The sequence below is a fragment of the Haliotis rufescens genome, unplaced genomic scaffold (assembly GCF_023055435.1).
Source record: "Haliotis rufescens isolate VD_foot unplaced genomic scaffold, xgHalRufe1.0.p SCAF_28, whole genome shotgun sequence".
Classification (NCBI taxonomy): Eukaryota; Metazoa; Mollusca; class Gastropoda; order Lepetellida; family Haliotidae; genus Haliotis; species Haliotis rufescens.
In genome coordinates, this window is record NW_025963979.1 from 4643600 (window position 1) to 4752014 (window position 108415).

General features: G+C 40.8%; 5 protein-coding genes across 5 annotated transcripts; 2 read left to right on the plus strand and 3 right to left on the minus strand.

Moving 5' to 3' along the window:
- Positions 1-3600: 3600 nt before the first annotated feature.
- On the minus strand, positions 3601-11042 carry LOC124139695 (protoheme IX farnesyltransferase, mitochondrial-like). Its single transcript, XM_046506964.2, has 6 exons — positions 10713-11042; positions 9701-10094; positions 7630-7754; positions 5989-6059; positions 5480-5712; positions 3601-4293 (listed from the first exon to the last, which is right to left on the minus strand). Exons 1-6 carry the CDS (start codon positions 10863-10865, stop codon positions 3866-3868), a joined length of 1404 nt encoding a protein of 467 aa, XP_046362920.2. The 5' UTR covers positions 10866-11042; the 3' UTR covers positions 3601-3865.
- On the plus strand, positions 11031-17031 carry LOC124139700 (ribonuclease P protein subunit p21-like). The gene is made up of 4 exons (XM_046506978.2): positions 11031-11175; positions 11821-11921; positions 13905-13987; positions 15918-17031. The coding sequence occupies exons 1-4, from the start codon at positions 11107-11109 to the stop codon at positions 16037-16039; spliced, it is 375 nt and encodes a 124-aa protein (XP_046362934.2). The 5' UTR covers positions 11031-11106; the 3' UTR covers positions 16040-17031.
- Positions 17032-20426: 3395 nt separating this feature from the next.
- Positions 20427-28127, minus strand: LOC124139686 (methionine-R-sulfoxide reductase B1-A-like). Its single transcript, XM_046506952.2, has 4 exons — positions 27972-28127; positions 24333-24475; positions 23579-23696; positions 20427-22743 (listed from the first exon to the last, which is right to left on the minus strand). Exons 1-4 carry the CDS (start codon positions 28024-28026, stop codon positions 22724-22726), a joined length of 336 nt encoding a protein of 111 aa, XP_046362908.1. The 5' UTR covers positions 28027-28127; the 3' UTR covers positions 20427-22723.
- Positions 28128-28265: 138 nt separating this feature from the next.
- On the plus strand, positions 28266-50828 carry LOC124139666 (protein FAM227A-like). Its single transcript, XM_046506931.2, has 15 exons — positions 28266-28416; positions 30391-30558; positions 31402-31455; positions 33155-33231; positions 40691-40726; positions 40874-40987; positions 41373-41435; positions 42110-42250; positions 43167-43293; positions 43508-43612; positions 44939-45390; positions 46772-46929; positions 48533-48610; positions 49216-49363; positions 49609-50828. The coding sequence occupies exons 1-15, from the start codon at positions 28293-28295 to the stop codon at positions 49675-49677; spliced, it is 1914 nt and encodes a 637-aa protein (XP_046362887.1). The 5' UTR covers positions 28266-28292; the 3' UTR covers positions 49678-50828.
- LOC124139675 (thymidine kinase 2, mitochondrial-like) lies at positions 50042-66248 on the minus strand. Its single transcript, XM_046506942.2, has 10 exons — positions 65586-66248; positions 62837-62907; positions 57237-57311; positions 55614-55667; positions 55319-55408; positions 54644-54717; positions 54327-54415; positions 53163-53242; positions 52470-52550; positions 50042-52218 (listed from the first exon to the last, which is right to left on the minus strand). The coding sequence occupies exons 1-10, from the start codon at positions 65815-65817 to the stop codon at positions 52135-52137; spliced, it is 930 nt and encodes a 309-aa protein (XP_046362898.2). The 5' UTR covers positions 65818-66248; the 3' UTR covers positions 50042-52134.
- Positions 66249-108415: the final 42167 nt, after the last annotated feature.

Consider the following 108415-nt stretch of genomic DNA (forward strand, 5'->3'; position numbering starts at 1 on the left):
GTCAGCGAGCCTGACCACCCGATCCCGTTAGTCGCTTCTTACGACAAGCATAGTCGCCTTTTACGGCAAGCGTGGGTTGCTGAAGACCTATTCTACCCCGGATCTTCACGGGTCCACTAGAAAGGAATAAACACACGTTTTCAAGTTTTCTTGATCATCGAAGTGTGCATGCATTAAATACATGTAACTACATTCTGTGAAAAGGACACAAGTATAACATATAGCACGAGTGATTTCAGTCACTCGGCGTGTCAGCTATGTATATGAGAGTGAAGCGCGAAACGGCATGTCGTGGATGTTTACCATGAAACCTTCAAGTACGGTATCAGGCTGATACGGTCATATTCAGGGTGAATCTGAGGTTCGAACCAACGATCATATGACCCAGGCACACCTGAATAGGCAACTTTGCACGCCGCATTGCGGGGCATTATATAGACAACTGTACAGCCCTTGACCCGATATATTTATGGAGGAAGAAGTGAACATATAGATAACGTCTCCAACTATCTTTTGTATTATAGCACGACACCGAGGAAGTTTCGAGCTCGAGGTTTTACATTTTAAACCAAAACCGATGAGGAGTGTTTTAACTAATTCATGAACCGTCTTAATGCAAGAAATACCTGAAAGACATCCCGATACCCAATGGTGGCACAATGCACTAGTCGCGATATAAAACGAATGGCGGGCGAGAGAAAGAGCGCATGCACCATGCAGACAATTGAAGTCCCTTTCATCACGTGCCTCGGTTGTTCTACGGGAAACGAGTTGGTTAAAATACTAAACATGACATGTGAGGTTGCAGGTTCGATTCACATAATGTACTTTTCATGTGCATTTTGTGTGTGACTTTTAACCAGTAATCGGGGGTGTTTGAGGAACAAGAAGGCTCTGTCCTATTGGCAGTTCCAGCAAGTTTAATTCCCGTCATTCTGAACCCGATATATTTCTGTGAACTGATATGGTATTATGTCCACGCACTGATCGAGGAGTTAAAGATGAACCTGTTATATTCTGCTGAAAAAAACTTGTTGCCACTAGAGAGCACGTCTAGTCTTGAACATGAACTGAGCCAAGGATCGCATGTATATACCCTCCACACATATCATAAAGTTGAGCGGATGTTTATGAGACATCGATTCTGGACTGGACTCATAGTACTTGTGCGTTTATTGTTTGATGCAACACTCAGAAATAGTTCAGTTAGGTGACGGCTGCCTGTAAATATTCGTGTCTTTGCCAGACGACCCAGTGAGTGATATTGTCAGCAACGTTCCAGACCGTCAATTACACGCACATTGATGTAACAAATGTATTCACGCAGACATTGGGACAAGTATGTGTTTTGCTACATATCTCTTCTAACAGTTTGTACATAATTAAACCAACACATCATGTCACAAGACATTAATGACAAACATTTGAACAAGACACCTGTGCAACAAGCATACGATGACCTGGGATAGTATCAGGTAGTCGGGACACTTTCTGGGGCTGAATAGAAAGGGGGGTAAGTATGGTTTTACGCCGCTTTTAGCAATATTCCAGCAATATCACGGCGGGGGACACCAGAAATGGGCTTCACACATTGTACCCATGTCGGGAATCGAACCCGATTCTTCGGCGTGACGAGCGAACGCTTTAACCACTAGGCTACCCGAACGCCCCGGGGCTGAATAGCCAATCACTTTTATGAGTATTTCGTATATTCGTTATACATATGCGGTTCTCGTATTATTGTTTACATGGTTGAGTACGGTTTAACGTTGCTTCAAGCAACCACAAGGGCTTTGCACCGTGTGAGGAACCTGGGTCTATGACGGCGGTCTGTAAATAATCGAGTCTGGACCAGAAAATCCAGTGATTGATATCATGAGCATCGATCTACGCAATTGGGTTACGATGACATGCATCAACCAAGTCAGCGAACCAGACCACACGATCCCGTTAGTCGCCTCTGAGGGCAAGCATGGACTGCTGAAGACGTATGCTCTGCCGGGATCTTTGTGGGTTTCTATATGGCGACAGATGGTTGGCGTTGTTATCAACCACTGGTTTGTTTATAGTACAGACGATTATTTTCCGGCCAGAGTGATATATAACTGGTATAATGCTGATTGTGGTCTTAATCAACATTAGCTGATGGGTCTCATAAAACATTTCCTTCTCCGGAGTGGAGAACTGATAGGTCTATCTTTTGCTTCCTCCTGTATACAAGCGTGCAGTAAACCGCTTGACCTCTGCTCGTGACTGGGTATTGGGCGCACGACCTTGATTAACACTGGCCTAGGTTCGCTTTGACCAGCGATCTGTCTGCCTGTGCTCGAGGACATATCAGACGAAGCAGGATGGGGGTCAATGAGAGCGAAGAATTCACTGTCTCTCTCTCTCTCGCTCACTCACCTGTGCACAGTACCTACTGTTCTTTCTTTGTTGTTTAACGCTGCGCTCAGCAATATTCTAGCTATATGACAGGGGTCTGCAAATAATTGAGTCTGGACCAGACAATCCAGTAATTTATATCATGAGCATCGATCAACCTAATTGGGATACGATCATATGCATCCACAAAGTCAGCGAGCCTGACCACCCGATCATGTTAGTCGCCTCGCATGGTTTGCCGAAGACCTATTTTACTCCAGATCTCCACGCCTCCTAAGACAAGCATGGTTTGCTGAAGACCAATTCTAACCGGGATCACACTTTGTCCATGACTTGGGTTACATCAAATTGATAAACCTCCAAGACCTGCATCACCCCCACATTTATGTGGGAACGCCCTCATATAAACGAAACACTGTTAACTGGGTTCAACCTCACTTACTCACACTATACTTTGTTCTCTTTATGCAAGTGAGTATGGCCAAGTTACAAAACACAGTCTAGCTGTGAAGGCCCAGGTCAGAGAAGGTCTTCAGCTTGCTGTAAAAGGCGAATATGCTTGTCATGGATCATGCTCATGTCAATCACTGGATTGTCTGGTCCAGACTTTATTTACAGACCACGGTCATATAGGTGAAACATTGCTGAGTGTGGTATTACACAACAATAACCAAACAAAAAAACTGACATGTCTCCCTGTGGACTGGAACAAGTAGTCATTGTTATTACATTCAGAACAGGCCATTAAAAGATTACCTTGTGATTTTTCTTAATCTTATTTTTTGGGGAAACAAGAATCCCACCAAGTAAGTCTTTCCATCCCAGTCTGGTAGTGCATTACCTTGCAAGTGTTTAACCTCTGCATCCAGAGATGAACACAACTCTTAAAACATAACATACAATCTGAATACAATAAAACCTGTTAATCCAGCACTGTTATTGGGAAAAGCTGGTCTTCTGGAGGATTACTGCTGGGAACGTTAAAACATAAAAGGACATTACCCCATACTCATCCGGATGATTTTACAGGGAACAATCCTGTCTGGTAGGCTATTACCATCATTTGCCATTATCAGCGTTGTCTATCTGTATTAATATTCCAATGGCTATTAACTTCCTAATGGACATTGTGAAGCCCGGTGGAAATATTCTCATGGGCTAGCTACTGTAACATAATTCCTAGGTAACAAATGACAAATATCAACAAAGCACAAATTAAAAAAACAACACATTTATTCATATACAAACGTTTGAAAATGTTCATGTTTTCCCCTGAGTGAATACAGACCGAACTGAACTGAAACCTCCAACAGGTAAGGTGATGTTTCCAGACACTTGATAACATGGTCCATCCTCTTGCTGCACCAATCTTGTTGCATCATGCAGCATGTTTGTCCAAGGGAGACCACTCATACAATATCACAGTATTGCAGACCATTAACAACAACATGTCACACATACATAAAACTACCATGGTCTCTTACTGTACACTTGTGAGCTGTTCACTTGACGAGAGATGACTTTCGGCTGTCTTTTCCTGGGACTTCTTACTTACCAACATCATCACTAGGAGGGCTGGGATATGTATCAAGCTAAACCTAAACAGCTTCCGTGATGACTTGCTGTCCCCATCACGGTGGAAGCAGTAACCTAGGTAACAGAAGTATAAGTTAAGTGGCAGTGATCCAGCAACAAACGTCCATGTGGTCAAGTCTACTATTGGAGCCATGAGGCTCAGTCCAGTGGTCACCACACAGTAGCGGAAAGCTACACGTTTACACAGCGCTGGGTTTGTGACAGACATCATTCGGTAGCCTGCACGTGAGTAGTCTGGGCGGAGGTTCCAGCTGAGGGCGTTGAAGTGAGGAAACTGCCAGGCATACATGATCGCACCCAGTAGCAAGGCTCCTACAGGTGAAGAACACAGCATAGTTTACTCATCAACATAATTAACATAACAATAGAATGGTTAAAAAGGATATCTAAGGTGTTTTGTACATTTTGTCTTCAATTCGGAGACTATCAACAAACATCACTACCTACAGATATCAATCAAGTACTGCAGGTAATCAGCATCAGGATTCATGAATTGTTAGTGTATGCAAAAATATCTTGCTGTTTCAATGACTATGAAATCTTGTTAAAACAGTAGGTCTTACTGCATACAGTATGTGATTTCATCTTGATGAAGTTGGCAACAGTGTAGGCCCAGACAGTCATCAGTAAGTATGTTAATGCTGTTTAGCACAGAGTTTGCAAAGTTTCAGCTATATCACAGTGGCATGTAAATAATAGTGCATGGAACATACTAACAAGTGACTGAAATCATGAGCAACGATCCACACCATCAAGCCATGATGGCACGCAATCAGACAAATCACACCACATGACCACCCTATTCAATCTAGCTGCCTGTTAAACTGTTATAGTATGACTCTATAGTATCGTGGGCACTTTATGAACACCGTTTTGGTAAATCTTGTAATCCCCACACCCTGTCAACAAATTACTTATGCAAATCTACTCACAATATTTCATCGCTTGATCGAATACAAGACTCCTATATGACCGGCTACTCGTAAGTATACATGTTATCTTTTATATGATAGTTTCTGGAATGTTTTTAAAGTGGAATTACCCCTACCTCCATTTGAAATTGATTAGAAAAGAACCCATTTGTATGGACGAAGTCCCTTGACCCAACCTGTGTCGTATGTATACTGATTATGCATAATCCAAGACAGGAAGTGATGTAAAGCATATATTCCACACCTATCAAGTATCATACCACAAAATAGCCATACCACGATAATATCGAGTTGCCTGCCCTTGAGTCTCTAATGACAGGTACTTTGTTAACCGAACTCGGAAAAGAAAATCAGCACTGATCAATCCTAAGTGATATGTATTAAAACTTGAACAAAGAACAAGAAACATTTAGCATATACTTTACTTACTAGGATCAATCTTAAATTAAGTACAGCGAAAAAATAGAGTACCATGCTACAACAAGCAATAGAGTGTTGGGGACCTGTCTTAACCAGGTCCCTACTGGAGGTTAAAAAAATCAACATGATAAAAGTTGAACACAAACCTGTTTCCAGCCCGCCTGAACTCGCAGCCCAGCCCATCATGGGGGGTATGGCACCAACTACAGACCCCACCCAGGTGTTGCTGATGCTCAGTCTCTTCATCGGGGTGTAAGCTAGAGTGTACAGTGCAAGGTTGAAAGCCCCAAGCAGGGCAGTTGTGCTGTTCACACCCAGCCCCAACATGGAGATGCCTGTCACTCCACACACCCCAGCAAAGATCACACTATGAAGATGGCTGGAATAGCAAGAGAATTAGAGAATAAGACCTCAGGTACTGTTCATTTATAAAAAGTAATATTGAGATTTACAGTTCATTTCCTCAGACAACAAATAAATGTTAACAGCATAAGCATAGAAGCAAATGGTATTGATAAGAAATGTTTGTTATCACTGGTGATATCTCAATACCAATATTCACAGATTATGTTTAATATTGCAATTTAATGTAGAACGCAAATTCTCATCTTGCACTTACTTATCATGCAAATAACAAAGTGATTGTGAAACTTACCTCAGATGACCCCGTACCAACACTCGGTTCTTTGTGCGGTTCATCTGAGAGTCAAATGGGACTTCGAAGAACTGAAAGCAATAGGGAATTCAAAACCTGTCAGATGCAACCAAACAATCAGTTGGTCCGTCAGATCCTTATTGGTATTGATATTTTTGAAAGTATGAGGGTTCACTTTCATTAATGAATATTTTTGTGACCTTCATCTCCTATCTATGATCAATTTTACCAGCATTTGCATACAATCTTTGGATTAACACATCTCTCTCTCAATCAGCATCCAGCACATCATGAGTGGGATCAAAGTTCATAATTCAATTGAACTTTGAAGCCAATGGGAACCTGAATTTCCAACTTAATTCTTCTTACCAATACTGATGTCAGTAGTAAAAAACTGCTTTGTGCGGTGTTTATCTTATGATTATTAGAGCTGGGACGATACACCAACAGTACCATATGTGTATCACGATACCTTGGTTACAATCTGATATGCATCACGATACTTGCATGTGCTTTTATCTATGGTGCGTAAGCCATCTTTTTCATAGACAGGGTGGCCAAATACCTGGCACTCTGATGATTTACAGTTGACAGTGTCAAGCCTCGCGCAATGGATGAAAATATTGGAAATTTTAGTATAAAATCATCCCCGCATCTCATTTACTCTAGCCTAATAAGCTCTGTGAAAGAGAATGAATTGGTAGAGGCGCACACGTGGTCAGTTCAAGCAGGCACTGCGTGCACGAGAGGCACGTAATTGACCTAGCTTTTGGACGTAACCATGGAGATGCAGGGGGGCTTGGGTGGCTATTTTTATTTTCAGAAGCTGGAAACATGATTCAAGCATGTTCCCACATAGCATGGAAGAAGAAGGGAGAAATATAAAGTGTGAGATAGGCTTAGTTTAAAGAATTTATATTTGCACGACTAATTTGCAGAAAATATTTACGGTAAGAATTAGGGCTGCAACGAATACACTATGCGTTGATTATGATTTGTATCACGAATATAGGGTAACGAATATGAATATTTATTCACGAATACAATAACAACTCAGCAGTTGATGTATTATTTATTATATTCAGTGAAAAATAACATAAATTATTTGACGTTTGGTTAATTATTAATATATTATACATTCATATACTGCACGTTATCCAGGTACAAGTATCTGCTCAAATACAACAATGACCGATGACTACAATACTGTCAAATTATATATATTAGTGTTGTCTTTAAAGAAATCTATGCATATAATATGTTCTTAAGGATATTTTTAGGTACAGGGTATGTTGATGCACATGACTGCATATTCATAAATATTCGATTCTAGTGACCATGAATAATGAATTCAATTCATGAATGGATACGGTTCGATTCACCGAATACACAAGTTAATAGTAACAGCCCTAGTAAGAATCGATTTTACTGGTGTGCGACTGTGATAGATACTTGTACTGAGCAGTAAATAATCGTGATCCAGCGATGCATCGGTACATTATCCCACTACTTATGATAATATAACAAGAGTTACTAACCACATCATGACTTTGTTTGAACCTGCCTATCACCATGACAATGGATGATCATCATAATCATGCTGATACGACATGTTGGTTGTGACCAAAAAGTAAAGATTACCTGATTAATGGAATTAGCTGCACAGGAGGAAAGTCCAGTACCCAGTGTGCATAGAATGAATGTCGTGGGATCAAAAGCTCCAGGTGCCATTGCATACCCAGCCATTGATGTCAGCACAACCAGCCCTGCAAGATACAAACAAGGAACTTTGATTACATTCTTCAGCTGGATTGAGCATAAACGATGATACAACTGCAACAAATCAAAGCATTGTTCTTGCCATAAGACAGGACTACTCATTATAAGATCAGCAAACATTTACACCAGTCTATTCAGAGATGTTTGTCATTAGGCAGTCAACAAATGTCAGTTTGAACAGATATCTCAGTTCACTATAAAAGGTTGCAAAAGTGTACTGGCAAGATGGCTTTTTGAGGCTTGAAATTCCTTACATCACAGTGCCAATGGCATGGTTAAATAGTTATTGTGTTTTTTTACGTGTGCCGGGGTGACCAAGTCTGTTCTAAACCCATTTTCGACCTTGAACATGTTTGAATCCTCAAAGGGTTAGCTTGTATCAACTCTGTCAAAACATAGTCACCATAAATCTCCGCTACAAAATTGGCGTGTTTCAGGGGTGTCCCAAATATTAATCAAATATTACCACCAAGCGGTTTTTCTTTTAGCATGCAACCAAGAACAAAAGATGAGGTGCATATGTCCGACTAACTTTATGTAAACTTTCAATAGTTTCTGTGGAGAACCTTACAAGATATGATCTTTAAAGTAAACTTTCTGTGAAAAAAATCATCAAAATCAAAATCCAATAGGGCCGTCACTAAGATAGATATCCAAAAACGGCAAACAGAGTTTGATGTGTTACGTATGGAGACAATTCTCAGAAAGTTTGGAAGCATTTCATGCAGTGGATCCAGAGGAGATAGGATTTGAAGACAAGTACCCAAAAGACCCTGTGAAAACTTTGAATCCAATATGGCCGCAACTAAAAAAGATATCCAAAAACGGCTAACAGAGTTAGATGTGTTATGCATGGAGACAATTCTCAGAAAGTTTGAAATCATTTCATTCAGTGGATTCAGAGGAGATGGGTTTTGAAGACAGATACCCCAAAAACCCTGTGAAAACCTTGAATCCAATATGGCTGCCACCACGTGACCACTGACCAAAGTCAAAGAACAAAAAATATCAAGCAGCAGTAGATACACACAAGGTTTGAAAGTAAACAGATAAACAATTGTGGAGCAGCAGAGCAAAATATATCGTCCAAAAATACTTGTTTTTAAGTTATCTGCCCTTGGCCTTTGGGACTACAGCCTTGGGATTTTGGCGGGCCCTAGTACCCAACGGTTTACATACACACACAAAATTGAGCCAGTCGTTATTTTGCTAGGTCTGGTACAAAAATCGGCGGAATAATAAATAATAATAATAAATCGAACGATTACAATAGGGCTCTACAGCCTTTCGGCTTGGAGCCCTAATAATAATACACAACTCAAGCTGCTTTTTGGGTGCTGAAGGTCAACAGTCACATTTCCATCTCATGCCACTTGGTACCCATGTTTAGTGCTGGGTGAACAGAGGCACTTTTTGAACAAAGTCACTTGCCTAAGGAGACACCTATGTGCTACATGTGCTCCAGTGTGGGGCAGGACCGAAGCCCTAGAAACCCTCATTCACAGGAGTCACACTCCCATGGTATGAACAATGATGAAGATTGATCAAATTTCTAAAGCATTCTTGTTGGCACAAGGAATGCTCGGAGGAGATCACAACACTTTATACCATGTTGATGTTTTAGCTAATGAATACATTTTGTGTTGGTTGTCTCAAAGTTTGTACATATTTGCAGGTTATGCATCAACAGAGCATGTCATAACCATTGCTGTTTGCTAGTTATTACCTAGAAGGGCAGTGTATGTTCATATTTCAATAATCTACTGCTGATTAATTACAGGTATTTATGATATTGCAATATATTTGACATAATCATGACAGTTTACTCTGATCTGTACTCTTCAATTATTGGAGGAAATAAAGAATGTCTGTCATGGTAAAGGCAAAGATTGCATGACAGTAACTTTAGATTACATATTATCCACTGCTTTACCAGTTAGTCTGATCTTGGAAAGCTTGAGGTAGTACTGGGGTAGCTTCCTCAAATCAAGTTGACATTCTCTCCACAGATTATCGTCAGTAGCTGTCGTAATCTTTGGTGGTACTGTGATGTCCACAGGAGGCGCTGGTATGAACAATGTTTCCACCTTATTCTTTGAAGGCGAAAATGGAATGTCTTGTCCTAGTGGCAGAATAACACTTAAATTTCTACCAACATTTTTCGCATTGAGATGCACTAGCTTTGCTGCTGTGCGAAAGTGAAGTGACACATAGTCCTTGGGTGTAGCTGGAGGGGCCAGTGCGATGTTGTCCAACTCATCATCAGAGTTGGACCCTTCAAAGGTACCTGGGGATGGTTTCTCATCAGAGACTGCACGAGTGTCATACTGTAAAATATGAGAGAAATATATTATTCTTCTTTATCATGTACTACAACATTAATTTAACTGCCAAAAGAAGACTCCCATTTTATGTGGCTAAGAGCTGATTAGCACATTGTGTAATTCCAGGCACGATAATGACAGTGTTCCTCAGGCTGCACCATACCAACTAATCATGCTAATGCTTGTGGGTTTCACCAAAGTGGTCAATGTCTAACACCTGTATCACTTTTCACACTTCAACATGATGTTATATAACTGATATTCTGTTCAAAGGGATAAAAACTGAAATAAGCAAAATACACTGGCTCATTCAGCCACTATTTGTATCTATAATTTAGGCCCTTAGGACAAAACTCTGTATGTACAAGTTATCTTTTTATCCCCAAGCAGCTGTTTTCTCTAAGCTTCTCGTCATTTAAAAAGCAACTGAAACAACAGCTTGTTGTCTTTCAACAGATCAAATTATATATAAGTTGAGATAACAGAACATTTGTTCTTAATTTACACAACCAAGACAAAATAAGATACTTTTTCATGTTTCTCGTGTTTGATTTCAAATTTATGAAGGTTTTATGAAGGTAATACATGAATCGTGTGAAAAAAAACACTGTACAAACTTACGTGTCTTAAATGATGCGTGCATCCAGCTGAAAAGGCCTTCGTGTGTAACGTCCTGTGTCTGGTTAATTGTTGATCGCTTATTGCCAGCAGACGCCTCCATCGGACGCGATTGATCCTCGCCAAGGTTATACAAGGGTTACATGACAGACGCATCGTAACCGGCAACACAAGCAAAATGTCGGTATTTACCGCTCAGCCTAATATTTTTGGGATTAGAGTTAAATACTTTAAAGTATATCGTCACATATGTCATTCTATATGTTGTTCAAGATCACATAACACTCTTTCCATCACGACACACGTTCTTCTGGTTCGCGTACTTGACTTCCGGGTGGCATCGGAAGTAGTATTGGTCATGTTAGAAGCGAGATCTCAAATCGTGTATCGATAGAAGATGGGGAAAGGCAAAACTCCCGGTATCGCTAATAAGGAAACTTTTCAACGTATCAACTTTTTGTATCAGGTTAGGAAATCACATGTCATACATGTAAATTGCGTTATCTGCATAAATCTATCAGCTGACAAGGATTTATTTAACCACGAAGGGTTGACAACTTCTATTTACGTATACGTCTCACGCCAATTCATGTTTATATTTACTGTTTTTATCATTGGGAACCCTTTTTGTGTGTATGATATATTATCCTCAAGATCAAACTAGAATTTCTTTTCATACCCTCCTGCTAGAGTTTAGTGTAGCTAAGCTGCTTTGTTTATGACACACATAAACAGCTGCTAACCTGTGTAACTGTTTAGTTTAGCATATGAACAGAAATAAGCATACTCGAAGTCATATCAACTACTTAGCATTTTAATAAACAGGTTAAAGAATTATTTGGGCAGTCTCAGAATGTGAGCAGTCTTGTCATGCTTATGACATGTTCCACAGAAACTTGTGACTATCTGGGTGACACTTTTTCATGATAACAATTGAGCAAAAGATTAGTTTTAGCATCATATTTCTTGATACTATGGAATCTAGTAATCTAAGTACATTCGAAAATGTCACAATTTGATCATGGATTAAAAGACAAATACAACTTTTAAATTGTTAAAATTCTTCATAGTCCTAAACAAGATTTCAGTGTTTGTCCTCTGTTTTCTTCAGGCAGCGCACCAGTGTCTGGAGACCTCTCCACATGATGTGAGTCTGTGCCGGTATTACATTCACACACTGAAGACACTTGCCAAGAGACAAGTTCTCCGATTGTAAGTTCATCAGATATGAAGAATATACTTCTCATGTTTTACATGAAGTCACACAAACAAAACCTGCTGTGTTATGTTCTTGGATTTCCAAGAACTTTCATTTCTAACTGTATTAGATATTATTTTGACCAACATCCAGGGTGACAGGTTGTCTGATGAGGGATTTGTGGGAATGATGGAGTGACATGGGTATAGTCAAGCAGCCTCGGCAATGTAGATATATAGCTGTCATTTGTCTTTTATTTGAACAGCCGTGTTATAGTCAAATATGTCAAGTTGTGATAAACACATGATAAATGATGCAAGTGTAGACATTCTAGTGTTTGAAGTATTAACTTTAATATTTCTTTGCATTTATGGAGTGTAAACGTAAAAATCAGTGTGCACACTGTGTAAATCTGTGTAGTGGATTTAGGCAAAGTGTGCACACCATATTTTACATTTATATCTCCATAAATGCAAAAAATATTGAGTCAATTCTTAAAAATATATTTAGTCAACAATAATTACTTCTCAGACTGCTTATTTAATGACTAATACACACAACACTGTAGACAACACTACAAAATCAGTGACATCGTTAAGGGCAATAAGTCAACACAAGTCCTGCCCATTCTATTATCAGCCAATCAGGAAACAGTAGTTTCTAAGTGGGTGTGGCCAATAAAATTTCAGTTTATGCCAAAAATGTGCTTGGTTAGCCAATCAAATGCTACAGAAGCCCTTGCAATTTATTTATTAAATATTAACCGTGTTAACCTGTCAATGATTCCAGAGAGTAGTCACAAGCACATCAGTCAGAATCTACATGAGGTACCATGACGTACTTGACCATGTTCATGTGGAAATTGTTTTCCATCCTAAATTTCTTCCTATTTTGAGGAAAATCCACCCTGCCGTTCATGAAATTACATCCATGCCCTTTTCAGAGATGACATTTAAGCCTTAGTATCATTAAAATAACATCTATTACTCCTGTAAGATACCTCTATGCATGAAGATCTGATGACCCCTTTTTAGGAGATAGCATCCAATGAACCTTCTAATCAGCCAATCCACTACATTCTCAGCACAAGGGGGGTGAATGAAACTTTTAGAGATCCATATCTTATTTCTGTATCTCGAAAAAACAAACTAACCAGCCAGTTCTGAATGTAAATGGGTATATTTTTGTGAATATTTTTAACATCTTGTCATTTCTGAGTGCCACTGGCACCCACACCCAAAAATGGAGTACCATCGTAGGGATATCTGTGTTCTGTGTGGGTTTTCTTATGTAGAAATGTCCAAGTGAAGGTGACAAAGAAATGAGCCTGAATGGTTTAGAAAGCTGACATACAGACATCTGAAGGGCTTGAGAACCCACACATCCGGTATTTAGATTTGGCGGTCAAAGTTTACTCAGGGGTGATCTGATATGACCTTCTGTGGAGGGGTCGTCACATCTCCACACAGAGAGGTACCTTACTGGAGTAAAAGATCTCAGATTTTATTGAGGTTGTTTAAAAGTAGGGATGCCATCATGTATCATGATATGATGTATCGATATATTTTTAATTTCGATCTGTACCAATACCAGTTCATGAATATCAATACCACATTAATAGTTCACTGCTACAGACATTTTTACATTTATTAACATGAACATGGTATAGATTGACAATGAGAAGGCAGACAATTCTATTTTAGACATGTGATGGATCAGCCTTGTTCATATTTAGCATGAAATTGATTAATTTCAGGTCTACATAGGTAATTTATATCTGTACACATACAGAATATTTAACTGTTTAAGTGGATATATCAACACTAGACTGTCCAATCAATGACACCTCTTCATAAGAGTTTGTTAATATATTGAGATCTAATATTTGTGAACCAATGATCTTGTGTTATCACTTTATCAACAGACTTGCTTAAGTGTAGAATATCTGCTAATTCATTATAATAAGCATGAGAAGAGGTATGGTTTCTCATCATCAGACACCCAGACATGAGGCGAACGCTGTGCAAGATGTGCAGTGTGCTGCTGTTGCCGGGGGTGACAGCAAGAGTCCGGACAGGCAGTGAGTATCCTACTGAGGGCAGGGCGTTCTCTCACAAACAGCCCAGGGGTATTATCATGATAATGTTTGTAGAAAGTTTAAGGTTTCTTTGGGAAATCTGGAGTAGAAGAGGTCTTCAGCAACCCGTGCTTGTCGTAAGAGGCAACCAAGGGGATCGGGTGGTCAGGCTCGCTGACTTGGTTGATGCATGTCATCGATCCAAATTGTGTGGATTGATGCTCATGATGTCGATCCCTTGATTGTCTGTTCCAGACTGGATTATTTACAGACTGCCATCATATAGCTGGAATATTGCTGAGTACGGCATCAACAAACAAACAAACAAATCGAGGCCAGGTCTTTCTATCACAACAGCCCGGGGATATTATGTTTGTGTTAGACAGTTTATGGTTCCCCGACAGCTCACTATATAAGTAGGCTTCTTATCTGACATGTGTCTCAGACATTCCCCTGAGGAACACCTCTATTACATTGGAGCTCAGGGTCTGTTGTCAGGAGAGAAGTTTGGGACCATGACATAATTTTGCCTAAAGAACATGATTGAAAACAGGTCATTTTTATAGAAGTGATGTCTTTTTTTTATAAGTTTGTCAATATCTGTCAACATGGTCAATGTAAGCATTGCAAACACCACAAGAACTGTTACAATCCTGTAGTTATTCTGTTATAATGATGTTGTAATTTCATTTGGACCAAGTTGGACATATACTGAAACACTATGAAACACAATGGTAGTTATTTACAATTTTGAAGAAATAAATATGGTGAAGTTCTCATAATTTTCTAAGAAAACATTGTATCAGACAAAAATATTGAGTTTGGGTTTTTACTGGTCAAATGACTAGAGAGACAATAACCGAAGAGCTCATATTTATTGTGTGAATGTGGCAAACAACTGTCCTTTTTTGTTTGTGGTGTTTATTAAACCCAGACCTCAACAGTCTAAGTGGGTGAGGGTATATAGTTATACCGAGGAATGCCGTCCGTCCTCCCGATGACATTGATTTACCGGGGTATGTGACCTATAACTTGAAAACTGCTCAATAGATTCTTTTCAAACTTGGTGAACAGTCTTTATACCAATAGGAGAGGAGCAGTGAGGTATTTGATTTCAATGTTTGGAGTTTCTGAAAAAATACAGCTTTTTTTCCATTCTTTTACTTAGAATTATTTTACTAAAACATTTGTGTGATCTATAACTTGAAAACACTACTATTTCTTTTGAAATTTAGGAAGCAGTTTCCATACTAATAGGTGAGGAGCATTGCAAAATTTGGTTTTGATATGTGCATTTTCTGAAAAGATATGATGTTTTGCATGTTGAGAACTTAGAATATTGTTTTTACTTCAACATTTGTGCAACCTATGACTTGAAAACTACTTCATGGATTTTTTTCCAACTGGAAAATATCAATAGGAGCGGTGCAGTGTGAAGTTTGTTTTCAGTATTTAGATTTTCGAAAATAATATAGCTACAATAGCTATAATCATGGTAATATGTACTATTTATATTTTATTATTTTACTTAGAACTAATTTACTGAAACATTTGTGCGTCCTGTAAGTAGAATACATATTCATGGATTCTTTTCAAATTTAGGAAACAATTTCCTTACTAGTGCAGTGCAGAGATTATTTTTGTATGTGTATTTTCTGAATAAAGATGTGATTATCTTAATGTTTTGAACTTGACTATTTCTTACATTTGTGTGCCCTATAACTTTAAAACTACTTCATGGATTCTTTTGCAATTGGGGTACAGTTTCTATACCAATAGGTGTTGATTTCGGTAAGTGGATTTTCTGAGAAAAGATTGCTTTTTTCATGTTTTGAACTTAGAAATACCTTAGGTATATGGGAAGATAAGTCAGGGAATGAGTGAGCCCTGATCACTCTTTGTCTTGTTATGATTATGTTTGTATTCTATTCAGAGAAACAGATCAAGTTAACACAAGTCACCTGTTTGGAATGTGGAGCTAGCAAGAGGTTTCCATGGAAACCAGATCATCAGCTTTGGGCAGACACAGAAGAGGCATGGCTTGCAAAAACCTGATCCTCCTGAAGACACACAGAGGCTTCATCACAGGTCGTCAGATTGGGTTTTCCAAAAATGGAACACTATGTGTCTGAAATCTGAAGTATCCCTGTGGAGCATGTTTAGAGATGCATCCTTTAGGCTTGTCAGAAACCTGTGATCTTCCCCGATTCCCTGGACAATATTTCTAGGTTTGTCAGCACTATACCTGTGCTCCTGGGTAAACCAAAGTAAACTATCAATTTGTAAGTCCTGCATCACAGCTTTAAGAGTGAGGAAGGCTGGATGAGGAACAGTATCTCTTTTGGGGCAGTCACCCAGAGGCCTGGGATCTGTGAACATTGTATGTCCATGTTTAAAGTCACTTCAGGAAGCCTGAAGTGGAGTGTTTCTCTTTCTGTGAAAAGAAAAGAAAATGAAATACATACATCTAGCTCTACAACAGAAATAGTCACAACAATGCTGGCAGGTATTGATAGTAACGAGGAACACATGCAAGTACTGGCCTGTGATTCACGCTACTTGAGCTAGTGTTGAATACATACCACCTGTGTTTCTCTATCTTTCTTCTTCTTACCATTATGTAAAAGATGGAGAATGTGTTCATTCAACATGGGACCACCTCCGTGGTCTAGTGGTAGAGCATCTGCCCAGAGAGCAAAAGGTCCGGGTTCGATCCCTGGCTATGTCATACCAAACTATGTTAAAATATGGTAATTCTTGTTACCCTGCCTGGCACTTGGCATTAAGGGGCTAAAGCAAGGACGGGCCGGGTCGGAGACAGTCTCTGTGTATGAGTGAGGTATTCATGTTAAACTGTGGCATGGTATCTCAGTGGGCTAGCAGTTGGTCACAACTAGTACAAGAGGCCACACACACATGTGCATGCACGTCATTATATAAGTGCAATAATCTTGAAACATGATGTTAACCCCATTTCACATCATTCAACACGGTTGACAGATCATAGATATTGAAAGAAGTGAAAGGAATTAAACTTTGTGAAGATATTTTGTAGTTGTTTTAATTCATTAATGCTGTGTGATGCTGATCCAAGATTGACATCGGATGACTACGAGTGAGTGAGTGAGATTTATGCCGCTTTTAGTAATGTTCCAGCAATATCACGGCGGGGGACACCAGTAGTGGGCTTCACACATTGTACCCGTGTCGGGAATCGAACCCAGGTCTTCGGCGTGACGACCAAACGCTTTAACCACTAGGCTACCCGACTGCCCGGATGGCTGCGAGAACTCCGGAGCAGGGCAGTGATGACAAGAGTATGACCTTCCTGAATTAGTGAGATAAAACCCACTGGGTACGGTCTGATGCTATCACTGTCAGGATATGGTTTGTCTGGCCCCCAATACCTTGTCATATAGATGTTGCTGACTACACTTTGGGTCACTGTGGTGTAACTGTGATGTTGCTGGCTACACTTTGGGCCAGTGTGATATAGCTAAGATCTTGCTGGCCATACTGTGGGCCAGACTGGTATAACTGATGTTGCTTGCTGCACAGTGTACCAATGTGATACTGCTGGCTAGTTTTTGAGGCAGTGTGGTATAACTGATGGCTACACTTTAGGCCAGTGTAATATAGTGAACATTTTGCTGGCTACACTTCGTAACATTGACATAATTAGGATGTTGCTAGCTATACAGTGTTACAGTATGATATAGCTACAATGTTGCTGGCTATACTGTGGGTCAGAATGATATATAGCTAACATTTTGCTGGCTATATTGTGGGCCAGTGTGGTATAACTGATGTTGCTGGCTCCACTTTGGACCAGTGTGATATAGCAAAGATGTTGCTGGCTTTTCAATGGGCCAGTGTGATAGAGCTTAGTTGTTTCTGGCAACACTGTGGGCTAGTGAGGTATAACTGATGTTGCTGGCTCCACGTTGGACCAGTATGATAGAGCTTAGTTGTTTCTGGCAACACTGTGGGCTAGTGAGGTATAACTGATGTTGCTGGCTCCACGTTGGACCAGTATGATATAGCTTAGATGTTTCTGGCAACACTGTGGGCTAGTGTGGTATAACTGATGTTGCTGGCTCCACGTTGGACCAGTGTGATAGAGCTTAGATGTTTCTGGCAACACTGTGGGCTAGTGTGGTATAACTGATGTTGCTGGCTCCACGTTGGACCAGTATGATATAGCTTAGATGTTTCTGGCAACACTGTGGGCTAGTGTGGTATAACTGATGTTGCTGGCTCCACGTTGGACCAGTATGATATAGCTTAGATGTTTCTGGCAACACTGTGGGCTAGTGTGGTATAACTGATGTTGCTGGCTCCACGTTGGACCAGTATGATAGAGCTTAGTTGTTTCTGGCAACACTGTGGGCTAGTGAGGTATAACTGATGTTGCTGGCTCCACGTTGGACCAGTGTGATATAGCAAAGATGTTGCTGGCTTTTCAATGGGCCAGTGTGATAGAGCTTAGTTGTTTCTGGCAACACTGTGGGCTAGTGAGGTATAACTGATGTTGCTGGCTCCACGTTGGACCAGTATGATAGAGCTTAGTTGTTTCTGGCAACACTGTGGGCTAGTGAGGTATAACTGATGTTGCTGGCTCCACGTTGGACCAGTATGATATAGCTTAGATGTTTCTGGCAACACTGTGGGCTAGTGTGGTATAACTGATGTTGCTGGCTCCACGTTGGACCAGTATGATATAGCTTAGATGTTTCTGGCAACACTGTGGGCTAGTGTGGTATAACTGATGTTGTTGAATTCACTTTGGGCTACTGTGATGTAATAACCCAGCTAATACCCCCATTCCACTGACCATCGGAACCTGATCTGAAGCCCATCTGCTCCAAATTTTGCAAAATTTTCAGCATTCCGATGAGTTCCGATGAAAACTCACCCGGCATCCTCTTTTTTGGGTCCCTGTTTTCCGTAAAATCCGATAGAGATCCAACATTGATTGGGGTAATCGGATTAAAGACTGGTAGTGGCCCGTTGTCTGTCCGCCATTTTGATCGGCGGCGTCCGATTGATCCGATTGCGGACTGATTGTAATTCGAGGGTGACCTGACACTAATCTGACACTTCCAACACTCTCCCGACACCAATCTGACACATCGGTTACTATTCGTAGGGTAATCGGACACTGACCCAATACTGGTCGGATTTGTCGGAAAATCGGCAGTCTAGCATAAAAGCGGGCTGCACCTCCTGACAGTACTAGACATTGATCAACTTCTTCGCAAAGCTGCAGCAACAAACTATGCAACAAGATGCAATAACCCTTGAGGTCTGGAGAAGGAGGCTGAGAAGAAGGCGAAGAAGACCACGTCGTTATTGGGTTCGACCATGGCTGCAAGCTGATAGAAGGCTGTTATATGGGCACTACATCAGACTCATGAATGAACTAAGAATGGAGGATACAATGGCATTCTTCAATTTTTTGAGAGTTACGCCAGAATGTTTTGATGAACTACTCCAGAGACTCGCACCAAGACTCACGAAGGGTATACTAATGCCTGTTCTTTCTTGGAGCCATCTTCAGGATCTTGGTGCTGTAGTGTCCAATGAAAATCTGCGAAGTGAGTGTCGGCTGACCCTCCTTTCGTAGTCCGTTGGCCGCCAGATGTCACCGCTTGCTATGCGATATGTGTCGGATGGCAGTTGAGTTAATGAGCAATTACCGTCATTATCATGTTAACCTCCAATGAGAATCGAATTGGTGATGGGCGGCTATCAGGCGCGTCGGGCAGACCGCAGATTGCAATCAGATGAGTGTCAGATGACTGTTAATTATCTGACACTCATCAGATTGCCGTCTGACGTCGGCTAGACACGTCCGATAGTTGCACAACCTGATTCTGACACACATCGGACTGACTCGACATTCATCCGACACTGACTCGATTTGCGACCGGAAATGGCGTCCAATGGCGAACTTAGCTCCGAGCTTAGTTCCTTCATCGGACGGTTTCGCCTCATCGGATCACGCCCGACACGTCGGACACTGACCTGATAGTCGACAAACACAAATCGGAATCATCGGAGTGTGATACAATACTCTTCGGTGGGTTACTGGAAGTAAAAATCTTTGCTTCCAATGAGTGACCGATGAGCCAAAATTGTCTGTGGTATGGAGGTATTAATGGGTTCAACAGAGAACGGACCTCACCAATCTGGAAACACCAACATCTAGAAGCTACTGATGGGTATGTCGGTATAGTTTGAAAGGACATTCATACAAAACAACAACTTGTTAATCCAGACATATCTGTACAAGTAACTTCCTTGATAATCTGGACAATTTCAATGGTTTGTGTCTGGATTAATGGGGCTTCACTGCATACGGATTGTTCAGTGTCAGTAGAGACCTCTCACATTTCATATTGGTGAGCATCACATCTGCTAAATAAAACACAAGAGAGCATAAAATTACAGTTTTATTTATATCAACTTTCCCAGAAAGGGGAGACATTGCATCAGAGGTTATTTCCTCCCCCAAAAGAATTGCATAAGCTCTTAGTGATCTTACAACACAAATAACATCCAGCTCATTTCTTGCATATTCCTTGTACACTATTTTACATACTTTGTACATGCAATTGATATGTTTCCACAGTTGGATATCAACAACTTGGTTACAGGACTGTTTGGCACAGGTGTGGTACACCCCCCAGAACATGTATGTACATCTGCTGTAATGTTAGTTGGTCATGGTCAAGGAAAAACCAAAGGAAAGTATTTGTGTTCAAAGTGTAGTCTTACACTGTTTGCAACAGTTGTACTACAATAATATTTTCTTGCATATTCAGCAACACACCACTAGAAAACAGAGCCTGTTACCAAAGGTGTCATCACTAATCGTGGGTTGTATTTACTACTACTAATACTTAGATTAGAGAAAGTCTCATAAAAGATACCATTCATTTGTGATCAGCTGAGCAAGTTTTCTCAAATCCAAACAAAAAAGTGTGCAACCAAAAGTGTAGAAGAGTAATAACCTTGCCCTGCAGGAGCTTTATCACAGTGCCAGAAAAGAAGAAATCCTTTCCCCCCAAAAAAACAATACTAGATCTATGTACTCGCTGACTTGGTTGATGCTTGTCATTGCATCCCAATTGCGTGTATCTATGCTCATGATATGAATTATTATATATATAGCTGGAATATTGCTGAGTGCGGAGTTAAACAACAGAAACAAGCAATCAAAAACATCTGATACAGCAGAGAAAGAGGCTGATACATGGCCATAGTATTTACCATGGTGTTGAGTACTTCATGAAATATAAATTATCAGTATATATATATATACAATACACCCGTAAGCCTTCTCTGTTGTATCAAAGCTCTCCATATTCTCAGTGGCCCAATTCTGTGCCAGACGGAGTTACTTCCACTTGGGGGCTTTCCCACAGGGGGCTCTGGCCACCCAGCTTCACACGCTCCGAACTGGTACAGAGAGGGGTCAGTGGGACTGGACAGCTTCATTGTGACAGGTCACAGCCCCCTCTATTGAAACATACATGTATGTGACAATGGAAAAAAGGTCCCCATTGACTTCAGACAGAAAAGCTTTTGTGAGGCAATGACCAAGTTAAAAAACAATAGCTATAAGTGAAAACTTGAATTAACTGGTATAATTTGATCTCTCATTGTTACCAAAGTTGAATTTACAATGGAGCATATTATACTCTTAAGCAAGTGGAAATATCAACCTTATCAGGTTACCCAGTGAGATAAACAAGGTATTTGATAAAGTCCAAATACCCCATTCCATGTAAATATCATTGTCATACCGGTACTTAAAATGCTATTACTCTATAAACAAGAAACATTGGCCAAAAATTCTAAAAGCGTTGTAAATCACATTTTGACCATGTTCCTGAGGCAAGAGAGTTAGTTGACTATGTAAGTCCAGTTTACACCCTGCCGAACTCGGCTGGAATTATGAAGATATAGTTTGGCTGGTCTAACGAGTCTTTGCATAGGCCAATCAAAATCGTGTAACTATATCGACATCTGGTGTGTAAAATGATTGAAGGATTTGCAAAGCATGTGTGCCAAATCTTTTCATGTTTTTAACCAAGGTGCGCACATGATTTGACGTACTTTGTGAAGTAAGGCCAATTATATCACAATATAGATCTTGATTATCGTTCAGATCGTCCTGACTGGCCACCACCATTTTGTTTGAAGCAAATGCAAGTGATATGAGAAGTGGAATATGATTGGTCAATAGGAAGAATATAGAGCATGTAGAAGAGACATAAGTCGTAATAGCCACTGGTGGCGCTACAATTGAGCCCAGAAATTCCAGCCTAGTTTGGTAAGGGTAAACATGGACCTTTACAGTCAGTTAACACCTTTGCCTCAGGTAGATGCATTCTGACATGAGGCAGGCACAATTTGACAGTTATAAAGAGCCATACAATGAGTAAAAAGCAAGGGTACCAAGGGAATAGTCCACCTTCCCAAGACACCGTTGTAGCCATTGTCACATTTCATTTTTAAAGTTTAAACTTTCAAAAAGGCTAAAATCAAACAAACTGACAGGTCTTGTCTACAAAATGGCTAATATCCGTTTGTAGTCAGACAAGTGAGAACATAGAGTGCGGAGTGGGAAAGTTTGGAGAGACGGAGAGAATGTGCAGTTCAGTCAGTTGTCAAGATGGGGTGTGGAGGTAGAAAATCCTGAGATTCGGAGGCTGCACCTGGACTCACTATCTATGATGTGGACTTCAGTCCTGAAAATGAAATAGTTCCATTATCTTTATGGCTTTAAAAGATGTGCAGACTATAGTATAATATATACCCTATTCACAAACCATTTCATTAAAGATATACTTTTTACTTTTAGACAGTCTATTCACATTTTGTCCATGACAACCATATCATTCATTAATGCAGCTAGTGTGTGCTTGTGCCTCACAAATAGGGTCTGTTTGTTGTGTGATTGGAAAAATTCCTGTAAATTGTATATCTATATACCTATCCTATCTCACATTAAGCATTTCTTCTTCGACCATATGTGGATCGCAGTTCCTCTAGCCTGTTAGCTCTGATGAAAGGGAATGATGTGCAGAGATAGACTAGTCATCAGGTCATGTTGGGTTGCTGTGCACGGGATCACATACATGGCTGAAGTGTTGGACGTTAACCATGTTAACCATGGTGATGTTGGGATGTGTTCAGGTTAATTGTTTTTTAGAAGCTGGAAACTTTGTTCAAGCACGTTTCCACATAGGATCGAAGAAGAAATGCTTAGTGTTAGAAAGGATAGTTACAGCATATAAATATACAATTTATAGAAAATTTCCCAAATACAGAACAAAACTACACACAAGTAGTGTGTGAAACTGGGACTTAGTCACTTTGTAACACTTTGTAAAGGGATTAACTGTTAGGCTTGATACAGACTCTACATGTAATGTGAGCAGATTATGTGTGTGCCTGAATGACTTAACACAAACTAGGACTGCTAGTTTGTCTAGTCCCCCTTAAAAGCATGTGTTCTGTATTTATCATTTTTCTCTGAAATCACGTAACAAAAAACATACATAACAAAACATCGCTACTTACTATCACTAGAAACAAATTTGAGAGATTCACTGAATATTCAAAATCTCGATTGGCCTTTCTTGGGTCCATCACCAATAAATTCATGCCCCAGTCCATTGCCACATTTGCCACAGGAAATCTGTAAACAAACAGTAATCAGTTGTAACCATGGTAACAGGATATGTCAACAAACAGTAAACACTGGACACAGGATATCTGTCAACATACAGTAAACACTGGCCACAGGATATCTGTCAACATACAATAAACACTGGCCACAGGATATGTCAACATACAATAAACACTGGCCACAAGATATCTGTCAACATACAGTAAACACTGGCTACAGGATATCTGTCAACATACAGTAAACACTGACCCACAGGATATATGTCAACATACAGTAAACACTGACCACAGGATATCTGTCAACATACAATAAACACTGGCCACAAGATATCTGTCAACATACAGTAAACACTGGCTACAGGATATCTGTCAACATACAGTAAACACTGGCCACAGGATATATGTCAACATACAGTAAACACTGGTCACAGGATATCTGTCAACATACAATAAACACTGACCACAGGATATATGTCAACATACAGTAAACAGATGCTCCTACTGGACACCCATCCAACAATTCTCCGTGATCAGCCTATAGTTCATGCAAGGGAACTGCCTAACATTTTGCTTCACATTGTTGGGATAACAACTAACATCGTAACAAAGTCTCCACTGCTAGAAACAACACTGACTGAGAAGTTACCTTCACAGCTCTTGGTGACTCTGTTCTACGTGACACGCTGTCAGGTCGTATCAACTCTGTGAAGGATGGCCATGGAGAGGAATGCTCAAACTTTGACCTGCTGTGAAACAGCTCATTGTTACATGCAGAACACACATAGGTACCTGAAACATAAACAGTAATGAGTGTACATTTGCAAATCATTTTTATCTTGTACATGATGACAGGTTAAATTTACAAAAAGACATCAAATATTTTTAATCACCATGACACATAACTAGCAGCAAGATTTCAGGTGATAAAGTTAAACTAAGTATGGCCTGTGATGTCAGGGATCAGGTGCTGTACAGTAATTTGAGGGGGGTGTACCTGGGTACATGGTGTAAGTAGGGCAACACTGCTTTCAACAGTATTTCAGTTGAACGCAACATGTCATATTAATGTCAGAGGAAAGCCTAAACATACACAGGTTGTACTTGTACATACTACATACGTTTATCAATTTGGCAAAACCCATAATCAGAGACTTCGGGCAGACAGACCAAACCTTATAGACTGTGTGTTAAAGCCTGCTTGAATCTGAGATTTAAGTCTGTCAGTGTTATTTTACTCTCTATCGGCAATATTCTATGTACATGGTGTAAGTAATCTTAGCCCCCGACTAAACTTACATGACAGACCTTATTTTCTTACCAATATTTATATAGATTATTTAATTGTGCATATTACAGATTTACTGTCAATATTACCATAATCTACAAAAGAGTAGAAATAAGTGATTGACAGCTTGAGCAATGACTCATACGAAGAGGTGTGGTAGACAGTACATGAAGTAGTTTCTGTATATATAATGATTATATTTTATTCATTAGTTTTACTTCAGCAAATTGAAAATAAAGTTATTTTGTATATTTTAGATCTCTAATGCAGTAATTAAAATGATGTATAAAGCAAGTATCTTCATTGATGTAACAACAATAACTGTATTTCTCATTTTAGCCTGCGTAAGATATTTAAGGAGTCGTTACCTAAGCATCATCAGTAAAAAGATCTAGTCTTTTGTTAGGTTCTGCTCATGGGGTCTGTCCACTGCAATATAGGGTGGACAGGCATGTCATTGTTGATCAATCAAAGTTGAAGATCACAACAATTTTAAGATTAGTAGTCCAAGTTATTAAGGTGTACATGTCAGTTTAATATACTCACACACAAAAGAAACGCAAGTGCTTTTAAGCAAATAGGTAACAAACACCGAACCATAAATTGATAGGAGTTTTAGCATGTAGTGAAGCCTGATGGTGTTATCAATATTTTTGGTTGCATATTGGAAGCCCCGAGTAAAAACGCAACATAAAAAACAAATCGCCAAAATGCACCATTTCAATGAATATGTGGGTATCATGCTCCCATTTCTCGCGAAATCGAAAATACACGAACTGTCATGAACTGTAGTGGGTATAAAACTGTGGCCGATTCTTGGACCTACCACTGCTTGGTCAACAATGCCACGCCTCACTCAAATTCAGAGAAACCAGGCTATCGGACGTTTGGAATCTGGAGAGTCTGTCCAAGATGTTGCCCGTCATTTCAACGTTAACATAACCACAATTTACTGTCTCCTGCATCGATACAATACTACAAAGACCACAGATGACCTCCCTCGGAGATGTTGTCCTAGGGTCACCACACCTCGACAAGATCGGCAGATTACCCGTCAACACCAGCGACATCCGTTCCTAACTGCAAGTGAAAGTGCTCGACAGACCATAGGAACACATAATCGACACATTAGCCAGGACACTGTGATTCGACGTCTCCGTTCCAACAACCTCAGATGTCGCCGACTAGCAAGTCATCCTGTTCTCCAACCACGGCATCGACAAGCACGACTTCAGTGGGCACAGGATCATCACAATTGGCGTCATCGTGGGTGGAGGCGTGTCATCTTCTCTGATGAAAGTCGCTTTTGTGTCTCCCATGCAGACGGAAGAGTCAGAATTTGGAGGTGATCGTTTCGCTGACAGAAACGTTGTGGAAAGGGATCCATGGGTGGACCTAGCGTCCTGATATGGGCAGGGATTGGACTTAATGCGAGACTTGGACCCATGAGCTTTCTGAAGCTTTTTTTGCACATCAACAAAACATTTTCCAGCAGGACAACGCTCGTCCCCATGTTGCCAGAGCTACCATGGCCTTTCTGCAAACAACACAACATCCGTGTTCTACCGTGGCTAGCCCTCAGCCCTGATCTGAACCCCATCGAACACTTGTGGGATGAGGTTCAAAGGCGTCTGCACAATGCGCGCCCAGTTCCTACAACTGCCGATGAACTTCGCACAGCTGCTCTGGATGTGTGCAGGAGGATCCCTAGGGCCTTCACAAATCGTCTGATCCACTCAATGTACAGGAGATGTGTAGCAGTGATCAATGCTAATGGTGGTCACACCAGGTATTGACTGACATTTTGGGTATTGACCCAAAACTGTGTAAGCCCTTAACATTTGAAAAAAACAATTATGTCATCTGCCTTTTAATCCATTAAACATGTTAAACTGTCTTCAGTCAAATTAACATGCATACTGCATACTCAACTTGCATTTCTTTTGTGTGTGAGTATATATATAAATCACTGTAGGTAAATACATGTCTTTTCTCTTATTAATAGTATATTAACATGTTACTTGTACCACCGTCAGTGTTTGAGTGTGTATGACAGTGTATGTGTTCCAGACATATTTCATTTCATTTTATTTGCCTTTGGGTTTTGGTGTGAGTGTTAATTGGATTAATTTGTGCATTCAGTAACTTGTATTGTGGATCAATGATTTGATGATGATCTAGATGTAATTTTTATATGTGTAAATAGAAATGTTTACATGCTGTGTTTTGTATCAAGGACAGGTTACCTCTGACTTTTATATGTTTCAATATAGATAAAGCTTCAGTCAACTTAAGTGTACGCATGACCAGATCGTTTTATACCTGTATCTTAATACTTTTTGCCAGCTGGTAAAACAATTCCCAAACAGAGAGTCTGTACCCATCTCTTGAGACTTACAGTGGATACCCGGGTAGGGTCAGGTTGAGTACCCGGGTAGGGTCAGGTTGGGTACCCGGGTAGTAACTTGGACAAGTCCCAGCCCTAGTACGTATCATAACGTTTGTCTTTATAATGAAATCATACTTTGCCCTGCCCTAATGTTTATTATTGCATTCATTGTCTTTTTCCCCCATTCCCAACACTAAATAAATAGACCTCACACACCAAGTGTCATGTTTTTACCACATCAAAACACATTTCTGGCTATTTCTGGTATAACAATACACAATCTGCCAGGGCACACAACGTGACCAAAAACATCTTAAAATTCAATCGTTCGCTCTAGTCTTGCGAAAAACCTGCTTATTACTGGGAACCCACTTCACCATTAAATCATGATTTGTATTACTTTTTACAAAGAAAAGTGAAGATGTGTGTTTAGATACACATAAGGACCATCCTACGACAACCTTCTCAAGGATCGTACGTTGTTTTTCAGATGGGATACCCTTACGTTATGTGTATTGCAATACGATCAGCCAAGATCAGTAATTCAGTTACATAACCATTAACCGGTCAACACACTACTATCATGTGTAATACTGTCATTAGGTGCCAACCTGTCTCGAAATGATCTTTATAATGTTCACTGCCAGACCAACCGCAAAACGACATCTTGTCAGGATGCGATAATTTCTTCTTCCTCGATTAATGACACTACCCTCCTTCGTGAACTTTATCAATGTACGAAAGTAACAAGCTACACTATGGATATGTTACATAACACGACATGTCTTAACGATTCTGACCAATTATCAAATTTCAGTTCAATTAATTCAATTTGTATCTGTTATTAGTTCTTCTGCAAGAATACCGTTATTTAAATTCGAAACGTATGTCACTTGTGACTAGCTTAGCGTGTGGTTGCTGAGATAAACAACATGGCGGACCTCATCAATCGGGTTGGGTCGCCCATGGACATTTGCGAAGAAAGTCTTGATGAGGCGCCAGATAAAATTGAGAAAAGGAAAAGGCTGTTAACACTCAAACAACGAACACGATCACGTATCCTTTGCATTTAGGTTGCAACACTTCGAGTTTCGATTACAATCAACTCGCTGCTGGAATATTGCCTGTCCTAATTTCGATCAAAATGTCCAACTTATTCGTATCTGTACAATGCTATTTGGTTTTGTCAAAGTTTCTGAAAATATGATTTCCAGATTAACAATATATCATCCGAAAAAATGGTTTATATGTGTCATTGCAAAAGTAGATCATAGCAATTGTGGGAGCACCTTTAGAATACAGTACCACATTTTCTTGTGAGGACGGTCTCTGTCGTAGGTCACATGTCTTAAAGACAAGCAACCAGTTTTTGTGAGAATTCATCGGACGCGAACTCACGACCTCCGGATTGTTAGCCCGACAACTAACCGACTGAGCTACGTGGTGTCTCATGACTTTAGTCTTCGGACACTTACGAATTATCCCGATGCCATTTAGCACACTCGTCCTATTCCGTAATCTACAAGATACCAAGTGGCGAGGAATGATCCGATATGGTGCGAACTGAAAACTGCTCCAGGCGTCAGACGTCGAACTCGCGAGTACGCATGAATGACATTGTATTTAATCATTCGTCAGGTGGATTTGGTGACAGAAAAGTGTGGTAGGGAACACTATAAGGATGATGTGGATAATAGTAAGGAACGAGGGAGGCATGTGCATGAGTGACGACACAATGGTGAGTTCACTTTTGAATCAGTACTGAAAAAATGTAGCTGGTGAAAGTGGCTTATGTGAATGTTCCAGGACAGTTTCCAGTAGCCAAAGTATTCAACACAAAACCATTTCATCCTTTTTACTCGACGTTTTTGTGTAAAGAATATTAGGAGCCGCTATAGAATAATAGCCACTAAACGGGTAGATTTACCTAACCCTAATGATCGTAAAGGGATGATTGACCATAAAGGGGATCCAAGGGCTAAGGACAGAGTTCGGGGTAATCTAATAGCCTCTTAACGGGTACCTAACCCTAATGATCGTAAAGGGGGTGATTGATTGTAAAGGGGATCCAAGGGCTAAGGATAGAGTTCGGGGTTACCTACCCTAACACTAGCGATATTTGGATGTGTTCAGTGCCAATATATTATCCCTAATAAAGTGCATTCTTGTGCATAATAATGAGAATTAATGAACTGAAAATATAATATATGTATATTAGTTCCCATTTATAACCATTTTAGAATTACAAGAAAAACGAAAGAAAAAATATATTAGAAATAAAAGTTCTTTCGTTATCTAGCGGTTGCTATAAAATGCGCCGCCGCAGGCTATATTTATTTAACAAATATTCAAAACTCTCCACACTGCTAGGCGTAGTCAATGGCATTTCATGTAGAGATGATAGATCACTGGGAGGAGCTTATGCACACACGATGACCCCTGACGTCCCAGGGCATTGTTTCCCCAGTGTGACTGGCAACAAAATACTACAAATTACGTCATAGGGTATTGTCACGTGTTTGAAAAGTTTGTGGTACTGTATTCTAAAGGTAGGCCCAATTGTGGTCCTGTTTGTACATTTCCCCCTCATATTATACCTTGACAGGCCTCAGGGGCCACTTCTGAATTGAGCTGGTTATAACTAATATTAAAACAGTTGTACCATACTGATTCAATGACTTATTATTCAGAATAGATTCTGATAATTGCATGGAAAATATCGCACCATGGTGACAAAACCGATTTTTACCTGTATTTGAAGAAAGGTATTTGTATAGGGTCTATAAGCAAATAATGCGCCTACTGATGAATCCTTATGTTGAATTTTATGGTATCAGAGCCACTACAGAAATAAGTTCCTGAAGAAAGTTAATCTCACACATGGAGATTGTCACACACAAAATAAGCGGCAAATGGGACTTTTGTTTATCAAATACCAACATTTGCACACAATCTAAATACTATTTTTGTGCATAAAAATATGTAACATATTACGTACCTGTGTGTTGAAATCTTTAACCGTGTCTCCAGCATTTCTGATTGGTTCCATAGAAGCTGTAAACAAGAAAATCAGCAGTTTGGATCGTAAGCTTCAGGGGTACACTCAGCTGGTGTGTGAGAGTCGTGCCGCCAGCCATGCAGACCTTGCTGATCTGTTCCCGACCAGTGCTATGGGTCGGGACAGGTATCATCAGAGAGGTATGTGAACCATATATTCCATTTATACATTTATGTATACCAGTAGAAACGTATACATCAACATATTATTGGACACAGGAGCCACATGGGGATTCTGGGGTAAAACATGACCCCAGTAGCCAGTTCTTCTCGTAAGAGATGACTGAATGGATTGGGTGGTCAGAGTTGGTTGATTGTGTGTCATCCTGACTGCATGGGATGTTGCTAGTAATATCAATCACTGGTTTGTCTGGTCCAGATAATGTGCAAGCCATCATGATATAGCTTTAGAACACAAGCTTATTGTGCAGACTGCTGTGTTTTACAAGAAATAAACAAAGAAAACACTATGTGTCAACAAACTTGTATGGGGATTCATTTTGCCAAATCTTATGTCAATAGAATTATGATGAAATATGTGAACTGACCAGTATTGGACATGTTGGAGAACTATGGAACAAGTGTCTCAGTGGGTGATACCACCCTTTTTGTTACCAGTATTTGTATAAACTTTATTCCATTGTTGACATGTAAAAGTAACCCCCATAAATGATACTTACAGAATGAAAAGCAAATAACAACTAACTAGTGTCAGATTTTGCATCAAAACTATGAATGTAACAATCACAATGCCACAACAAGTGTAGAAATACTTTCTGAAGATTATTTCACAAGTGCAAATATTATTACAATGTTGTGTAAATTATTACCCTCTAAAATAAAAAGTATTTCACTTAATGTTATGTGTTTTTGTATCACGAAGTACACACTGACTCTCATGATTCATTTCATGTATACATTGAAAATAAATTTAGACAACCTTCTAATCTAGAACTATTGAACTTCTGTTTCTCTTCATTCCAGAAAGGGAGACGAAAGAAGTTAACTGTTTTGCTGGAATCTACACATTCAAGTCCAGTAAGTCCAAAGTCTTTCTCATTGAACTTGTCAGTTTTGTATCAGTCACACAGGTAGCCTTATTAAACAACAATGTTGCAATTATTGACAAGTTTGTAGTGAGAGCAGGTGTGACCAGAAGATAAGGGGTGGCTGAAAAGTTCTGAGCCTAACTACAAATTACAATGGTTTTCAATTATTTTTCGGGAGGTAGTCCACCATTAGGATTCCTTTGGAATCCTAGAAAACTGAAGCCTTCAGCTTGCCAGCTGATGGAACAGACTATCAGTCTCAGACAAATTCTGCTATTCTGCAATCGCAGAAAGATTTGCAGAAAATTTGACTTACCACAGAATTGCAGAAAAATCACGGAATTTGCCTTTTTAATTAATTAATACACTTATTTTCATTTTTGTTTATTTTCAAGCTTTTCTATCAAAATTTGCACTCAAATGATGCTCAAACATGTAACATGCAATTCAAACATACAAAACATGAATCCTACAATGAAAATTTGAAATATATCATTCCGACTTCATGTTGCTCATGTTCCTGTGGTATTATGACTACATAAACTATGTAACCATAAATAAATAGCAGACACTATGTATATGTATTTGCATAATTCTATGTCTTGAAATGTCTAAATACAAGAGACTAAGTTTTTTAAATGAGTTTGTAGTATTGTTTCTGGGGAAATGGTTATGCTGTTATTTGCCGCAGAATGTTGGTAATTTTACTGCAGAATTCATCTGGGACTGGACTTTGCCTTCTGAGAAGGAGATGTTAGACGTTTCCACTGCTTTGACTATTGTTTAGCCTCTGGCTGATAGTGGTGAACCCAAGTCTCATCCATGCATGTTATAAAAAATAGCTCAACAAACGCAGCTGGGTCTGCGTCAAAAGGAGGTAAATTTTCAAGAAAGATGACGAATCTGGAGTGTTTCTGATCAGAAGTCTTGGAACCCAGCGTGCCCAGCTCATTCCTTAGATTGTTCTCAACCCTCTCATGCGAGATGCCTACACTATTGGCTATGTGACATGTGGTGATTCATATTTTATCACCATTTTCCAAAGTGGTGGCAGTTGAAGGTCTTCCTGAACTTGGATCATCTTTGAGTCTCCCTCTTGAACTCTGCTGCCCACCACTTAAAAGTGTGACAGGAAAGAGCATCATCCCCTGAGGTTGACACTGTCTGCATGAATAGCTGTTGGAGTTGGCCCTAACAGTTGGATATACTTGATGACAGCATAGTAGCCAATTTTGTCCATTTTCACCAATGGAGGATACCTCATCACTGTGATGCCTGCAGAATTATGTTGCCTGGTTGTGTATTTGGTTCAGCCTGTAAGCATGGGAAGTATTGTACTTAACACATACATGCTGTATAAGGGTGAACTGGCCATCCTACATAGTTAGACTCAAGACTTAGACTTCACCCATGAAAAGAAATAAATCTGAAATGCCATATTTGTTCACCTTCCTCACCTTCACTGAAACATCTGTATCAAAACAATGTTAAAACTTTAGCCAAGTCCACTATATTAATGGAATCTTTCATTGCACTGGGGTTTCCATGTTCTTTGCCATCAACCACTGATGAGTTGCATTGAACACCCACTCATCACTCAAGTAGTAATAGTGAACATGCCTAATGATATGGCCTTCATTTCTCAATGCAATACTCACTGAAATATTCCATGTTGTGACACATTTCAGCCCTTGTCCCCGGACTCAGTCAGAGGGTGAAACACATATCTAAAATCAGCATGCAGCCCAGCAAGACAGCTCTCAGTGTGAGTATCTGGGGTCACAGCAGCAGGCTTCGATCCCACTATAGCACATTACAAATGCCTATTTAGTAGTATTACACAGAAAGTGTTGAAGCTACAGGCTTTGATCCCACTATAGCACATTACAAATATCTTCTTCTTTTTCTTCGTGTTGAAGCTACAGGGTTTGATCCCTCCATTTGTCACTAGGGTACGAATAAGGTGTTGGAGCTAGAGTTTGATCCCACCATTTGTCACTAGGGTACATAGGAAGGGTTGAAGCTACATGGTTTGATCCCTCCCTTTGTCACTAGGGTACACATAAAGTGTTGGAGCTAGAGTTTGATCCCACCATTTGTCACTAGGGTACATAGGAAGTGTTGAAGCTACATGGTTTGATCCCTCCCTTTGTCACTAGGGTACACATAAAGTGTTGAAGCTAGAGTTTGATCCCACCATTTGTCACTAGGGTACATAGGAAGGGTTGAAGCTACATGGTTTGATCCCTCCCTTTGTCACTAGGGTACACATAAAGTGTTGAAGCTAGAGTTTGATCCCACCATTTGTCACTAGGGTACATAGGAAGGGTTGAAGCTACATGGTTTGATCCCTCCCTTTGTCACTAGGGTACACATAAAGTGTTGAAGCTAGAGTTTGATCCCACCATTTGTCACTAGGGTACATAGTAAGTGTTGAAGCTACATGGTTTGATCCCTCCCTTTGTCACTAGGGTACACATAAAGTGTTGAAGCTCGAGTTTGATCCCACCATTTGTCACTAGGGTACATAGGAAGTGTTGAGGCTACATGGTTTGATCCCTCCCTTTGTCACTATGGTACACATAAAGTGTTGGAGCTAGAGTTTGATCCCACCATTTGTCACTAGGGTACATAGTAAGTGTTGAAGCTACAGGGTTTGATCCCTCCATTTGTCACTAGGGTACATAGGAAGTGTTGAAGCTACAGGGTATGATGCCTCCCTTTGTCACTAGGGTACATAGGAAGTGTTGAAGCTACAGGGTTTGATCCCTCCATTTGTCACTAGGGTACATAGGAAGTGTTGAAGCTACAGGGTATGATGCCTCACTTTGTCACTAGGGTACATAGGAAGTGTTGGGGCTACAGGCTTTGATCCCACTATAGCACATTACAAATATCTTCTTCTTTTTCTTTGTGTTGAAGCTACATGGTTTGATCCCTCCCTTTGTCACTAGGGTTCACATAAAGTGTTGAAGCTAGAGTTTGATCCCACCATTTGTCACTAGGGTACATAGGAAGTGTTGAAGCTACATGGTTTGATCCCTCCCTTTGTCACTAGGGTACACATAAAGTGTTGAAGCTCAAGTTTGATCCCACCATTTGTCACTAGGGTACATAGGAAGTGTTGAAGCTACATGGTTTGATCCCTCCCTTTGTCACTAGGGTACACATAAAGTGTTGAAGCTCGAGTTTGATCCCACCATTTGTCACTAGGGTACATAGGAAGTGTTGAAGCTACATGGTTTGATCCCTCCATTTGTCACTAGGGTACATAGGAAGTGTTGAAGCTCGAGTTTGATCCCACCATTTGTCACTAGGGTACATAGTAAGTGTTGAAGCTACAGGGTTTGATCCCTCCATTTGTCACTAGGGTACATAGGAAGTGTTGAAGCTACAGGGTATGATGCCTCCCTTTGTCACTAGGGTACATAGGAAGTGTTGAAGCTACAGGGTATGATGCCTCCCTTTGTCACTAGGGTATAGGAAGTGTTGAGGCTACAGGCTTTGATCCCCCATTTGTCACTAGGGTACATAGGAAGTGTTGAGGCTACAGGCTTTGATCCCACCATTTGTTACTTGGGTACATAGGAAGTGTTGAGGCTACAGGCTTTGATCCCACCATTTGTCACTAGGGTACATAGGAAGTGTTGAGGCTACAGGCTTTGATCCCATCATTTGTCACTAGGGTACATAGGAAGTGTTGAGGCTACAGGCTTTGATCCCCCCATTTGTCACTAGGGTACATAGGAAGTGTTGAGGCTACAGGCTTTGATCCCACCATTTGTTACTAGGGTACATAGGAAGTGTTGAGGCTACAGGCTTTGATCCCACCATTTGTCACTAGGGTACATAGGAAGTGTTGAAGCTACAGGCTTTGATCCCCCATTTGTCACTAGGGTACATAGGAAGTGTTGAAGCTCGAGTTTGATCCCACCATTTGTCACTAGGGTACATAGGAAGTGTTGAAGCTACATGGTTTGATCCCTCCCTTTGTCACTAGGGTACACATAAAGTGTTGAATCTCGAGTTTGATCCCACCATTTGTCACTAGGGTACATAGGAAGTGTTGAAGCTACATGGTTTGATCCCTCCATTTGTCACTAGGGTACATAGGAAGTGTTGAAGCTAGAGTTTGATCCCACCATTTGTCACTAGGGTACATAGTAAGTGTTGAAGCTACAGGGTTTGATCCCTCCATTTGTCACTAGGGTACATAGGAAGTGTTGAAGCTACAGGGTATGATGCCTCCCTTTGTCACTAGGGTACATAGGAAGTGTTGAAGCTACAGGGTATGATGCCTCCCTTTGTCACTAGGGTATAGGAAGTGTTGAGGCTACAGGCTTTGATCCCCCATTTGTCACTAGGGTACATAGGAAGTGTTGAGGCTACAGGCTTTGATCCCACCATTTGTTACTTGGGTACATAGGAAGTGTTGAGGCTACAGGCTTTGATCCCACCATTTGTCACTAGGGTACATAGGAAGTGTTGAGGCTACAGGCTTTGATCCCATCATTTGTCACTAGGGTACATAGGAAGTGTTGAGGCTACAGGCTTTGATCCCCCCATTTGTCACTAGGGTACATAGGAAGTGTTGAGGCTACAGGCTTTGATCCCACCATTTGTTACTAGGGTACATAGGAAGTGTTGAGGCTACAGGCTTTGATCCCACCATTTGTCACTAGGGTACATAGGAAGTGTTGAGGCTACAGGCTTTGATCCCACCATTTGTCACTAGGGTACATAGGAAGTGTTGAAGCTACAGGCTTTGATCCCCCATTTGTCACTAGGGTACATAGGAAGTGTTGAAGCTACAGGGTATGGTGCCTCCCTTTGTCACCAGGGTACATAGGAAGTGTTGAAGCTAGATTTTGATCCCACCATTTGTCACTAGGGTACATAGGAAGTGTTGAAGCTACAGGCTTTGATCCCCCATTTGTCACTAGGGTACATAGGAAGTGTTGAGGCTACAGGCTTTGATCCCACCATTTGTCACTAGGGTACATAGGAAGTGTTGAAGCTACAGGCTTTGATCCCCCATTTGTCACTAGGGTACATAGGAAGTGTTGAGGCTACAGGCTTTGATCCCACCATTTGTCACTAGGGTACATAGGAAGTGTTGAGGCTACAGGCTTTGATCCCCCATTTGTCACTAGGGTACATAGGAAGTGTTGAGGCCACAGGCTTTGATCCCACCATTTGTCACTAGGGTACATAGGAAGTGTTGAAGCTACAGGCTTTGATCCCCCATTTGTCACTAGGGTACATAGGAAGTGTTGAGGCCACAGGCTTTGATCCCACCATTTGTCACTAGGGTACATAGGAAGTGTTGAGGCTACAGGCTTTGATCCCACCATTTGTCACTAGGGTACATAGGAAGTGTTGAGGCTACAGGCTTTGATCCCACCATTTGTCACTAGGGTACATAGGAAGTGTTGAAGCTACAGGCTTTGATCCCCCATTTGTCACTAGGGTACATAGGAAGTGTTGAAGCTACAGGGTATGGTGCCTCCCTTTGTCACCAGGGTACATAGGAAGTGTTGAAGCTAGATTTTGATCCCACCATTTGTCACTAGGGTACATAGGAAGTGTTGAAGCTACAGGCTTTGATCCCCCATTTGTCACTAGGGTACATAGGAAGTGTTGAGGCTACAGGCTTTGATCCCACCATTTGTCACTAGGGTACATAGGAAGTGTTGAAGCTACAGGCTTTGATCCCCCATTTGTCACTAGGGTACATAGGAAGTGTTGAGGCTACAGGCTTTGATCCCACCATTTGTCACTAGGGTACATAGGAAGTGTTGAGGCTACAGGCTTTGATCCCCCATTTGTCACTAGGGTACATAGGAAGTGTTGAGGCCACAGGCTTTGATCCCACCATTTGTCACTAGGGTACATAGGAAGTGTTGAAGCTACAGGCTTTGATCCCCCATTTGTCACTAGGGTACATAGGAAGTGTTGAGGCCACAGGCTTTGATCCCACCATTTGTCACTAGGGTACATAGGAAGTGTTGAAGCTACAGGCTTTGATCCCACCATTTGTCACTAGGGTACATAGGAAGTGTTGAGGCCACAGGCTTTGATCCCACCATTTGTCACTAGGGTACATAGGAAGTGTTGAAGCTACAGGCTTTGATCCCACCATTTGTCACTAGGGTACATAGGAAGTGTTGAGGCCACAGGCTTTGATCCCACCATTTGTCACTAGGGTACATAGGAAGTGTTGAGGCCACAGGCTTTGATCCCACCATTTGTCACTAGGGTACATAGGAAGTGTTGAGGCTACAGGCTTTGATCCCACCATTTGTCACTAGGGTACCCTAGTGTTCAGGGTTTTACCTTGACTTACAAACTTGGGGCTCCTGGGGATCCCTATAATTGATTTAGGGGGTCCATACAGTAAATATGGGAGTCCTGTAAAGTAATGAAATGGTGTAGTTAAATTGGTGTGGTTATATTCCTTGTCATGAATTTTGTTCAATGAATATTATTGTGCGTTCCTTGGCATGCAATATTTTTTTTTGTCTACGTCAACTCTTTGCATTTGTGCACCTTTCTGCATTGTGTACCACCTCGAGTGTTGAAGCTACTCCAGCTGTTTGGGTTTGATCCCACCATTTGTCACATGTGCTTAGGACAAGATCATGGAGTCATTTTCAGTTTTGAGATGGTAATGTAATGTTCAGGTTATGATCTGAATGAGTATGGTTTAACTTGTGGGCCTCAGGATATAATGGAGCCATATATAAAAACAACAACTTTGTGGCCATTACACTGTCATCATGGTTCAAAATGAAATATAATTTGGTACATGTATAGTTAGCAGTGGGGCTCAACACACCGGTAGATTCCTAGAAACGTGTGTACAGCTGATTGCTACTTCCAGCTTAGTTTACCAGAAAATACAGACTGTGATCTTAATCTCTGCATATAAAACAATGCCTTTCAGAACAGGAAATACAATTTAATACATAAATCATCATGTCTTGTGTTTTTTTTATCTCAAATTTCAAATTTGTCTGGACCAAGTTTAATTGTTATGATTTGTTTGTTTCCCTGAATTCGCTGAAGGCATACGATGTAATTATACCCCCGTTTACGAAGTAAATCGGGGGTATATAGCGTTCCGTTCGTCCGTCCTTCCGTCTGTCCTTCCGTCTGTCCGTCCGGCCGTCCTTCCGTCCGAGCTTTTGTACGGCCTATAACTTTTTAACCATGCACCCTAGCTTCACCAAACTTGCTACATACATTTACCACAATGAGTACTTGTGCCTTTTGCTAGTTTGAAGATTCTGAATTTTTTAATTTTTGCCGTTTCCATGGAAACATTAGAAACTTAAACTTTTAGGGTGGGTGTTTTGTACGGCCTATATCTTTTTTAACTATGCACCCTAGCTTCACCAAACTTTCTACACACATTAACCACAATGAGTACTTGTGCCTTTTGCTAGTTTGAAGATTCTGAATTTTTTAATTTTTGCCGTTTCCATGGAATCATGGTGAAACATAAATTTTGGGTAGAGTTTTTGTACGATCCATGTTTACAATATTATGTATCCTAGCTTCAGCAAACTTGCTACATTAACCACTATGATTGTTTTTTATCTTTTATAAGATTCTGAAAGTTTTCTCTTTTGCTGTTTTCATGGAAACATGATGGAATTTAGAAATTTTGATGACCGGTTTTGTATAGCTAATATATTTTCAAAAATTGTTTCCACACATGTAGATCATCATAAGTATCTGTGCTTTGAATTTATGAATTCTCTACCATATCTGTTTAGGCTAGATGGAAATTATTAATTTATTGATTTTCTTATATGATATTGTTCCATTTTTTGTGTTTTTATATCAACAATTTTTGGTCCTTTTGATAATTCTTCTTATGTAACTCCTCAATCAAATTTTTATTCAAAGGTGTTCATGGTGATCTACTTCCTCGTAGTGAACACTGGTAACATGGGAGTTTGGGGGGGGGGTCAATTGTCACTGGAACTCAATCTTAGTTTTTAAAACATTGAAGTTAAAATCAGATAGAAATATGTAATACAGTATTTCATTAATTAACAAACTATTTACTATTTGTTGTTGACCAGCGGGGATAACGGGGGTATGTGAGCTTTGCTCACTTCTTTCCTGTTTTTTTCTGCAGAAGACAAACACATTTTTATTGCAAATGTAGGGGTTGTGTATGCGCTGGTGACGTGCTTCATTCCCATTCGCTTTATAGACAGGGTATATAAATTAGCATCGATTTTGAAGGCTTGTACAGAGGAGTCACCTTTTATGTGGGGTCACTTTATAGACGGCAATATACAGAACTTTTGTGACCTTCAGCTTGTATCTGGGTAGGGTCAGGTAATATGGGGTCGGGTACTTGGGTAGTAAATTTGGACTTGTACCAGTCCTATCATGTACAGTATCATACCGTTTGTCCTTATGTGAATCATACTTTGTTCAAATCATTAGATTTTAGTGTTGGTTTTTAGTCTCCACTACTTAAACAGAAAATATCTGAATATTAATACTGACTGCAATTATTGTTAGGTGGGTGTCTATGTTGACTTTTTAAACTGCTGACTATATATTTAAGTGCATCTTCGAAAGGCAAGGGAGTTAACTGGCTATGAAAGTCAAGTTTCCACCCTTGCCGAACTAGGGTGGAATTTCTGGGCTCGATCGTAGCGCCACCAGTGGCTGTTATGAGTTATGTCCCTTCTATGCTTCTCTATCCAATCAGATTCCGCCTCTCATATCACTTGTATTTGCTTCAAACAAGATGGTGTCGCCCTGTCAAGATGATCTGATCGATAATCAAGATCTATGTCGTAATAAGACGGGTCTTACATTGTGAAGTGCATCAAATCATGTGAGCATCTTGATTAAAAGCATGAAAAGATTTGGAAAGACTGGTCTGACGCCAAATTGTCGGTACACATGCTTTGCAAATCTTGCGGTCGACCGAAATCTGCACAGACCAGATGTTGATTTTGTTGCACGATTTCTTTTGGACTATGCATAGACTCGTTAGTTCAGCCAAAATATCAATCCATTATTCCAGCCTAGTTTGGCAAGGGTGGAAACTGGACATTTCCGGGAAGATGATCTGGGTGAGCTAATGTGCTGTATCACTATTTTTCATGTTTCAGACAGGCTGGCATTGTTAATTTACTGACTGGAGCTGTGTAAGATATGTTATACATCAGAATTTAACTAACTTGTTACAGGCCAAGAAAGAGACCGGCAAGCCCAAATTTGTGGAAGTAAGTATTATAATTATAGAAGTGCCATCACTGTAATTTCAGCATACTGCTATTCAGAAAATTCCATTTTCTAATATTGGCTTCCTTTGCTGTAATATTTGATGTTCTATTGCCTTATCTTTTAATATTTTGTCCTCTTGGTTATAGCTGCATCAGTATCCAGGCTACGACCCGACAGAGTTAACTCCCCTGCCTGATGGGATCGCTGCAGCAGATATGCTGAACAATGCAGCCGGGGCCTCCATGGCGCTCGATCGTAAAGTGAGTCATTATCTGTAGATAACCACAACTTGTGAGTGTTAAAGACTGTGTACAAACATCCTCACAGTTTCCGCACTTGTTAGATCATGCAACATCCTATTTGCACCTTTTGGTGTTAGAGATTTTCAAGTCTAAAATAGGCTGTGGTCCATGATTTCTGCTATGTGTGTGTGTGTACCCCATGACTGCCTGAACATGTGACAATGGCTGCTTGGACTGTAGAGTATTTGGTTGAATGTCTGTATAAAGATATTTCTCTAATTAAAGATTTAATAGGGCTGTACTTTTATGAATGTGTTTGAGAATTGTGAAGAACTTGTGTGTGTTGTGCAGCCAGTCTATGACTTTGCATGGGTAATACTGAGTTATCATCTGTTGATTACAGCCGCACTTCAAGCCGGAGTTCGACCACCTGTTCTACTCACAGATGTCACAGGCAGTACTGCAGGTCAGATCATAAACACATTCTCGCCTTCATGTTGCTCTTTTATAACTTTTCCTCCGTGGTCTAGTGGTAGAGCGTCTGCCCGGAGAGCGGAAGGTCCGGGGTTCGATCCCGGGCCGCGTCATACCAAAAGACGTTAAAAGATGGTACTTGTTGTTACCCTGTCTGGCGCTCGGCATTAAGGGGCTAAAACAAGGACTGGTCGGCTCGAAGTCAGTATACTGTGTCTGAGTGGGGTATTCTTTTTAAACTGCGGCATGGTATCTCAGTGAGCTAGCACTATAAATCGGCATCAGTCCGGACTAGTACAAGCAGCCACACAAACACACACACATGCATGCATGTCGCTATATAAGTGCAATAATCTTGGATGCGATGTTGAACCCCATTTCACCTCACCTTTTATAACTTTTCAGGTTTTGGACATGTGGATTCTCAAAACAGTATCACATCACATTGCTACTATGTTGTTCTTGACGTTACACATGGATCAAGTCAGGGGAGCAGAAGACTGACTTCCATGAAAGTCCTTTGTGGACGAAATGGCTGAAACTTTCTTAATAATAATCATAAGACATCTGTTTATGTATTCCTAATCTCACCTTGTCTGGTCCAATCTTAGTCTTTACTTAGTCTTACCATGTTTGTTCTTGGTCTCACCGTCTGTTTACGTACAGGATCTATTCTGGTACTACTTCCTGGAGAAGTTCCAGTCCAGTCGCAACTCCCAGGTGAAGCTATTCAACCGTATCGCCCACAACTATGTGAAGCTGATGATCTATGCCAAGAACCCCGTCTACAGAGACACCTTCCTCAAGGTGGGACCACAATATGCATTTTCCGGCTTCCTTGGTTAAATCAGAGGATCTTCACAGGATTCCTTCAAGAAGTTTACAATAAACATGATTCTAATTTCCATATTGAGATAATTTAATTGTGGATTATCTGGTCCATACCTGATTATTTACAGGCCACCACCTATAGCTGTAATAATGCAGGTGTAGCATTAAAAAAACAAAAAACAATTTCATTCAATCATTGGGGGGAAAAGGCAACGATATTTGTGATCAACTGTGAGGTAAGGGATCTTATGGGTGAAAAGTCACATTTTGACTTCTTATTTTATTTTAAAACTACAGTATCCTAGGACAACAAAAATACAATTGATAACCTTCATTTCATATTATTACAGAGATACATGGCATCAAACATTTGCACTCATTTCCTGCAAAGTTCCATGTTCAGACTTATAACTGTTTATGTAATGATTGCAGTTATTTTATATAATGTCTGATTTATTGCAAGAAGACATGTATGCTGAAATGTTTAGATGTTTTTATTACATTTCAAACTAACAAGAGAATAATAAGATATTTTTGTACAGTCTGCACACATGGCAATTTTACAGAAGTAAATTGACGTCAAATGTCTTTCTTTGACGTCACGGGGGTGGTCGGGTAGCCTAGTGGTTAAAGCGTTCGCTCGTCACGCCGAAGACCCGGTTCCCGACATGTGGTACATCCCGGTACAATGTGTGAAGCCCATTTCTGGTGTCCCCCGCTGTGATATTGCTGGAATATTGCTAAAAGTGGCGTAAAACCATACTCACTCACTCACTCTTTGACGTCACAGCACATTTGTATCCTAGCACCGTGAAGGTCCCTTTTCTCCTGGTTGGTCACATTGTGCTTCTATCCATGACATGTTTCTGACCTGCGTTCTGTGTGTGAGCAGGAGTACCCCATGCTGATGTGCCAGGCAGTCTACTCCGCCTTCTGCCATGCCTTCCCCGATTCATACCGCCAGTTTGGAGAGGTCTTCAAGGATGACCTTGTGGCCCTCATCATGGAGTGGATGACCGGTACATGCATCCTTGTTGTGTGATTGTTGGTGTCATCATTGTGTCAGTGTTTGTGCGTTGTTTCAGTGTGTCATTGTTTCAGTGTGTCATTGTTGGTGTTTATATCATTGTTGTGTTAATGTTTGTCATTGTTTGTGTAATGTTGTTTGTGTCATTGTGTAAGTGTAAGTAGTCTGAATAGAGCTGAGATAATGTGGTCTGTGTTGTGTTCCAGGGCTGCGTCTAGCCCCAAGGGTGTGGCTGACATGGAACATGGAGCATCTGGAGCCAGCCAACATCAAGATGAGGGAAGAAATACTCTCACAGAAAAACAAGAAGTGTAGGTTTCACATTCATTGTACTTGGTTTCCCATCTGTTGTTCCAGGTTTCACATCAGTTGTACTAGGTTTCCTATCTGTTGTATCAGGTTTCTCATCTGATGTACTAGGTTTCCCATTTATTGTACCAGGTTTCCCATCTGTTGTTCCAGGTTTCACATCTGTTGTTCCAGGTTTCCCATCTATTGCACTAGGTTTCCCATCTATTGTACTAGGTTTCCCATCTATTGCACTAGGTTTCCCATCTCTTGTACTTGGTTTCCCATCTGTTGTACTAGGTTTCCCATCTATTGTACCAGGTTTCCCAACTGTTGTTCCAGGTTTCCCATCTATTGCACTAGGTTTCCCATCTATTGTACTAGGTTTCCCATCTATTGCACTAGGTTTCCCATCTCTTGTACTTGGTTTCCCATCTCTTGTACTTGGTTTCCCATCTATTGTACTAGGTTTCCCATCTGTTGTACTAGGTTTCCCATCTATTGTACCAGGTTTCCCAACTGTTGTTCCAGGTTTCACATCTGTTGTACTAGGTTTCCCATCTATTGCACTAGGTTTCCCATCTATGGTACCAGGTTCCCCATCTATTGTACCAGGTTTCCCATCTGTTGTACAAGGTTTCCCATCTGTTGTACCAGGTTCCCCATCTATTGTACCAGGTTTCCCATCTATTGTACCAGGTTTCCCATCTGTTGTACCAGGTTCCCCATCTGTTGTACAAGGTTTCCCATCTATTGTACCAGGTTTCCCATCTTTTGTACCTAGGTTTCCCATCTGCTGTACCAGGTTCCCCATCTATTGTACCAGTTTTCCCATCTTTTGTACCAGGTTTACCATCTGTTGTACCAGGTTTGCCATCTGTTGTTCCAGGTTTCACATCTGTTGTTCCAGGTTTCCTTTCTGTTGTACTAGGTTGCCCATGTGTTGTACTAGGTTTCCCATCAGCTGTACAAAGGTTTCGTATCTGTTGTACCAGGTTTCCCATCCATTGTGCTTGGTTTCCCATCTATTGTACTAGGTTTCCAATCTATTGTACCAGGTTACCCATCTGTTGTACTTGGATTCCCATCTGTTGTACCAGGTTTCACATCTGTTGTACCAGATTCACCATCTACTGTACCAGGTTTCTCATCTGATGTACTAGGTTTCACAACAACTTCACGCATCAAATCCTTGAAAAATACAGCAATAAACTAACTCTCAATTTTTTTCTCTGCATTGTAAGTTGGAAGTTTAATTATTCATATATGTTAAATAATGTGTTATTTTATGGTAAAATTGTTGTATTATGTAAATATCAAGTTCTACATATGCCATTGTGCCCCTGCAGCCAGCACGGCAATCAACTTTGACTTCCTGGACAATCTGGTGTCCAGCGTCCCGAGTCAGTACACATCCAATACCTCCCTCAACCAGTCAGGCTCGCGGTCGTCTCTCTCCTCAAACTGGACTCAGAAGAAACATGTACCCAGGATACCTCGCATTCGTAAAAGCACTCAGTCTATGTCTCGTAAAGTTTCCACTCTGAAAGTTGTCTCCCCTGCATCCTCCCAGGATTCCCATGTGATTGATACAGTTGCCGACGCACAGGTCAGTCCAAGGAAACCGTCGCAGAAGTTGCTGGACCCTCGGAAGTTGTTGGAGGCCCTGACTCCGATCCGAGAAATGACAGGGGAAGATGACGAGCCCCACCCAGACATGGAGGACAAGAAGCTCTCTCAGATGTCAACATCCGCAGCCAAGGAGGTCTCACACTCCCGGGACAATGCAGGCAAAATCGAGGTCAGTGAATTCATGCAGTATCACAGTAAACGAATCAAATGGGAGATGTTGCATAAATAGATTATTATACAAGAATGTGTGTTGAACTGACTTTACAAAACGAGTGTTTCTTCTTCTATTTCCTTAGCGAGAACGAGGGAATACATGAATTCTTTCAACAGATTCATAAAATCAGTTTGACACACATTCTTTATTACCAATGGAATCCATTTGAACCATTTTCTAGTGTGACGTCATTCCGACCTTACATCACAATAACATTTCAATGCCGTCAACAATGCTTTACAGATGACATAAACAATACACTGGTGTGCATGAAGTGATATTTACAATAGCGCACAAATTTTAAAGGGGTACAATGTGTGAAGCCCATTTCTTGTGTCCCTTGCCATAATATTGCTAAAAGGGTTGTAAAACCATAATGGCTAACTACTCCATCCTATCTATCCTAAGTAATAACAAGAGTTTGCCGATAACGTGGCTATATCCCCCGCCCCTGTTGCAGTATTTACCCCCGGTATGACATAATTATATGTAAACAAACCCTAACCTTTTTTAACCGAGGTGGAACTTGTCATGGAAATTGTAAAAAAAAGGAGTTTGGAACCAAAGTCCATCTTGCTGCCATGGAAACGTAAAAAAATAAAAATTTCCAAATAGCAAAAGGCACCAGTTAAGCATGTACCTGACAAACCTGCAAAGTTTCATGAAAAAGTAATGAACAGTTTCTGAGTTATGCTCCGGAAACGAAACATGACGGATGGACAGAGCCCGTTTCTATATCCCCCCGAGGGGGCACGGGTGGCCCAGTCGTCTAAGGCGCCGTGATTCGCTGTGCAGAGTTGCGTCCCTTGGGCACGCCAGAAACCTATGATTGTGGGTTCGAATCCTGGTTCGCCCCGATTAAGTTTCTAGGTTTGTCAGCACCATACCCGTGCATGTGGGTTTCACCGAAGTGGTAAACGTCCGAGACCTGCATCACTTCGGGCTTTCCTCCCACATTAAGCTGACACGCCGCGATATAACTGGAATACTGTTATAAGCGGCGTTAAACCCAACTCACTCACTCACTCTATATCCCCCGCCAACTTTGTTGGGCGGGGGAATATAAGAACAGAATGGATATATCATACACTGGTTCACTTCTTTATTCCTGCTGATTGTGGATTAAGTTGTTTAACATTGCAATCACCAGAATTCCAGCCACATCATGACAGCCTGTAAAATAAGCAACTCTGGGCCAGACAAACCAGTGGTTGATAGTATGAACTATGACTAGTTGCCTCTTTTAACAGGCAGTAGAGTATTGGGGACCTATTACCTGGGTACCCACAGGGTACCAAGTTTGATAGCAGTATGATTAAGTCTTGTCTATTTTCAGTCGCACCCTGCATGTCGTGGCCCCGACTTTGTGAGATCTGCCTTCAACATCAGTGGCCACAGTCCCTTGGTGGCACACTTCATGAGGATGAAGAACCTGACGGCAGAGCCTGGTGTCAACTTTCGGGTACAGAGGACGGAGATAGAAAACCTACCAGCATATCCTTCATATAGAATGTTTGTTGTTTAACGTTGCATTTAGCATGGTCCCAGCAGTAAGACAGTGGACCAGACAAACTAGTGATTGATGTCATGAAGATAAATCCATGCTGTCCTGGTACTATGAGAAGCTATCAACCAAATCACCAAGAATTCTTGCAACAAGCGTGGGGCCACTGTGGTACAAGTGGTAGAATTTAATAAGCAACCTCTGTTAGACAGTATGGTAGTGATTGCCCAATAATCAGTTAGTTATAACACGTCTGACACATCAATAATACCGCAATCAGTGAAGGCTGCAAAGCTCATTATCTTAAAGTGTAAATAGTGTCAACTGATCACTAGATATAAAAAGCTTTGGTGATAATTTCATATATTTTTTAACTTATCCTTCATTACTACCTAAATGCTTTTACTGCTGTTCTGCTACTAGAAAGGAGCTGTGAGAGGTCCAGGCTACAGAAGTTATTGTTCCATCCGGTTCCGTGGCTCATTCCCTCTCACAGCTACCACGTGACCAGAAGTGGCGATGTCACATATAATCACATTACTGCTAGTCATCGGACTGTACAGAGATTTGAGACTAAAGCTCCCAGTTTTCAACAACCAGATAGCATCCTTTTTTTTATCCTTTGATAACCAATACATTTCTCAATTGTATATATTAGACGTATCATACTGTTACCGTAGTTTGTCCATGTTTTTCCATCCACCATCTTATTTTTGCCACGTCATGCCTGCATGTCTTGTGCTTTGATATTTCATATGTCTATGTTGGCTCTTGTTCATAGGCCCTTTTCTCTTTGTTAATACACGTGTCTTCTTTGGTTGCAACCTTTGTCTATTTCATTGAACTTACATGCTGCGTTGCTCTTTTCAACACGTCAAATTGACCATCTTGGTTATCTCACCTTAAGGAATTGGGATTCTGAGTACAAGAGGCAACTCAAACCTAGACGGTCTTGACTTTTACACCTCGGAGCTGACCCTGCGACCTCTCTGGTGGTAATTAATTACCCCAGACTAGAGGGTTTCATGCGTCCATTTGTTCCAGCTGTTTGAATCTAAATTTAGAACTTGCCCCACGCCCTTTTCTACTTTTCCGTTTTCCATGACTGAACTTCACATCTCCTACTTACTCTCTCTCATGTGGCTCTATCGGACAGGAATGGTCTGTTGTTTCGGTTTTCCCCGCTCAGGATGCTAAATGATTACTGGACTGGTTGAAGGTCTATCCTGAAATTCCATCTGAAAGGTATGCCCCTTTCCGTTCCGTCTGACAAAAATGCATTAAGGTCGTGATGCAGGATAAGTTAATAAATTTAGTAAAATCTAAATGTTTTTCTCATTTGGATACTTTTCCTGCATTACCACTCTATTGTGTCCACACATTGCTTTGCATCCTCCCCACAAGGTTTCAGATGGTCGTACCAGCAGTAATGCAGGTTAAATATCCAAATGTAAACAATGTTTTTCAACAATATTGAATTTTACTAATTTTGGGGCCTCCTATTTCAAATGACAATATTTTGTGTATATCACATTCTGCTGGACATGATTTAAAACCTCTTCCAGTTGAAGTTTATTCCTTAACCAGCACCACTCTAGATACCCCAACCTACCGGGACGTGATCCGTACATCTCTTAAGACTATCAAAGACATAGAGCAGCAGTTCTCACAGTAAGTTCATCACAATTCATATTGACCTAAAATCTCTGACCATATACTATCTCAGCATGAGCAAATAGTCCCAACTCCTGTAACTCGGCAATGTGAGACAATGTCTTGTCTTCACTGTTAGTGAGGTGAAGGTGAAATGGGGTTTAACGTTGCGTCCAAGATTATTGCACTTAAATAGCGACGTGTGTGTGTGTGTGTGTGTGGGGGGGGGCTGCTTGTACTAATCTGGACTCATGCCGCTTTTATAGTGCTATCCCACTGAGTTACCATGCTGCAGTTAAACACAAATACAGCATACTGATTCCGAGCCGACCAGTCATTGTTTTAGTCCCTAACTGCAGAGCACCAGGCAGGGAAACAAGTACCATCTTTTGGTGTGACACTTGAGATTGAACGCACGACCTTCTGCTCTCTGAGCAGATGTTTCATAGTTTGTGTTTCACTCCGGACATGATTTACAGATTATAACCAAGATGAATGTGCTTTGCTACAATACTTCACGTTAACGTTTTCCAGCAACTTATCAACAGTTAACTCAGTTTAACAAACTTAAAGAGTAGGCAACTTTGAAACAACTAAGTACATGTTGATGTTATTGCCTTCAGAATGTACACAAGGAACATGCGAGAGAATGCGGTGTTTGTGAAGAAGCAGAATGCCATCATGCGGGAGCACGTGCAGAAAGAATCAGCCCTACTGTCACGACCTAAGGAGGTCAAACGGCTCAGTGATCTGCTCATTCTGGAACAGAGAGTGAGTGTTGTATCCTAGGGATGGAACATTGTAGTGAGGAGATAGTTATATCCTGGATGGGTTTATTGCAGCAAGGGGGGGGGAAAGAGTTGTATCCTGGATGGGTTCATTGTAGCAAGGGGGGAGCTGTATCCTGGATGGGTTGTTTTAGGAATGGTAGTATTTGAAGCTCGGATGGGTTGATTGGAGGGTGGGTGAATGTAACACTTCCTCAGGAATATTGATCTGGTGAAATATCTTTGCAGAAAGGTCAAGATTCTATATCTGCCGGAGCAGATGCCGCCATAGAAGCAGCACTAATGGCCCAAGAGTGAGGCTGTTGGAGACGCAGCATGATCCCACCTGATCCAACATTGTCTGTGATACACCCAGTGCGTCTGTGATACACCCAGTGCTTCTGTGATACTTCACTGTTGTTGACTTTACAGTATCTGTACATAACCCAATATGTAGTGTCTTCACTGTGCAATATGATATGGTAGATGCTTGTTTGGAAAATCTACAAATTTTATAAACCTTGTTCTATAACCAAAGATTAAATTTGTGTTGCAAGCCGTGTAATCCATATTGACCAGCTGACTTTTATGTGATAATTTTGTTAAACAGTGTGTGTATACATGTGCTATTGTGTTATGTTTGTCAGGTATTTTATACAAAAAAAGTTATGACTACATGACATACATATTATAAATTTATTTGCATAACATCTTCATCAATCACCTTTACATAAGCACTTTAATGATGTGAAATTAAACGTTTACAGGCCACTAATTGAGGACACAACACCACGCTCACATTAAGACATTTCACACAGAAACATCAAAATGCATTATAAAATTTCAACAAGACAGGCATGACTCTGAATAAGCTCACATCAGCCAAATATGTCACTGAGTGAAACATTGGTGATTCTGTCATTGCCAAATTCTCTGCATTTTGTTGGGAAAACAATTATACCCAAAGGATTGTTCATTGTTGTTCAAAGAGGTAATAGAGGATTTGAGATTTCCTGAGTAAACTGTCATGATTAAAACAAACATTTGTAGATTTATCAGTGTTCCCATTTAAAGGTAATTACCAGTTTTTTACCGGTAAAATTAGGCTTGGACCGGTAATTCATGTGACTGCCAGTCCCTGTGGCCAGGCAAATATAGTATTTAATAAATCTGTGATATTCATACAAGTATATGTTTCGAATACAGTCAGCTTGTCTGATGCCGTCAGGGTTTCCCCTTGTTGATTTTTAGTACAAGAAAATAACATTCTGCTTTGAGGTTAAAAGTATATTTGTAGTGACTTCATCTTGAAATATTAAAAACAAAAAGGAGAAAAAGGACTGAACTTTGTGTGAATGATGTGCAGATCTAACTAAGTCACTTCAGCATGTTCAGAGATGAAATGAACGTGATTTTGAAAGAATTAAAAGCAGGTAATATTCATACGTTTTTTTACATGTTTAAAGTTGGGACTGACAAAAATTTGGGGGTTTTACCGTTACTGGTAATTTTTCGAGTTACCAATCCCCCAATACGGGGTTAGAAAGGTACTTTTGTCAGTGTGCCACAAGGCACGCATAGAATTTCAGTTGGATCCATCTTCAAGTCATTTCACCTTGAACAGTTTTTCATTGAGATATTGACAAATGTCAGGTTCTTATGGTGCCTCCAGCATGTTCATTCTTATCAATGGCTTCCAGTCACACATTTGTCAATGTCCTTACCTATCATCGGTTGAAACTGGCCAATAGTTTAAATAGTCATAAGCACATTGAAGTAGAAATTTGCCACTCTCAAGGGTTTTGCTATGTTATAAGATGTTAGTTTCTATCACTGCCAGGAATTGTCATTCAAAACACTAAATCAATGTGTCCAATTCAGTTCAAGGTAATGCAGAGAAGGGATCATTTTCCCATAACCCTTAAGCATGATCCAAGTCCAAAACACTGAATAGGGATAGTCTGTGTCAAGGTGAAGGACTGCTTGGTGATGTTGAAATACAAATAGGATTCTGTCAAGGAACATGAAAAACAAGACATAAATTTGTGCATTCCTTCTCCTTAATGCTGACAAGCTGTGTTCAAAATTAAGCATGATTATATTTAGGCTGAAGTCCTGTTGAATGAGATGGATTTAATGCCTCTTTCATGGATAAAAGCCTATAAAATGATACAGCGCACCTAGGAAGTCTTTATAACATGTCTCAATCACTAACAAAATATAAATATCTAAAATCAATAATGCCCATGTTTAAAAGAGTATGAGGTACTTATGTTGATGGCTAAAATCTTGGCCAACTTTCATTTCTTGTACACGAACATGCAGCAGGATGACTAGCAATAGCTGGTAGATGAACTGAGTTACTCCAAAATCAATGAAGTCAAACTTATAGGAATTGATGTTATTTTCCAGGTTTCGTCAATATTATTAGTTCCATCAAAATGAGTCCGGTGTTTCCTTGACGAGGTGAAACTCACATTTTAAGACCCAACTTGTAGACATCCCATCAATATCAAAGGAATATGCCAGCCATGAAATTTCTTGCTCTCTCACTCACTCACTCACTCACACACACACACACACACACACACACACACACACACACACACACACACACACACACACACACACACACACACACACACACACACACACACACACTCTCTCTCTCTCTCTCTCTCTCTCTCTCTCATGAATTCAGACCCCTCACACAGTCGCTCATCATGCTACACTAGAAGACACTACTATGTACACTAGTCTAATGTGGAGTCTCTACTAAACATAGCCACATAGAATCTCCTGGCGCTTGTCCTCATACAGAGTCTTCATCTTGTCATATCCACAGTTGGCATCAAGAATCTGAAATATATTTAAATACCAAAAGCACTAGCTAAAAACACATGATCCAGACACACTGCAATGTACATCTGTTAGTTTTATTTGTTGTTTCACGGCACCATATTCCAGCTATATGACTAATTCATTAAATCTGGACCAGATTATCTGGATATTGATATTGTCAAAAACGATATGGCCATCAGCAAAGTCACTAAAACCACACTGGGTGCATATTTAATGGATCTAAATTCTTCACAAAAGGGTATACTCACCAACACAGGAGCAGGGACGGAACCTAACGTCTGCTTCACCAGCCAATCCTCGTGGAGGTCGTGGAGGTCGTCAATAAGTTTCTGTAATGAGGAATGTCTGGTTCTCCACAGTCTCATCTAGTATAGTGCACAGGTTCAAATTACCACAGAGTATAAATACCTTGATCATGTTGATGCGCTAATAATTCAAGCTTCTGATCATGTTGCGAAGTAATTTGTTTTGAATACAAACATATATATATTTGTAACTTGTAATCAGGTGACGTGAGGTGAGGTGAAATTGGGTTTAACGTCGCGTCCAAGATTATTGCACTTATATAGCGACGTGCATGCACGTGTATGTGTGTGTGTGGCTGCTTGTACTAGTCCGGACTGATGCCGATTTATAGTGCTAGCTCACTGAGATACCATGCCGCAGTTTAACATGAATACCCCACTCAGACACAGTATACTGACTCCGAGCCGACCAGTCCTTGTTTTAGCCCCTTAATGCCGAGCGCCAGACAGGGTAACAACAAGTACAATCTTTTAACGTCTTTTTGTATGACGCGGCCCGGGATCGAAACCTGGACCTTCCGCTCTCCGGGCGGACCCTCTACCACAAGACCACGGAGGCGGTCTAACTTGTAATCAGAATGCTCTTTGTCAAATGTCTTTGTATAGGAATTATCATGTATTTGGATTATGACATACCTTTGGCACACTCGCTTCTTCCTTTCGCAATCTCTTTTTTATTCGCTCATAGCACACTTCAGGGTCGGCCCGCAAATATACTGTAACAATAGAACACATTAAAATGCCTGTAGAGACAATATTATGATTATGTTGACCATCTGGGTGTAAACATCAGCAACTGAACAACTCCATTAATGACGTCATTTGAAATACAGTGTCTGTTGTTAACGCCAAATGATCAACAATATTCCAGCTGTATGATGGCGGCCTGTAAATAATCGAGTCTGGATTAGATAATCCAGTGATCGACAGTGTGAACAATGATCCATGCTGTCATGGTATAATGACATAATCAAGAATCACAATCAGGAGAAACCTTGGATTCAAACCCTATAAATGATGAACCTGTAATGATTACAAACATATGAATAGACAATGCCTTTTAGAAAATGGTCAAACGTAACATATGTTATATTTGGGATTACAATTTAAAGTACAAATTCTACTACTCTTTAGGTGGAGTCCCACTTACAAACTTATCCTTCACACAATGTCAGCGACCTAACCCACTTGGCCACTGAGGCTTCCACAAAAATGGTACTGGTAGCAGGGCTCGATTTAAGAAACTTGATTAAAATTGCACCAGGAGCATGTTGACATGAAAACCTTGTTGCACCAGACAAAACCAGGTTGCACCCTGGTCCCATATATATCACAGTTGAAACAGGCCAGCCTGCTGCCAGTGTCACAGGAACATATGCACATAATCTTAAATTAACCACAGTTTGATAACGTTAAGCCCCAAAGCATGACAAATTATATGTAACATTGGTATTAGTGACGTAGCATGGTAAATAACCTTTAGAAGTACTGAGTGTTCAAAGTTCGATTTTGTGTGGTGGTTTGTCAGAGACAATTTCTGAAAATGTTTGACATGCACCTGGTGCATGTTGACATAATAGTAGGGTTCATTTTTCAAAAACAGGTTGCACTTTTCCATGTTTTATAGCTAAATCAACCCCTGGGTAGTCAAGATCACATACTTTGTGTACCCCTCTGACAAGTGTAAATTGGCAGGGGTCCCATGACCCAAAGTTATGAATACACAATGCCTTTCAGAAAGTGGTCAACAACACAGCTTATCACAAATGTGCTGGCACACTGGAACTAAACATTACTCACCGATCAGATCTAACTCAGCCTTCTGTGTTTTTGACAACCAATCAAACCATTCCGTCAGTACTGCATATTCCAGGCCGTTAATAGTTTGGCTAAAATAATACAATCCTCAAAACTGCATTGTCATTCTTCATTGTTATTACAACTTAGAAGTATTGATACAAACAATTCTTCTTAAAACAAATTCCGGGAACAAATTAAACATGCCTTATCATAACATTTAACATTTGGTACTAGAGCATGAATAGTTTTATGGGCAATGTCTTCACTACAAGATGGAGCCATTATGAGAGTGATACACCATGCCATGGTTGGCTGACCTGCGGTAGTTGTTCTCCACGAAGCAGTAGCGGGTGCTGTACAGGGAGCGCTCTAACATCTTGATGGGCTTGGTCTGAAAACATCATCAGTCTTGCATTGCTACTGGTGCACCAACTTAGGAACTGATGTCTACGACTGTCTCAGGCTTTCTACAACAATAAATCAATCTGGCTTTCCAAAAATTAACATTTTGCTTATAACCAAACACAGGTGATTATCATGATGGCTGTATCACAAGAACAGCTTGCAACATTTAACAGGTATATTGTCTGCCACATAATTTCAAGCAGTGCTTCAGATCATGTCAGATTAATGTGTTTGTTGTTTAATGCTGCACTCAGTAATATTCCAGCTATATGACGGCGGTCTGTAAATAATTGAGTCTGGACCAGACAATCCAGTGAGTGACTTCATGAGCATTGATCCACGCAATTGGGATGCATTGACTTGCATCAGCCATGTCAGCGGGCCTGGCCACCTGATCCCATTAGTGGTCACTTACGGCATGCATGGATTGCTGGGGACCTATTCTAACCCTGATCTTCATGGGTATCAGATTGAAGTGAATACAATGATTGGTCAGACATTTGGATTTTGATTGGTAACCCTTAGTCTGAGCATACTGCGCTTAGCTCAACGTCACGACTTAGGTGACGACATACATGACGACTTACGTGAGGCTTGGTGTGCATCTGGATCCGGGTGAGTTGAGCATACATATTAAATGAGAAACTCCATCTTGAAGGATCCTCATACAACAGGCCCTGTAACAATGAACATTTAATATCTGAAACTGACACACACACAAATTGTATCATTGTGATAACTACAGCCTCGCATGTACCTTTACACATGTTTACAATAAACAACAACATAATAACAATAATCTATTCAATCAAAATGATCAGGATGCTTTGACTGGCATGCCTGACTCCAACATTGAAATGCCGTGGTGTTGACATGACTCACCAAAGCATTATGCCCCTGTATATTGGTCCACTGCTCTACTGGTTCTTTCAGTGCCTGAAACATGCACACATGTTGACACCTCACTGACAATAAAAACAAGGGCTTTTAACATGTTTAATTAATTCACAAGGTATATACTTAACCTCAGTCCACAATGACTTGATCACAGCTCCCCACCAGGGTTTTACCCTAATGGGATAATACCATGCCTCAAGTATGTGCAGTGATCCCAATATGATAATACCATGTATCAAGTATGTGCAGTGATCCTAATATGCTAATACCATGCCTCAAGTATGTGCAGTGATCCCAATATGATAATACCATGCCTCAAGTATGTGCAGTGATCCTAATGGGATAATACCATGCCTCAAGTATGTGCAGTGATCCCAATATGATAATACCATGTATCAAGTATGTGCAGTGATCCTAATATGCTAATACCATGCCTCAAGTATGTGCAGTGATCCCAATATAATAATACCATGCCTCAAGTATGTGCAGTGATCCTAATGGGATAATACCATGCCTCAAGTATGTGCAGTGATCCCAATATGATAATACCATGCCTAAAGTATGTGCAGTGATCCCAATATGATAATACCATGCCTCAAGTATGTGCAGTGATCCAAATATGATAATACCATGCCTCAAGTATGTGCAATGATCCTAATTTGATAACACAATGCCTCAAGTATGTGCAGTGATCCTAACGTGATAATACCATGCTTCAAGTATGTGCAGTGATCCTAATATGATAATACTATGCCTCAAGCATGTCAAGTATGTGTAGTGATCCTAATATGATAATACCATGTCTCAAGTATGTGCAATGATCCTAATATGATAATACTATGTCTCAAGTATGTGCAGTGATCCTAATATGATAATACCATGTCTCAAGTATGTGTAGTGATCCTAATATGATAATACCATGCCTCAAGTATGTGCAATGATCCTAATATGATAATACTATGCCTCAAGTATGTGCAGTGATCCTAATATGATAATACCATGCCTCAGGTATGTGCAATGATCATACTATGCCTCAAGTATGTGCAATGATCCTAATGTGATAACACAATGCCTAAAGTATGTGCAGTGATCCTAATATGATAATACCATGTCTCAAGCATGTCAAGTATGTGCAGTGATCCTAATATGATAATACCATGTCTCAAGCATGTCAAGTATGTGCAGTGATCCTAATGTGATAATACCATGTCTCAAGTATGTGCAGTGATCCTAATATGATAATACCATGCCTCAAGTATGTGCAGTGATCCTTATATGATAATACCATGTCTCAAGCATGTGTAGTGATCCTAATATGATAATACCATGCCTCAAGTATGTGCAGTGATCCTAATATGATAATACCATGTCTCAAGTATGTGCAGTGATCCTAATATGATAATACCATGCCTCAAGTATGTGCAGTGATCCTAATATGATAATACCATGCCTCAAGTATGTGCAGTGATCCTAATATGATAATAAGCACCAGTCCAGATAAGAACACCAGATTCACCGCAGCACTGCTCAGTTTCATGTCAATACTCTGTAGTGTTATATTTAACGTCACATGCAAAATCTCTCAGGATCATCCCTGGAACCGCTCACCTGGACACTGGCTGAATGCTTGAAGTATTCCAGGAGTGTAGTTTTCCCACAACCAATGTTCCCTTCCACAGAAACCTGTCAACATGTCAGTCAGATACTATGTCACAAACTTCATTGCAAAGAATACCACTATTCCGTACCATGTACACAACCATACTCACACAATATCTCAACATGGAGACTGAAGCTGGAGACTTTCAGATCAAAATACAACATGTGGCTTTAAGTCTTTTACTTTATCAACATGGTCAATGTAACCAATGCATTTGTGCAGCACTACAAATTCAGAAAGTCCCAGGGCTGGTCTGGGTTTAGGTCTCAATGCTTACTTCAAACTTGGCTTACATATGCAACATGACACAAATGTAGAAAAAACATATAATTCAACATGTCCAAAAACACATTTATTAAAAACAGATCAAAAGTAATTCTTTTGAAAGCAGATTAATACGGTCAACTTCTTTGATGTTGTTACTCATGAAAGTATTTCCCTCAAACATGCAAAGCAACACAGAGATGCCAACCCTACCTGAAGCTCTGGAGTGAACTCAGTAATCAGTAGGTAAAAAAAAGAGCAATTTCATTTGAAAAAGGGTAATGTTAATATTTTAGAATGGTTGACATTAAATTGCATATTTATATACTTATCCTATCCCACACTATGCATTTCTTCCTTGAACAAAGCTTCCTCTTCTAAAACATTTCACCCAAACACACCCAGCATCACCATGGTCACCACCCACACAAAAGGGTCACGCACTGTAATTGACTTGAGTTGATTTTACCACTAAACTACCCCTGTCACTCCTTCTCCTTCTTAGAATTGACAGGCTAGCGGAGCTGTGATGCGGGGATGGTTGGGACAATGGGAGGGCATATAGCATGTCAGAAAGGATTAGTACGTAATTATACAAGCTAATGTAAAATTTACAAATTTTTAAACCTGCCCTATCTCATACTATGCATTTATCGCTCAGTTGGGCGGTGAGGCATAGATACCCTAGCCTGTATACACTACAACCTTGAGATGCACACAACGAAACTGGTGCTAAAAAACGATATACATGAAAAATTGAAAACACTGCCTAGTGTCGTAAAGATATGAACTTGTGAGTATGTAAACACACCATAAGAGCCGGATGTAACATCATGAAATCAGGTATGACGTGTTACATGTTTTCATCCTTACAAAACGACTGCATAGCTTTGAATAGAAATCAGTTCTACGAGACAGACCACACCATTATCTCCGACAGGCAAAAGTGAGTGAGTGAGTATGGTTTTACGCCGCTTTCAGCAATATTCCAGCAATATGACGGCGGAGGGACACCAGAAATGGGCTTCACACATTGTACCCATGTCGGGAATCGAACCTGGGTCTTCGGCGTGACGAGCAAACGCTTTAACCACTAGGCTACCCGACCGCCCCCCCCCCGACAGGCAATAGGGTCAGCCAGCTTGGCATCTCTTCTACTCTTTTGCAAAGCTAACAATCAAGCCATGGGATTAAAGCATGCTAAGAGGAGAAGAGAAACGATTGACAACATGCACAAGAGGATCATCAAACCAATACTGAGAAATGATGTGCCGAAACCAGAAGTGAGCAGGTAAGGGCATGGGACACCGCCAAAATGGCCGCACCTTATGGCGCCTTTGATTTTGAGGACTATAGTCTTCTCTACAGATGAGGTAGCTCAACCTCCACTGGGTATTCAGCCCGGGAACTCGAATAATAATAAGCAAAGGAGCAACAATTCCGATATATATTTTGTATATACAGGATACGGAGTACTGGGCTGCAGGAGCAGGTACAAGTATCGTCTGTCTGAGCTGGTGTGCAGATGTCAATTGTTGCGCCTGGACCAAGGGACCTAACCAGTGCTGGCTCTGTACTCAGTTGAATGAGATGTCATGTAGATAGTGGGAAGCGAAGACAGTACTGGACTTCAAAACAATCCTTCATGATGGCGGACAGGGTGCAATTGCTGTGGAAGGCCATGGTAGAGGTGATGGCTCTAGTCTCATGTGGATTGGATGTCACAAGAGGAAGCAATGGTAAGGGAGACTTCAATAGTGGCCACCGTGGAAAGTGTGATGAAGAGTCTCTTGCAGGCGTGCCGAAGTGGTCACGCAGCCTCTCAATAGATAGGGAGCACTCCAACCGGACATAAGGAGAGGTCTTCATGGTCTCCTGGGCTCAGGATAGCCGCCAACGACAGATGGTAATCAAACGGGAGTTGATTCTTTGTGATGAGAAGACCTTCCCATTCTGTATTCTCAAGATTGAGCATTTCACTCACTCTAGCAGTGGCCAGGGCCCGGAGAAAGACCGTCTTAAGGGTGTCTCAACAAGTGGTTCATACGCTGCAGTAGTCAAATGGCGGAGGATGACATTAAGATCCCAAGTGGGTGGCCAGAATAGAGAAGACTGGTCAGCCACCATATAAGACCGAACTAGGGACTGTAGATCTTAGATCCTTAGTTGAAAGGATAATGACGGAGTTGATTGCAGCGAGATCAGTATTCAAAGTGGAGCCCTTACGCTTCAAAGTAGATCTCAGATGTTGTAGATACTTGGTGACCTGTTGATGAGAAACAGTCACCGGTTTGGTGATGCCACAAGGTTGACAGTAAGCTTCGAATGCTTTCCATTTATGGTCCTATAACACCTTTGTGGAGGAATGATTAGCCTCCGTGATGGTCATCATGGTCATAGCTACTCTTTTAGAATACCCTTTGGCGACAAGTGACTTCTTGTGATGAGCCATACACAAAGATGGAGGGTTTCGAGCAACGGATGCGGTAAGCTGGAGTGAGGCTGGAGAAGATCGTCCAACAGTGGAAGATGGTTGAACTTAATTTCCCTGCAATCATTACCAGCATTGTGAAGCAACCTCGAGTTGGCCAGTAGGGAGCGGCCAAAAGCAGTCAAAGTTTGTTGGTGGAGCCGATCTTGTTGATATACCAGAAGACTGATAGATTGTCCTACTAGATCATAAGGTGACGGACAAAGGAGCTTGGCCTACTGGGACACCGCCAGAATGATCACCTTGAATTTGAGGTTGTTGATATGTAATCGTTTTTGGTCGATGGAAGGGGTGCTTAGTCGGGTTGAACAGACACTCGAGCGCAAACATTCAACATCACCTGCCCCCACTGAAGACACAGACACAGTGAAATCGGTTGGGAGATTTGTACCTGGAAGATGTCACTCTGAAGGTAGAGCTTCAGGAAGCACTGGATCAGTTAAGTTAAGTAGACCCCTCTGAGTGAGTGCTCTTGCCCAGTTTGGTGTCGAATAGAGCCCTGATGAACTGGAAACACTGAGTGGGAGTCGTCTCGGACTTCGCAACTTTGACGAGCCAACCGAGCTGCTGCGTAAACTCCAGATGTCACTGGTGAATGTCTAGAATTGTTTTGGCTTGAATACAATCGATGTACAACTCGAAGATGATCCCTCGAATGTGCAGGAACCTCATGATTGGCCTGGCAATATGGGTGAAAAGCCACAGGGTGAAGAAATTCCAAATGGGAGCACCTTCCATTGGTAGTGATGGCATTGAAAAAGGAACCTGGAGGAAATGGCAATGCTCCCAATTGATGGGTACATGTAGATACGCGTCTTGTGTGTCGATAATGACTATGTGGTCTTTCGGTTGATTGATTGTTTGAGGGATAGGAGCGTGATGGACAGCATGCGAAAATGCGGTGGATTTTCAAGATACATAGCGTTGAATGTCTTTATGTTGAAGATAATCTAGATCATACTGATTGTTTCTTTTCCACTCGGGAGCTGAGTGGCCGGATATTCACTAATGGAGTGTGGACGTTGTAGGGGGAGTCCTTATTACATTAGCAGTTTGTAAACTTTCTGCAGGAAGAGCTTGACAAAGGGATTGGCCAGGATGTACCAGTTCTCTGCCAAAAAAACCTTAGTCTTCTGCCTACAAAAGTCTCTACAATGGGCATGACGGGAGGCAGAAGTTCCCAGTCATCCAGTAGCTGATGCGAGTCACTAAGAGGAAGAGTCGCCTGGTTTGGCTAACTCTCCAACGTGCTTGGAAGCAGTGAAAGAACATATGTTGGAGGATTTGTAACCATGTTGTCCTTGACAACCATGACCTCTGCCAAGAAAAGAACTTGTTTTAGATCCAATAATCTAATGAAGGTCAAGCTGTGAAGGGAAGAATTGCGGTCGACAGGGCTCATTCTTTTCTTGGTTCTCCAGGTGCTGTTTCTGAAGCATAAGCATGTCCACGGACACATGGAGATGTGTGTCCGGAGTAAGATCCTGGGCAACTTCCTGAATCCTGTTGGTGAACAGGTACCGGGTAGAACATGGCAGCTGAAGCCAAACCATGATTGCAAGTATCAACTAAGTGGAACCAAGGAGAATGAAGTCGATCTTTCGTACACCTTCATAAAAGTCATCATTTTGGCTGTTTTTCAGAAAGACAACACTGTTTTGAGTTCTGAAGTAATATCGCTAACTGGTACATGCAGTGCAGCACCTGCAAAGATTGATGGATAAATGACTGTGTGTTAACAAAAACAACCACAGATCTTGTATCACCAACTTACCAAACTAACGGACATTTTAACACTATGTGAATAGAAAGAATGTCTCTCATTGGTCAGCATAGTCTCAAGGTAGAATGCTTAATGACACCAGTGATGCATTAGCAACTTGCTCTCTGTAATACTTTATGCATGTAAATAATCCACAGGCCTCAAAGTTTAAATTTTTACCAAGTAGCCATTATGGCTATAAGTATTTTTTTTCTAGGTAGCCGCCGGGAAAATCAAGATACTACTTGAATTTTGTTACTTGTGACTTGAACAATGATGCAATTTATGTTACTAGATTATATAGGTATATACTTGCTTATCCAAGTCAACTAAAATAAAGAACTAATTACATTAATTTTAATGTATTTTGGTTCATTGTCAACTTTAGAAGGAATTATTTGCAAGTACAATTATTAGCAGACATGTTTTCCAATATCAGCTGTTATTTATTTTTGTGTCTACAGATATGTAGCAATAGAATTTAGTCGCCACAAGATATTTTTCTAGGTAGTCATTTGGCTACCTCTGAATTTTAGACAGTAGACAAATTGAAATTTAGGTCACATTGGCTACCGCTTTAGTTGCAACTTTGAGGCCTGATCCATGAAAACAATTCAAAAATTGTAATCTGGGAGAGGACAAAGCATAACAGCTCAACTTCAGGCCACAAATCGTAATGATTGGCATCTGTTGCAATAATATAAGGGATTTACCTAGGATTCAAAAGCTAAGTCTCCATGGAAGGCATATTGGAAAATATATATTTATTTTGTTCAAAACTGCGATTTTCTCAAAGTTCTCATATTGTCAGCATGGTCAAGCTAACACATTCACATTGATTAGTTATTACAACTATATTAAGATGAATTGGGAAATATGTAATTCTCATTTGGGAAGTTTTTTAAAAGGCCTGACATCAAGTTAAAACCACGCAGTTTCAGCCATTTTGGCAAACTTAATGTCATTTTAGTCTTCACTGCTTAACCTCCCATTTTTCATCCAGTTCCTCAGGCATGGAAATAGAAAATTACCGTAAAGTGTTTCTGATCCTGGGGAAAAGTGAACTCCTTCTTCACATCACTGATGTAATCATCTGCAGCATCTGTAAGAACAATCACATAGATCATGTAGATATCTCTGCCAGATTAGCATAGACTACATGAATAGATGGCATCCTTTCTGGAACACATTGGAATCTAAAGTAAAATGAATTATTTCAAAGGTTCAGTCATTCATGACAATAGACAAAATCTAAGACATCATCTCAGAGGTACTTAGGCATGTTAGGGAAAAATCAACTGCTCATTTGAAAGCAAAACATGATAGAAAATTTGATTTTTCAGAATGACAAGTCGTATTTGGGTGACTTAAATCAAATTTTCCAGGACTGTGTAAGCCTAGCGCCCCTTGAAATCACCTCAATTTCATGAACGGTATGAACAAGTGGAAACAAAGCAATGAAAATGTGAACGAAAGTCCTGTCCAACACTGGCAAATTTTGATAAATATGATGGTCATGAAACTGCCATTAAATATAAATCAAGATATAAAGTAACTTTCTACATTAGTTTGAGGACACCATAGGATGTCGCATCAAATGACCTTTCCAATCAGCATCAAGACTTATATACATATATATTCTAGCAGGCAATTACCAAGGATACTAAACTAATTGTCCTAGGCAAGAATATTAGGAAAATGTTGTTATTTTGTTCAAAATTGGGATTTTTTAATAAGTTTCTATTTCAGAGGCTTTTAACGTTATAACATAACATTGCCATTGCATTCAATGCAATAATGTAAAAAAATATAATGTAAGCTCTTCCTCTTTATTAGTCCTGCTATTATAGTTAAATACAGGTCACCATGACAAAACTGTTACATTAGTGATAAGTAGTAAAGTACATTAACATGGAATGACATTTTTACTGAATTTGAAGGTACAACAAAATAAGGCTGTGACATTATGTGGTTGTAGTGATTTAGAGCGCCACGTTATCTACACCAAAAAGGAAGCACTGTCACAGGACTTTTTGTGTTCTGTGAGTGTTTTCATGTACACAAATCTAAATTTACGAATCAAGGGGGCAAAATGTTTCAGAAAGCTGACATCTGATAGGCTCAAGAACCCAAATGTGACAGATACAACACTGTAGTTTGTACATATGTATTTCATTCACCTTCAGTGTTGCTGCTTTTAAGTGTTCAACATTAATGTTTAATTATATGTGAAGATAGATTAAATGTAGTTAATGTGTCCCTCATGTGGTAAGCCTTAACAAGCCCAAGCCAGGACATCCTCAACTGATTGGCCAAGCTAACCCTCAAAGTTGACCCTTTGTCTCACTGTATGTTCTCAGTCTGCACACATTTCTTACACCATTGTACACAGACAAGTTGACAAGGAAAATCATCTAAATCAGGTTAGTTTAATGTCTGTGTATATTTGTATTGTATGTTATTGCATTTAAATGTTGAAGTATATTACACCTATAAAACTAAACTTAACCAAATGTGTTTAATATTATCATATTCTCAGTGACAATCTATTTAAGTAAATGTAGTAAACAAGACATATAAATTGTAAGATTTGGTGATTACTAACATATCACTTTTCTGTCTCTTTATTCTTGTATGTATGAGGAAGAGTGTATGTGTTGTTTTGTGGAATTGTCTACGTTTTAAATGCTTTTGTGATTAGTTCTGTATAATATACAGTCTGTTCTATACCGGATCCGGAGTAATATTTTAAAATTGTATGTAAATAGCATAGTTTATTAATCATTGTTATAAAAGAATATATTCTGTTTAGATATCTGGAATAATAAGTCATGAAGACACCCTAGTCTCACCCACAGGGTAGGCACATGATTACTTGTAAGTTGTATAGTCAGTTTCTATATTTGTGTAACACATAAGTGTGTCACACCTGTAAATTCATGTATATGTATGTATTTTGAAAGAGATTTATAATCTCTTTACACTTAGATAATATAATACATGGAAAATTATTCTATTTGGTTCTTACATCAGTTAGCAGATTATTGTACAGTATATATAATATAGTATATAACTAATATATGAATAACATCTGTTTGTAATGTAAAACGGTTTGTACTACTGTGATGTTGATGACTGCATTATGTGTATTGTTAATATTACTTATCATTCCTTTAATATGTTTCAGGGTGTAGATAAATATATGACATCCATTGGCGGAATAAAATATCTCTCACCTGAGCATGTGTTTGCCTATTACTTATTCACCGCCCTGTTACAAAACATCCTTCACTTACTTTGGGCAATCAAAGTTAGGTAAGGGTTCACCTTCAACACAACCTCCAGTGACGATGTCCTCAGATCTTCACAGAGGTACCTCATCAGAGTAAAAATATTTTGATTGAGTTTGGTCCAAAAACAAGCGATTTTTATTTTTTTCTACAAGGTGATGCTTAACTGTTATCTTGAAAAATGTCTGGGGTCATTTTTCGAAATAACATATTTCCAAAAGCATGGCTGCATTCTGTAGCCCCAAAATGAAGACTGGAGACTTCTTCCATCAAAAATTGTTCCTTATCTGATATATTCAGTGTATTCTTTCAGAGACAAAGTGGTGTAGGACAAAGATGCACATGCATTATCCGACCAAGGAAATCATTATAGCATTTCAAAGAAAGTTTATTTGATTATTTAATTTAAGATATTATGAAAATGCACCCATTCTTTGACAACAAGCAAAATTGCAAGTTTAGCCCATTATACAGGTACAAAAATACTCACCCTGTGATGGTGTCTTTAGTTTCATACTTCGTAAGTTTTCTAACGTCCCCAACATTTCTCCAAATCTTTCATATGACGTCCCTGTCGCTGATTTTGTTTTTTTAGATCGCGTCGGTTGATCCCCTAAAAAATGTCTTCTGGCGCAAATCCATGTAAAGGAGTTTCCCGCAATCGTAAAAACCGCCAGGGAGTCAATGAATATACGCTGATTGGTCAATCTTCTCCACGCCATCTGCTGGAAACTTTAGGAACTAATATTGTAAACAACCTCCTGTCGGCTGACTGCTCAGAGGGACAGCTTAGGCTTCGTTTCACCACGATTTCATGGACGCAAAAGGATTTGTATTCAACTACAAACACAGATCTACTAATACTAAAAACAAACAAAACGGAATTGCTTCACATAAGATCATAAGTTACTCCTCATCGCAGATTTCTCAGCACAACACGTCAACACTAATCAGTCATTGAGTCAGTAATGGACCACTACCACAGGTCACGTCTGTCTCCATGACGGATAACCTTCGACTTCGCAATGCTGTGTCCTTATAAACATGTCACATACACAGATTCAAGCAGTGCTTTGGTTCGCATGTGATTGCACGCTCTATCGCAACACTTTACAGTTTGCGCACATGTTCAAAACTCGCTACAACACTGCGGGTGCAGTAAATAATCGCGTTCATTTCGCATTGACGCTGCCCGGAGATTTGGTGACTCGGGATTCTCCGTCATTTCCCGGAAGCACTGCTCGCCGGGTCGAAGTTTCCAAAAAGGCTGCGAAACAAATGCCATTTTATCTTAAAACTTGTTAAGTTGTTATTATCCATTTCTATACAAATACCCACCCCACTCCTCTACATATTCTTTTTATTCTTTTTCTGTAGGTATGTCACTTTTCCTTTTCGTCATCACATTAGTCACCGTTAAAGATCCGGGTTTAAATCGGACTTCAGCAACCCATGCTTGTCGTAAGAGGCGACTATGCTTGTTATAGAAGCGACTTGGTTGGTGCATGTCATCGTATCCCAATTGCGTGGATCGATGCACATGATGTTAATCATTGGATTGTGTGGTCCAGACTCGATTATTTACAGACCGCCGTCATATAGCTGGAATAATGAGCTAGGAGTGTTGCGTTAAACAACACACAAATAAACAAACAATACATAGGGCGATCAAATTAGATCAAATTAACAAAACAAGCCCATATTTCTATAGCTTGTGTTCAGTTAAAAATGAACAAGGAGAGTGAAAAACATGATGACCTTTCAGTGGGCTTTCACAGCGTGAGCCAGGTGTAAACGCACCTGCTCATAAATCTTAACGAGATTGAAATGGAGCCATCCTCTTGTATTCTCCATTCGATGATGAGGGTTTTTCACAGGGGGTAAAGCAACACAATGTGATGAACATAAATACAAAGCATTATACACCTGCTACCTCTATGATAGCACAGATATCACACAACAAAGTGTCTGTAAGGAGTATATCTATAATGAAGTGGATCATTTGTTATCCAACAGTATACTATAGTTTGCTCTTACTTTGATAAAGTCACTTTATAGTGTATAAGGTTGGCATCGGCCATTATCCACTAATTACATTAATATGATTGTCGAAATATCTGTACACCATCATTGTGCAATAATGTACAGTGTATACTCACACGCAAAAGAAAAGCAAGTGGTTTTAAGCAAATAGGTAACAAACACGAAACCATAAATTGATAGGAGTTTTAGCATGTAGTGAAGCTTGATGGCGTTATCAATATTTTTATTGCATTTTGGAAGCCCCGAGTAAAAAGCAACATAAAAACCAATCGCCAAAACGCACCATTTCAATGAATATGTGGGTATCATGCACCCATTTCTCGCGAAATCGAAAATACACGAACTGTCACGAACTGTAGTGGGTATAAAACTGCGGCCGAACCAGCACGTCGTCCTGTTCTCCAACCACGGCATCGACAAGCACGACTTCAGTGGGCACAGGGTCATCGCAATTTGCGTCATCGTGAGTGGAGGCGTGTCATCTTCTCTGATGAAAGTCGCTTTTGTGTCTCCAATGCAGACGGAAGAGTCAGAATTTGAGGTGAGGTCGAGGTGATCGTTTTGCTGAAAGAAACGTTGTGGAAAGGGATCCATGGGGTGGATCTAGCGTCATGATATGGGCAGGGATTGGACTTAATGTGAGACTTGGACCCATGTGCTTTCTGAATTTTGGTCATGGTCGGGGACACGGCGTCACTGCTCAGCGGTATATCGACCAAGTGATCAGACCCCACGTTGTTCCATTTGTTTTGCAACAACACATTTTCCAGCAGGACAACGCTCGTCCCCATGTTGCCAGAGCTACCATGGCCTTTCTGCAACAACACAACATCCGTGTTCTACCGTGGCCAGCCCTCAGCCCTGGTTTGCTAAACACAACACAGAGAGGACGGAACTGTGCCTACATGTGAGATCGCAAATGCCGCACTGATCAGGAAGATCAAGAGCGACGCTAATAAAGCCACACACGGACCCGGAAACGACCTAATACAATGATGTGATCAGCAAACTGAAATCGATGACGTCGACAATGGAGCTACGTCACGGCTTGTTGTGTTCTCCAAAAAGATGACATCATAGATGGATAACGTCAACAATCAGCTGACGTCAGAGATGATCAGACTCTCTGCACTGCACGCGACAGACGGATGTGCTGCTTTCGGGAACCACATGTCGGCATAACAAAGGCCAGTACTGATCAGATGGCACTGGTGTTTGGATCAGGTAAGCTTATATTTTAAGTTCCTTGAGGTGAAAACATTCTTAATTGGTATCTAAACACTGTTGAAAGCTGAAAAGTGATAATGGCGCGCGTCCAGAAGACTGTTACGGCTTTTTTTTTATGTTTCATTGATCTTTACGTCTTTATTTTCTTGTCATTTCAATTGATTTGACAAAGTCGACGTCGATGTTGAAGCTGTCCCACGCGGACGTAACCTTTGACGTAATTTAATAGTCTACCAATGAATTAATTTTTCTGTTTTCATGCGACGCAAGCAGGTCATCAAAACATGTTATACATGCTAGTCTAATGATGAAGCAGCCACAAGACTATGGTTACTGAGATTAATAACGTCTGACAACCGTCCCAAATGCCTGGATTGTCTGTTTCGGGAGGTGATTGTATATTGTCAATATTGCAGGAAATAAAGGCTTATGTTTTGGAATACGTTGGTCGGGATCCTTTCCTGTACATCTCTGTCGCAATCAGTGAATGAGAAACACTGTGTTGCTTTACAATACCCATCTGTAGTAACCACGAAGTGCTACAGAGTACAAATATTCCAACGATTCCTACATGCTTTGAAAAGGCAGCAATAGATGCGGATGTAGGTGTAACATGACTTCTTTTGTTCATGATTTGATGAGTAATCGCTTGAATGAAGCTAAATGCAGTCTGGTATTAATTTTTGTAACGTATTCTCGGTGGGCGACCATGGAGATCTCATCATAGACGATTCGTTGACGCATTGACGCATGGTCAAGAGGCATGTCAGTGTCCTCCCGGCTCTACATGTCCGTTTCCGGGAATTGATTGGTGATGACTAGTGCAGTTTGCCTGTACTTTGTTAGCCGCCTGCGCTAAACACAACACAGAGAGGACGGAACTGTGCCTACATGTGAGATCGCAAATGCCGCACTGATCAGGAAGATCAAGAGCGACGCTAAAAAAGCCACACACGGACCCGGAAACGACCTAGAAAACAATGATGTGATCACCAAACTGAAATCGATGACGTCGACAATGGAGCTACGTCACGGCTCGTTGTGTTCTCCAAAAAGATGACATCATAGATGGATAACGTCAACATTCAGCTGACGTCAGAGACAATCAGACTCTCTGCACTGCACGCGACAGACGGATGTGTTGCTTTCGGAAACCACATGTCGGCATAACAAAGGCCAGTACTGATCAGATGGTACAGGGTGCCGTTGTACAAAACAACCTTAGCGCTAAGGTTACCTTATATCCTTAGTGTTAACCTTAGGCCTTTACTAAGGTTGACCCCCTGTTGCATGAAACTACCTTACGCTAAGGTAGCCTTAGTTAAGGTGAAAATTTTAAGGTTGGTCAGACCCAACCTTAGCCACGCTAAGGTTGATACTTCATTGAATTTCAACATGGCTACTTTCTTGTTGATGTGTGAGGAATGATAGATACACAAATTTGATCTCATTTACAAAGTAACGATGCTGCATCAGCTAGGTTGAATGTATGGTAAAACTTACTTTGCGGCTATTGCATCCCACTCCCTCATTTTGGATTGATTAGTGATTGTTGAAGAAAATGCGCCGAATAAAACATGGCTGCGACACTTGACTTCATCGGCCAAGAGTGTCAGCTTACTTGATGTAAAGTTTGATTGCCGACACCGTTTCTGTGCACTGGTAGACGGCTGTGTCATGTTGAAGTAGCAATATTAGTCGTCTGCAGATGCGAGCAGGGGAGATAACTCTCAACCGTAACTACGGACATAATTGAGTCTCCCACACTAAAGAGTTCAACCTTAGTTAAGGTTGCCGCTAAGTATCCTGTCCACGTTAAGGTTGTTTTGTGCAACGGGCGTAACGTTTTGATAAGGTTACCTTAAGATTAACCTTAGTAACTAAGTTCAACCTTAGTAAAGGTTGTTTTGTACAACGGCACCCTGGTGTTTGGATCAGGTAAGCTTATATTTTAAGTTCCTTGAGGTGAAAACAGTTTTAATTGGTATCTAAACACTGTTGAAAGCTGAAAAGTGACAATGGCGCGCGTCCAGAAGACTGCTACGGCTTTTTTTATGTTTCATTGTTCTTTACGTCTTTATTTTCTTGTAACACGTCCCATTTTAATTCTGGAAACCCAAAAGTCCAGAAACTCTACGGACTTTGCCCAGTCTCGGTTAAAGGTATTTACAAAATTAAACATGCCGTTTTCATGGGAACATACCAAGGAAAAAAAAAATTGTTTAAAAACTCAATATTTAGACTATGTCGCCCATGGGATATGTTCCTTTACTTAAAACTCATCTTTTTGTTTCGCAAATACATTTAATGTATTCATTCAAGTATCATGACACAAAATTAAACTCATTTTAACTTAATTCAACGATTTTATAGCGATATTGAAATATTTCGCCCATGGGCGAGAAAAAGGTTTGGCCCATGGGCAGGCCCATGTGCGAGAACATGTTCCTTTACTCAAAACCTATGTTTTTGTTTCGCAAATACATTAAATGTATTTATTCAAGTATCATGACACAAAATTTAACTAATTTTTACTTAATTCAACTATTTTACGGCGTTATTAAAATATTTCGCCCATGTTTTCGTCAGTCCCTTTCCAGCATCAAATAACTGTTTGCAAAGTATATTGTATCATGTGAAATATACTTTATATCATATCATTACATTACTATTTAAAAAGGGCATTTGGTTGGATGTTTCCTTTAGTTCTACAAATTTCACCTGTTTTACATATTGTAGCGATCTTTAATGAACCCGGCCTTACCTCTCAAAACGTTTTGACAGTTTATCATACGAATTCATGTGCGTGTATTCCAATTCATTGGAGTTATTTTCCACAACATTAAATTTTAGTTAGTTTCTATTTCATTTCCCATTTTATGTCCCGTTGATACATCACACTGGGCAATTTCGTGACACTAGGTATGCAATATACAGGTACGCGTGCGCGTATTTTAATGAAAAAAACTATTCGTCTTTTATTGCATAACGTTTGGCTGAATATCTTACATTCTAACGAAATCTAGAAATAATTATTTAATTACATGCGGTTTCGAACTGACCAGTGGGAATTATGTTTCAATGCGATTGAGGAAAACGTGAGTGAATATTGTGACACTAGAGCAACGTTTAACTGCATTGTCACTTTTGGTATGAAAATGGTAACAGTTCAGAAAAAAAAACAGCCTTCTTATGATAATTCTCATTAGTACGTTGTATCTAATTACAGTGTCGGCCTTATTTACAGGTGATTCTACAATACCTGCTCTCGGTCAATTACGATCTACCACACCACGCGTGAATAAACAGTTACGCAGGTGTTGCTGTGGGCAAATACCTAGCCTGAAAATGTTTATTTTTTTTAGGATACATGTTTTACAAATGTTCGTTGATATGTGGATATATTAAGCACAAAGACAAAAAAATGTTTATGAAAGATGAATTAGTGCCTTGATATATTCATCGAGATGTGTATCATCGTTTAATGGGGTCATTCAATAAACGTATGTTTGGAGGAGATATCAAAGGAGCCGCCCAATATACACAGTGTCGTCCGGTGAACTACCACCCAACCCTGTCCATTAGAGTTATGTAATCGGTACACAAATATATTTGATGCGGTGTCAGTGCGGAAGGAGTTTGAATTACGTCCGCCACTTGCCACAGAAATCCTCAAAGTATAGAAACAATAAACAAGGTCAATCCGTACTAATTACCTAGTGACGCACGTAACAACGACTGTCAATAGGGAAAATGGTGAAAACAAATTGAAATAGATTTTAATAAAACGTTATTGTACTAAATAACTCGCAAAAGCGGTGCCTAAAATTGTTTGACCGTGTTATGTGTGTTGTAAACTGACGAATAGCAAGTAATTGTCATGCTGTACGCATGGTTCCATATACAACCTGCATTCACACACGGAAGCAATATACTTGTGTGTATGCCCTCTCCTCTAAAAAATGTATCACTAAAGTATTTGCATTGTAATAAATATAGTAATGATAAAACTTGGTAATTTGGTAGGTCTCCGACAGATATGATTTTCAGTTTTTTTACACCTTTGATTGATACGGATTACGTACCTGTAGTCTAGTCACTGTCTCTAATGTATCTGCTTGTTAGAAATTTCAAATGTCTTGTTATAGCACTGTTCCTAAAATACGGCTGTTTCTTTTATCGGGTATAAATAGTTGATTCGTCTTGTCACGCAGTCATTTTTACTTGATCGAATGATTTCCACAAAAAATTACGGCAGAGAGTTTTGTATTTTATTATATTTTTAGAAGATTTTAGAAGATGCTTACATCACTGTATCTCAGAACGTAAAACTGATAACATTCAAACATGTAATTAGTACACAGTTAATTGTTACATATAATTTCCTGCATATTCCTTTTTGAACAAAAAGCCTACATGTATACTGATATCGGTGTCAGTTTCAGTTTCAGTTTATTTCTCTGAAAAACCACCAACGGTGGTACAAGAGTATATATATATACAACATATAATATACAATGCAGATCAAGATGGTAACAAGCCTAAAATAAATAGAAATTAAGCAAACAAAGTAATAAAAATAATCATCATCATCATCATCATCATCATCAAAAGAAATAAAATTGGGCACCTTAACGCAATAATGAGTTCAAATTTATGATGAATCTGGACAGATGTTTCAAAGTGGATATATTTTTAGGTGATAACGTTTTGCGCAATTTACACATATTTGGCCAAATATAACAATTCTGTGGGATGTAGAGAAGTCGTTGTTGGAGAAGTGCTTCACACCTAAAAAGATAGTGAAATTCGTCTCCAACAGCAGATGAATTGCATAGTGTACAGACACGGTCTTCTCTCAGTAACCCTCTCCATCAGCCGGTTTCAATGGGCAAATGATGATTAGATGTGCGAAATTGTAAAATTGGCAAGTAGATAGTTTTGGGAAGTAATAGAAATTTTTCGAATTTTGGTAATTCTTTTAAATGTTGGTAGTATAAACCTTTTGAACTTGATAAAATAGATTCTCGCCACTGTTGAATAAATTGGTCTTTAAGAGTTCTCTCGACCTTTGAAACCAGCCATGAAGTAGAGCAAATAGACGGGTTTATGAATATTTCTGACAGTCCGACATCATTTAGTATTTTTTTACTGTAGCTATCCACTTAAACGATTTTGCGTTTGCATCATAGTCTTTTATCAAATAGTTATATAAAAGGGTATTAGTGCAGTCAGCCATGGTAAATGGAGAGACAATAATAAGGTGATTAATTATAGTCTGTTGCAGAATATGCGGTATAAGTGTAATCATTGATACATATACACATTACACATATACAGATGAAATACACGATATGATGCAGTGCAAGAACAAATTTAGATACGGTTTCTATTAAAAATAATTATACGATTTTGGATTTAATTACCAACACGGCTGAGATACAGCATCGGCATACTCAACTGGAGTTGTTTTCTGCCGGTCGTAAGTTCATTGTTTGACTGAGCACACTCGTGTCGGGGTTGCGATATTTTCTTCTCTTTGTTGGCAGCCTGCCACCGGTCTGAATTTTGAGAAAGGTCTCAGCATGGGACTGTTAATTACTTCTTAATGATGTCTACAAGTTTACAAACTTGTAGATGTTGGGTGCGGTTAGGACCAAACTTTTTCAGCTCAGAGTGTTAGTGGTCCTGGAACCCATAGTGTCAAACAGGTTCTGCACAAAACGTCCATCAGATTCTACTGTTCAGCAACATTGTCACTGAATTTCAGAACTCTGGCATGATATAATAATCAAGGATTTCGAAGGTGAACGAGGGGAAAGGCAGACGCACGTGGATTTACCCTCAGGTTATTATTGTCTGGAGTTCACATTTTGGGGCATTTCATATACTAATTGAACAGAGTTCACCTGCACATGTCCACTTTAGTGATACAGACTGTAACCAAAAATGCAATGAGCCGTAGCTCATAATCCCTTATAACAACGGTAACAACAACCAGGGTGAGGACACAGTAAGGTTAAACCGTGTCCAACAGACAATCTGAGGTGGCTATCTCCCATCAAGTCAGCTCTGTTTTTAAGCGCATAGTTATGTTTTTACATATTGAAATAAAAGGAATTTAAAAAATCATATTTAACAAACCTACACATTACCAAATACAAAACTTTATAACCCTCTCTAGACTTCGTTCCAATTAACCTGGATCATTCAACTCGCTCGCGAAGGTCGTATGCGACTTTAAAGTGAATACGTCTATAGTGTACAAGTAACTTTTAACTGTATCATATATACTCATGATAAGCAATTATTTTCGTTCCTAATTCGAATGAGCACATTCTGAGGCTAAATCTGCAAAAGGGCAGATAAAATATTTCTTTGTACAATGCAAACGATACAAACGTAGCGGCTGATAATAGAGACAATGATTTAATAATCTGCAATATATCAAGTGTTCTCGTTCAATCTATTGTACATATTGAAGTGATTGTAAAGTTTCAAGGAGTACTAAAATGTTGTGGTATAATGAATGTATTTAGAATATGAATAGCGAAAAACAGTCACCATATCGGATGTACATGTATAACTTGTCTTCCAACACCACGCTTGTGCCGAGGCCCATGGTCATAAAACTAATCGGTCCCATAAAAGGAGCAAATAGTTTCGCAGATACTTCTTGCTATGGTTCACTCACAATTGTCAGACGACCTAATCATCAGTCAGACCAGTCAAGTGTGACCAGCGTACCTGCCTGGTTTTGGCTCCTAATTACTGAACTGCCCAATACTTTCATACTGTGGGCAAAGTAAGCGGCCTCGTTGAGTGATACAGACTAACCAGATTATGATTGTGTTTGTAAGTTGCGTTTAATCTGTGTCGGGTTGCAGTTGTTTTATTAGTCAAGACTAGGGGTAGTTTTTTCAATGAAACCTTTTAGCCGTTGAGTTTGTTTTGCATTCATTTCATTAAATACATTGTTAGGTAGAATAATAACACGTTATATGGATAAAACATCTCCCTAATCTGAGTATAATCTCACATGTACTCTAAGTACCGTACTATATTACTTTGCGGAGACACTGAGTATAATTTTTTAGTTGGCATTGTATGCTGTCTGAATGACTTTACACAAATCCCTGCATTCAACAGACCCGTGAAGATCTTCAACAAACCATTCTTGGCGTAAAAGGGCGACAGCGCTTGTCGTAAGAAGCGACTACCTGGATCGGGTGGTCAGGCTCGCTGACTTGGTTGATGCATGTCATCTTATCCCAATTGCGTGGATCGATGCACATGATGTCAATCACTGGATTGTCTGGTCCAGACTCGATTATTTACAGACCGCCGTCATACAGCTGAAATATTGCTCAGTGTGGCGTTATACAACTAACAGACAAACAAAACACAAAAAGAGAAAGTGTATGAGTACTAAAACTTGCAATAGATATGCGTACCCTACGTACACACATGAGTCCCATTCGACAGTCTACAACACACGAATAACTGTCAAACAAGTTTGGGTACCCCTTCTGTTCAGGCAAGTTATTTAGTTCGATAATTTTGTATTAAAATCCTTTTCAATTTGTTTTCATCCTTTTCCCCTATTCCATGCATGTTTATGTTGCTACATCTTATTGCTCATGTTTCCAAGTATTGTAAAACACTTTAATGTTTCTCCTTCTTAATCTAACGTTATAACATTTCCGGTCATTGCCATTATCTAATACACAAGAGATGATACCAAGACATATTTTAATCGGTTTTATGGTCTATGCGGTCTTACAATTGATTTTATTAGTCTTTAAATCTTATGTCTAGTAAATATTTTCACAAACAGGGCTGTTAACTGATATAAGGAATGTAACATCCAGTTGAGGACTGAATACGACGTACGTTAGTCTGGTAACGACATTTCTACAATTAATATTTTGAATAAGCCGTTAATACGCCAGTTGTGACAGGGATGATGGTATGGTAGATGTAGCAGACTTATTGACAGCCGTTGTTACGCGAGTCACTAGGTTATTAGTACGGCATTGGCCTTGTTGATTGGTACTATACTTTCTGTGGCCACTGGCGGACATATTCAAACTCCTTCCACACTGACATCGCACCAAATATATTTGTGTACCGATTACATAACTCTTACTGACAGGGTAGGGTGGTAGTTCACGCGAAACGGACGACACTGTGTATATTGAGCGGCTCCTTTGATATCGCCTCACAACATACTTTTAATGAATGACCAATTAAACGATGATACACATCAGGATCGCGGAGAAAATACAAGCTTCGTTCGCGTTGAATATATATATCAAGGCACAAATTCATCTTTCATAAACTTTTTGTGTCTTGGTGCTTAATATATCCACATATCAACGAAAATATGTAATACATGTATCCACAAAAATATACATGTACAGGCTAGGTATTTGCCCACAGCAACACCTGCATAACTGTTTATTCACGCGTGGTGTGGCAGATTGTAATTGACCGACAACAAGTATTGTAGTATCACCTGTAAATAAGGCCGACACTGTAATTAGACACAACGTACTAATGAGAATATGAGAATTATCATAAGAAGGCTGTTACGTTTTTCTGAACTGTTACCATTTTCATACCAAAAGTGACAATGCAGTTAAAAGTTGCTTTAGTGTCACAATATTCACTCACGTTTTCCTCAATCGCATTGAAACATAATTCCTACTGGTCAGTTCGACACTGCTTGTAATTAAATAATTATTTCTAGATTTCGTTAGAATGTAAGATATTCAGCCAAACGTTATGCAATAAAAGACGAATAGTTACTTTCCATTAAAATACGCGCACGCGTACCTGTCACGTAATTGCACAGTGTGATGTATCAACGGGTCATAAAATGGGAAATGAAATAGAAACTAACTAAACTTTAATTTTGTACACGCACATGAATTCGTATGATAAACTGCCAAAACGTTTTGAGAGATAAGGCCGGGTTCATAAAAGATGTTAGGTGCGGTTAAGACCAAACTTTTTCAGCTCAGAGTGTTAGTGGTCCTGGAACCCATAGTGTCAAACAGGTTCTGCACAATACGTCCATCAGATTCTACTGTTCAGCAACATTGTCACTGAATTTCAGAACTCTGGCATGATATAATAATCAAGGATTTCGAAGGCAAAACCTTCATGGGCAAAATGTTTCAATAAATCTGTAAAATAGCTGAATTGAGTAAAATTGAGTTACATTATGTGCCATGAAAATAGTAAGAGCACCTGCATGCAAGTTTTAAGTAAAGGAAAATATTCTCGCCCATGGGCCAAACCCTTTTCTCGCCCATAGGCGAAATATTTCAATATCGCTATAAAATCGTTGAATTAAGTTAAAATGAGTTAAATTTTGTGTCATGATACTTAAATAAATACATTTAATGTATTTGCGAAACAAAAACATGAGTTTTGAGTAAAGGAACATATTCGCAGGACGTGTTTTGTCATTTCAAGTGATTTGACAAGGTCGACGTCGATGTTGAAGCTGTCCCACGCGGACGTAACCTTTGACGTAATTTAATAGTCTACCAATGAATTAATTTTGCTGTTTTCATGCGACGCAAGCAGGTCATCAAAACATGTTATACATGCTAGTCTAATGAAGAAGCAGCCACAAGACTATGGTTACTGAGATTAATAACGTCTGACAACCGTCCCAAATGCCTGGATTGTCTGTTTCGGGAGGTGATTGTATATTGTCAATATTGCAGGAAATAAAGGCTTATGTTTTGGAATACGTTGGTCGGGATCCTTTCCTGCACATCTCTGTCGCAATTAGTGAATGAGAAACACTGAAAAGTGACAATGGCGCGCGTCAAGAAGACTGCTACGGCTTTTTTTTATGGTTCATTGATCTTCACGTCTTTATTTTCTTGTCATTTCAATTGATTTGACAAAGTCGACGTCGATGTTGAAGCTGTCCCACGCGGACGTAACCTTTGACGTAATTTAATAGTCTACCAATGAATTAATATTGCTGTTTTCATGCGACGCAAGCAGGTCATCAAAACATGTTATACATGCTTGTCTAATGAAGAAGCAGCCACAAGACTATGGTTACTGAGATTAATAAAGTCTGACAACCGTCCCAAATGCCTGGATTGTCTGTTTCGGGAGGTGATTGTATATTGTCAATATTGCAGGAAGTAAAGGCTAATGTTTTGGAATACGTTTGTCGGGATCCTTTCCTGTACATCTCTGTCGCAATCAGTGAATGAGAAACACTGTGTTGCTTTACAATACCCATCTGTAGTAACCACGAAGTGCTACAGAGTACAAATATTCCAACGATTCCTACATGCTTTGAAAAGGCAGCAATAGATGCGGGTGTATGTGTAACATGACTTCTTTTGTTCATGATTAGATGAGTAATCGCTTGAATGAAGCTAAATGCAGTCTGGTATTAATTTTTGTAACGTATTCTCGGTGGGCGACCATGGAGAGCTCATTATAGACGATTCGTTGATGCAATGACACATGGTCAAGAGGCATGTCAGTGTTCTCCCGGCTCTACATGTCAGTTTCCGGGAATTGATTGGTGATGACCAGTGCAGTTTGCCTGTGCTTTGTTAGCCGTCTGCGCTAAACACAACACAGAGAGGACGGGACTGTGCCTACATGTGAGATCGCAAATGCCGCACTGATCAGGAAGATCAAGAGCAACGCTACAAAAGCCATACACGGACCCGGAAACGACCTAGAAAACAATGATGTGATCACCAAACTGAAATCAATGACGTCGACAATGGAGCTACGTCACGGCTTGTTGTGTTCTCCAAACAGATGACATCATAGATGGATAACGTCAACAATCAGCTGACGTCAGAGACAATCAGACTCTCTGCACTGCACGCGACAGACGGATGTGTTGCTTTCGGAAACCACATGTCGGCATAACAAAGGCCAGTACTGATCAGATGGCACTGGTGTTTGGATCAGGTAAGATTATATTTTAAGTTCCTTGAGGTGAAAACAGTTTTAATTGGTATCTAAACACTGTTGAAAGCTGAAAAGTGACAATGGCGCGCGTCCAGAAGACTGCTACGGCTTTTTTTTTTATGGTTCATTGATCTTCACGTCTTTATTTTCTTGTCATTTCAAGTGATTTGACAAAGTCGACGTCGATGTTGAAGCTGTCCCACGCGGACGTAACCCTTGACGTAATTTAATAGTCTACCAATGAATTAATATTGCTGTTTTCATGCGACGCAAGCAGGTCATCAAAACATGTTATACATGCTTGTCTAATGAAGAAGCAGCCACAAGACTATGGTTACTGAGATTAATAAAGTCTGACAACCGTCCCAAATGCCTGGATTGTCTGTTTCGGGAGGTGATTGTATATTGTCAATATTGCAGGAAATAAAGGCTTATGTTTTGGAATACGTTGGTCGGGATCCTTTCCTGTACATCTCTGTCGCAATCAGTGAATGAGAAACACTGTGTTGCTTTACAATACCCATCTGTAGTAACCACGAAGTGCTACAGAGTACAAATATTCAAACGATTCCTACATGCTTTGAAAAGGCAGCAATAGATGCGGATGTAGGTGTAACATGACTTCTTTTGTTCATGATTAGATGAGTAATCGCTTGAATGAAGCTAAATGCAGTCTGGTATTAATTTTTGTAAGGTATTCTCGGTGGGCGACCATGGAGAGCTCATCATAGACGATTCGTTGATGCATTGACACATGGTCAAGAGGCATGTCAGTGTCCTCCCGGCTCTACATGTCCGTTTCCGGGAATTGATTGGTGATGACTAGTGCAGTTTGCCTGTACTTTGTTAGCCGCCTGCGCTAAACACAACACAGAGAGGACGGAACTGTGCCTACATGTGAGATCGCAAATGCCTCACTGATCAGGAAGATCAAGAGCGACGCTAAAAAAGCCACACACGGACCCGGAAACGACCTAGAAAACAATGATGTGATCACCAAACTGAAATCAATGACGTCGACAATGGAGCTACGTCACGGCTTGTTGTGTTCTCCAAACAGATGACATCATAGATGGATAACGTCAACAATCAGCTGACGTCAGAGACAATCAGACTCTCTGCACTGCACGCGACAGACGGATGTGTTGCTTTCGGAAACCACATGTCGGCATAACAAAGGCCAGTACTGATCAGATGGCACTGGTGTTTGGATCAGGTAAGCTTATATTTTAAGTTCCTTGAGGTGAAAACAGTTTTAATTGGTATTTAAACACTGTTGAAAGCTGAAAAGTGACAATGGCGCGCGTCCAGAAGACTGCTACGGCTTTTTTATGGTTCATTGATCTTTACGTCTTTATTTTCTTGTCATTTCAAGTGATTTGACAAAGTCGACGTCGATGTTGAAGCTGTCCCACGCGGACGTAACCTTTGACGTTATTTAATAGTCTACCAATGAATTAATTTTGCTGTTTTCATGCGACGCAAGCAGGTCATCAAAACATGTTATACATGCTAGTCTAAAGAAGAAGCAGCCACAAGACTATGGTTACTGAGATTAATAACGTCTGACAACCGTCCCAAATGCCTGGATTGTCTGTTTCGGGAGGTGATTGTTTATTGTCAATATTGCAGGAAATATAGGCTTATTTTTTTAGAATACGTTTGTCGGGATCCTGAAATCATTGATCTTTACGTCTTTGTTTTCTTGTCATTTCAAGTGATTTGACAAAGTCGACGTCGATGTTGAAGCTGTCCCACGCGGACGTAACCTTTGACGTAATTTAATAGTCTACCAATAAATTAATTTTTCTGTTTTCATGTGACGCAAGCAGGTCATCAAAACATGTTATGAGAAACGCTGTGTTGCTTTACAATACCCATCTGTAGTAACCACGAAGTGCTACAGAGTACAAATATTCCAACGATTCCTACATGCTTTGAAAAGGCAGCAATAGATGCGGGTGTAGGTGTAACATGACTTCTTTTGTTCATGATTAGATGAGTAATCGCTTGAATGAAGCTAAATGCAGTCTGGTATTAATTTTTATAACGGATTCCCGTTGGGAGACCATGGAGATCTCATCATAGACGATTCGTTGACGCATTGACATGGTCAAGAGGCATGTCAGTGTCCTCCCGGCTCTACATGTCCGTTTCCGGGAATTGATTGGTGATGACTAGTGCAGTTTGCCTGTACTTTGTTAGCCGCCTGCGCTAAACACAACACAGAGAGGACGGAACTGTGCCTACATGTGAGATCGCAAATGCCGCACTGATCAGGAAGATCAAGAGCGACGCTAAAAAAGCCACACACGGACCCACACTCCGTCGCAGTGGTGACTCAGCATAACACCACTGCCACAGGCTAATTTGCATATCACGTGACCGGACTTTTCTCTTGTTTGTAAACAAACGCGCTTTTTCAGAAATCAGTATAGAACAGACTAATGCAAGTATTTGGGGGCGCTTTACATATTGTTTTGCATAACTATATAGATATGCTACTACAACTGCGACAGTGAGTTGCATGACAATATATATTTATGCATCAAAGTGACCGTGTGGCTAGCTCTCCGTTGGGCTTCGATGACAGCACGTGGAGCCGTACAACCAATGTAAACATAGGATAACCACGCAAAATCAAGTAGATTTTTACATATTTGCATACTTTCTCAATGAAAGTTAACCATTCTTTGACATTTGTTTATGAAAATGTGTAGACTTGTCAAACATGAAACGGGTGAAAAGCATATGCAATATCTTGAATGGACTGTGAAAGATGTGACGAATCGTCACATGGCGCTGGCCTGTGGCAGAGGTACTATGCTAGCTGGCTGCCGGCCGCATGGAACTCTGGGTAGGAGAGTGACACGGACCCTGAAACGACCTAGAAAACAATGATGTGATCACCAAACTGAAATCAATGACGTCGACAATGGAGCTACGTCACGGCTTCTTGTGTTCTCCAAACAGATGACATCATAGATGGATAACGTCAACAATCAGCTGATGTCAGAGACAATCAGACTCTCTGCACTGCACGCGACAGATGGATGTGTTGCTTTCGGAAACCACATGTCGGCATAACAATGGCCAGTACTGATCAGATGGCACTGGAGTTTGGATCAGATAAGCTTATATTTTAAGTTCCTTGAGGTGAAAACATTCTTAATTGGTATCTAAACACTGATGAAAGCTGAAAAGTGACAATGGCGAGCGTCCAGAAGACTGCTACGGCTTTTTTTTATGGTTCATTGATCTTTACGTCTTTATTTTTTGTCATTTCAAGTGATTTGACAAAGTCGACGTCGATGTTGAAGCTGTCCCACGCAGACGTAACCTTTGACGTAATTTAATAGTCTACCAATGAATTAATATTGCTGTTTTCATGCGACGCAAGCAGGTCATCAAAACATGTTATACATGCTAGTCTAATGAAGAAGCAGCCACAAGACTATGGTTACTGAGATTAATAACGTCTGACAACCGTCCCAAATGCCTGGATTGTCTGTTTCGGAAGGTGATTGTATATTGTCAATATGCAGGAAATAAAGGCTTATGTTTTGGAATACGTTGGTCGGGATCCTTTCCTGTACATCTCTGTCGCAATCAGTGAATGAGAAACACTGTGTTGCTTTACAATACCCATCTGTAGTAACCACGAAGTGCTACAGAGTACAAATATTCCAACGATTCCTACATGCTTTGAAAAGGCAGCAATAGATGCGGGTGTAGGTGTAACATGACTTCTTTTGTTCATGATTAGATGAGTAATCGCTTGAATGAAGCTAAATGCAGTCTGGTATTAATTTTTGTAACGTATTCTCGGTGGGCGACCATGGAGAGCTCATTATAGACGATTCGTTGATGCATTGACACATGGTCAAGAGGCATGTCAGTGTTCTCCCGGCTCTACATGTCAGTTTCCGGGAATTGATTGGTGATGACCAGTGCAGTTTGCCTGTGCTTTGTTAGCCGTCTGCGCTAAACACAACACAGAGAGGACGGGACTGTGCCTACATGTGAGATCGCAAATGCCGCACTGATCAGGAAGATCAAGAGCGACGCTACAAAAGCCATACACAGACCCGGAAACGACCTAGAAAACAATGATGTGATCTCCAAACTGAAATCAGGACACTGACATGCCTCTTGACCATGTCAATGCGTCAACGAATCGTCTATGATGTGATCTCCATGGTCTCCCAACGGGAATCCGTTATAAAAATTAATACCAGACTGCATTTAGCTTCATTCAAGCGATTACTCATCTAATCATGAACAAAAGAAGTCATGTTACACCTACACCCGCATCTATTGCTGCCTTTTCAAAGCATGTAGGAATCGTTGGAATATTTGTACTCTGTAGCACTTCGTGGTTACTACAGATGGGTATTGTAAAGCAACACAGCGTTTCTCATAACATGTTTTGATGACCTGCTTGCGTCACATGAAAACAGAAAAATTAATTTATTGGTAGACTATTAAATTACGTCAAAGGTTACGTCCGCGTGGGACAGCTTCAACAGGAAAGGATCTCGACCAACGTATTCCAAAACATAAGCCTTTATTTCCTGCAATATTGACAATATACAATCACCTCCCGAAACAGACAATCCAGGCATTTGGGACGGTTGTCAGACTTTAATAATCTTAGTAACCATAGTCTTGTGGCTGCTTCTTCATTAGACAAGCATGTATAACATGTTTTGATGACCTGCTTGCGTCGCATGAAAACAGCAATATTAATTCATTGGTAGACTATTAAATTACGTCAAAGGTTACGTCCGCGTGGGACAGCTTCAACATCGGCGTCGACTTTGTCAAATCACTTGAAATGAGCGACCATGGAGAGCTCATTATAGACGATTCGTTGATGCAATGACACATGGTCAAGAGGCATGTCAGTGTTCTCCCGGCTCTACATGTCAGTTTCCGGGAATTGATTGGTGATGACCAGTGCAGTTTGCCTGTGCTTTGTTACCCGTCTGCGCTAAACACAACACCGAGAGGACGGGACTGTGCCTACATGTGAGATCGCAAATGCCGCACTGATCAGGAAGATCAAGAGCAACGCTACAAAAGCCATACACCGACCCGGAAACGACCTAGAAAACAATGATGTGATCACCAAACTGAAATCAATGACGTCGACAATGGAGCTACGTCACGGCTTCTTGTGTTCTCCAAACAGATGACATCATAGATGGATAACGTCAACAATCAGCTGACGTCAGAGACAATCAGACTCTCTGCACTGCACGCGACAGATGGATGTGTTGCTTTCGGAAACCACATGTCGGCATAACAAAGGCCAATACTGATCAGATGGCACTGGTGTTTGGATCAGATAAGATTATATTTTAAGTTCCTTGAGGTGAAAACAGTTTTAATTGGTATCTAAACACTGTTGAAAGCTGAAAAGTGACAATGGCGCGCGTCCAGAAGACTGCTACGGCTTTTTTTATGGTTCATTGATCTTCACGTCTTTATTTTCTTGTCATTTCAAGTGATTTGACAAAGTCGACGTCGATGTTGAAGCTGTCCCACGCGGACGTAACCTTTGACGTAATTTAATAGTCTACCAATGAATTAATATTGCTGTTTTCATGCGACGCAAGCAGGTCATCAAAACATGTTATACATGCTTGTCTAATGAAGAAGCAGCCACAAGACTATGGTTACTGAGATTAATAACGTCTGACAACCGTCCCAAATGCCTGGATTGTCTGTTTCGGGAGGTGATTGTATATTGTCAATATTGCAGGAAATAATGGCTTATGTTTTGGAATACGTTGGTCGGGATCCTTTCCTGTACATCTCTGTCGCAATCAGTGAATGAGAAACACTGTGTTGCTTTACAATACCCATCTGTAGTAACCACGAAGTGCTACAGAGTACAAATATTCCAACGATTCCTACATGCTTTGAAAAGGCAGCAATAGATGCGGGTGTAGGTGTAACATGACTTCTTTTGTTCATGATTTGATGAGTAATCGCTTGAATGAAGCTAAATGCAGTCTGGTATTAATTTTTGTAACGTATTCTCGGTGGGCGACCATGGAGATCTCATCATAGACGATTCGTTGACGCATTGACACATGGTCAAGAGGCATGTCAGTGTACTCCCGGCTCTACATGTCCGTTTCCGGGAATTGATTGTGATGACTAGTGCAGTTTGCCTGTACTTTGTTAGCCGCCTGCGCTAACCACAACACAGAGAGGACGGAACTGTGCCTACAAGTGAGATCGCAAATGCCGCACTGATCAGGAAGATCAAGAGCAACGCTAAAAAAGCCACACACGGACCCGGAAACGACCTAGAAAACAATGATGTGATCACCAAACTGAAATCAATGACGTCGACAATGGAGCTACGTCACGGCTTGTTGTGTTCTCCAAACAGATGACATCATAGATGGATAACGTCAACAATCAGCTGACGTCAGAGACAATCAGACTCTCTGCACTGCACGCGACAGACGGATGTGTTGCTTTCGGAAACCACATTTCGGCATAACAAAGGCCAGTACTGATCAGATGGCACTGGTGTTTGGATCAGGTAAGCTTATATTTTAAGTTCCTTGAGGTGAAAACAGTTTTAATTGTATTTAAACACTGTTGAAAGCTGAAAAGTGACAATGGCGAGCGTCCAGAAGACTGCTACGGCTTTTTTATGGTTCATTGATCTTTACGTCTTTATTTTCTTGTCATTTCAAGTGATTTGACAAAGTCGACGTCGATGTTGAAGCTGTCCCACGCGGACGTAACCTTTGACGTAATTTAATAGTCTACCAATGAATTAATATTGCTGTTTTCATGCGACGCAAGCAGGTCATCAAAACATGTTATACATGCTAGTCTAATGAAGAAGCAGCCACAAGACTATGGTTACTGAGATTAATAACGTCTGACAACCGTCCCAAATGCCTGGATTGTCTGTTTCGGGAGGTGATTGTTTATTGTCAATATTGCAGGAAATATAGGCTTATTTTTTTAGAATACGTTTGTCGGGATCCTGAAATCATTGATCTTTACGTCTTTGTTTTCTTGTCATTTCAAGTGATTTGACAAAGTCGACGTCGATGTTGAAGCTGTCCCACGCGGACGTAACCTTTGACGTAATTTAATAGTCTACCAATGAATCAATTTTTCTGTTTTCATGTGACGCAAGCAGGTCATCAAAACATGTTATGAGAAACGCTGTGTTGCTTTACAATACCCATCTGTAGTAACCACGAAGTGCTACAGAGTACAAATATTCCAACGATTCCTACATGCTTTGAAAAGGCAGCAATAGATGCGGGTGTAGGTGTAACATGACTTCTTTTGTTCATGATTAGATGAGTAATCGCTTGAATGAAGCTAAATGCAGTCTGGTATTAATTTTTGTAAGGTATTCTCGGTGGGCGACCATGGAGATCTCATCATAGACGATTCGTTGACGCATTGACACATTGTCAAGAGGCATGTCAGTGTGCCCTTCCGGCTCTACATGTCCGTTTCCGGGAATTGATTGGTGATGACTAGTGCAGTTTGCCTGTACTTTGTTAGCCGCCTGCGCTAAACACAACACAGAGAGGACGGAACTGTGCCTACATGTGAGATCGCAAATGCCTCACTGATCAGGAAGATCAAGAGCGACGCTAATAAAGCCACACACGGACCCGGAAACGACCTAGAAAACAATGATGTGGTCACCAAACTGAAATCAATGACGTCGACAATTGAGCTACGTCACGGCTTGTTGTGTTCTCCAAACAGATGACATCATAGATGGATAACGTCAACAATCAGCTGACGTCAGAGACAATCAGACTCTCTGCACTGCACGCGACAGACGGATGTGTTGCTTTCGGAAACCACATGGCGGCATAACAATGGCCAGTATTGATCAGATGGCACTGGTGTTTGGATCAGGTAAGCTTATATTTTAAGTTCCTTGAGGTGAAAACAGTCTTAATTGGTATCTAAACAGTGAAGAAAGCTGAAAAGTGACAATGGCGCGCGTCCAGAAGACTGCTACGGCTTTTTTTATGGTTCATTGATCTTTACGTCTTTATTTTTTGTCATTTCAAGTGATTTGACAAAGTCGACGTCGATGTTGAAGCTGTCCCACGCGGACGTAACCTTTGACGTAATTTAATAGTCTACCAATGAATTAATTTTGCTGTTTTCATGCGACGCAAGCAGGTCATCAAAACATGTTATACATGCTAGTCTAATGAAGAAGCAGCCACAAGACTATGGTTACTGAGATTAATAACGTCTGACAACCGTCCCAAATGCCTTGATTGTCTGTTTCGGGAGGTGATTGTATATTGTCAATATGCAGGAAATAAAGGCTTATGTTTTGGAATACGTTGGTCGGGATCCTTTCCTGTACATCTCTGTCGCAATCAGTGAATGAGAAACACTGTGTTGCTTTACAATACCCATCTGTAGTAACCACGAAGTGCTACAGAGTACAAATATTCCAACGATTCCTACATGCTTTGAAAAGGCAGCAATAGATGCGGGTGTAGGTGTAACATGACTTCTTTTGTTCATGATTAGATGAGTAATCGCTTGAATGAAGCTAAATGCAGTCTGGTATTAATTTTTGTAACGTATTCTCGGTGGGCGACCATGGAGATCTCATCATAGACGATTCGTTGACGCATTGACACATGGTCAAGAGGCATGTCAGTGTGCCCTTCCGGCTCTACATGTCCGTTTCCGGGAATTGATTGGTGATGACTAGTGCAGTTTGCCTGTACTTTGTTAGCCGCCTGCGCTAAACACAACACAGAGAGGACGGAACTGTGCCTACATGTGAGATCGCAAATGCCTCACTGATCAGGAAGATCAAGAGCGACGCTAATAAAGCCACACACGGACCCGGAAACGACCTAGAAAACAATGATGTGGTCACCAAACTGAAATCAATGACGTCGACAATTGAGCTACGTCACGGCTTGTTGTGTTCTCCAAACAGATGACATCATAGATGGATAACGTCAACAATCAGCTGACGTCAGAGACAATCAGACTCTCTGCACTGCACGCGACAGACGGATGTGTTGCTTTCGGAAACCACATGGCGGCATAACAATGGCCAGTATTGATCAGATGGCACTGGTGTTTGGATCAGGTAAGCTTATATTTTAAGTTCCTTGAGGTGAAAACAGTCTTAATTGGTATCTAAACAGTGAAGAAAGCTGAAAAGTGACAATGGCGCGCGTCCAGAAGACTGCTACGGCTTTTTTTATGGTTCATTGATCTTTACGTCTTTATTTTTTGTCATTTCAAGTGATTTGACAAAGTCGACGTCGATGTTGAAGCTGTCCCACGCGGACGTAACCTTTGACGTAATTTAATAGTCTACCAATGAATTAATTTTGCTGTTTTCATGCGACGCAAGCAGGTCATCAAAACATGTTATACATGCTAGTCTAATGAAGAAGCAGCCACAAGACTATGGTTACTGAGATTAATAACGTCTGACAACCGTCCCAAATGCCTTGATTGTCTGTTTCGGGAGGTGATTGTATATTGTCAATATGCAGGAAATAAAGGCTTATGTTTTGGAATACGTTGGTCGGGATCCTTTCCTGTACATCTCTGTCGCAATCAGTGAATGAGAAACACTGTGTTGCTTTACAATACCCATCTGTAGTAACCACGAAGTGCTACAGAGTACAAATATTCCAACGATTCCTACATGCTTTGAAAAGGCAGCAATAGATGCGGGTGTAGGTGTAACATGACTTCTTTTGTTCATGATTAGATGAGTAATCGCTTGAATGAAGCTAAATGCAGTCTGGTATTAATTTTTGTAACGTATTCTCGGTGGGCGACCTTGGAGATCTCATAATAGACGATTCGTTGACGCATTGACACATGGTCAAGAGTCATGTCAGTGTCCTCCCGGCTCTACATGTCAGTTTCCGGGAATTGATTGGTGATGACTAGGCCAGTTTGCCTGTACTTTGTTAGCCGCCTGCGCTAAACACAACATAGAGAGGACGGAACTGTGCCTACATGTGAGATCGCAAATGCCGCACTGATCAGGAAGATCAAGAGCAACGCTAAAAAAGCCACACACCGACCCGGAAACGACCTAGAAAACAATGATGTGATCACCAAACTGAAATCAATGACGTCGACAATGGAGCTACGTCACGGCTTGTTGTGTTCTCCAAACAGATGACATCATAGATGGATAACGTCAACAATCAGCTGACGTCAGAGACAATCAGACTCTCTGCACTGCACGCGACAGACGGATGTGTTGCTTTCGGAAACCACATGTCGGCATAACAAAGGCCAGTACTGATCAGATGGCACTGGAGTTTGGATCAGATAAGCTTATATTTTAAGTTCCTTGAGGTGAAAACAGTTTTAATTGGTATCTAAACAGTGAAGAAAGCTGAAAAGTGACAATTGCGCGCGTCCAGAAGACTGCTACGGCTTTTTTTATGGTTCATTGATCTTTACGTCTTTATTTTTTGTCATTTCAAGTGATTTGACAAAGTCGACGTCGATGTTGAAGCTGTCCCACGCGGACGTAACCTTTGACGTAATTTAATAGTCTACCAATGAATTAATTTTGCTGTTTTCATGCGACGCAAGCAGGTCATCAAAACATGGTATACATGCTAGTCTAATGAAGAAGCAGCCACAAGACTATGGTTACTGAGATTAATAAAGTCTGACAACCGTCCCAAATGCCTTGATTGTCTGTTTCGGGAGGTGATTGTATATTGTCAATATGCAGGAAATAAAGGCTTATGTTTTGGAATACGTTGGTCGGGATACTTTCCTGTACATCTCTGTCGCAATCAGTGAATGAGAAACACTGTGTTGCTTTACAATACCCATCTGTAGTAACCACGAAGTGCTACAGAGTACAAATATTCCAACGATTCCTACATGCTTTGAAAAGGCAGCAATAGATGCGGGTGTAGGTGTAACATGACTTCTTTTGTTCATGATTAGATGAGTAATCGCTTGAATGAAGCTAAATGCAGTCTGGTATTAATTTTTGTAACGTATTCTCGGTGGGCGACCTTGGAGATCTCATAATAGACGATTCGTTGACGCATTGACACATTGTCAAGAGGCATGTCAGTGTGCCCTTCCGGCTCTACATGTCCGTTTCCGGGAATTGATTGGTGATGACTAGTGCAGTTTGCCTGTACTTTGTTAGCCGCCTGCGCTAAACACAACACAGAGAGGACGGAACTGTGCCTACATGTGAGATCGCAAATGCCGCACTGATCAGGAAGATCAAGAGCGACGCTAATAAAGCCACACACGGACCCGGAAACGACCTAGAAAACAATGATGTGGTCACCAAACTGAAATCAATGACGTCGACAATTGAGCTACGTCACGGGTTGTTGTGTTCTCCAAACAGATGACATCATAGATGGATAACGTCAACAATCAGCTGACGTCAGAGACAATCAGACTCTGTGCACTCCACGCGACAGACGGATGTGTTGCTTTCGGAAACCACATGTCGGCATAACAATGGCCAGTATTGATCAGATGGCACTGGTGTTTGGATCAGGTAAGCTTATATTTTATGTTCCTTGAGGTGAAAACAGTCTTAATTGGTATCTAAACACTGTTGAAAGCTGAAAAGTGACAATGGCGCGCGTCCAGAAGACTGCTACGGCTTTTTTTTATGGTTCATTGATCTTTACGTCTTTTTTTTTCTTGTCATTTCAAGTGATTTGACAAAGTCGACGTCGATGTTGAAGCTGTCCCACGAGGACGTAACCTTTGACGTAATTTAATAGTCTACCAATGAATTAATTTTGCTGTTTTCATGCGACGCAAGCAGGTCATCAAAACATGGTATACATGCTTGTCTAATGAAGAAGCAGCCACAAGACTAGGGTTACTGAGATTAATAACGTCTGACAACCGTCCCAAATGCCTGGATTGTCTGTTTCGGGAGGTGATTGTATATTGTCAATATTGCAGGAAATAAAGGCTTATGTTTTGGAATACGTTGGTCGGGATCCTTTCCTGTACATCTCTGTCGCAATCAGTGAATGAGAAACACCGTGTTGCTTTACAATACCCATCTGTAGTAACCACGAAGTGCTACAGAGTACAAATATTCCAACGATTCCTACATGCTTTGAAAAGGCAGCAATAGATGCGGGTGTAGGTGTAACATGACTTCTTTTGTTCATGATTAGATGAGTAATCGCTTGAATGAAGCTAAATGCAGTCTGGTATTAATTTTTGTAACGTATTCTCGGTGGGCGACCATGGAGATCTCATCATAGACGATTCGTTGACGCATTGACACATGGTCAAGAGGCATGTCAGTGTCCTCCCGCTCTACATGTCCGTTTCCGGGAATTGATTGGTGATGACTAGTGCAGTTTGCCTGTACTTTGTTAGCCGCCTGCGCTAAACACAACAGAGAAAGGACGGAACTGTGCCTACATGTGAGATCGCAAATGCCGCACTGAGCAGGAAGATCAAGAGCGACGCTAAAAAAGCCACACACGGACCCGGAAACGACTTAGAAAACAATGATGTGATCACCAAACTGAAATCAATGACGTCGACAATGGAGCTACGTCACGGCTTGTTGTGTTCTCCAAACAGATGACATCATAGATGGATAACGTCAACAATCAGCTGACGTCAGAGACAATCAGACTCTCTGCACTGCACGCGACAGACGGATGTGTTGCTTTCGGAAACCACATGTCGGCATAACAAAGGCCAGTACTGATCAGATGGCACTGGTGTTTGGATCAGGTAAGCTTATATTTTAAGTTCCTTGAGGTGAAAACAGTTTTAATTGGTATCTAAACATTGATGAAAGCTGAAAAGTGACAATGGCGCGCGTCCAGAAGACTGCTACGGCTTTTTTTTATGGTTCATTGATCTTTACGTCTTTATTTTCTTGTAATTTCAAGTGATTTGACAAAGTCGACGTCGATGTTGAAGCTGTCCCACGCGGACGTAACCTTTGACGTAATTTAATAGTCTACCAATGAATTAATTTTGCTGTTTTCATGCGACGCAAGCAGGTCATCAAAACATGTTATACATGCTTGTCTAATGAAGAAGCAGCCACAAGACTATGGTTACTGAGATTAATAACGTCTGACAACCGTCCCAAATGCCTTGATTGTCTGTTTCGGGAGGTGATTGTATATTGTCAATATTGCAGGAAATAAAGGCTTATGTTTTGGAATACGTTGGTCGGGATCCTTTCCTGTACATCTCTGTCGCAATCAGTGAATGAGAAACACCGTGTTGCTTTACAATACCCATCTGTAGTAACCACAAGGTGCTACAGAGTACAAATATTCCAACGATTCCTACATGCTTTGAAAAGGCAGCAATAGATGCGGGTGTAGGTGTAACATGACTTCTTTTGTTCATGATTAGATGAGTAATCGCTTGAATGAAGCTAAATGCAGTCTGGTATTAATTTTTGTAACGTATTCTCGGTGGGCGACCATGGAGATCTCATCATAGACGATTCGTTGACGCATTGACACATGGTCAAGAGGCATGTCAGTGTCCTCCCGCTCTACATGTCCGTTTCCGGGAATTGATTGGTGATGACTAGTGCAGTTTGCCTGTACTTTGTTAGCCGCCTGCGCTAAACACAACAGAGAAAGGACGGAACTGTGCCTACATGTGAGATCGCAAATGCCGCACTGAGCAGGAAGATCAAGAGCGACGCTAAAAAAGCCACACACGGACCCGGAAACGACTTAGAAAACAATGATGTGATCACCAAACTGAAATCAATGACGTCGACAATGGAGCTACGTCACGGCTTGTTGTGTTCTCCAAACAGATGACATCATAGATGGATAACGTCAACAATCAGCTGACGTCAGAGACAATCAGACTCTCTGCACTGCACGCGACAGACGGATGTGTTGCTTTCGGAAACCACATGTCGGCATAACAAAGGCCAGTACTGATCAGATGGCACTGGTGTTTGGATCAGGTAAGCTTATATTTTAAGTTCCTTGAGGTGAAAACAGTTTTAATTGGTATCTAAACACTGATGAAAGCTGAAAAGTGACAATGGCGCGCGTCCAGAAGACTGCTACGGCTTTTTTTATGGTTCATTGATCTTCACGTCTTTATTTTCTTGTCATTTCAAGTGATTTGACAAAGTCGACGTCGATGTTGAAGCTGTCCCACGCAGACGTAACCTTTGACGTAATGTAATAGTCTACCAATGAATTAATATTGCTGTTTTCATGCGACGCAAGCAGGTCATCAAAACATGTTATACATGCTTGTCTAATGAAGAAGCAGCCACAAGACTATGGTTACTGAGATTAATAACGTCTGACAACCGTCCCAAATGCCTGGATTGTCTGTTTCGGGAGGTGATTGTATATTGTCAATATTGCAGGAAATAATGGCTTATGTTTTGGAATACGTTGGTAGGGATCCTTTCCTGTACATCTCTGTCGCAATCAGTGAATGAGAAACACTGTGTTGCTTTACAATACCCATCTGTAGTAACCACGAAGTGCTACAGAGTACAAATATTCCAACGATTCCTACATGCTTTGAAAAGGCAGCAATAGATGCGGGTGTAGGTGTAACATGACTTCTTTTGTTCATGATTTGATGAGTAATCGCTTGAATGAAGCTAAATGCAGTCTGGTATTAATTTTTGTAACGTATTCTCGGTGGGCGACCATGGAGATCTCATCATAGACGATTCGTTGACGCATTGACACATGGTCAAGAGGCATGTCAGTGTCCTCCCGGCTCTACATGTCCGTTTCCGGGAATTGATTGTGATGACTAGTGCAGTTTGCCTGTACTTTGTTAGCCGCCTGCGCTAACCACAACACAGAGAGGACGGAACTGTGCCTACAAGTGAGATCGCAAATGCCGCACTGATCAGGAAGATCAAGAGCAACGCTAAAAAAGCCACACACGGACCCGGAAACGACCTAGAAAACAATGATGTGATCACCAAACTGAAATCAATGACGTCGACAATGGAGCTACGTCACGGCTTGTTGTGTTCTCCAAACAGATGACATCATAGATGGATAACGTCAACAATCAGCTGACGTCAGAGACAATCAGACTCTCTGCACTGCACGCGACAGACGGATGTGTTGCTTTCGGAAACCACATTTCGGCATAACAAAGGCCAGTACTGATCAGATGGCACTGGTGTTTGGATCAGGTAAGCTTATATTTTAAGTTCCTTGAGGTGAAAACAGTTTTAATTGTATTTAAACACTGTTGAAAGCTGAAAAGTGACAATGGCGCGCGTCCAGAAGACTGCTACGGCTTTTTTATGGTTCATTGATCTTTACGTCTTTATTTTCTTGTCATTTCAAGTGATTTGACAAAGTCGACGTCGATGTTGAAGCTGTCCCACGCGGACGTAACCTTTGACGTAATTTAATAGTCTACCAATGAATTAATATTGCTGTTTTCATGCGACGCAAGCAGGTCATCAAAACATGTTATACATGCTAGTCTAATGAAGAAGCAGCCACAAGACTATGGTTACTGAGATTAATAACGTCTGACAACCGTCCCAAATGCCTGGATTGTCTGTTTCGGGAGGTGATTGTTTATTGTCAATATTGCAGGAAATATAGGCTTATTTTTTTAGAATACGTTTGTCGGGATCCTGAAATCATTGATCTTTACGTCTTTGTTTTCTTGTCATTTCAAGTGATTTGACAAAGTCGACGTCGATGTTGAAGCTGTCCCACGCGGACGTAACCTTTGACGTAATTTAATAGTCTACCAATGAATCAATTTTTCTGTTTTCATGTGACGCAAGCAGGTCATCAAAACATGTTATGAGAAACGCTGTGTTGCTTTACAATACCCATCTGTAGTAACCACGAAGTGCTACAGAGTACAAATATTCCAACGATTCCTACATGCTTTGAAAAGGCAGCAATAGATGCGGGTGTAGGTGTAACATGACTTCTTTTGTTCATGATTAGATGAGTAATCGCTTGAATGAAGCTAAATGCAGTCTGGTATTAATTTTTGTAAGGTATTCTCGGTGGGCGACCATGGAGATCTCATCATAGACGATTCGTTGACGCATTGACACATTGTCAAGAGGCATGTCAGTGTGCCCTTCCGGCTCTACATGTCCGTTTCCGGGAATTGATTGGTGATGACTAGTGCAGTTTGCCTGTACTTTGTTAGCCGCCTGCGCTAAACACAACACAGAGAGGACGGAACTGTGCCTACATGTGAGATCGCAAATGCCTCACTGATCAGGAAGATCAAGAGCGACGCTAATAAAGCCACACACGGACCCGGAAACGACCTAGAAAACAATGATGTGGTCACCAAACTGAAATCAATGACGTCGACAATTGAGCTACGTCACGGCTTGTTGTGTTCTCCAAACAGATGACATCATAGATGGATAACGTCAACAATCAGCTGACGTCAGAGACAATCAGACTCTCTGCACTGCACGCGACAGACGGATGTGTTGCTTTCGGAAACCACATGGCGGCATAACAATGGCCAGTATTGATCAGATGGCACTGGTGTTTGGATCAGGTAAGCTTATATTTTAAGTTCCTTGAGGTGAAAACAGTCTTAATTGGTATCTAAACAGTGAAGAAAGCTGAAAAGTGACAATGGCGCGCGTCCAGAAGACTGCTACGGCTTTTTTTATGGTTCATTGATCTTTACGTCTTTATTTTTTGTCATTTCAAGTGATTTGACAAAGTCGACGTCGATGTTGAAGCTGTCCCACGCGGACGTAACCTTTGACGTAATTTAATAGTCTACCAATGAATTAATTTTGCTGTTTTCATGCGACGCAAGCAGGTCATCAAAACATGTTATACATGCTAGTCTAATGAAGAAGCAGCCACAAGACTATGGTTACTGAGATTAATAACGTCTGACAACCGTCCCAAATGCCTTGATTGTCTGTTTCGGGAGGTGATTGTATATTGTCAATATGCAGGAAATAAAGGCTTATGTTTTGGAATACGTTGGTCGGGATCCTTTCCTGTACATCTCTGTCGCAATCAGTGAATGAGAAACACTGTGTTGCTTTACAATACCCATCTGTAGTAACCACGAAGTGCTACAGAGTACAAATATTCCAACGATTCCTACATGCTTTGAAAAGGCAGCAATAGATGCGGGTGTAGGTGTAACATGACTTCTTTTGTTCATGATTAGATGAGTAATCGCTTGAATGAAGCTAAATGCAGTCTGGTATTAATTTTTGTAACGTATTCTCGGTGGGCGACCTTGGAGATCTCATAATAGACGATTCGTTGACGCATTGACACATTGTCAAGAGGCATGTCAGTGTCCTCCCGGCTCTACATGTCCGTTTCCGGGAATTGATTGGTGATGACTAGGCCAGTTTGCCTGTACTTTGTTAGCCGCCTGCGCTAAACACAACATAGAGAGGACGGAACTGTGCCTACATGTGAGATCGCAAATGCCGCACTGATCAGGAAGATCAAGAGCAACGCTAAAAAAGCCACACACCGACCCGGAAACGACCTAGAAAACAATGATGTGGTCACCAAACTGAAATCAATGACGTCGACAATGGAGCTACGTCACGGCTTGTTGTGTTCTCCAAACAGATGACATCATAGATGGATAACGTCAACAATCAGCTGACGTCAGAGACAATCAGACTCTCTGCACTGCACGCGACAGACGGATGTGTTGCTTTCGGAAACCACATGTCGGCATAACAAAGGCCAGTACTGATCAGATGGCACTGGAGTTTGGATCAGATAAGCTTATATTTTAAGTTCCTTGAGGTGAAAACAGTCTTAATTGGTATCTAAACAGTGAAGAAAGCTGAAAAGTGACAATTGCGCGCGTCCAGAAGACTGCTACGGCTTTTTTTATGGTTCATTGATCTTTACGTCTTTATTTTTTGTCATTTCAAGTGATTTGACAAAGTCGACGTCGATGTTGAAGCTGTCCCACGCGGACGTAACCTTTGACGTAATTTAATAGTCTACCAATGAATTAATTTTGCTGTTTTCATGCGACGCAAGCAGGTCATCAAAACATGTTATACATGCTAGTCTAATGAAGAAGCAGCCACAAGACTATGGTTACTGAGATTAATAAAGTCTGACAACCGTCCCAAATGCCTTGATTGTCTGTTTCGGGAGGTGATTGTATATTGTCAATATGCAGGAAATAAAGGCTTATGTTTTGGAATACGTTGGTCGGGATCCTTTCCTGTACATCTCTGTCGCAATCAGTGAATGAGAAACACTGTGTTGCTTTACAATACCCATCTGTAGTAACCACGAAGTGCTACAGAGTACAAATATTCCAACGATTCCTACATGCTTTGAAAAGGCAGCAATAGATGCGGGTGTAGGTGTAACATGACTTCTTTTGTTCATGATTAGATGAGTAATCGCTTGAATGAAGCTAAATGCAGTCTGGTATTAATTTTTGTAACGTATTCTCGGTGGGCGACCTTGGAGATCTCATAATAGACGATTCGTTGACGCATTGACACATTGTCAAGAGGCATGTCAGTGTGCCCTTCCGGCTCTACATGTCCGTTTCCGGGAATTGATTGGTGATGACTAGTGCAGTTTGCCTGTACTTTGTTAGCCGCCTGCGCTAAACACAACACAGAGAGGACGGAACTGTGCCTACATGTGAGATCGCAAATGCCGCACTGATCAGGAAGATCAAGAGCGACGCTAATAAAGCCACACACGGACCCGGAAACGACCTAGAAAACAATGATGTGGTCACCAAACTGAAATCAATGACGTCGACAATTGAGCTACGTCACGGGTTGTTGTGTTCTCCAAACAGATGACATCATAGATGGATAACGTCAACAATCAGCTGACGTCAGAGACAATCAGACTCTGTGCACTCCACGCGACAGACGGATGTGTTGCTTTCGGAAACCACATGTCGGCATAACAAAGGCCAGTACTGATCAGATGGCACTGGTGTTTGGATCAGGTAAGCTTATATTTTAAGTTCCTTGAGGTGAAAACAGTTTTAATTGGTATCTAAACATTGATGAAAGCTGAAAAGTGACAATGGCGCGCGTCCAGAAGACTGCTACGGCTTTTTTTTATGGTTCATTGGTCTTTACGTCTTTATTTTCTTGTCATTTCAAGTGATTTGACAAAGTCGACGTCGATGTTGAAGCTGTCCCACGCGGACGTAACCTTTGACGTAATTTAATAGTCTACCAATGAATTAATTTTGCTGTTTTCATGCGACGCAAGCAGGTCATCAAAACATGTTATACATGCTTGTCTAATGAAGAAGCAGCCACAAGACTATGGTTACTGAGATTAATAACGTCTGACAACCGTCCCAAATGCCTGGATTGTCTGTTTCGGGAGGTGATTGTATATTGTCAATATTGCAGGAAATAAAGGCTTATGTTTTGGAATACGTTGGTCGGGATCCTTTCCTGTACATCTCTGTCGCAATCAGTGAATGAGAAACACCGTGTTGCTTTACAATACCCATCTGTAGTAACCACAAGGTGCTACAGAGTACAAATATTCCAACGATTCCTACATGCTTTGAAAAGGCAGCAATAGATGCGGGTGTAGGTGTAACATGACTTCTTTTGTTCATGATTAGATGAGTAATCGCTTGAATGAAGCTAAATGCAGTCTGGTATTAATTTTTGTAACGTATTCTCGGTGGGCGACCTTGGAGATCTCATAATAGACGATTCGTTGACGCATTGACACATTGTCAAGAGGCATGTCAGTGTCCTCCCGGCTCTACATGTCCGTTTCCGGGAATTGATTGGTGATGACTAGGCCAGTTTGCCTGTACTTTGTTAGCCGCCTGCGCTAAACACAACATAGAGAGGACGGAACTGTGCCTACATGTGAGATCGCAAATGCCGCACTGATCAGGAAGATCAAGAGCAACGCTAAAAAAGCCACACACCGACCCGGAAACGACCTAGAAAACAATGATGTGGTCACCAAACTGAAATCAATGACGTCGACAATGGAGCTACGTCACGGCTTGTTGTGTTCTCCAAACAGATGACATCATAGATGGATAACGTCAACAATCAGCTGACGTCAGAGACAATCAGACTCTCTGCACTGCACGCGACAGACGGATGTGTTGCTTTCGGAAACCACATGTCGGCATAACAAAGGCCAGTACTGATCAGATGGCACTGGAGTTTGGATCAGATAAGCTTATATTTTAAGTTCCTTGAGGTGAAAACAGTCTTAATTGGTATCTAAACAGTGAAGAAAGCTGAAAAGTGACAATTGCGCGCGTCCAGAAGACTGCTACGGCTTTTTTTATGGTTCATTGATCTTTACGTCTTTATTTTTTGTCATTTCAAGTGATTTGACAAAGTCGACGTCGATGTTGAAGCTGTCCCACGCGGACGTAACCTTTGACGTAATTTAATAGTCTACCAATGAATTAATTTTGCTGTTTTCATGCGACGCAAGCAGGTCATCAAAACATGTTATACATGCTAGTCTAATGAAGAAGCAGCCACAAGACTATGGTTACTGAGATTAATAAAGTCTGACAACCGTCCCAAATGCCTTGATTGTCTGTTTCGGGAGGTGATTGTATATTGTCAATATGCAGGAAATAAAGGCTTATGTTTTGGAATACGTTGGTCGGGATCCTTTCCTGTACATCTCTGTCGCAATCAGTGAATGAGAAACACTGTGTTGCTTTACAATACCCATCTGTAGTAACCACGAAGTGCTACAGAGTACAAATATTCCAACGATTCCTACATGCTTTGAAAAGGCAGCAATAGATGCGGGTGTAGGTGTAACATGACTTCTTTTGTTCATGATTAGATGAGTAATCGCTTGAATGAAGCTAAATGCAGTCTGGTATTAATTTTTGTAACGTATTCTCGGTGGGCGACCTTGGAGATCTCATAATAGACGATTCGTTGACGCATTGACACATTGTCAAGAGGCATGTCAGTGTGCCCTTCCGGCTCTACATGTCCGTTTCCGGGAATTGATTGGTGATGACTAGTGCAGTTTGCCTGTACTTTGTTAGCCGCCTGCGCTAAACACAACACAGAGAGGACGGAACTGTGCCTACATGTGAGATCGCAAATGCCGCACTGATCAGGAAGATCAAGAGCGACGCTAATAAAGCCACACACGGACCCGGAAACGACCTAGAAAACAATGATGTGGTCACCAAACTGAAATCAATGACGTCGACAATTGAGCTACGTCACGGGTTGTTGTGTTCTCCAAACAGATGACATCATAGATGGATAACGTCAACAATCAGCTGACGTCAGAGACAATCAGACTCTGTGCACTCCACGCGACAGACGGATGTGTTGCTTTCGGAAACCACATGTCGGCATAACAAAGGCCAGTACTGATCAGATGGCACTGGTGTTTGGATCAGGTAAGCTTATATTTTAAGTTCCTTGAGGTGAAAACAGTTTTAATTGGTATCTAAACATTGATGAAAGCTGAAAAGTGACAATGGCGCGCGTCCAGAAGACTGCTACGGCTTTTTTTTATGGTTCATTGATCTTTACGTCTTTATTTTCTTGTCATTTCAAGTGATTTGACAAAGTCGACGTCGATGTTGAAGCTGTCCCACGCGGACGTAACCTTTGACGTAATTCAATAGTCTACCAATGAATTAATTTTGCTGTTTTCATGCGACGCAAGCAGGTCATCAAAACATGTTATACATGCTTGTCTAATGAAGAAGCAGCCACAAGACTATGGTTACTGAGATTAATAACGTCTGACAACCGTCCCAAATGCCTGGATTGTCTGTTTCGGGAGGTGATTGTATATTGTCAATATTGCAGGAAATAAAGGCTTATGTTTTGGAATACGTTGGTCGGGATCCTTTCCTGTACATCTCTGTCGCAATCAGTGAATGAGAAACACCGTGTTGCTTTACAATACCCATCTGTAGTAACCACAAGGTGCTACAGAGTACAAATATTCCAACGATTCCTACATGCTTTGAAAAGGCAGCAATAGATGCGGGTGTAGGTGTAACATGACTTCTTTTGTTCATGATTAGATGAGTAATCGCTTGAATGAAGCTAAATGCAGTCTGGTATTAATTTTTGTAACGTATTCTCGGTGGGCGACCATGGAGATCTCATCATAGACGATTCGTTGACGCATTGACACATGGTCAAGAGGCATGTCAGTGTCCTCCCGCTCTACATGTCCGTTTCCGGGAATTGATTGGTGATGACTAGTGCAGTTTGCCTGTACTTTGTTAGCCGCCTGCGCTAAACACAACAGAGAAAGGACGGAACTGTGCCTACATGTGAGATCGCAAATGCCGCACTGAGCAGGAAGATCAAGAGCGACGCTAAAAAAGCCACACACGGACCCGGAAACGACTTAGAAAACAATGATGTGATCACCAAACTGAAATCAATGACGTCGACAATGGAGCTACGTCACGGCTTGTTGTGTTCTCCAAACAGATGACATCATAGATGGATAACGTCAACAATCAGCTGACGTCAGAGACAATCAGACTCTCTGCACTGCACGCGACAGACGGATGTGTTGCTTTCGGAAACCACATGTCGGCATAACAAAGGCCAGTACTGATCAGATGGCACTGGTGTTTGGATCAGGTAAGCTTATATTTTAAGTTCCTTGAGGTGAAAACAGTTTTAATTGGTATCTAAACATTGATGAAAGCTGAAAAGTGACAATGGCGCGCGTCCAGAAGACTGCTACGGCTTTTTTTTATGGTTCATTGATCTTTACGTCTTTATTTTCTTGTCATTTCAAGTGATTTGACAAAGTCGACGTCGATGTTGAAGCTGTCCCACGCGGACGTAACCTTTGACGTAATTTAATAGTCTACCAATGAATAATTTTGCTGTTTTCATGCGACGCAAGCAGGTCATCAAAACATGTTATACATGCTAGTCTAATGAAGAAGCAGCCACAAGACTATGGTTACTGAGATTAATAACGTCTGACAACCGTCCCAAATGCCTGGATTGTCTGTTTCGGGAGGTGATTGTATATTGTCAAAATGCAGGAAATAAAGGCTTATGTTTTGGAATACGTTGGTCGGGATCCTTTCCTGTACATCTCTGTCGCAATCAGTGAATGAGAAACACCGTGTTGCTTTACAATACCCATCTGTAGTAACCACGAAGTGCTACAGAGTACAAATATTCCAACGATTCCTACATGCTTTGAAAAGGCAGCAATAGATGCGGGTGTAGGTGTAACATGACTTCTTTTGTTCATGATTAGATGAGTAATCGCTTGAATGAAGCTAAATGCAGTCTGGTATTAATTTTTGTAACGTATTCTCGGTGGGCGACCATGGAGATCTCATCATAGACGATTCGTTGACGCATTGACACATGGTCAAGAGGCATGTCAGTGTCCTCCCGGCTCTACATGTCCGTTTCCGGGAATTGATTGGTGATGACTAGTGCAGTTTGCCTGTACTTTGTTAGCCGCCTGCGCTAAACACAACACAGAGAGGACGGAACTGTGCCTACATGTGAGATCGCAAATGCCGCACTGATCAGGAAGATCAAGAGCGACGCTGAAAAAGCCACACACGGACCCGGAAACGACTTAGAAAACAATGATGTGATCACCAAACTGAAATCAATGACGTCGACAATGGAGCTACGTCACGGCTTGTTGTGTTCTCCAAACAGATGACATCATAGATGGATAACGTCAACAATCAGCTGACGTCAGAGACAATCAGACTCTCTGCACTGCACGCGACAGACGGATGTGTTGCTTTCGGAAACCACATGTCGGCATAACAAAGGCCAGTACTGATCAGATGGCACTGGTGTTTGGATCAGGTAAGCTTATATTTTAAGTTCCTTGAGGTGAAAACAGTCTTAATTGGTATCTAAACACTGTTGAAAGCTGAAAAGTGACATTCGCGCGCGTCCAGAAGACTGCTACGGCTTTTTTTTATGGTTCATTGATCTTTACGTCTTTATTTTCTTGTCATTTCAAGTGATTTGACAAAGTCGACGTCGATGTTGAAGCTGTCCCACGCGGACGTAACCTTTGACGTAATTTAATAGTCTACCAATGAATAATTTTGCTGTTTTCATGCGACGCAAGCAGGTCATCAAAACATGTTATACATGCTAGTCTAATGAAGAAGCAGCCACAAGACTATGGTTACTGAGATTAATAACGTCTGACAACCGTCCCAAATGCCTGGATTGTCTGTTTCGGGAGGTGATTGTATATTGTCAAAATGCAGGAAATAAAGGCTTATGTTTTGGAATACGTTGGTCGGGATCCTTTCCTGTACATCTCTGTCGCAATCAGTGAATGAGAAACACTGTGTTGCTTTACAATACCCATCTGTAGTAACCACGAAGTGCTACAGAGTACAAATATTCCAACGATTCCTACATGCTTTGAAAAGGCAGCAATAGATGCGGGTGTAGGTGTAACATGACTTCTTTTGTTCATGATTAGATGAGTAATCGCTTGAATGAAGCTAAATGCAGTCTGGTATTAATTTTTGTAACGTATTCTCGGTGGGCGACCATGGAGATCTCATCATAGACGATTCGTTGACGCATTGACACATGGTCAAGAGGCATGTCAGTGTCCTCCCGGCTCTACATGTCCGTTTCCGGGAATTGATTGGTGATGACTAGTGCAGTTTGCCTGTACTTTGTTAGCCGCCTGCGCTAAACACAACACAGAGAGGACGGAACTGTGCCTACATGTGAGATCGCAAATGCCGCACTGATCAGGAAGATCAAGAGCAACGCTAAAAAAGCCACACACGGACCCGGAAACGACCTAGAAAACAATGATGTGATCACCAAACTGAAATCAATGACGTCGACAATGGAGCTACGTCACGGCTTGTTGTGTTCTCCAAACAGATGACATCATAGATGGATAACGTCAACAATCAGCTGACGTCAGAGACAATCAGACTCTCTGCACTGCACGCGACAGACGGATGTGTTGCTTTCGGAAACCACATGTCGGCATAACAAAGGCCAGTACTGATCAGATGGCACTGGTGTTTGGATCAGGTAAGCTTATATTTTAAGTTCCTTGAGGTGAAAACAGTCTTAATTGGTATCTAAACACTGTTGAAAGCTGAAAAGTGACATTCGCGCGCGTCCAGAAGACTGCTACGGCTTTTTTTTTATGGTTCATTGATCTTTACGTCTTTATTTTCTTGTCATTTCAAGTGATTTGACAAAGTCGACGTCGATGTTGAAGCTGTCCCACGCGGACGTAACCTTTGACGTAATTTAATAGTCTACCAATGAATAATTTTGCTGTTTTCATGCGACGCAAGCAGGTCATCAAAACATGTTATACATGATAGTCTAATGAAGAAGCAGCCACAAGACTATGGTTACTGAGATTAATAACGTCTGACAACCGTCCCAAATGCCTGGATTGTCTGTTTCGGGAGGTGATTGTATATTGTCAAAATGCAGGAAATAAAGGCTTATGTTTTGGAATACGTTGGTCGGGATCCTTTCCTGTACATCTCTGTCGCAATCAGTGAATGGGAAACACTGTGTTGCTTTACAATACCCATCTGCAGTAACCACGAAGTGCTACGGAGTACAAATATTCCAACGATTCCTACATGCTTTGAAAAGGCAGCAATAGATGCGGGTGTAGGTGTAACATGACTTCTTTTGTTCATGATTAGATGAGTAATCGCTTGAATGAAGCTAAATGCAGTCTGGTATTAATTTTTGTAACGTATTCTCGGTGGGCGACCATGGAGATCTCATCATAGACGATTCGTTGACGCATTGACACATGGTCAAGAGGCATGTCAGTGTCCTCCCGGCTCTACATGTCCGTTTCCGGGAATTGATTGGTGATGACTAGTGCATTTTGCCTGTACTTTGTTAGCCGCCTGCGCTAAACACAACACAGAGAGGACGGAACTGTGCCTACATGTGAGATCGCAAATGCCGCACTGATCAGGAAGATCAAGAGCGACGCTAAAAAAGACACACACGAACCCGGAAACGACCTAGAAAACAATGATGTGATCACCAAACTGAAATCAACGACGTCGACAATGGAGCTACGTCACGGCTTGTTGTGTTCTCCAAACAGATGACATCATAGATGGATAACGTCAACAATCAGCTGACGTCAGAGACAATCAGACTCTCTGCAATGCACGCGACAGACGGATGTGTTGCTTTCGGAAACCACATGTCGGCATAACAAAGGCCAGTACTGATCAGATGGCACTGGTGTTTGGATCAGGTAAGCTTATATTTTAAGTTCCTTGAGGTGAAACAGTTTTAATTGGTATCTAAACACTGTTGAAAGCTGAAAAGTGACAATGGCGCGCGTCCAGAAGACTGCTACGGCTTTTTTTTATGGTTCATTGATCTTTACGTCTTTATTTTCTTGTCATTTCAAGTGATTTGACAAAGTCGACGTCGATGTTGAAGCTGTCCCACGCGGACGTAACCTTTGACGTAATTTAATAGTCTACCAATGAATAATTTTGCTGTTTTCATGCGACGCAAGCAGGTCATCAAAACATGTTATACATGCTTGTCTAATGAAGAAGCAGCCACAAGACTATGGTTACTGAGATTAATAACGTCTGACAACCGTCCCAAATGCCTGGATTGTCTGTTTCGGGAGGTGATTGTATATTGTCAAAATGCAGGAAATAAAGGCTTATGTTTTGGAATACGTTGGTCGGGATCCTTTCCTGTACATCTCTGTCGCAATCAGTGAATGAGAAACACTGTGTTGCTTTACAATACCCATCTGTAGTAACCACGAAGTGCTACAGAGTACAAATATTCCAACGATTCCTACATGCTTTGAAAAGGCAGCAATAGATGCGGGTGTAGGTGTAACATGACTTCTTTTGTTCATGATTAGATGAGTAATCGCTTGAATGAAGCTAAATGCAGTCTGGTATTAATTTTTGTAACGTATTCTCGGTGGGCGACCATGGAGATCTCATCATAGACGATTCGTTGACGCATTGACACATGGTCAAGAGGCATGTCAGTGTCCTCCCGGCTCTACATGTCCGTTTCCGGGAATTGATTGGTGATGACTAGTGCAGTTTGCCTGTTCTTTGTTAGCCGCCTGCGCTAAACACGACACAGAGAGGACGGAACTGTGCCTACATGTGGGATCGCAAATGCCGCACTGATCAGGAAGATCAAGAGCGACGCTAAAAAAGCCACACACGGACCCGGAAACGACCTAGAAAACAATGATGTGATCACCAAACTGAAATCAATGACGTCGACAATGGAGCTACGTCACGGCTTGTTGTGTTCTCCAAACAGATGACATCATAGATGGATAACGTCAACAATCAGCTGACGTCAGAGACAATCAGACTCTCTGCACTGCACGCGACAGACGGATGTGTTGCTTTCGGAAACCACATGTCGGCATAACAAAGGCCAATACTGATCAGATGGCACTGGTGTTTGGATCAGGTAAGCTTATATTTTAAGTTCCTTGAGGTGAAAACAGTCTTAATTGGTATCTAAACACTGTTGAAAGCTGAAAAGTGACAATGGCGCGCGTCCAGAAGACTGCTACGGCTTTTTTTTATGGTTCATTGATCTTTACGTCTTTATTTTCTTGTCATTTCAAGTGATTTGACAAAGTCGACGTCGATGTTGAAGCTGTCCCACGCGGACGTAACCTTTGACGTAATTTAATAGTCTACCAATGAATAATTTTGCTGTTTTCATGCGACGCAAGCAGGTCATCAAAACATGTTATACATGCTAGTCTAATGAAGAAGCAGCCACAAGACTATGGTTACTGAGATTAATAACGTCTGACAACCGTCCCAAATGCCTGGATTGTCTGTTTCGGGAGGTGATTGTATATTGTCAAAATGCAGGAAATAAAGGCTTATGTTTTGGAATACGTTGGTCGGGATCCTTTCCTGTACATCTCTGTCGCAATCAGTGAATGAGAAACACTGTGTTGCTTTACAATACCCATCTGTAGTAACCACGAAGTGCTACAGAGTACAAATATTCCAACGATTCCTACATGCTTTGAAAAGGCAGCAATAGATGCGGGTGTAGGTGTAACATGACTTCTTTTGTTCATGATTAGATGAGTAATCGCTTGAATGAAGCTAAATGCAGTCTGGTATTAATTTTTGTAACGTATTCTCGGTGGGCGACCATGGAGATCTCATCATAGACGATTCGTTGACGCATTGACACATGGTCAAGAGGCATGTCAGTGTCCTCCCGGCTCTACATGTCCGTTTCCGGGAATTGATTGGTGATGACTAGTGCAGTTTGCCTGTACTTTGTTAGCCGCCTGCGCTAAACACAACACAGAGAGGACGGAACTGTGCCTACATGTGAGATCGCAAATGCCGCACTGAGCAGGAAGATCAAGAGCGACGCTAAAAAAGACACACACGAACCCGGAAACGACCTAGAAAACAATGATGTGGTCACCAAACTGAAATCAACGACGTCGACAATGGAGCTACGTCACGGCTTGTTGTGTTCTCCAAACAGATGACATCATAGATGGATAACGTCAACAATCAGCTGACGTCAGAGACAATCAGACTCTCTGCACTGCACGCGACAGACGGATGTGTTGCTTTCGGAAACCACATGTCGGCATAACAAAGGCCAGTACTGATCAGATGGCACTGGTGTTTGGATCAGGTAAGCTTATATTTTAAGTTCCTTGAGGTGAAACAGTTTTAATTGGTATCTAAACACTGTTGAAAGCTGAAAAGTGACAATGGCGCGCGTCCAGAAGACTGCTACGGCTTTTTTTTATGGTTCATTGATCTTTACGTCTTTATTTTCTTGTCATTTCAAGTGATTTGACAAAGTCGACGTCGATGTTGAAGCTGTCCCACGCGGACGTAACCTTTGACGTAATTTAATAGTCTACCAATGAATAATTTTGCTGTTTTCATGCGACGCAAGCAGGTCATCAAAACATGTTATACATGCTAGTCTAATGAAGAAGCAGCCACAAGACTATGGTTACTGAGATTAATAACGTCTGACAACCGTCCCAAATGCCTGGATTGTCTGTTTCGGGAGGTGATTGTATATTG

Bases quoted from the DNA above. Each gene is read 5' to 3' on its own strand.
- LOC124139695 (XM_046506964.2), bottom strand. From the start codon at position 10,865: ATGCGTCTGTCATGTAACCCTTGTATAACCTTGGCGAGGATCAATCGC. The intron at 7,755-9,700 runs GTAAAGCAGTGG...TGTATCTTGCAG, and splicing joins TTCCAAGATCAGACTAACTG to GGCTGGTTGTGCTGACATCA. The intron at 4,294-5,479 runs GTTTGTGTTCAA...CTTCACCTGTAG, and splicing joins TTCAGGCGGGCTGGAAACAG to GAGCCTTGCTACTGGGTGCG.
- LOC124139700 (XM_046506978.2), top strand. From the start codon at position 11,107: ATGGGGAAAGGCAAAACTCCCGGTATCGCTAATAAGGAAACTTTTCAA. The intron at 11,922-13,904 runs GTAAGTTCATCA...TCTCATCATCAG, and splicing joins AAGAGACAAGTTCTCCGATT to ACACCCAGACATGAGGCGAA. The intron at 13,988-15,917 runs GTGAGTATCCTA...TATTCTATTCAG, and splicing joins AGCAAGAGTCCGGACAGGCA to AGAAACAGATCAAGTTAACA.
- LOC124139666 (XM_046506931.2), top strand. From the start codon at position 28,293: ATGGCGGACCTCATCAATCGGGTTGGGTCGCCCATGGACATTTGCGAA. The intron at 40,988-41,372 runs GTGAGTCATTAT...TGTTGATTACAG, and splicing joins CCATGGCGCTCGATCGTAAA to CCGCACTTCAAGCCGGAGTT. The intron at 46,930-48,532 runs ATATCCTTCATA...AACCAGCACCAC, and splicing joins GAGATAGAAAACCTACCAGC to TCTAGATACCCCAACCTACC.
- LOC124139675 (XM_046506942.2), bottom strand. From the start codon at position 65,817: ATGGCGTGGAGAAGATTGACCAATCAGCGTATATTCATTGACTCCCTG. The intron at 55,668-57,236 runs GTGAGCGGTTCC...TGCATGTTTCAG, and splicing joins AGCATTCAGCCAGTGTCCAG to GCACTGAAAGAACCAGTAGA. The intron at 54,718-55,318 runs GTAAGTCGTCAT...TGATGTTTTCAG, and splicing joins AGATGCACACCAAGCCTCAC to ACCAAGCCCATCAAGATGTT.